At 45.3% G+C, this 143,350-nt stretch overlaps 4 protein-coding genes across 4 annotated transcripts; 3 read left to right on the forward strand and 1 right to left on the reverse strand.

Moving 5' to 3' along the window:
• Window positions 1-5,346: 5,346 nt before the first annotated feature.
• CELA1 (chymotrypsin like elastase 1) lies at window positions 5,347-33,052 on the forward strand (the record flags this gene model as incomplete). The annotated part of the gene is made up of 9 exons (XM_080704887.1): window positions 5,347-5,407; window positions 6,067-6,149; window positions 7,718-7,818; window positions 10,233-10,358; window positions 11,945-12,081; window positions 13,967-14,112; window positions 29,200-29,349; window positions 29,566-29,707; window positions 32,943-33,052. The coding sequence occupies exons 1-9, from the start codon at window positions 5,368-5,370 to the stop codon at window positions 33,050-33,052; spliced, it is 1,035 nt and encodes a 344-aa protein (XP_080561013.1). The 5' UTR covers window positions 5,347-5,367.
• A 225-nt stretch (window positions 33,053-33,277) lies between these two features.
• Window positions 33,278-91,330, forward strand: BIN2 (bridging integrator 2; the record flags this gene model as incomplete). The annotated part of the gene is made up of 15 exons (XM_080704888.1): window positions 33,278-33,358; window positions 45,054-45,134; window positions 63,272-63,326; window positions 63,630-63,724; window positions 64,459-64,554; window positions 67,128-67,235; window positions 67,547-67,632; window positions 70,810-70,885; window positions 72,825-72,907; window positions 77,887-78,628; window positions 80,783-80,859; window positions 82,881-82,955; window positions 87,161-87,219; window positions 90,602-90,682; window positions 90,864-91,330. 15 exons carry the CDS (start codon window positions 33,278-33,280, stop codon window positions 91,328-91,330), a joined length of 2,262 nt encoding a protein of 753 aa, XP_080561014.1.
• A 21-nt stretch (window positions 91,331-91,351) lies between these two features.
• Window positions 91,352-104,648, forward strand: SMAGP (small cell adhesion glycoprotein; the record flags this gene model as incomplete). Its single annotated transcript, XM_080706687.1, has 3 exons — window positions 91,352-91,385; window positions 103,206-103,286; window positions 104,470-104,648. The coding sequence occupies 3 exons, from the start codon at window positions 91,352-91,354 to the stop codon at window positions 104,646-104,648; spliced, it is 294 nt and encodes a 97-aa protein (XP_080562813.1).
• A 3,807-nt stretch (window positions 104,649-108,455) lies between these two features.
• On the reverse strand, window positions 108,456-112,372 carry DAZAP2 (DAZ associated protein 2; the record flags this gene model as incomplete). The annotated part of the gene is made up of 5 exons (XM_080704889.1): window positions 108,456-108,584; window positions 109,551-109,796; window positions 111,575-111,693; window positions 111,843-111,903; window positions 112,325-112,372. 5 exons carry the CDS (start codon window positions 112,370-112,372, stop codon window positions 108,456-108,458), a joined length of 603 nt encoding a protein of 200 aa, XP_080561015.1.
• Between the last annotated feature and the right edge of the window lie 30,978 nt (window positions 112,373-143,350).

Genomic DNA, 143,350 nt, shown 5'->3' on the forward strand with positions numbered 1-143,350 from the left:
TTTTTGAAACAGGGTCTCACTAAGTTGCAGAGGGCCTTACTAAGTAGCTGAGGCTGTCCACGAACCACGGTCCTCCGGGCTCAGCTTCCCGAACGCTGGGATTACAAGTGTGCATCACCACGCCCAGCCCAATCCTTTAATTTCATAATATAAAACTGAGATCAGATAAGTGAATTTGTCCAAGATCACCCAGCCAGGGATTGGCAACCCTGAGGCCAGAGTCCAGATAAGGCTAATAAGAGTCCTGACAAGACTGAGGAGGCAGGAACAGCGTGCGGATTCAAGCAAGACTGGAAGCTGAACTCGCTAATCCTCAGGCAGAGGGGACTCGCGGTGAATACCAGCTCTTCAAGCACGTTGGACCCCGCAGGACGTGGCGGCATCTTTGCTGGACATAGAGAGCCTTCTGCCTGGAGGAAAGCTAATATTTTGTCCAGGAGGGCTTCTTTTGACCTCAATAAAGGGCTGTCGCCATATAGAGGTGCCATGGGACCGCAGCTGCCTTCTGTGCCCCCACAACTCATGGCAGGAGACCTCTTGGGTCTCTGGGGGATATCAGGACCCCAAGGAGGAGACATTTATTTTGCTCTTTGGTGGCCCAGCCAAAGCCGAAGGAGAGAGTGGCGGAATGTGACCTGGGTGGGAAAAGGGAAAAGTTTCTCTGGGAAACAAGAGAATTGGACATGGGATATGGAATCCCAGTGGAAATAAAGATTTGATGGCATTGGTAGAGGAGTTTGTGTTGGGTTCCTCTTCTCCTTAGTTGAATCTGTTCATTCAGGCTGGGAAGAATCACCAAGAAGTTTGAAAAGTTTTGTTACATCCACTCTCTCTTGTTCCCAAACATGCTTTGACCCCAGATTTAGCCTGTGTTATTAGATATCAAGCATGCATAGGTCTGAGGAGATGTAAGATGAGGTCATTTCCCCATGGAACTCCCACTCTGAATGTAAATGAGTTGTGACAGGCCTGGAGATGTCCAAAAATGACGTGGGTGAGTTAGAAGGAACTCTCCAACCTAGTGGGGGTCAGTCAGGGAGGCTTCACAAAGACAGTGACACTGGACCTCGTCCACTGATGAGTCCTCGGCAGGAAAGACGCAATACTAGAGATGTCACACAAGCAGCCGTCTGGCATGAGCAAAGCCACAGAGTGACAAAGGTACGATAGGACATCAGAGTGAGGGAGTGATGGGTATAGAAGCCAGAAGAAAGAGCCACATTGTAAGTTTGTGGGCCTCAGGCACTTCACAGGATCCTTACCCAAAAATAAAGTTTAAAATTATACGTATAGCCGGGCGTGGTGGCGCACGCTTGTAATCCCCGCGCTTGGGAGGCTGAGACAGGAGGATCGCGCAGGTTCGAAGCCAGCCACGCTCGCTGGTTTAGGAGACTCTGTTTCCAAATAAAAATGTAAAAATAGGTCTGGGAGTGTAGCCCAGAGGTAGAAGGGCTTCCAGGAACCCCAGTACCACCAAAAAAAAAAAAAAATTATACGTATAAAATTATATATATAAAACATTTTTTCATTATTGAAGATCAATCCCGGGGCCTTGTATACACTAGGCAGGTGCTCTATTACTGAGCCAGATCCACATGCCTTTCTATTTTTTATTTGAGACAGCGTCTCACTAAGTTGCCAAAGGTGGCCTCAAACTTATAATCCTCCTGCTTCAGCTTCCTGAGTAGCTGAGATTATAGCTACTCAGGCTATAATGGCAGGCTGAGATTACAGCCCGCATTCCTGGCCAAAAATTATAGCTATATTGGTTTAAAGGTAAATATAATCCAAATTCTATTTATGTCTTCTGATTTTAAAAACATGTCTGTGTGCCCCTAAGAGTACTGTACCTGCTGGGTAAGTCTGCCCTGTATAAGAGTGGGTTGGGGCCCAACTGAGAGAAGCTTTGAGAGCCGTGCTAAACGAGTTAAGTTAGCCATAAAGAATCATGATCCCTCCGGGCGTGGTGGCGCATGCTTGTAATCCCCGCGCTTGGGAGGCGGAGACAGGAGGATCTTCGCAGGTTTGAAGCCAGCCTCGTTGGCTTAAGAGACCCTATTTCCAAATAAAAAAATATAAAATAGGTCTGGGAGTGTAGCCCAGAGGTAGAAGGGCTCCATCCCCAGTACCACCAAAAAAAAAAAAAAAAAAAATTATGAGCCCTAACCCTGACACTATTCTGGTTGCATTAACATGCAGATGTGTATCAGGCATGAATCATTGGTCACTTACTCCGGTGTCCCTCTGAGTGTCTGAAGCATCACCCAACAGCTCCAGTGTAATCATATATATCATGCCTGATCAAGGTGTCCTGCTATGGTGACGAGAAGTTTCCTGCCCTCAAATAGCATAGCATCTCCAGGAACAGTCAGCTAAGTAACTCACAGGGAAGGAGGTGCAGCAGGGGGAGAGAGGACACCACACCTAGAGAGCAGACTCAGGCTGGGGGGGGAGAAGAAGGTCAAGAGGAGGAAGGGGCATCGCTGAGGTGGTGGAACTGCCTTCTTGGCCTTCCCCTGAGCCATGGCTGGCCTTGCTCTAACTCAGCGTCTGTACTCTTCCTAAGAGCTCACCCTGACCACTCTCTTGCTAAGTGCTGAGACTGGCCTCAAACCTGTGATCTCTCCGTCTTAGACTCCCAAATACTGTGTTGTCCAGGGGAGCCTCAGTACTCCTCTGGGTCCCTTGTCTTGGGCTAACATTCCTCACTCTCCAGAGAGGCAGGGAGGTGAGAGGAGGATGAGGAAAGAGGCCCTGGGTTCCCTAGCCCAGCAGGGCCTGCTCTGCATCTGAGTGCTGGGGGCTCAGGGCTGGACTGCAGAGGGGCTCTCCTGGCAACCTGCTCCCCAAGAGCTCCAGGACCCTGCAAGGTAAGTCAGTGCAGACTCCTTCAGACTCTTCCCCAGGCATTCCCACCCCTGCGGGATTCTGGAGTGTACGGCAACAAAAGCTGGTGACCCAGGTGATTCTCCTGCTTCCCTATGGGATTCCAGGCTTCTCTCTGCCCGTCAAAACCCACGCTTCGCTACCAGCCCTGCTCCACCCACAGTCCTCCTCTCTGGGGCCTGCAGCGGCTCTGCCCAGCTCAGTGCACACTGCACCCTCTTCACTCTGGGTGGCCAAGCCCTGTGCCTCCGTACAGCCTGCTGCTCCTCGTCCTGTGCCATCTGCCCTCCACCCTCAGGGCCCTAGACTGTCCCCGGACTGGAGGGTTTCCTCTTCCACCCTGCCCCACAATCTCCTGCTCTGGGAGCTCTCTTCTTGGCTCTCCACAGGAGCTTCTGAACCTGTTCTCAGCATCTTCCTCCAGCAGCATTCTCTCCACAGCCTCTGCTTTGCTTTGTGTGTGCTACTGGATATCAAACTTGGGGGTGTTCTACCTCCAAGCTGCACCCACAACCCTTTTTATTAATTTGTTCATTCATTCATTCATTCATTCATTCATTCATTCATTCATAGGGACTTGCTAAATAGCTGAGGCTGGCCTCAAACCTGTGATCTGTAAAGTTGCAAAGCAGGGAATGAGACAAGCAGGCCAAGTAAAAAGCAAGGGCGGGTGAGGTTCACCAGTCCAAAGGCCCCCAAAAGGGGCCAGTGAAGTGCGCACCTAGGGTCTGCAGGTTGAAGCTTTTTATGGGGCTGTTTCTTGAGGGCAGGGGAGAGCGGGGAGTTGGGGGCTTTCCAGGCAGGTAGGTTGCTGTTTCTTTCTTCTTCTTTTTTTTTTTTTTTTCGGGTCTGGGGATGGAACCCAGGGTCATTCAACCTCCGAGCCACATCCCCTGCCCTATTTTTATTCTTTATTTGGAAACAGGGTCTCACTATGTTTCAGAGGGCCTCACTAAGTAGCTGAGGCTGCCTGCGAATCCTCCGGTCTCAGCCTCCCAAATGCTGGGATTACAAGCGTGCGCCACCACGCCCAGCTAGGTTGTTGTTTCTTAAAGCAGTGGTCTCAGTTCTTGGAACTAGGTGACACCTGTGTCAGGAATTGGGTGACATATGTGCTTGCAGATGTCCACACTGGCCAGGGCACTTAGGCCATTGATGGTTAACTGCAGTTACATTCATCAGTCAACTGGAACTTTCAGGGGTGGGGGCTGCCAACGTCCCTGCTCCAACCTAACACGCTCCTCCTGTACTCCTAAATACTGGGATCACAGGTTTGTGTCACCATGCCTCGTTTGCTAAGCTTTTTGTCTTCATGCACTCACACCTGTGTCTGCATGTTCCATTTCCTTTTAGGGGGCTGTGTGTGTGTGTGTGTGTGTGTGTGTGTGTGTGTGTGTGTTACTAGGGGTGAAATCCAGGGCCTCACTCATGACGGGCAAGCACTCTGCCACTGAGCTACATCCCCAGCCCTTTTTACTTTATTTTGAGACAAGGTCTCACTAAGTTGCCCAGACTGGCTTGGAACTTGCAATCCTCTGCCTTTTTTTGTGTGTGTGGGTCTGGAGATGGAACCCAGGGGCATTCGACCTCTGAGCTACACTCCCTGCCCTATTTTTTTTATTATTATTATTATTATTTATTTTGAAACAGGGTCTCACTAAGTTGCAAAGGGCCTCACTAAGTAGCTGAAGCTGTCCACAAACTGTGATCCTCCTGTCTCAGCCTCCTGAATGCTGGGATTACGAGCGTGCGCCACCACGCCCGGTTCCCTCAGCCTCCTGAGTAGCTGAGATTACAGGCATGTGCTATTGCATTGGGACCTTCCTTCCTCTTGCTAAACATTTATTTCTCCTCCTCTTCCCCCTTTTCCTTCCCCTTGCCTCCTCTTCCTAGTGCACAGGACACATCTCTGCATGTATGTGCCACTGAGGACACCAGGACAGTGTCAGACAAGGAGGGTAAAAAGACAAGAGGTGCACCCTGAGGGAAAAGCAGTCCTGGTTTTCCATTTTATTTCTGAAATAAGTTTGCTGAATTTTTTTTTCGGTAATGGAGATTAAATCCAGGGGCTATTTTTTATCCAGCCCTATTTTTTATTCTTTATTTTGAAACAGGGTCTCACTGAGTTGCAAAGGGCCTCACTAAGTAGCTAGAGCTGGCCTCGAACCTGCAATCCTACTGTCTTAGCCTTCCAAATGCTGGGGTTACGAGCCTGTGCCACCAAGCCTGGCTGCTGAATGCTTTTCAACTAGAAGGAGATGATTAATTGAGCTCCAACCTTGTTCTGTCTTTGAATAACAGATAAATTCGTTTACTTGAAAAGAAATCTTTTCATTTGTACTTCCATGCCACCTGTGGTTTCCCTGCCTTCACCCGCAGCCCTGCCAGCTGGCAGGAAGAAGGTCAGCAGAGCTGCTGATAAGAGGAGTATAAAGAGGGCCTGGCTCATGGCAAGGGGCAGTGGTCTACTCCGCTGGTAACATGCTGCGCTTCCTGGTGTTCGCCACACTGGTCCTTTGCGGTGAGTGGATCTTTTTCCTGGGTTCTATAGGGAAGGGGATTTGGTCAGAGGGTCAAAAAGCCATCTCTAAGCCCAGACCAGCTCCCTATCCCAGAAGAGGGTGGGACACTCTGCTGAGAATATAGCAAAAATTTTATTTTTCTGAAGTGCAAGATAGGAAAGATCAGGACCACCAACCAGCCATGTAAGACCCTTCTGGGTGTCCCTGAGCCATGAAGCAGGAAGAAGCTTCTTCTGAGGCTCCTGGGCCTCCCCGCCAGCCCCCTTGGCAGGAGGACATCCTCAGCGGGTGCCTGGCTGAGATGTGTGCCGCTGTCCCTGCTCCCGGCAACATCCCACCAAAGTGGAAAAGGAGCCCTTTGAGCCAAGGGGTGACCTTGTGCAAGCTAAGACCACAAGGAGACCGGCAGCCCTAGCCTGGTGATTGCAAATGGATTCTTCATGCCAGGTTCTGGGACTCCAGCGGGAAGCAGAAGGCACTCGGGCCCCCAGCTTCCAAAAGGGGCGCAGAGAACTCACAACTGGGCCCCTCTTTGTTAGGGAAGAGCTGTAAATTTGCAGACAAGGCTAACATCCCTCAAAGCACACCCGCCACTCCCCCGCCCCACCCCGCTGACCCCATGCTGACTCATCTCTCATTCTGCTTCTGCCCCACAAAGGACACAGCACCCAGGACTTTCCAGAAACGAATGCTCGGGTAGTCGGAGGGGCTGAGGCCCAGAGGAATTCCTGGCCCTCTCAGGTGGGTGTTCCTTTGCTGCCCAGACTTTCACCCGCATCTGAGTTGCTGTGTACTCACCACAAGTGTTCTGTACAGCTGTGTGTGTCCTTGTCAACAAGCAGCTCTCCAATTGTCTAGATTCTAGATTTTAAAGATGGATGGGACCAGGCTTAGGCGAGATTTCTAAATGCAAAAGGCTTAGAGGAGGGGATTAATCACCAGCCATGCTTTCCCAGGCATACACCCAGACGCAGTCTTCTTTTATACTGTCAGAGACACTGCTGTGACACACTTGCAGGACTCAGTTCTGGATTCCACGGACACAAAACACACACGTTTCCGGGAACTCAGCACTGCACTCACAGGTGGAATGCATGCACATTCCAATATGTTTCTTTTTTTGGCTAAAGAGGTGTCATTTATACCAGGCATGGTGGCGCACACCTGTAATCCTAGTACTTGGGAAGCTGAGAGAGAAGGATTGCAGATTTGAAATCAACCTTAGCAATTTAGCAAAGACACTCAGAACTCAATGAGACCCTGTTTCAAAATTTAAAAAAAAAAAAAAAAATTTAGCCAGGCGTGGTGGCGCACGCTTGTAATCCCAGCATTCGGGAGGCTGAGACTGGAGGATCGTGGTTCCGGACAGCCTCAGCTACTTAGTGAGGCCCTCTGCAACTCAGTGAGAGCCGGTTTCAATATAAAGAATAAAAAAATAGGGCAGGGATGTAGCTCGGAGGTCAAATGCCCTTGGTTTCCATCCCCAGACCTGCAAAAAATAAAAAATAAAATAAAATAATAAAAAAATTATAAATAAAAAATTTTTAAAAAGACTGAGGGTGCAGCTCTAAGGGAATGCCCATGGGTTCAGTCCCCATTGGGGGAAAAAAAAAAACGTGGCCACTTTCCTAACAGGGCAGCTGCCCTGACTTAGGCAGGTCTAAATGTATAAAGCTGGCAAATCTACTAGTGAATAGACACACTTTGAGAGGAAGCAGTGCAATTACAGCTAGGTTCAAATTAAAACAGCTTGAGCCCTAATTTTCAGTAGAGCTATTGTGTAATACAAAGGAACATGAGCTGATAGAAACCAACATCTCATTAGCATTTCTAAGTCTTCCCTCGAGTGGGGGAAGGGACAGGGTATTTCTTGAAAACATTAAAGGCTTGTAGCGTTTAGATGAAGGATCCAGGGCTCGTCTTTGTTTCCTTTCCAGGATGGAACAGGACAAAAAGACTTGGGTCCAAGACCCATTGCAACAACCTAGAGTAAGGGTACCAAATACATCCGCCGTGTGTGCCTCCCAATGCATGCTGTGCCCCATCCATGGGCACTGCAAACCAGCAAACGATGGGCACTTTCCAGCTGACCCCAGAGGCATCTGCACCTTTCTCCACAGTGCACTCTGGGCAGCCACTACCAGCCAGTCAATAGCAATTGTCAGGTCAGAGGAAAGCTGTTCTTTACCTCTCTAGTCCAGAAGGTTGCAGAATAGATTGAGGAATGTCATGAATCTAAGGTGACATGTTTGGGGCAAAGCTTTGTGGGAAATACCAACCTATCTCTCCTTTCTCCCCTCTCCGTCTAGATTTCCCTCCAGTACTTGTCTGGAGGTTCCTGGTATCACACCTGTGGAGGGACCCTCATCAGACGGAACTGGGTGATGACAGCTGCTCACTGCGTGGACTAGTGAGAAAACAAAGACCAGCTTTTCTGAGCCCCTGGGTGGGGAAGGAGCTGGACTTTTAAGAGAAATATGCAACTTTGATTTCCCAGAGCAGGACTTTAAGGGGACAGGCAGTGGGCCGTGGCCCAGCCCATTTGTGCTGGGAGTTCACGGAGGAAGTAGCATAGAGAAAAATATACAAGTTTGAGAGTCAGGAAAGAAAGCTCAGGTCCAAATTCATTCCACCATCGTCTAGCTGCATAACCCTGGGCAGCTTAGCCTCTCTATTCTTCCACTCTCTTATCTTTAAAATGGGTTAATAATACCTACTTCATACAGTCGTTGTAAGGATTGAGTAAATATTTAAGTGCCTAGTCAACATAGGATTGGTAACTGTTTTTTATTTGTCATGAGCAATAGTTCTCAAATTTGGGCACGTATCAAGATCACCTGGAATAGACAGGTGCAGTGGCCCACAACTATAATCCCAGCTACTTGGGAAAGTGAGGCAGGAGGATCAGAAGTTCAAAGCCAGCCTGGGCAACTTAATGAGACTCTCTCAAAATAAAAGGTAGAGCTAGAGCTGGGCATGGTGGAACACGCTTGTAATCCCAGCATTCAGGAGGCTGAGACCAGAGGATCATGGTTCGCAGCCAGCCTCAGCTACTTAGTAGGCCCTTTGCAACTCAGTGAGACTCTGTTTCAAGATAAAGAATAAAAAATAGGACTGTGGGTATAGCTCAGAGGTTAAATGCCTCTGGGTTCTAGGGTTCTATCCCCAGACCTGAAAAAAAAAAAAAAAAAAGTAAAGCTGGGCATGATGGCACATGCTTATAATCCCAGTACTTGGGAAGCTAAGACAGGATGATCACAGGTTTGAGGCCAGCCTCAACAGGTAGTGAGACTTTCATCAACCTAGCTAGACCTTGTTTCAACATAAAAATAAAAAATAAGGCTGGGGTGTAGTTCAGTAGTAGAATGCCCCTGAGTTCCATCCCCCAGTACCACAAAAATAAAATAAAATAAAAAGTAAAAAGAGGCATGGTGGTACACAACTGTAATCTTAGTACTTGGGAGGCTAAAATGAGAGGATCACAGGTTCCAGGCCAGCCTCAGCAAATTTGCGAGACACTGTTTCAAAGCAAAACAAAACAAAACTTAAGAGAGGGTGACCTGTGTGTAATAGGTTGGCGATAGAATTATTCTGGGTGCCAATAAATTGGAGAGGGAGGGAAGTAGAGGCTGGGGATTTTACTTCAAAGGTAGAGGAGTACCCCAGTACCAGAGGGAAAAAAAATTGTCTAGAAGGCACAGATTGCTGGGCCCCTCCAAGGTGAGGCCTGATTATTTGCATTTTTAATAAGCTTCAAGGTGATGCTAATGCTGCTGGCCCCACGAGCACACTTTAAGAATGACTAGTTCAGCCGCACATGGTGGCACACTCTTATAATCCCAGCATTTGGGAGGCTGAGACAAGAGGATCACAGTTCACGAACAGCCTTGGTTATTTAGTGAAGCCCTTTCCAACTCAGTGAGATCCTGTTTCCAAAAAAAAAAAAAAAAAAAGAATTAAAAATAGGTATAGCTTGGAGTTAGAATGCCCGTGGGTTCCATACCCAATACCGAAAAAAAAAAAAAAGAATTACTAGTTCATATCTGAGCATGGTGGTGTACACTTGTAATCCCAGTACTTGGGAGTGGCTGAGACAGGAGAATTTCAGGTTCAAGGACAGCCTCAGCAAATCGTGAGACTTTTCATCAACATAGCAAGACCTTGTTCCAAAATAAAAATAAAATAGAGCTGGGGCCAAGCGTAGTAGCTCAGGCTTGTAATCCCAGTACTTGGGAAGCAAAGACAGGAGGAGCGCAGGTTTGCAGCCAGCCTCAGATACTTAGTGAGGACCTCTGCAGCTTAGTAAGACCCTTTTTCAAAATAAAGAATAAAAAATAGGGCTGGGGTGTGGCTCAGAAGTAGAACGTCCCTGGGTTCCATTTCCAGTACCACACACACACAAAAAAAAACCAGGGTTGGGAGTGTAGCACGGAGGTAGAATGCCCCTGGGTTCAATCCCTAGTGACATATACACACACACTCACACACACACACACACACACACACTCCTAGTCCAAAAGTTTATACTACCCTCTGCGGCTGAGAGCCAAGATTTCACTTAGCGAGGCTCGCCACACGTTTCCCAGGTTATGAGGTATGCAGCCTATGATGTTCAGTTTAATAAACTGGGTAATGAAGTTGACAGGTGTTTTTAATCCCACAACTTAGTAAAGTAGGGAATGAGCAAGTCTGCTCTTCCCTCATCTTGGAGGATCGTTCATCCTCCTTGCCGGGGCTAGGTAAGGTGGGTACCTGTCCTAATGATGAAAGGTGGCTTTCCAACTCTTCTCCTGGATCACTCAGGGCTTCCTTCTCTCCCTCCAGCCAAATGACCTTCCGCGTGGTCGTGGGAGAACACAACCTGAACCAGAACGATGGCACCGAGCAGGCCGTGAGGGTGCAGAAGATCGTGGTGCACCCAAACTGGAACAGCAATAACGTGGCTGCCGGGTAGGGACAAGGCTTGGGCTCCTGGGCTGGAAGGAGGATGACTGGCCAGCACGTGGGTTTAGAGGGGTCTTGTCTTGTCTCGCTTGTTCTCCCCAAAGCTAGAAGAGATCACATTGCCTGAAACTTGGTAGCTTGCAGCCTGGCCTTTGTCTAAGGAGGCACCATGTCCTTCAGGGAGTGATGAGCTGGCTCATTTATCCAGGATGACCGTGAGGTTTAAATTTGGGAGGGCTCGAGAATTTCTGAAGATCTTTAGGTTTTGTTTGATGTAAGTAGGTTTGTATGATTCAATTATGTGAAGCCCTCTGTAGAGCTTGTTTCTGGATTTTTAAAAAATATTGTTATTTAGCTGGGTGTGGTGGTGCCCCCCCCTGTAATCCTACTACTTGGGAAGCTGAGACAGGAGGATCACAGGCTCAAGGACAGCCTCAACAAGTAGTGAGACTCTCATCAACCTGGGGAGAGCCTGTTTCAAAATAAAAATAAAATAGAGCTGGGAATGTTGCTCAAAGGTAGAATACTCCAGGGCTCAATCCTCAGTACCATGGGACGCACACACAAATATGATACTTATTATTCACTTTATGGAATATACTCTGTCAGTATATTCCAGGGCTAGGGCCTCATGCATGTTAAGCATACATTCTACCACTGGGCCATGTCCTCAGACCTAAAAGGATTTTATTTATTTATTTTTTCAGTACTAGGGATTGGACCCAGGGGCATTCTACCCCCCCCAAGGTACACCCCCAGCCCTATTTTTAACTCTTTATTTTGAAACAGGGTCTCACTAAGTTGCAGAGGGCCTCACTAAGTAGCTGAGGCTGGCCGGGAATCAGTGATCCTCCTGTCTCAGCCTCCCAAATACTGGGATTCCAGGCATGATCCACCATGCCTGGCTTTATTCTTTATTTTGAAACAGGGTCTCACTAAGTTTCAGAGAGCCTCACTAAGCAGCTGAGGCTGCCGCGAACCTGCAATCTTCCTGTCTCAGCCTCCCAAGTACTGGAATTGTAACCAAAAGGAAATTTCTTAAAGTGATTCCTACATAGGAAAACTACAAGAACAAGTTATAAACTTTTGGGGAAAAAGCCACTTAAGTGGTGTTCAGGACTATGGGGTTAGCTCAATGGCAGAGTACTCGCCTAATATGAACAAGGCCTTGGGTTCTTCCCCAGTACTGAGAAAAAAAAAGAAAAAAAAAAGGTCAACTCTGTAGAATATGGAAATGGGTATGAATTCAAATAGTCTGTATATTTCTGCAGGACTTTCAGAACTGCGCAGTCTTTTCCATCTTTCCTCTTTGAGAACTCCCTCCAGGATCACACCATCTGCTCTTTTTCTCATCATTCTCCACTTCCCAGAGTTGCTGAGGTCAGAGCTAGGCTGCAATAGCAACATTCCACCAGCAGATGCTGCTATTAAACACGTAATGTCCTACGCGCACGTGCTTAGCAAGTCAGCGCCCTCCTTCAAAGTCACTGTCCCCGATTCCAAGGGGCACAAAGGTTATGAGAAAGCCAGTGCAGATGCTGCCATGGGGCAGGCCTGGCTCCGCAACTGAGCCATCTCCTTTCCTCCTGCAGTTACGACATAGCCCTGCTGCGCCTGGCCCAGAGCGTTACCCTCAACGGCTATGTCCAGCTGGGTGTTCTGCCCCAGGCGGGAACCATCTTGGCTAACAACAGTCCCTGCTACATCACAGGCTGGGGCAAGACCAGGAGTAAGTCATCTACGTTGGAGCCATCCACCACTGGATCTTAGGTGGCTTGTTCTAGATGTGTATAGCTAGAGACCACCAATCTAAGGAGCCATAGGTAATATAACCAATACATTAAGCCAACCTAAGAATAGGCTGTGGGAATAGTCAAGTCAAAGATTCTTAGACTCAGGATCAAAAAAAGATTTAGCAAAGAGTAAGAGGAGTGCTGAGTACCAGCCTCTCACTTTATACATGAAGAAAGGCCCAAAGAGGTTAGGATTGGCCTCAAGACTAGCACACAGCAGGCGTCCTGGCTCTCACTCTGGTGATCATTATGTCACCGTACTACCTCCATGGACAGGCACTGGGCTCAGAGGGAGTGAATGAGCCAGGGAGAGCTGTAGATCCAGGTGAGTCAGGAGCGGAGGAGGCCTCAGCCCTGCTCTGATCATCATGGGAAGGTTTTCATGCTATTCAGATAATATGGAAAGGCAGGAGGGCTGCGATGGGGGATAGTAGGAAGGCAGAAACACTAAGCTCGGCACAGAAGCCTGTCAGACACCAGACAGTATTTGGATCTCTAGAAGAGAGGCAAAGCCTTACTGTGGGCAGCCAGGCTACTGGGAAAGCCAGGAGCTAAGAGAAACCTGCTTCCAATCCAGCTCTGCTCTCCTCTCAGTTCATTTAATGTTATTGTGGTTCAACTTCTTAATGAAAAGGTTGTTATAATGACCCAAAAATATATAAGACACGTGCGAAGGCTTTGAAAAAATCCAGAGCCAGATAAGAGAAGGCTGCAGCAAGCTCTGAATAAATGGAAACAGGGTGGGCACAGTGGTGCACACCTATAATCCCAGCCACTCAGAAAGCCGAGGTAAACCAGGCATAGTGGCGCACGCTTGTAATCCCAGTACTTGGGAGGCTGAGACAGGAAGATCGCAGGTTCAAAGCCAGCCTCAGCAGCTTAGTGAGGCTCTCAGCAACTTAGTGAGACCCTGTTTCCAGATAAAATATATAAGTCTGGAGGTGTAGCCTAGAGGTAGAAAAGCCCCTGGGTTCCATCTCCAGAACAACAACAACAAAAAAGCTTGCCAACCTGTGCAAGGCCTTTGGTTCAATTCTCAATACTGGGGGGGGGGGGGGATATGGAAACAGGTGTGCACAATCCCAGTTCTGCTTTGTAGGGTTTACAGTGTAAGGAGCAGAACAGATAAGTTATTTACAAATAAGACCACTCTAATTTCTTTTTTCTTTTCTTTTTATTTATTGTATTTATTTATTTATTTTTGCGGTACTGGGGATGGAACCCAGGGACATTCTACCTCCAAGCTATAACCCCAGCCCTACTTTTTATTATTTATTTTGAAACAGGGTCACACTGAGTTGCAAAGGTCCTCACTAAGGAGTTGAGGCAGGCCATGAACCCGGATCCTCCTGTCTCAGCCCCCCACATGCTGGGATTACAAGCATGTGCCACCACGCCTGGCTCTAATTTCTTAACTAAATTATACATGAGAAACAGGTGTAGGATTGTTGGTTTAGAGCCTGAGAACAGTAAGCAAGGGTGACTCCCTGAAGGAAGCTGCCCTATAAAGAGAGAAGACAGGCCAGCCTGGGCAACTTGGGGAGCACCTCTCTCAAAGTAAAATTAAAAAGGCTGGAGCTATACTTCCATGGTAGTTTTCTTCCTAGAAAAAGGCCCTAGGTTTAATCCCCAGTTATCTCAACCCCCTGAAAAAAGAAAGAAAGAAGAGGGAAGGCTCCATGACATAACAATAAACACAGAGAGAAGGAGCCTGCCCTGAGTCCAGGTTTCACCAGAGCGTGGGAAAGCTTGCAGGGTGTGGAAGAAATTTTCCTTGAACAGCACCTGGAGGTGACTTCCAACGCTGTGTATCCTGTTTAGCCAATGGGCAGCTGGCCCAGACCCTGCAGCAGGCCTACCTGCCCAGCGTGGACTATACTGTCTGCTCCAGCTCTTCCTACTGGGGCTCCACTGTGAAGAGGACCATGGTGTGTGCTGGCGGAGATGGAGTTCGCTCTGGATGCCAGGTGAACACATGCAGATGGACTCAGAAGCCCTGCCCCACCCTCCCCTCTCTGTCCTCAAGCCCTGCCCCACCCTCCCCTCTCTGTCCTCAAGCCTCCTCCTCTGCTCACCCATTCCCCACCTACTCTGGTGTCCACATACACACTCCACTTTCAGTTCTGGCATCCGAATGAAAATGATTTGTGCTAATAATTCTCACAGAAAGTTGGGCTTTCTTGAGTAGAAGTTGAAGAACTCTTAAAATGTCTTGCTTTTTGGCTAGGGTGCCACTCACCTATAATCCCAGCTACTCAGGAGGCTGAGCCGGGAAGATATCAAGTTCAAGGTCAGCCTGGGCAACTCAGTAAAACCCTATTTCAAAGCAAATACGGGTGAGTGTAGCTCAATGATAGAGCACCCCTCAGTTCCATTTCAGTACAAAAAAATTTTTTTTTGTCTTGCTTAATTTCCCCACCTCGGGTGTATTCATTTGAGTCATCCCTCCATGCCAGTCTGGTATGGAGCTGTACCTATCCTCTGTATTTCTATCTTTCTAATAAACTTCTTTAAGTCTTCACACACAAAAAATTTCCCACCTCAAAAGCTTGTATATGGCCCAACATTTGTGTGTTAGTATAAGTGTGTGTTCTTTAGAATTTATAACCTAAATTCTTTTCTTTTTTGTGGTACTGGGGATGGAAACCAGGGGTATTCTACCTCTGAGCTACACCCCCAGCCCTATTTTTTATTCTTTCTTTATTTTGAAACAGGGTCTCACTAAGTTGCAGAGGGCCTCACTATGTACCTGAGGCTGGCTGCAAACCTATGATCCTTCCTAGCTCAACCTCCCAAGTACTGGGATTACAAGCATGTACCACCACACTTGGCTATGACCTAAATTCTTTTTTTTTTGGGGGGGGGGGTAATGGGAATGAAACCCAGGGGCATTCTACCTCCAAGCTACACCCAGCCCTATTTTTTTTTTTTTTTTTTTTTGGTGGTACTGGGGTTCCTGGAAGCCCTTCTACCTCTGGGCTACACTCCCAGACCTATTTTTTTTAATATATTTTTATTTAGAAACAGGGTCTCCTAAGCCAGTGCGCACGGCTGGCTTCGAACCTGCGCGATCCTCCTGTCTCCGCCTCCCAAGCCCGGGGATTACAAGCGTGTGCCACCACGCCCGGCATGAAACAGGGTCTTACTGAGTTGCAAAGGGCCTCACTAAGAGGCTGAGGCTAGCTGCAAACTGCGATCCTCCTGTCGCAGCCTCCCAAATGCTGAGATTACAAGTGTGAGCCATCATGCCCAGCTGACCTAGATTCTTTTAAGGTACTGGAGATTGAACCCAGAAGTGTTCTGTCACTGAGCTACATTCCTAGCCTTTTTTTTTTTTTTTTTTTTTTTTTTGGTGCTGGGGATTGAACCCAGGGGCAATCTACCTTTGAGCCACATCCCTAGCCTCCTGATTTTTTATTGTGTGTGTGTGTGTGTGTGTGTGTGTGTGTGTGCGCGCGTGTGTGTTACTGGGGTTCCTGGAAACCCTTCTACCTCCGGGCTACACTCCCAGACCTATTATATATATATATATATATATATATATATATATATATATATATATTTTTTTTTTTTTTATTTGGAAACAGGGTTTCTTAAGCCAGCGAGGCCGGCTCCAAACCAGCGCTATCCTCCTGTCTCCGCCTCCCAAGCGCGGGAATTACGAGTGTGTGCCACCACACCCGGTTTATTCTTTATTTTGAAACAGGGTTTTGCTAAATTGTAGAGGGCCTCACTAAGTACCTGAGGCTGGCCGTGAACCTGTGATCCTCCTGTCTAAGCCTCCCAAGTACTGGGATTACAACTGTGTGCCACCACACCTGTCTTTTTTTTTTTTTGGTGTGGGGGGGTTAGACCCAGAGGCTTTCTACCTCCAGGCTATACTTCCAGACCTATTTTATATTTTCTTTGGAAACAGTGTCTCACTAAATTGCTGAGGGCCTCACTAAGTAGCTGAGGCTGACTTCAAACCTGTATGATCCTCCTGTCTCAGCCTCCCAAGTGCAGGGATTATAAGCGTGCGCCGTCACGCCCGGCTGGCTTTTTTTTTTTTTTTTTTTGGTGGTACTGGGGTTCCTGGAAGCCCTTCTTCCTCCGGGCTACACTCCCAGACCTATTTTATATTTTTGAAACAGGGTCTCTTACGCCAGCATGGCTGGCTTCGAACCTGCGCGATCCTCCTGTCTCCGCCTCCCAAGCGCGGGGATTACAAGCGTGCGCCACCACGCCCGGCCTTTTTTTTTTTTTTTTTTTTAACAAAATCTTATTAAGTTGCCCACCCTGGCCTTAAACTTCAAATCCTCCTGCCTAAGTCTCCCAAATTGCTGGGATTACAGAGGTGCACAATTTTTTTATTCTTTATTTTGAAACAGGGTCTCACTAGGTTGTAAGGCCTCACTAAATAGCTGAGGCTGGCTGCAAGCCTGCAATCCTCCTGAATCAGCCTTCCGAGTACTGGGATGTCAAGCATGTGCCACTATACTCGGCTCTCCAACGTCTCTTGAACTTCCTCTGTGGCCATTCCTTTACACTACTAGGATTTACAGCAGTAGGTAGACTATTACCAGGTAAGTATGGTAAGGGAAAGTACATAAATATTCTCATAATAGTGTTTATAAAATAGAGTTCTCCTCTATTTAGACAAGACCAATGAACAATAAACCGTATCACAGTTTCTTAATGCAGCTCAATAAATGTTCATTGTGTATTTACTATATGCCAGACACACACTGTACTATGCTAGGATACAAAATGAATCAAAGGATATCAAGTGGAGGAGAGGTATACAATAGGATTTGGAATACAGTGTGGCTGCTATAGTAAGGATGTAGATAAGGTGATGTGGGAGCCCAAAGATAAGTGCTACCTGCTGGACTCAGAAAAGACTTGCCTTCCCCAAGAAAAAAATTGTGGTGATGTGTAACGGTTGCATAGCCAGGCAGAAAAAGGGGTGGGGGGCTGAGACATTCATTGGAAAAGAACAGCATGAATAAAGGTACCAGGCCCATAAACAGTTTAGAACACATAGTGAATTATTGGGTGCTCCCCACAACTAGAGCAGAGCAGACGCTGGAGGCCCACAGGCCAAGTTCAGCCGCTACCTGTATGGCCCATGAGCTACAAATGTATTACATTTTGAAATGGCTAAAAAATAAAAAGTAATAGCGCATGACATGAAAAATAAGCCAATCTACAGTGTTCACAAATGACATTTCACTGGGACACAATCATAGTTGATCATTCACAGAGTGTTTGTAGCTACTTTTGTTCTATAATACAGAGGTTCCAACTGAGATTATATAGCCCCTAAAGCCTGAGATGTTTACTATTTAGCCATATATATATATATTTTTTTCTTTTCTTTTCGGTGGTACTGGGGTTCCTGGAAGCCCTTATACGCCCAGGCTAGACTCCCAGACCTATTTTATATTTTTTAAATTTGGAAACAGGGTCTCTTAACCCAGCAAGGCTGGCTCCGAACCAGTGCGATCCTCCTGTCTCCGCCTCCCAAGCGCGGGGATGACAAGCGTGCGCTTCCACGCCCGGCTAGCCCTTTATAATTTGTTGACTTGTTGGGCTACTCTTACCATCCTAAGAAATGTGAAGAGATGAGACTAGAGAGGCAAGCAGGGGCCACCTGACTTAGGGCTTCCGCTGCCATGTTTAGGAACATAACCTGCATCCCCTAGGCACTAGGAAACCATTGGAGACATGTAAACAGAACAGAATGATCCGATTTGCCTTTCAGAAGCGTTCTCTGATGACAGTGTAGCATGCTTTTTTGGGGAGGGCAAGAGAAACAGAGAGGAACACTGGAGGCTGTTGCGATGACTGAGACAAGACGTTTAAGAGCCTCAATTAGAGTGGTGGGGCAGGAATGGAGAGGAGGGAGGCTCTGTAGATTTTCAGGCAGCTTGTTTAAGTGGTTTAAGGTAGAGAGTTGCTGCCTCAAATGAGATGAGATTTATAGAATTTGGACATCCAGGTGTATCTAACCAGTAAAAAGTTAGATATAAGAAAAGAGAGCCCAGGGGAGGAAGTCAGGTTAGAGAGACACATGAGGTTACACACATGCCCAAGGAAAAGTTGTTGAATGAGAAGAAAGCAGTGGGTTGGGATGAACTATGCGATAAGAATGCTTGAAGCCGGGCGTGGTGGCGCACGCTTGTAATCCCCACGCTTGGGAGGCTGAGACAGGAGGATCACGCAGGTTCGAAGCCAGCCTCAGCTACTTAGTGAGGCTCTCAGCAACTTAGTGAGACCCTGTTTCCAAATAAAATATAAAATAGGTCCGGGAGGATAGCCCGGAGGTAGAAAGCCTCTGGGTTCCACCCCCAGTACCACCAAAAAAAAAAAAAAGAATGCTTGAGAGCATTAGGGACAGGCAGAGGACAAAAACCCAGTAAGGGCCATGAAAGGGCAAGCAGAGTAAGAGAAAAGCATGCACCAAGGATTTACAAAAGCCCAGCAAGTCCTGACGCCCATCATGTACTGCTGGATACTGTTAAGCGGGGCAAGGGCAGTTGCTGTAGCGTGGTGAGGGCAGGAGCTCCATTGAAGGGCAAGGGAGAAAAAGGCAGTAAGAAGCCAGGCGTGGTGGCGCATACTTGTAATCCCCGCGCTTGGGAGGCTGAGACGGGAGGATCGCGCAGGTTCAAAGCCAGCCTCAGCTACTTAGTGAGGCTCTCAGCGACTTAGTGAGACCCTGTTTCCAAATAAAGTATAAAACTAGGTCTGGGAGTATAGCCCAGAGGTAGAAAGCCCCTGGGTTCCACCCCCAGTAACACACACACACACACACACACACACACACACGCAGTAAGAATATAGCAGGGAGTGTAGATTATGCCTCCAAGACTCTTGGATGCAGGAGGGGGAAAAAAGTCTAATATCTTAAGACAGAAAGTCATGGAGGGAGTCATCTTTAAATAGGGAAGAAAACTGAGTGCATTAATAGGCAGAGAGGAAGTATCTGTAGAGTCAGAGAAGAGGAATAATGATGGCACAAGGTCCCAGAAGAGAAGGAAGAGAAGAAACATGAGCACAGGTGGAGCCAGCCTTGACCAGGAAGAGGGAAGCCAGACGCTCTCGAGGATGTAAAAGAGTTTATAGGCTGGTAGCTGGACATTAGTAGGTGCTCTGTATTATTGCTTCTGATTACTCATTAACTAGGAAGAGTCAGCTTGACTGCTGAAAGTGAAAGTGCAAAGGTTGTATTCACCTAGAATAATTAAGGCAAATGGGAAAAGATGGTTCTCCAAGATGCTGAGGTTAGAGACCAGGCAGTAACTACATGGGTGTATAGTTCACTCCATGTTAGTCAAAGACCCAGCTACAGGAAATGGATTACTCCAGAGCTGGGTTTTCCTGCATGATGGTGGCAATAGAACAGGACTGCAGGTCCAAGATACATGGAGGAGAAAGAGAATTTGTTAGCAGGAGGCTGGCGGCTGGGTGAAATAGTAGAATGAAAGGATTGAAGTGATTCTTGTTACCCCCAAGAACTATGGAAATAGGTGACCAACTCATCCCAGTGTTCCTGTGACTTTACCAAGTGTTAAAACTTAAATTTCTTAGAGATGGGAGGCTAAGATAAGAAGATTGCAGATTTGAGGTCAGCCTCAGCAATTTAGCGAGACCCTGTTTCAAAGTAAAAATAAAATAGGGCTGGAGGTGTAGTTCAGAGGTAGAATGTCCCTGAGTTCAGCTTCCATTATAAACAAACAAACAACGAAATGCTGAGACAGTGTTTGGGAGGCTGAGACAAAAGGATAGTAGTTCATAGACAGCCTCAGCTACTTAGTGAGGCCCTCAGCAACTGAGACCTTGTTTCAAAATAAAGACTAAAGAATAGGGATGGGGATGTAGCTCGGAAGTAGAATGCCCCTGGATTCCATCCCCAGTACTGGAAAATAAAAATAAAAATAAAAGAGAGACAGACAAAGGAACAATGCAACCTCTTCTAGGTCCTCACCAGCCTATACTTTCCTAAGGTTTAAGCTTTCTGAGTTAACTCACACACCTCCCTTAAGGCTAGAAGTCAGAAAAACGACAGTACTTTTCTTCGGGCTGCCACTCCAATTGATTATTCTCTGAGACAATTGTGACTGTAGGTCTCCTCCCACTGGAGTTTCCCAACTCGTGTTATCTGGGCTTACAGAGTTCTGAGTCCTCTTCTCCTCAAGAGCGGGCCCCTCCCAGTTCAAATGACCAATTCCCATTATACTCTGTTTTGATTCTTCCTTGGACACTAAAATCCTCTGCCATACTTTCCATTGTCTTCTGAGCCTCAATCTTTTCAGGTCAATTAGACATGACAGTAGTATTACATGCAATTCAATTATCTTCCATTCCTCTAGCACTGAAATACTTTCTTTTTTGTTGTTGTTGTTGTTTGTTTATTTTTTTCTTTTTTTAATTTTTTATTGGTGTATTATATTCATACATCATATTGGGGTAAAAAACTTGGGTGTACATACATGTACACATCACTGATTTAACCCCTACCCAATTCCCACCCCATTTCCTCCCCGTCCCTCCCTCCCTTGCTTAGCTTAGTGGTTGACTTCGATATGTTTAAGTACGTTGTGTGTTTTAGAGATTTTCCTCTTCCCCCCCTCCTTTCTCCTCCTTTAGGTTGCCTTGTTTGCTCCTCTATAGGATTGCTTTTTTCATCTAGAGTTCCTCCTATGACCCATTTCTCCCTACCTCTCACATATTAGGGAAAGCATCTGCTTTCTTATTTTTTGTGACTGACTAATCTCACTTAGCATAATGTCCTCCAGTTCCATCCATTTCCCTGAAAATGATGTAATTGAGTTTTTTTTAATGGCTGAGTAAAATTCCATTGTGTACATATCCCACAGTTTTGTAATCCATTCATCTGTTGATGGACATCTTGGCTGGTTCCGTAGTTTGGCTATGGTGAATTGTGCAGCTATGAACATAGATACACATGCATTAGTTTGGTAGTTTGGTTTCTTTTCTTTTGGGTAGGTACCCAGAAGTGGTATTGCTGGATCAAATGGTAGATTTCTTCCCATTCTTCTGAGGATTCTCCATACTGTTTTCCAAAGTGGTTGCACTAATTTGCAATCCCACCAACAATGTCTTAGAGTTCCCACTTCTCTACATCCTTGCCAGCATCTGTTGTTGTTTGTGTTTTGAATGATTGCCATTCTAGTTGGGGTTAGGTGAAGTCTCAGGGTAGTTTTGATTTGCATCTCTCTGATTGCCAGTGATGTTGAGCATTTTTTCATGCATTTATTGGTCATTTGAATTTCTTTGGTGAAGTGTCTATTTAGTACATTTGCCCATTTTGTTATTGGATGCTTTGTTTTCTTAGTGTTGAGTTTCTTGAGTTCTCTGTATATTCTAGATATTAGTCCTCTATTGGAGGTGTAGGTGGCAAAAATCTTCTCCCATTCTGTTGGCTCTCGGTTGAGGTTCTTGATAGTTTCCTTTGCTGAACAGAAGCTCTTCAGTTTCATGCAGTCCCACATATTGATTTGCCTTTTAATTTGTTGTGCCTTTGGTGTCTTGTTGAGAATGTGTTTATCTGTGCCTATGTGTTGCAGTGTTGGACCTATGCCCTCTGCAAGGAGCTTCAAGGTCTCTGGTTTGATTTCCAAGTCTTTGATCCATCTTGAATTGACTTTTGTACAGGGTGAGAAAGTGGGATTCATTTCCAATTTTCTGCATATGGTTAACCAGTTTTGCCAACACCATTTGTTGAACAGGCTATCTTTTTTCAAGTGTATGTTTTGATCCCTTTGTCAAAAATCAATTGGCTGAAAGCGTGTGGACTTGTTTCTGAGTCTTCTATTCTGCTCCATTGATCTATATATCTGTTTTTTTGCCAGTACCATGCTGTTTTTATTACAATGGCTTTGTAGCATAGCTTAAAGTCAGGTATTGTGATTCCTCCTGCATGGATTTTGTTGCTGAGAACTACCTTGGCTATTCTGGGCTTTTTGTTATTCCAGATAAATTTAAGGACTGATTTTTCTATGTCTGTGAGGAATGATCTTGGTAGTTTAATGGGCATCGTGTTAAATCTGTAGATCACTTTTGGGAGGATGGCCATTTTAATGATATTTATTCTGCCTATCCATGAACATGGAAGATCCTTCCATCTTCTAAGATCTTCTTTGATTTCTTTTTTCAGTGTTTTATAATTTTCTTTGTAGAGATCTTTTACCTCCTTGGTCAAGTTTATTCCTAAGTATTTTATTTTTTGTGGGAAATCCTGAGTGGAAGTGTTTTCTGAATTTCTTTTTCAGTGGATTTATGGTTGGTGTACAGGAAAGCTTCTGATTTTTTAAGATTGATTTTGTATCCAGATACTTTGCTGAAATTTTTGATCAGTTCTATAAGCCTTTTGGTTGAGTTTGTTGGGTTTACTAAATATAGTATCATGTCATCTGCAAATAGTGAAAGTTTGAGTTCTTCTTTTCCTATTTGTACTCCTCTGATTTCCTTTTCTTGCCTTATTGCTCTGGTTAGAGTCTCTAGTACTATATTGAAGAGAAGTGGTGATAATGGACATCCTTGTCTTGTTCCTGTTTTTAGGGGGAATTCTTGAAGTTTCTCCCCATTTAATATGGTGTTGGTGGTGGGCTTATTGTAGATTGCCTTAATAATGTTGAGATATGTTCCTTCTATTCCAATTCTCTGCAGCATTTTTATCATAAATGGATGTTGAATTTTATCAAATGCTTTTTCAGCATCTATTGAAGTGATCATGTGATTTTTGTCCTTGGTTCTGTTTATATGGTGAATTACATGGATTGATTTTCGTATGATGAACCAGCCTTGCATCCCTGGGATGAACCCTACCTGGTCATGGTGTATGATTTTCTTGATGTGGTTTTGAATGTGTATTGCTAGTATTTTGTTTAATAGTTTTGCATCCAAGTTCATCAGAGATATAGGCCTGTAGTTTTCCTTCCTTGAACTGTCTTTATTTGGTTTGGGTATTAGTGTGATGTTGGCTTCATAGAATGTATTTGGGAGAGTCTTTTTTTTTTTCTATTTTGTGAAATAGTTTGAGGAGTATTGGGGTTAGCTCTTCTATAAAGGTTTTATAGAATTCACTTGGGAAACCATCTGGTCCAGGGCTTTTCTTTGATGGTAAGCTCTTTATTGCTGTTTCAATCTCTTTGATTGTTATTGGTTGGTTTAAGTGTTCTATATCTTCTTGACTCAGTTTAGGAAGGTTTTTTTGATCTAGGAAGTTGTCGATTTCCTCCAGATTTTCCATTTTGTTGGAGTATAGTTTTTCAAAGTAGTTTCTGATAATCCTCTGGATTTCTACACTGTCAGTAGTAATTTTTCCTTTTTCATCCCTTATCTTCATAATTTGGGTTGATTCTCTCTTTTTTTTAGTTAGGTGGCTAGTGGTTTATCGATCTTGTTAATTTTTTCAAGAAACCAGCTTTTGGTTTTGTTGATTTTCTGTATTTTTTATTCTCTATTTCGTTAATTTCGGCCCTAATTTTAATAATTTCCTGTCTTCTACTGGCTTTGGTGTTCAATTGTTCCTGCTTTTCAAGGGCTTTGAGGTGTGTCATTAGGTTATTTATTTGAAGATTTTCTGTTTTTCTTATGTGAGCACTCAGTGCTATAAATTTTCCTCTTAATACTGCTCTCAAAGTGTCCCAAAGGTTTTGATATATTGTATCTTTGTTTTCATTTGTTTCTAGCAATTTCTTGATTTCACCTCTTACATCTTCTATGACCCATTCTTCATTCAGAAGTGTGGTGTTCAGTCTCCATATGTTTATGTTGTTTCTCTGGGTCTTCTTATAGTTGATTTCTAGTTTCATTCCATTATGGTCTGAAATGACACAGGGAAGTATGTAACATTTTTTAAATTTGCTAATGCTCATTTTGTGTCCCAGGATGTGATCTATTTTGGAGAAGGTTCCGTGAGCAGCTGAGAAAAATGTAAACTCTGCTGTAGTTGGGTGAAATATTCTATATGTGTCCAACAGGTCCATTTGGTTAATGGTGTTCTTTAGTTCTGAGGCATCTTTACTGACCCTTTGTCTGGAAGATCGGTCTAGTGTTGTGAGAGGTGTGTTGAAGTCTCCCAGTATTATTGTATTGGGATTTATGTGTGACTTCATGTCACAAAGAGTTTGATTTATGAAAGTAGCTGCCCCTATGTTTGGGGCATAGATGTTGATTATTGTTATTTCCTCTTGTTGGACTATTCCTTTTACCAGTAAAATATGACCTTCTTTGTCTCTTCTACTAAGTATGGGTTTGAAGTCTAACTTATCTGATATCATAGTTGCTACTCCTGCTTGTCTTCAAGTTCCATTGGCATGGATTACCTTGCTCCAGCCCTTTACCTTGTGTTTGTTCCTATCTTTACTTGTAAGGTGTGTTTCTTGTAAGCAGCAGATGGGTGGATTCTGGTTTTTAATCCATTTTGCCACTTTGGGTCTTTTTATTGGGGAGTTGAGGCCGTTTATATTCAGTGTGATTATAGAGAGATAATTTTTAATTCCTAACATGTTAAGATTTTATTTCTGTTTGAGATACTGCTTATTCTTCTTTGCTTAGTTGTCTGCTGGAGGGAAAATCTTGTTTCTTTGGTTCTGGCGTGTATTACCTTTCTCTTCTTTGCAGTTAATCTTCTTGAGTATTTTCTCTAGCACTGGTTTTGAAGACATAAATTCCTTCAGTTTCTGTTTGTCATGGAAGCTTCTTTTTTCCCCATCTAATTTGATAGATAGTTGTGCTGGGTAGGAAATTTTAGGCTGGAAGTTGTTTTCTTTCAGAGTTTGGAACATGTTATTCCAAGCTCTTCTGGCTTTCATGACTTGGTTTGGGAAGTCTGGAGTGATTCTTTTCTTTTATTATTGGTGCATTATAATCATATATCACATTGGAACACAATACTTGAGAGGATATACAAGCACACATCATCCAATTAGCCCTCATCCAGCCCCCATCCCATTCCCTCCCCCTCCCTTGATCCCATGCTTGTTTGGTGATTAACTTTGATACATTTGTTTATGTACCTCCTGCATTTTAAAGAGGCTCCATCCTCCCCTATTCCATACCCTCTGATTGGTCACCTTAGTTGCTTCACTATAGGGCCCTTTCTATAGCTCGACCTCTTCCTGTTGCCCCTTTCTTCCTAGTTATTCTGATTAGGGGAAGCATCTGGTTTTTATTTTCTGCAATATTTCTCTGTGCATGCCGCGTTGCAAGTACCAATCCCATTTTTGATGGCCCCACTAGTGGCCTGGCTACCCGGTGGACTGATCCAGACCTTGCTGGCTCAAGCAGCAGCCTTGCCTCATGGGAGGCCCTAATTCTGGTCTTGCTGGCCCCGACACCGGCCTAACCCCTCAGCAGGCTCCGATCCTGGCCTCGGTGGCCCCAGAACCGGCCTAGCCTCAAGGCAGGCTCTAATACCAGCCTCAGAGGCCTCAGTAGTGGCCTTGCCTCATGGAAGGCTCAGATGTCGGCCACCAGCCCCGGCACTGGCCTAACCCCTCAGCAGGGTCTGATCCCAGCCTCAGAGGCCCCAGCTCCGGCCTTGCCTCACAGCAGGCTCTGATCCCAGCCCCGCTGGCCCTGGCATCGGCCTAACCCCTCAGCAGGCTCCAGTCCTGGCCTCGGAGGCCCCAGCACTGGCCTTGCCTCACGGCAGGCTCCAATGCTGGCCGCTGGCCCCGGCATTGGCCTAACCCCTTGGCAGGCTCCAATCCTGGCCTTGGAGGCCCCAGTAGCGGCCTTGCCTCACGGCAGGCTCCGCTGCTGGCCATTGGCCCCGGCACCAGCCTAACCCCTCGGCAGGCTCTTATCCCGGCCTTGGAGGCCCCAGCACTGGCCTTGCCTCACGGCAGGCTCCAGTCCCAGCCTCGCTGGCCCCAGCACTGGCCTAACCCCTTGGCAGGCTCCGATTCCAGCCTCGAAGGACCCAACACCGGCCTTGCCTCACGGCAAGTCTGGAGTGATTCTAATTTGTTTGCCTCTGAAAGTCACTTAGCCTTTTGTTTTTGTTGACTTTAAGATTCTCTCCTTGGCCTCTACATTAGTCATTTTGACAATTATGTGGCATGGGGATCCTCTTCTCTGATCCTGTCTAAAGGGAGTTCTATAAGTTTCCTGGACCTGTGTATCGACCTCTTGCTCTATGTTTGGAAAATTTTCTGCTATCACTTCCTTGAAGAGATAGTTGATCCCTTTGGTTTCACCTTCTTTTCCCTCCTCTATTCCAATTATTCTTAGGTTAGCTCTCTTAAAATGGGCCCATATTTCTTCAGTGTCAGATTCCTGCTGCTGGATTTTTTTTCTAAATTAGAGACTATGCATTTATTTTGGGAGTGATCATCTTGTAGGAGTGAGATTCTATTCTCCATGTTGTCTAATCTGTTGTTTATACTTTGAATTGATGCCTTTACTTCAATGATTGCATCCTTTATCTCTTTTTGACGCTCTCTGAATTCTTTTCAAAAGTCCTCTATTATTTCTACAGTTATTTTCCTGATTTGATCTTCTAGAGATCTCTGAATTTCTGTGTTAGCAGGTTCTGATGTTGTGGGGTTGTGGGCATTCATTGCTCCATTGTTATTTCTCTTTCTCATGATTTCAGAAGTTTGTGCCTTTTCTAGGTTCTTCCCTGGGTCACTACGACTTCACTTAAGGTGCTCTGGATCTCGAGTCTGTGGTATCTCAGTCACCACTACTCCTTTACTGGGTTGTATCACAAAGTCTCAGATCCAGGGAGTCAATCAAGGCTGCTTTAGACCATGGGGGGGGGGGTGCCAGGCTGGGTGTTCTCCCACGGGAAGCTGCAACTATGGTGTGATATCTCTGCCACTGCCACTCCCCCACTGGGTTGGACTGAAAAAACCTTCGACCCAGGGAGACTATCTGTGCAAGTCCCTGGGAGTGCAGTACTGGGATTTCTCCTCTAGGGGCCGCAATTTGACTCACGGTTGTTGAGTGCACTGATGGAGCTGTAGTGGACTCGGTGAACTCGCTGCTGCCGCCACTGGCAATATGGCGCCACTGCCACGCCCTCGGCCGTGAGGCTGGCATACATATTTCTTCTCTGGTTTTGACCTCCAATCTGAGTCCCTGCAGGGTGTGCTGAGCCCGGCCCCTGGGAGCTTTAGATGCTCCTTGCACCAAAAAAACTGCTGAGTTACACCCGGCTGTTCCGCAACTGCTCCCCTCAGCTCGCTGTCCACCCCTCCTTTCTGGAACCTGGTGGCTTGTTGAGAGCGCTGATCTGGAGTCGTCCAGTGAACTTGCCACTGCCGCCAGCAGTATGATGCTGCTGCCGCATGTCCTTGGCCATGAGGCTGGCATATCTCCTCTCTGGTTTTGAGCTCCGTTCTGAGTCCCCCTCCTCTCTGGAGTCTGGTGCTGCGAGGGAAGATGGCGCCGTGGCAGCTCTGGCCGCGGCAATGCAGGCTGGTTTCTTTTCTGGTGTCTGGTTGTTCTTTCAGCCCTCTTTTCCTCTGTCCCTTGTATTTACCGTTTTTTATTTCTCTGCTGATGGTGTTTTCTGGCTATGAAAGGCGATGATTTTGTGGTAACAGAGATCGATTGTTAGCGGGACTCATAAACGCCGCTTTTCTGTCGCCATCTTCCTGGAAATCCTGAAATACTTTCAAATCCCTATTAGGATATCAGTGGAAGAGATTTGTTTTGGGGTTTTTTGTTTGTTTGTTTGTTTACTACAATAATCTAAAGAAAACACCTTTTCCTAAACCGCAGTTAGGGTTGGGACAGCTAGTTCCTCTCTTAAAAAAATGTCTCTAATCTGAACATTTGGTCTCTTTCCCTAGCTAGCTTTTTTTATGTTTAATTTTTATTAAAGCTATACATATAAAGTTGCTTAACTCAATAGTGGAAAAGAATAATCATTGCATTATCTAGCTCTGCTAATTCTCCCCTAGTTCTCCCTCTCCAGAGAGCACCACTTTCACCTGATGTGTGTGTGTGTGTGTGTGTGTGTGTGCGCGCATGTGTGTGTATGGTACTGGGGGTGGGACCCAGAGGCTTTCTACCTCTGAGCTATACTCCCAGACCTATTTTATATTTTTAATTTGGGAACAGGGTCTCTTAAATGGAGGATGGCTTCGAACCTGCGTGATCCTCCTGTTTCCACCTTCCAAGCGCAGGGATTATAAGCGTGCGCCACCATGCCCGGCCTCCATTAATTTTTAAGCTAGCTGTTTTGTCTTCTCTTAGTGGTCTATGTCTTGGTACAGATCCATTTGCATTCGTTGTGATGAACATTTAGGAAGTTTTTTGGTTTTGGTTTTTTTGTGTGTGTGTGTGGTACTAGGGTTCCTGAAAACCCTTCTACCTCCGTGCTATACTCCCATGGGTTACACTCCTAGACCTATTTTATATTTTATTTGGAAACAGGGTCTCTTAAGCCAGCAAGGCTGGCTTCGAACCTGCAGGATCCTCCTGTCTCTGCCTCCCAAGCGCGGGGAATACAAGCATATGCCACCACGCCTGGCTGGGAAGTTTTTCTGAAAACTCCAGACCTTTGGCTCAGAAAATGTTTATTCTTGATAATTTTCTTCCTACAGGTTTGGTTTTCTCTTTCTAGAATTTTTGTTTGTTTGAATTTAAGATGTTCAAAGTTCTATATTTGAGCTAGAGATATAGCTCAGTGTGGGCTTAGCATGGGCGAGGCCCTGCACCACATCCCCAGCACCACAAAAACAAACAACAGAAGGCTCCTGTACTAGCATTGTGGAGAGGGCTGACACAGTGAGACACAGCTCCTGGCTCAGGAAGCTCATAGATACGCGGGAGGCATAAACAAACTATGAAACCAAAACACTAGGTAGAACATGATATGAGTGCTACAAAGGAAAGGAAGAAATACCGTGTTTAGAAAGGAAGCAGAGCTTCATTTTGATTGTGCAGATATGAAAGAAGTGGAGGTTTGAACAGGAGCTTTGCAACATCACAAACAGAGGTGGGGGTGGGCAGACTGTAAGCAAAAGTGAAGGCCAGAGAGCACAAGATCTGGAGCTTTAGGACTCTGCCTCTTCTCCCTACAGGGTGATTCTGGGGGTCCCCTCCACTGCTTGGTGAATGGCCAGTATGCTGTCCACGGAGTGACCAGCTTTGTGTCCAGCCTGGGTTGTAATGTCTCCAGGAAGCCTACAGTCTTCACTCGGGTCTCTGCTTATATCTCTTGGATAAATAACGTGAGTCCTCTCAAATGAAGGGTTGAAATAGGATCACCTGGGAATGCAAACATTGACAGGACAAGGGACAAGGAAAACCACTGTCTTCTTTAGAACATCCATGTGTCTACTCCCTGCCCTTCCCTCTGTAGTGTACCCCCACCCTATCATGTTGCCATCCCGAGGTCCCCTTCAAATACGCATTGGGCAGACCTCACTGTATTGTTTTCCGCTTAGGCCAAGATGGTGGAAATGGCAGATCTGAACCAGGCACACATCAGTGCTGTCCTAAGTCAAAGCCACGGGAAAAATAGCTTCAGAAAGGCCAGCATGCTCCTGGGCATGCCGCTTTCCTTCAAGCTCTTTGTGTTGCACGCCTGTAATCCCAGTACTTGGGAGGCTGAGACCAGAGGATCTCACGTGTGAGACCAGACTGGTCAACTTAGCAAGCAACTCAGTGAGACTCTGTTTCAAAATAAAGAACAAAAAGGGCTGGGGAGTGGAGCTCGGAGGTAAAATCCCTGGGTTTAATTCCCAGCTCCCACCCCCAAAATGCCACCTTAGACAATGCTAGAGAGTTAGATGGAACCCTGCCTCTGTCTACACTCACGGTGCAGTAGAGCCGAAGGCCACTCACTGTGCCTCCTGCCCTCACTTCCTGGAGCCTTGTGACATTAATTTTGGCTCATGGCCATTTCAAGATCTGTCCTTGCCACCAAGTCCTGGGCTTGTGCCTATAATACTGATACACTGAAGACCCCGACCTCCATTCCCCATACACCCAGGACAAAGCCATACTTAACCAAGAGCCCTGAGGAAGTAAGAAAGGAGGGAGGTTACCGGGCATGGTGGCGCACGCTTGTAATCCCCGCGCTTGGGAGGCTGAGACAGGAGGATCACACAGGTTCGAAGCCAGCCTCAGCTACTTAGTGAGGCTCTCAGCAACCTAGTGAGACCCTGTTTCCAAATAAAATATAAAAAAGGTCTGGGAGTATAGCCCGGAGGTAGAAAGACTCTGGGTTCCACCCCCAGTACCACCAAAAAAAAGAAAAGGAGGGAGGCAGAGTTACTGATCATAGCTGGGCACACCGGTGCACACCTGTGACCCGGCAATTTGGGAGGCGGAGGCAGGAGAATTGCAGGTCCAAGGCCAGCCTGGGCAACTTAGAGAGACTGTCTCAGAATAAAAAATGAAAAAATGGGCCAGGAATATAGCTCAGTGGTAGTGTGCCCCTGGGTTCAATGCTCAGTACACCCCCGACACACATACACACAAAGTTACTGACTATGGATATAACTGTCTTCTCCTTTAGGTCATTGCCTCCAACTGAACATTTTCCTGAGTCCAGTGGCCTTCTCAAGACGGTTCTTAGATCTGCAATAGGACTTTGGGGTCAAAAAAAAGAAGAGGGGTGGGGGAGGCTGGAGATGAAAGTCAGTGGTAGAGCACTTGCCTAGAATATAAGAGGCCCTGTACCACAAAAAAAAAAAAAAAAAAAAAAAAGAGAGAGAGAGAGAGAGAAAAAAAACCCTAAGAATAATGTGCCAGAGATAGAAAGCAAATAAAACTGAATGTATATTATCATACTGTTTTTCTATTTGTAATTAAACCCCTTATAGGTTCCAAGTTGGATTTCACCACATCTGTGGGCTGGCTCTTCCCTTTGCTGCTAACTTTACCAGTCCACAAACTAAGCCCAGTGGATGTGGTTTTACATTTGGACTATTTTAGGATTTACTTATCCATTAATCTATCCATCTTCTCCCCTCTATGCATATTTGCTATATCCAAAGTCACAGAGTGCTTTAAAAAAAGTTCCTGAGTGACTTAAATGTGCCCTAACTCTTCATGGCAGCCTTCTTTTATCACTCCCCTCAGGGCCTAGAACAAGTGCTCACCCCAAGTGTCTGGGTGATCTGAGCGGCTGGAATATACACTAGAGATAGAGGTATAGGATTAGGATGGTAGGGCTGATGCCGCCACTGGGGAAGTGCCAAATTAGGATACTGAAAAGCAAAGAATAGAAAAAAGAAGAAAAGGAGACACTACACAAAGACAGGAAAGGGTTGAAAGGAAGAGACAGAAAAGAGAGGAAGAGATAACAATATGGGGCCTCAAGCTAAATGTGAATCAGCACTTCAAGGCTGATGCTAAAACAGGCAACGGGATCCAGGGTTCTACAAACCACAGAGGAATGGGAAGCTGATAATTATAGTCTGTTCTGACCAGGGCTCAGTCTGTTAAGAGTGGCCTGGGAGAAAACAAAGAGGGAAATGAAAGAAGAAGTATAAACCGATGAGAAGCAGCTTTTCACAGGAATCACTAAAGACCAGACAAGAGGGACTAGGCCAGTAAACATTAGAGCAAGAGAAACTGGCTAAGACAGGTCCTAGAATCGGTCCTACTATTTCAGCCATGGTCTATACTGTATCTATATCTGGAACATGGTATATACTATAAGAGGCTGGGCTGGAGTCAGGTAATAACCGAGGGCAAATCAAGCCTTTTCCCCATCTCTTTAACTCCTAAGGGTTGTTTCTGCTCTCAATATGGTTTGGTGACCATCCATTTCAGTTCCCAAGATATTGGCAATAAAGAGTTTCTTAGGAGGAGTGGCTGGGATGAGAGGCTCTGGAGTCTTGGGAATGACACCAAGTATCAGCCAGCCTTGCCAGTGCTATACCTGTTGTCGCCATCCCTCTGAGTGTTCCCAGCAGTCCCGCCAACCCCTGGGTTTCTCCCCACTCCTCTCTATCCAACATCAAGTCCTTCCATTTTCTTCACTCCGCCTCTCCCAGGCCATCACCAAAGCTGAAACCCAGAAAAAAAAACATTAAACACATATTCCTGAAGTTTTTAAATTCATCTCTATAAATGAGTTAAGTTCATTACAGTATAATCACCTGATTGCCAACCTATCTCAACCTCCAGACTGTAAGCATCTTGAAGAAGCATTTTACCCGCCCTTGGCTTCCCAGCACCCAGCATTGTCTGGCACACAGTTGATCTTGAGTGCCAGGTGTGTATTTGGGAGAAAGAAGTGGAAGACAATAACAGGTCATTTTGTGACAGGCCTCCAGCTTCCCTCGACGCTCCCCAGGAAGTAGATTTTGATCTTCTTTCCTTCCTTGAAGGAATTTTGCCTGCACTGTAAAGTCTTGAGTAAATGGTTGCTCCAGATGCAACATCCTCATTTCCAGCTAACCCTGCAAACCAGTCGGGGCACAGTGACCTTATCTCTAGAGAAGCAGTGGTTGTAATCCCAGGAGCCCCACCCCAGCTTGCACAATCTGTGTCTGAGTTCACGTTCTGCTTCCACCTACTCTACTGTTTTCCGACTAGAAAAACTTGTTGGTCATCCTCAGCACAGGCTTCCACACTCGGCCCTTTTCCGATGAGATCGTCACTTTCACAAAGACCCGGTTTCTCTCTCCAGCTCAGTGGGAGAGCCAATGTGTGTGGAGGCGGCTAAACTGCAAGGGGTGGGGGGCAGAAATGCAGTTCAGGCGCCCACCCAGCATGAACACCCCGAGCACCGAGCTTTTCTGATACAACTGTCTTCAGTGTGTGGAACCCCACGTTCTCTGCCGGCATCGTTTCGGCTATTTTCCAGTGCTGATCGTGATGGCTGACCCGAGTCTAGGCCCACATTTGAAGATCCTGCTCCGTGGGTGTCCAGTTCCCCTGCCACGGGCCAGGAACTTCCAAGTCGGTCTGGAGTGAGGGCCAGGCCCCGGCCCCACCCCTGAGCTGGCCTGCAGCGGCCCAGCGCCGCGACCCACCAGCCCCAGCCTGCCTCTGTGGCCACCCCGGCTGCTGCGGAGGGCGAGGTGGGCCCGGGCGGGGCGGTCGGGCAGGGACCCCCCCCCCCGCGCGGGGCATGCCGGGAGCCGCACTTCCTCCTCTGGGGCCTCTGGAAACCGCAGGGCCGGCGCCCCAGCCGGCAGGATGGCCGAGGGCAAGGCGGGCGGCGCGGCAGGCCTCTTCGCCAAGCAGGTGCAGAAGAAGTTCAGCAGGGCCCAGGAGAAGGTAGGCGGCCGGTGGAGTCCAAGAGGAGCCCGGGTGGGGGGCGCGTTTCCGTGAAAGGTGGCGGAGTGGAGAGGACCGGGAACTCCACCGATGATGGCAAGGGCGGGGAGCCGGGGGCAACAGTCTTTCAGGGGCCTCGAACCACTCCCAGGCTGCCCAGGAAAGTGGGAGAAAGGAGCTAAGGTTGGCCGAGCAGGATGGTGTTTTACGAAGCTTGAAAATGGAGGGTGTTTTTCCCAGCGTCAAAGAAGCTCGGAAGGATTGGGGCGACCACCAGCTCGGATGCCGCCAGCCCTCTGCGAGCTGGAGTAGGTCTACACCGGCCTGGCCTCTGGGAATCGTTCAACCTGCTAGAAGCAAGAGCCCGCATCTACTTCTTGCGCTCTCCTTTGGTGCCCCCCCACTCAGGCCCACGATGAAGAACCCGCCTCTCTTTGCAAATGGCACCCTTCTTAGCGAGGGGAGCCCAACTCCTGCGCTAGCATAGCTGTAACTTGCCTGCCTGTCTAGACTATGGGGACACGCTCTACAGAGTTTACTGATTTTTTTTTTTTTTTTTTTTTTTTTTACCCGTCCAGAGTATTTTCTTTGCTTCTAACCTCCACCCATAGATAACCCTGAAGGTGTGGTGGTGTGGGAAGACACAAGGCCGCAGGAAAGGCGGGGAGAGGAGACACAGAAGGACTTCGGCCACAGTGCTGGTTTTCTAAGGGTTCATGGCCTCAGAAGCAGTTAGGTGGATATGAATATGCACGTTGGGAACAACTGAAATATTTGTATTATCTTCTCAAGGCGGAGCACTGGCTTGAGTCCTGGGAAGGATTAAGGCACCAGCTCTCCCCAGCGGATAGTCAGCCACAGACTGGTGGAGTGTGGATGTAGTTCCTGACTTTAAGAGGCCGCAGGGAAGGGAAGGGCTCTATATGCTTTTTCTATCTTTTGAGGTCTTGTGACAAAAAGGAGGAAAAGGAGAAGATTTTCTGTAATCAGACTTTTGTACTTCATTTACCCTGACTCCACCTGGGTCACTGTTTCAGCCTCTCTGAAGGGTGTCTGGTTACAAATACCATAGGCCAGGGAGCAGTACCTAGGGGAAGGTAGTTACAAACAGTACTGGAGAATGGGAGGTGTCCCTAGAGAAAGCTACCTTGTGCTTGAGAAAGCAGTACAGAAACTCCAAACGACACACAAAACAGTCATGAATAATAGCAATTTTTAAGAGACATACCAAGGGATAGGGATGTAGCTCATTCAGAGTACATTTTCCTAGCATGTGCAAAGCCCTGGGTTTGATACCCAGCACCACAAAAGACAAAATAAGAAGTAAAAGACTTACTAGTTGACTTTTGCCTCACTCTTCTACCCTCTATCTCGACATTGCCTGTCATCAACACTATGCCTTTCCTTGAGGGTTTCCTGCCTTTTTTTTTTTTTTTTTTTTTTTTTGGTGGTACTGGGGTTCCTGGAAGCCCTTCTACCTCTGGGCTACACTCCCAGACCTATTTTTTTTTTATATTTGGAAACAGGGTCTCTTAAGGCAGCGCGGCTGGCTTTGAACCTCGCAATCCTCCTGTCTCTGCCTCCCAAGCACGGGGATTACAAGTGTGCACCACCACGCCCAGCAGGGGTTTTCCTGCTTTTTAAACATGAACTTCAAAATCTTAAATAAATAATGTCCTACTCTGGGCTTCAGATCTTGCTTCTGTAAAATAAAAATTTCTTTATGAAACAATATGCTAAGATCAAATTGAAAAGGAGGAGGGGGCCGGGCATGGTGGTGCATACCGATAGTCCCAGGACTTGGTAGGCTGAGATAGGAGACTCACAGGTTCGAGGCCAGTCTCAGCAACCTAGCAATTTAGTTAGACTCTAAATAAAAAATAAGGGCTAGGCGGGCGTGGTGGCACACACTTGTAATCCCCGCGCTTGGGAGGCTGAGACAGGAGGATCTCGCAGGTTCAAAGGCAGCCTCAGCTGGCTTAAGAGACCCTGTTTCCAGATAAGATATAAAATAGGTCTGGGAGTGTAGCCTGGAGGTAGAAGGCCCCTGGATTCCATCCCCAGTACCAAAAAAAAAAAAAAAAGTAAAAATAAATAAATAAATAAATAAGGGCTAGAGTAAGTATAGCTTGGAGGTAAAATGTTCCTGGTTTCAATCTCCAATACCAAAAGAAAAAAGAAAAGAAAGAAAGAAATTAGAGAAAGGGAAGGAAGGAGGGAGACCTGAACCTCAGAGTCAAATATTTCCCAACAGGAAAACCAGCCACCCAGGCAGCACTCTGTTCTTCTTGCCCTGAACCCTAATGAGGAAAAGAGAAAGAAGCAAACTCGAGTCTGCTTTGGGGAAGTCTCAGTCTTATGCAGAAAATAAGATACTTTGAATCCATACTCAGACCTAGGGACAGACAGACATTAAACTTCAAGTGGTACCTACGAGATACACCTGGATAAGCTGGGAGGGGCCTGGCCTGGGACGGGGGAGCTGGCTCAGCTTGTTCAGCCCAGAGCCAGAGTCCTTGTGTCTTGGAAGTTATTGAGGGCAAGATGAAAAGGGAGAAAGTTACAGTAAAAAGAAAGGATGCCCTGCAACACTTCACATTCTCTGTAAGCAGCTGGGAGTAATCTTCCGAATAATGTTGAAGAGCTAATGTGTCAATATCAAATGCCCATGATGGAGCAGACGCTGGGATATAACAAGACGGATCGCTCCCTATGGGGTCAGCATTCTAGCAACGTGATCTCACTTTGAATCAGTTGTTTGTATTCCCCCTTCCTTTTTTTAAAATATGTTAAATGTGTTACTAGAGATTTAACCCAGGTATGCTCTGACATTGAGCTATATCTCTAGCCCTTTTTATTTATGTATTTATGTATTTACTTATATATTTATTATTGTGGTACTGGGGATGGAACCTAGGGGCATTTTACCTCCTACCTATATCCCCAGCCCTATTTTTATTCTTTATTTTGAAACAGGGTCTCACTGAGTTGCAAAGGGCCTCGCTAAGTAGCTGAGGCTGCCCGCGAATGCAGATCCTCTTGTCTTAGCCTCCCAAATGCTGGGATTACAAGCGTGCACCACCATGCCCAGCTTCTAGCCCTTTTTTAAAAAATTTGCATTTTGAGACAGGGTTTCAATAAATTGCCCAGGTTAGTCTTTAATTGGCAGTCATCCTGCCTCAGGCTCGGAGTAGCTGGGATTATAGGCATGGGAAACCATGCCTGACCAAATAGTGTTTTTCTACTTCTTCTTCTTCCCCTTCTTCTCCTTCTCTTCTCCTTCTCCTTCTCCTTCTCCTTCTCCTTCTCCTTCTCCTTCTCCTTCTTCTTCTTCTTCGCTGGGGATTGAACCCATGGTCTCACATATTCTAGGCAAGTGATCTACCACTGAGCTGCACCTCTCAGCCCTAGTATCCCAATTTTAGAAATAAGGAAATGAGTTCAAAACAGATTGGTAAATGGCAAAACCATTATTGAAACCCAGGTGTTCGCCTTTGGTAACCTCAGGCCGCTCCCTTTGCTACTCCGACATCTGCGCCTCCCCACAGAGGTAGCAGTGGGACTTTGCTCAGGCTCATCTTGCTCTGAAAAGCTCACAGTAAACAGTCTGGTGAATGTTAAGCACAATAGGAATCAAGCATTCTGGTTCTATTTTCCAGTTCCCACCCAAACTCAGTTTGAGACTGGGTTCAGGCTGGCCTCATTGTGTTTTTACAGTGAGACCTCGTCACAGTTCAAACTGCTGCTTCCTCCATCTGTTTGTGATTTCTCTGCGGCAGGCCTCTCGCTCTCCCCTGAGGAAGGGCATTGTTGACGCTTCCTTTGTTGGTCTTTCCTCAGTTAACTTTTACTCAGCGTATGTCCCAGAAAGTTTAATTCACCAAATGTTTACAGAAAATTCCTTTGTTCAGGGAGCTGTTCTGTACCCAGGAGGGAATTTAGAGAGGAATAAAAGGTAGTTTTGCTGCCAGCAGCTTACAGTGTAGTGAAAAAAAGAAAGATAGTTAACTAGCCTGAGCTACATGATGTCTACGGGAATTCAGAGGACGGAAAGACTGGGGAGAGCCTAGGAGGGTTTTACAGTGGAGGCTGAATCTGAAAGAGGAATTGTGGGGGCTTAGTTGTTCCTCAGGCAAGTGGTGAGAGTATCCCAGTCAAGGAATGCCAGCGCTACAGCAAGCAGGAGTCTGCGATCTTTTTAGGTGGATTAGTGAAAAATGCAGCTGAGCTGGAGCATAAGGAGTAGTAAGAGAGAAGCTGGAAAAAGCACTTTGAGGCCCACCCACGTTAGCATAGCATAGAGCCCAAGAATTTCTTCTCTATTTATTTATTTATTTATTTATTTATTTATTTATTTATTTATTTTTGCAGTACTGGGATGAAACCCAGGGGCTACCTCCGAGCGACACCCCCAACCCTATTTTCTATTCTTTATTTTGAAACAGGGTGTCACTAAGTTGCAGAGGACCTCACTAAGTAGCTGAGGCTAGCTGCAAACCTGTGATTCCCCTGTCTCAGCCTCCCAAGTACTGGGATTACAAGTGTAAGCCTGGCCCTAAGAAATTCTTACAAAGCCATAATAAAGTTACTACAAATTAACAATGTTCCGTAATATCACCTAACACCCAGGGCCTGCTCAAATTACCCTTAATTAAGAGAATTAACTAAAATGTGATAGTCAGTTATGGGGAAGGGTTGTGGTAGGGAACTGTAGCCACCAAACACGTATGTGGTGATTTTTTTTTTTAACTTTATCCCTACCACTCCAGTCAATAGGAAACTTAAAAGAATAGACCAGTGACCACTGGAGTATTTTCCACCCATATTCACCAAGGGTTAACATCGTGTCACATTTGCTCCTTTTTGTCTGACTTCTCAACTGCCAGGCCAGGCAAATCGGGGCAGAATTCTCAGGGCAGGACTTTAGGAACTGCCATTTATGGTGTAGGCTTTTGTTAGGAAGCATTCCAAAACTAGAATTTATTCATTCTTTTAACAAACATCTGTTGATCCAGCTGCACTGGTGCACACCTGGGAGGCTGAGGCAGGAGGATTACATTTTCCTAGTCAGAACAGGCAATTTAGCAAAACCCTGTCTCAAAATGAAGTAAAAAGGGCTACAGGTGCAGTTCAGTGGTAGAGGCTTGCCTAGAATGCTCAGGCCCTGGGATCAATCCCAATGCCCAGTACTGCAAAGAAAAAAAACGTTTCCTGAGCATCTGTACATTCTGTTCCCTCAAGGGTTTCTACTTGAGGAAGAACATCTGATGTACTACAATGTACTAATCATATCCGGACACACAGACCTACAGCTCTAGCAACAATGAGTTGGGGCCCAGGGCCCTAGGTGTGCTTCCAGGGTGATCGCAGTCTCCTCTTCACTTTGAGTTGAAGGTGGGAAGGCCCTCTCAGCATATCGAGGCCCTCCAAGTCTTGAGCCTTTGAGATTGGGGAGGTTGGTCTGCCACAGTCATCCCCTACTCAGTTTTCTCCATCTTTCCCACCCCCTCCACTTAAGAAGAACCAAACCCTCGGCAAAGGAAGGGCGGGGTGGCAAAAAAGGAAGCGAGAGCTGTACTTACACCTAACAAGGTGGTTTTGCAACTTTCTGGTAGAACACAGTGTTTTGTTGGGGAAAAGGCAGAGCTAAGGAAGATGGCCGACTGCGTATCAGCAGAGGTGGTGAGCTGAGGGGGTGAGAGACAACACAGACAAACAGAGCTGAACTGAAAAGGACACAGGCATTTGTAGGCAAGGGAGCGAACCTAGACATAATGACAGTGGGTATATACGTATTGACGGCTCAGGTCAGGCACGCTGAGAAAGCACTCTACTGCATAACCTCATTCAATCCTCCCAACACTCCAGGGATAAGCATCATCTCAATGGGGGAGGGGTGTTCGGTAAATGGAGACCCAAGAGTTTAAGTGACTTGCCCAAAGGCTATAGCCAGCATGTGGACAGGCCAAGACAAGAGTTGATAGTTGACTGCAAGAACCCTATATCTTTTTTCTTTTTTTTTTTTTTTTTTTTTGTGGGTTTGGGGATGGAACCCAGAGGCATTTGACCTCTGAGCTGCACCCCCTGCCCAATTTTTTTATTCTTTATTTTGAAACAGGGTCTCACTGAGTTTGGGAGGGCCTCACTAAGTAGCTGAGGATGGCCTCGAACCACGATCCTCTGGTCTCAGCCTCCCAAATGCTGGGATTACAGGCGGGCGCCACCACGCCCGGCTTCAAGAACCCTTAATCTTAACAGCTACTGCTAGAGCTACAGAATTTTTTTTTAAATTGGGAATTGAACCCAGGGGGATTCTACCTCCAAGTTTCTTTCCCAACCATGTTTTTTATTTTTGTTTTGAAATAGGACCTCACTAAGTAGCTAAGGCTGGCTGTAAACCTGCAATCCTCCTGTCTCAGCCTCTCAAGTACTGGGATTATAAGTGTGTGCCACCGCGCCCAGCTAGCTCCAGAATTAAGAGACATTAACTTCTGGAGTAAGACTGGAGATGTACATCAGTCTCCACATAGATCCTTCTCCAGTCCCAGGCCTGGCCACTTTTGCAGTGATTTAAAGCCCTTCATGATGAGACTCCCATCTCCCTTTCTAACTTCTTTCCCCACTAGTCCCCGTAACTTACCCTGAATGAACCATGCCAAACCATCTCAGGAAACGGCCATGAAATTACATTTTCCAATGGCCTTGTTGACGCTGTTGTCTGCCTTGAATCCTCTTTCTACTCTCTTTGGACTTATTTTTTTCTAGCATTGCTGGGGATTGAACCCAGAGTCTTGCACATGCTACTGTGCTCTATCAAGAACTACATCCCAGCTGGGTGTGGTGGCACAAGTTTGTAATCCCAGCACTTGGGAGGCTGAGACAAGAAGGATCACAGTTCAAGGACAGCCTCAGCTACTTAGTGAGGCCCTTTGCAACTCAGTGAGACCCTGTTTCAAAATAAAGAATAAAAATTAGGGCTGGAGGTGTAGCTCAGAAGTAGAATGCCCCTAGGATCCATCCCCATTACCTAAAAAAAAAAAAAAAAAAAAAAAAAAAACTACATCCCATCCATTTCTTGTTTATTTTGAGACAAGGTCATTCTAAGTTGCCCAGGCTGGCCTCAAACTTGTCATCTTCCTGCCTTGGCCTGCTGAACAACTGGGATTACAGGCATGTGTCATCATGCCTAGTTCCAGTTTCACTCTTTATATGAATCTAGCAAGACCAAGCCATGGTCCTCTCCTGTATCACTCTCTCCTTCCTGTTAAAATTACAGTTGCTGAGCTGGGCGTAGTGGCACACGCTTGTAATCCCAGCATTCTGGAGGCTGAGACCTGGAGGATCGCAGTTCGCGGCCAGCATCAGCTACTTAGTGAGGCCCTCTGCAACTCAGTGAGACCCAGTTTCAAAATAAAGAATAAAAAATAGAGCAGGGGGTGTAGCTCAGAGGTCGAATGCCCCTGGGTTCCATCCCCAGACCCAAAAAAAAAAAAAAAAAAAATTACAGTTGCTGGATACTGAGAGATCTAAAGAAATAAATCCAGCACCTAATCCTTAAGGATATACAATTTAGGAAACATAGACAAATACAAATAATAGAAAATAATAATGAATAGGCCAGTACAAGTGAGACCCGGTTTCAAAATAAAAAATAAAAAGGGTCTGGGGGTTGTAGATCAGAGGCAGAGCACCCATGGATTCAATCCCCAGTATGGAAGAGAGGGAGGAAGGAGACAATAATAAGCTTGGTATGGTGGTGCACATCGGTAATTCCGTTACTTGAGAGACTGAGACAGGAGAACTGTAGGTTTAAGGCCTCGGCAACTTAGTGAGACCCTGCTTCAGAATAAAAATCAAAAAGAGGCTGGGCGTGGTAGTGCATGCTTGTAATCCCAGCATTCAGGAGGCGGAGATGGGAGGATCACAGTTCAGGGAACAGCCTCAGCTACTTAGCAAGGCCCTTTGCAACTCAGTAAGATCCTGTTTCAAGAAATAAAGCCTAAAAAATAGGACTGGGGGGGTGTAGCTTGGAGGTAGAATGCCACTGGGTTCCATCATCAGTACCGCAAAACTAAATCAATAAAATAAAAAGGTCTGGGTGTATAGCTCAGAGGTAGAATGCTCCCTGGGTTCAATCCCCAGTACCAAGGAAGGAAGGAAGGAAGGAAGGAAGGAAGGAAGGAAGGAAGGAAGGAAGGAAGGAAGGAAGGAAAACAATGATAAAATGTGTTCAAGGTACAGAAGTTGCATCCACTTAAGAATGAGTAATTAATTAATGGGCTGAAGTCAGTGTGGTTAAGTGTTAGAAGTGTGAACTGAGTTTTGTTTTGTTTTGTGTGGTGCTGAGGATTGAACACACATGCAGTCTACCTCTGAGCTATACCCCAACTTTTTTTTTTTTTTTTTTTTTTTTTGCAGTGCTGGGGATGGAACCCAGGGGCTTTCTACCTCTGAGCCACACCCCCAGCCCTATTTTTTATTCTTTATTTTGAAAGAGGGTCTCACTGAATTGTGCAGGACCTCACTAAGTAGCTGAAGCTGGCTGTGAACCTGCAGTCCCCCGTCTCAGTCTCCCAAGGACTGGGATTACAAGCATGGCTACCCTTAAATAAAAAGGTTGCCTTTTTATTTTTTATTCTGAAACAGGGCCTTGCTAAATTGGGGAGAGTATCATTAAGCTGCCGAGGCTGGTCTCAAATATGTAGTCATCCTGTATCAGCCTCTTAAGTACTGAGATTATAGGTGTGTGCCACCATACCTAGCTTGAACTGAGTTATATTTGTTTTGTATTTAGATATGTCCCCAGCAGACAAGGTAGGGAAGGGCATCCCAGAAAGAGAGAATGGCATCTGCAGGCGTGGTGGCACACGCTTATAATCCCAGTACTTGGGAGGCTGAGACAGGAAGATCACACAGGTTTGAAGCCAGCCTCAGCTACTTAGTGAGGCTCTCAGCAATTTATGAGACCCTGTTTTCTTTTTTTTTTTTCTTTTTTTTTTTGTGGGTCTGGGGATGGAACCCAGGGGCATTTGACCTCTGAGCTACACTCCCTGCCCTATTTTGTATTCTTTATTTTGAAAGAGGGTCTCACTAAGTTGCAGAGGGCCTCACTAAGTAGCTGAGGCTATCCGCGAACCGCCATCCTCCGGTCTCAGCCTCCCAAATGCTGGGATTACAAGCGTGTGCTACCATGCCTGGCTGAGACCCTGTTTTCAAATAAAGTATAAAATAGGTCTGGGATTATAGCCTGGAGGTAGAAAGCCTCTGGGTTCCACCCCCAGTACCACCAAAAAAAAAAAAAAAAAAAAAAAAAGAGAGAGAGAGAGAGGGAGGGGGAGAGAGAAAAAAAAATGGCATCTAGATAAATAGATGAGGGTGACTTATTCAAGAAACTAAAAAACCTGTCCTACAGGGCAGCCTGCAGGGAGGGGGAACAGTGAGAGCGGAGGCTTAATGAAGGGTCAGATCACTGGGACCTGTATGCTCACCAGAGTTTAAACTATGTCTTAATGAGTACATAATGGGCATTTAATAAAAACAGGTCTTGAGATGAAGACGGAGCCATTCGATTTTAAGCAGCAGCATGGTCAGCTATTGCAGCAGGCAGGAAATAGTGAGCCACAGACCAAGGTCATGGCAGAGAGAACGTGGGTGGTTTCCAGAGACTGACGTGGTGAGGAATTTGATGCAGAAGAAGAGGAAGGAGCAGCTGCAGCAACTCTTGAGATTTTTCCTCAGGCTTGGAAGACGATGGTGCCTTCCCCCAAAATGGGGTTATAGTAGAAGTAGCACATGGCTCCTTGATTTTGTTTTTGATTTTTGGTACTAGGGATTGAACCCAGCAGTATTCTACCTCTGAGCCATACCCTGGCGCTTTTTGTTTTGAAACAGGGCCTCACTGAGTTGCTGAGGCTGGCCTTGAACCTGCTATCTCAGTTTCCCAAGTCCTGGGATGCGACTCCTTGGTTTTAAGTGCGCGTCCTCTCTAACAACAGAAGCCGGGGCGTTTTTCACCAGCCTGTCTTTCGCCTTAGCATCGAGACAAGCATGATGGTTGGCTCTCGTGTTTCTCAGCTGAGGAGGCAGACATAGATAGCATTCAGAGCTGAGTTTCAGATGTATTGTATCTGAGCTTCCAGAGGTTTTCATGAGAGAAGAGTGTCCTGCTCACCCCTGTAGCCTCACCTGAATCACAGATTGAGAGGACTCTGTGATTTGGGCTGGAAGAGGGTCTGTTAAGTGAAAAATGTCTTCAAGCCTTATATTTTATCTTATAGTCTTCTCATTAATCCTTGTTTTAATATATGCCCTCCTCTTTACTCCTTAAAAAACATGTGAAGGCTAGGATGTAGTTCAGTAGTAGAGCATGTACTTAGTTTGTGCAAGGCTTTGGGTGTGTGTGTGTGTGTGTGTGTGTGTGTGTGTGTGTGTGTGTGTTTTACTGGGGATTGATCTCAGGGGCTTTCTACCTCCAAGCCATGCCCCCAATCCTTCTTTTATTTATTTATTTATTTATTTATTTATTTATTTATTTTTATTTTTTGCGGGTCTGGGGATGGAACCCAGGGGTATTCAACCTCCAAGCTATACCCCCTGCCCTGTTTTTTATTCTTTATTTTTGAAACAGGGTCTCACTGAGTTGTAGAGGGCCTCACTAAGTAGCTGAGGCTGTCTGCGAACCGCGATCCTCAGGTCTCAGCCTCCCGAATGCTGGGATTACATGCGTACACCACCATGCCCGGCTTCTTTTATTTTTTTGAAATAGGGTCTCACTAAGTTGTTAAGGGTCTTGCTAAGTTGCTGAGACTGACTCCAAACCTGTCATCTTACTTCAGCCTCCCAAGTACTAGGATTACAGGTGTCTGGTGCCATGCCTGACTTTAAATACCAATGATATTCCAGGAAGATATCTTATCTATTCTGAAATATAGACTACACACACACACACACACACACACACACACACACACACACACCTTTTAGCACACTGCTGCATACTCTCAGTTATTCCAGTTTTTTTTTTTTTTTTTCCGGCACTGGGGATGAAACCCAGGGGTGTTCTACCTCCAAGTTAGGACCCCAGTCCTATTTTTTATTCTTTATTTTATTTTATTATTATTTTTGTGGTACTGGGGGTGGAACCTAGGGGCTTTTCTACCTCCAGGCTATACTCCCAGACCTATTTTATACTTTATTTGGAAACAGGATCTCACTAAGTTGCTGAGAGCCTCACTAAGTAGCTGAGGCTGGCTTCGAACCTGTGCAACCCTCCTTTTCTCAGCCTCCCAAGCACTGGGATTACAAGTGTGCGCCACCACGCCTGGCTTTATTCTTTATTTTGAAACAGGGTCTCAGTGAGTTGCAAAGGGCCTCACTAAGTAGCTGAGGTTGTCCGTGAACCGAAATCCTCCTGTCTCAGCCTCCCAAATGCTGGGATTATAAGCATGTGCCACCATGCCCGGCTCACAGTTATCCCTGTTTGAGAAGAACCACAAAACACAATTGTTTTGTCAGCAAACCCTTAGATTCATGATTGTTTTGTATTGCTAAACCTTATATTCCTAATTTTGTTGGGCTGATAGGTGTGAGGACCTATAGTTCCATCTAAGACTCTGAAAGGAGTCAGAATCATGAGATCAACAGATAAGAGAGACTTGACTATAACTTTATGAGCCTTTCTGTCTTACATCCCCAGGTACTACAAAAACTGGGGAAAACTGTAGAAACCAAAGATGAGCGGTTTGAACAAAGTGCCAACAACTTCTACCAACAGCAGGTAATCTGGAGGGTGGGGAGGGCGCTTGGAGGACAGAGAACTCAGGCTCTGCAAACCAGGGGCTGAGCCCAGACCCCTCCCCTAGGGCTCAGGGCCACAAGTGGCCTGCTGCTGACCTGTCCACTGGGGACCAGAGAAACTTCCCCCTCCTGTTACTGCTGACCCTGGGAGTTCAGGGGACAGAAGAGTGTTCCTTCTCTTAGTGGTTCCCCTCAGGACTGCCAAGGCACAGTGGCACCACCAGGTTCCTCAGCAACCTCAGAGTGCGCCCTGCCACCTGAGTCGCTGGCCTGCCTCCTTGTCTCCTGTCCTCGCTGTCGTCACCTACCACATCTGCTCCGCCTGAGCCTCCGGCACAGAGCAAGACCTCCGTCACTCACATGGCCTTTCCACAGACAAACCTATTTTTTTATTTTTATTTTTTGCGGGTCTGGGGATGGAACCCAGGGGCATTCGACCTCCAAGCTCTACCCCCTGCCCTATTTTTTATTCTTTATTTTGAAACAGGGTCTCACTAATTTGTGGAAGGTCTCACTAAGTAGCTGAGGCTGTTCACAAACTGTGATCCTCCTCTCTTAGCCTCCTGAATGCTGGGATTACAAGCGTGCGCCCCCATGCCCGGCTAAAACCTATTCTTGCTGTTCTTTCTTTTTCTATTTATTTGTTTGCTTGTTTGTTTATGATTTATTTTTGGTTCTAGGGATTGAACCCAGTAACACTCTCCCTCTGAGCTACATCACAGCTCTTTTGCTTTTCAGTTTTTATTTATTTATTTTTTGTGGTACTAGGGATGGAACCCAGGGACATTATACCTCCGAACGACACCCTTAGCCCTATTTTTTTTTATTCTTTATTTTTTATTCTTCTATTCTTTGCAACTCACTGAGACACTGTTTCAAAATAAAGAATAAAACGTAGGGCTGGGAGTATAGCTCAGAAGTAGAATGCCTCTGGGTTCCATCCCCAGTATTAGAAAGAAAGAAAGAAAGAAAGAAAGAAAGAAAGAAAGAAAGAAAGAAAGAAAGAAAGAAAGAAAAAAGAAAGAAAGAAAGAAAGAAAGAAAGAAAGGAAAGAAAGAGAGAGAAAGAAAGAGAAAGAAAGAAGAAAGGAGGAAGGGAGGGAGGGAGGGAGGGAAAGAAGTAGTTAACAGAGATTTAACAAACTCCATAGGATTTTTTACTTTCTATCTACCATTTGTAAGACACTGTGCTCAGTGCTTCACATGGATTATGTCATTTAATTTTCACATCAGCTCTTTAAAATAGAAGTCCACGCCTGCAGGTGAGCCTCAGGTATACAGAGCTCTCACTGCAGTTTCTTTACATATTAGATGGCTATGATTGAACCCAATCTCCAGCTCCCTTGCCACTGGTCCAGAGGTCAAGTTGTATCAACTAAGCCTGAATCCTTTATTACGTGGCTCGCCTCTCCAGCTTGTCAGCCCCCAGGCTGAGTCATTTGTTTGGCACCTCCTCAGGTGTGGTCAGAGGGGAACGCCATGAGTAACAAGGACACAGGATTTACCTCCTGGACACCAGGGACAAGACCAGCCACATTCTGTCTACATAATATCAATTTGTTGGATTATATGAAAAATAAATTTTGTATGTCTGGTACTGGGGATTGAACCCAGGGGCATTCCCCTCCAAGCTACACTCCCAGGTCTATTTTCTCTTTATTTTGTAACAGGGTCTCACTAAGTTGCGGAACGCCTCACTAAGTAGCTGAGGCTGGCTGTGAAACTGTTATCTTCCTGTTTCAGTCTCCCAAGTACTGGGATCACAATTGTGCGCCACCACACCTGGCTTGGAAAATAATTTTTTAAGTTGTAGTGAAATATTAGAGGCCTGGGGATGTAGCCAAGTGGCAGGGTGCTTGCCTGGCATGAATGAGGCCCTGAGTTCAAACCCTCATGCCCACACAGGGGGGAAAAAAAAGGATGTTAACTCTCATCTAGTTTAGTAGATGATGTATATTAAAATAATTTGGGAAATATTTAAAATGTTTCTGGGAGTATAACCTAGGAGTCTTTTACTTTTAAACTTTTTTAATGGAAAATTACAAGTATATCTAAAGAAACTTGTATGTGAGCCCTCATGTACCTATAACCTGGCTTCAATAACTTATAACTCATAGGCAATCTACCTTTCTTTCTTTCTTTCTTTCTTTCTTTCTTTCTTTCTTTCTTTCTTTCTTTCTTTCTTTCATTTTGTGGTACTGGGATTGGAATCCAGGGGCATTCTACCTCCATGCTATACCACCAGCCCTATTTTTTATTCTTTATTTTGAAACCGGGTCTCACTGACTTGCAAAGGGACTCACTAAGTAGCTGAGGCTGTCCATGAACTGCGATCCTCCTGTCTCAGCCTCCCAAATTCTGGGATTACAAGCGTGTGCCACCACGCCCGGATTGGCAATCTTATTTCATTTCTGTCTCTACTTACTTTTCTGCTATCCTTGATTTTTTGAAGAAAATTCCAGTTATCAAGACGGGCATGGTGGCACACATTTGTAATCCCAGCTTTTGGGACGCTGAGACAGGAAGATCTTGGTTCCTAGACAACCTCAGCTACTTAGTGAGGCCCTTTGCAACTCAGTGAGATGCCATCTCAAAATAAAGAATAAAAAATAGGGTTGGGTGTGTCTCTCAGAGGTAGAATGCTCCTGGGTTCCATTCCCAGTACTGCAAAAAAAAAAAATCCAATTATCATATCATACGGATTTTTTTTTAGCATTCTTAAGTTGTTTTTATTCTTTTTTTCTTAACTTTTTTTAAACAAATTTTTTATTGAACATAAATGGTATACATTTAAACTATATTTGGTGCCCTCTCCCCCCCACTCCCGTTTTCCCTTCCCCCCTCCCACCAATGGTTGTCCAGGATAACCGTGTCATATTTATAATTTTACACATATTCAAATGTAGACCCTCATTAATCAATATCAGCCTTCCTCCTCTCCTATCTTTCCATTCAAACTTTGCTGATATTTCCCCTCCATTATCTGGAGTCCCACTGGTATCCTCTGTGTTTCCTAGTTTGGGCATATTAGAGGAAACATATGTACCTTCTCCTTCTGTACTTGGCTGATCTCACTTAACATAATGTTCTCCAGGACTTTCCATCTTCTTGCAAATGATATAATTTTGTTCTTCTTTATGGCTGAATAGAATTCCATTGTGTGTATTTCCCAGAGTTTTGCTATCCATTCATCTGTTGATGGAGATCTGGGTTGGTTCCATATTTTGGCTATTAAGAATTGTGCTGCTATGAACATAGGTATACATATGTTGCTGTATTTCTCTGAATTTCAACCCCTTTGGAAAGATACCCAGAAGTGGTATAGCTGGATCATATGGTGGGTCTATTCCCACCTTTCTTAGGAATCTCCACACAGATCTCCATAGTGGCTGAACTAGTTTGCATTCCCACCAACAATGTAAAAGAGTTCCTCTTTCCCCACATCCTTGCCAACATTTGTTGTTGTTTGATTTCTTTATGCTTGCCACTCTGACTAGGGTTAGATGGAATCTCAGTGTGGTTTTCCTTTGCATCTCCCTGATGGCCAGTGATGTAGAACATCTTTTCATGTATCTATTAGCCCTTTGTATCTCTTCTTTTGTGAAGTGTCTATTCAATTCATTTGCCCATTTCTTGATTGCGTTGTTTGTTTTGCTAGTGTAGAGTCTTGAGCTCTTTGTATATTCTGGATATCATTAGCCCCCTATCAGAGTGGTGGCTGGTAAGATCTTTTCCCATTCTGTAGGCTTCCTCTTTAGGTTACTGATGGTTTCCTTTGATGAGAGGAAACTTTTTAGTTTGATGCTATCCCACTTGTTAATTCTTGCTTTAATTTTCTGAGCTTTGGAGGTTTTGTTGAAGTTACTGCCTGTGCCAATATGCTGTAGTGTTGAGCCTATGCTCTCCTCTAATAACTTCACAGTCTCAGGTCTAATTTCCAAGTCTTTGATCCATCTTGAGTTGATTCCTGTGCATGGTGCGATATAGGGGTTTAGTTCCATCTTTCTACAAATGGATAGCCAATTCTTCCAGCACCGTTTGTTGAAAAGGCTGTCTTTTCTCCAGTGTATGAGTCTGGCCCCTTTGTCAAAGATTAATTGACGCCGGGCGTGGTGGCGCACGCTTGTAATCCCCGCGCTTGGGAGGCAGAGACAGGAGGATCGCGCAGGTTCGAAGCTAGCCGCGCGTGCTGGCTTAGGAGACCCTGTTTCCAAATAAAAATGTAAAAATAGGTCTGGGAGTGTAGCCCGGAGATAGAAGGGCTTCCAGGAACCCCAGTACCACCAAAAAAAAAAAAAAAAAAAAGATTAATTGACTAAAGATGTGTGGATTTGTTTCTGTATCTTCTATTCTAATCCACTGGTCAGTATATCTGTTATTGTGCCAGTACCATGCTGTTTTTACTACTATTGCTCTATAGTATAATTTGAAGTCTGGGATTGTGATGCCTCCTGCGTGATTCTTGTTGCTGAGAATTGCTTTGGCTATTCTGGGTCTTTTCTTTCTCCATATAAAGTTCATGATTGATTTTTCTAGATCTCTGAAGAATGTCGCTGGTATTTTAATGGGAATTGCATTGAATCTATAGATCAGTTTTGGTAGAATGGCCATTTTGATGATATTTATTCTGCCTATCCATGAGCATGGGAGGTCTTTCCATCTTCCAAGGTCTTCTTCAATTTCTTTCTTTAATGTTTTATAGTTTTTGTTGTAGAGGTCTTTTACATCTTGGGTTAGGTTTATTCCTAGGTATTTTATTGGTTTTGAGGTTATAGTGAATGGAATTGTTTTCTTTGTTTCTTTCATTGTGGATTCATTGTTGGCATAAAGAAAAGCCACTGATTTCTTTAGGTTGATTTTGTATCCTGCGACTTTGCTGAATTTGTTAGTCAGCTCCAGAAGTCTTTTGGTTGAGTTCTTTGGGTCTTCCAGATAAAGGATCATGTCATCTGCAAATAAGAATAATTTTAATTTCTCTCTTCCTATGTGGATTCCTTTGATTTCCTTCTCTTGTCTTATTGCTGCGGCAAGGGTCTCAAGGACTATATTGAAAAGGAGTGGTGATAGTGGGCATCCTTGTCTTGTTCCTGATTTTAGAGGAAATTCTTGCAGTTTTTCCCCATTCAATATAATGTTGGCTTTGGGTTTACAGTATATTGCCTTAATGATGTTGAGGTACGTTCCTTCTATCCCAATTTTCTGCAGTGTTTTTAACATGAATGGGTGTTGGATTATGTCGAATGCTTTTTCAGCATCTATTGCTATGATGATGTGGTATTTGTTCTTGGTTCTATTTATGTGGTGAATAACATGTATTGATTTGCGTATGTTGAACCAGCCTTGTTTTTCTGGGATGAAACCGACTTGGTCATGATGTATTATTCTTTTGATATAGTTTTGAATGCTTATAGCTAGTATTTTGTTTAGAATCTTTGTATCTATGTTCATTAAGGATATTGGTCTGTAGTTTTCCTTTCTTGAGGTATCTTTATTTGTTTTGGGAATTAATGTGATACTGGCCTCATAGAAGGAATTTGGGAGAGTTCCATCTCTTTCAATTTCCTGGAACAAGTTATGAAGTATTGGTATTAGTTTTTCACTGAAGGTTTTGTAAAATTCAGCTGGAAACCCATCTGGGCCTGGGCTTTTCTTTGGTGGAAGAATTTTTATTGCCATTTCTATTTCTTTTGTTGCTATTGGTTGCTTTAGCCTTGCTATGTCCTCTTGGTTGAGTTTAGGTAGGTTAACTGTGTTTAGAAATCTATCAATTTCTTCCATGTTTTCTAGTCTATTGGAGTAAAAATTTTTTTTTTTTTTTTTTTGGTGGTGGTACTGGGGGTGGAACCCAGAGGCTTTCTACCTCCGGGCTATACTCCCAGACCTTTTTTTTATATTTTATTTGGAAACAGGGTCTCACTAGGTTGCTGAGAGCCTCACTAAGTAGCTGAGGCTGGCTTCGAACCCGTGACATCCTCCTGTCTCAGCCTCCCAAGCGCAGGGATTACAAGCGTGTGCCACCACGCCCGGCTGTAGTAAAATTTTTAAAGTAGTTTCTGATAATCCTTTGAATTTCTCCACTCTATGTGGTGATGTCTCCTTTTTCATTTCTATTTTTGATAATTTGAGTTGATTCTCTTTTTCTTTTGGTTAGGTTGGCCAGGGGTTTATCAATTCTATTAATCTTTTCAAAGAACCAGCTTTTTGTTTTATTGATTCTTTGAATTGTTTTTTTGTTCTCCACTTCATTTATTTCTGCTCTAATTTTAATAATTTCTTGCCTTCTGCTGACTTTGGGAATAGACTGTTGCAGAGTTTCTAGGTCCTTGAGTTGTGTCATTAGGTTCTTTACTTGGTGGTTCTCTGTCCTTCTTATGTGGGCACTCAATGCAATAAATTTTCCTCTTAATACTGCCTTCATAGTGTCCCATAGATTTTGGTAGGTTGTGTCTCTGTTTTCATTTGTTTCCATAAATTTCTTTATTTCTTCCCTAATTTCTGCTCTTTCCCATTCATCATTCAATAGTGTATCATTCAATCTCCATGTATTTGAATAATTTCTTTTGAGTTTCCTGTTGTTGATTTCTACTTTTATTCCATTATGGTCTGAAAAGATGCAAGGAATTATATTACATTTTTTGAATTTGCAGTCGCTTTCTTTGTGAACCAGGATGTGGTCTCTTTTGGAGAAGGTTCCATGGGCTGCTGAGAAGAATGTGTATTCTGTAGTTCCTGGCTGAAATATTCTATAAATGTCTATTAGGTCCATTTGGTTTATGGTTTTCTTTAATTCTAAGGAGTCTTTACTCATCTTTTGCCTTGAAGATCAATCCAGTGGTGTGAGAGGTATGTTAAAGTCTCCCAGAATTATTGTATTTGGGTCTATTTGGGATCTGATGCCCAGAAGGGTTTGTTTTATAAATGTGGTTGCACCCACGTTTGGGTCATAAATATTTACTATCATTATATCTTCTTGGTGTATTGTTCCTTTTAATAAAAGGAAGTGTCCTGATTTGTCTCTTCTGATGTGTTTTAGTTTAAAGTCTGTTTTGTTGGATATCAGTGTTGCTACCCCTGCTCTTTTTTGGTCTCCAGTAGCATGGTATATCTTTTTCCATCCTTTCACTTTCAGTCTGTGGATGTCTTTGGCAATAAGATGAGTTTCTTGCAGACAGCATATATTTGGATTATGTTTTTTAATCCACATTGCCAGTCTATGTCTTTTGATTGGTGAGTTAAGTCCTTTATAACGTTGAGATATTATTGAAATATGATTTTTGTTTTCTGCCATTTTGCGTTCTGTCTACTATTCGGTGGTTTTGTCTTTCTTCTTTACTTAAATGGCCCACTTATGAACTTCCTCTCTTCTCTGGTTCTGAAGTCTGCTTCTTTTTTCTTCTTTATGATTTATTTCTTTAAGAATTTTCTCTAGTGTTGGTTTTGAATTCATGAATTTTTTTAAGATTCTGTTTATCCTGAAATACTTTTGTTTCCCCATTGATTTTGAATAGTAGTTTGCTGGATAGAGTAGTTTTGGTTGAAAGTTATTTTCTTCCAGGGTCTGAATCACATCGTACCAGTCTCTCCTAGCATTCCTGACCTGGGTTGTATAGTCTGGGATGATTCTTATTGTTTTGCTTCTATATGTCACTCATCCTTTTGTTCTCACTGTTTTTAAGATTCCTTCCTTGGCCTCTATATTGGTCATTTTGGCTATTATGTGGCATGGGGAGGTCCTTCTTTAGTCCTGTCTCAATGGAGTTCTATATGCCTCCTGGACATGAAGATCCAAATCTCTTTCCATGTTTGGAAAATTCTCTGAAATTATTTCTTTGAAGGGATTACGGATGCCCTTGGTCTGTACCTCTATCCCTTCTTCAATGCCTATTATCCGTAAGTTAGGGCGCTTCATATTATCCCATATTTGCTGGATGTTTAGGTTTTGTTGCTGTAGAGATTTCTGTATATCACTGACCGTGTTTTCGGTTTTGGATGTACTGTCTTCTAACATTGATATTCTGTTTTCCATTTCATCTAATCTTCCAGAATTTCTTTCTATTGCTGTCTTCATTTCACTTATTGACTCTTTCATTTCATTCCAGACCTCTTTCTGATTCTTTCTTAGTGTTTCCAACTCATCTTTCATCTCCTCTAGACTCGGTTTAAATCCTTTCATCATATTGTAAATCAAGATTCTAAACTCTCCTTCTTGCATTTCTTGTAGGTCAGTATTCATGACTTCTGTCAATTCTCCACTATTCCTGGTTCTCATATTTTCAACATTCTCAGGCCTTTCTTCTGTTGTCTTCCCATTGATTGTGGGTATTGTGTATAGTCCAGTCTTAGTAATATGGATTTAGAAGAGTTAACAGATAAAGAGTACTTTTTCAAGTGGTGGGGGTTGGGTGATGGTGGAGTAGCAGGGGTCAGAAGTCAGGAACCACGAACACCCAAATTTTGTTTCTCTGCTTCACAAAATGACAATAAACAGTAACTTGCTGCCGCCACCGAAGGCAAACCAGTGCCACACCCTCGGCCGTGAGGCTGGTGTATTTCTTTTCTGGTTTTGAGCTCCACTCTGAGTTCTTGGAGGGCGTGCTGAGCCCGGCCCCGGCGAGCTTTAGACGCTCCTTGCACCGAAAAAACTGCTGGATTACACCCGGTGTTCTGCAGCTGCTCACCTCAGCTCGCTGTCCACTCCTCTCTGGAGCCTGGTGGCTGGTTGAGTGTGCTGGTCTGGAGCTGTCCGACACATTCTCCGCTGCCAGCGGCTGGTTTCAAAATAAAGAATAAAAAATAGGGCAAGGGGTATAGCTCGGAGGTTAAATGCCCCCAGGTTCCACCCCCAGACCTACAAAAAAAAAAAAAAAGGAAAGCCCCTATGTTCCACCCCCAGTACCACACACACACACACACACACACACACACACACACACACTCTAAAGAGGTAGTTCAGTAGTAGAACACTTGCCTGGCTTATGTAAGAACAGTGGTTCCATCCCAGCACACTGTAAAAATCAAATGTTAATGTTCAAATTCCCATGATTGAGTCATCTTTTGCATAATTTGTTGAAATCAGCAATTCATTGACATCTTAAACCTCTGGGATTTAAGGTTAAATCTCTTAATCCATAGATTTCTAATCCCTTCCTTATAGCATCTTATTTGTTGATACCATGTTGTTTGTCCTGCACATCCCTGCAGTTTTCATTTTGCTGACTGAGTCCTATGCTATTATTTACTACGTTTCTATATCTGTAATTTTCTGTACATTGGTAGATTTGATGGCTTGATAAGATTTAGGTTTTTGTTTTTATTTATTTTGGTGGCAAGGATACTTCACGGGTATCCCCTTATTCTCCCATCCAGAGGCACACAACGCCTCCTTTATTGTGTGCAATAGTAACAGCGACAGGTGAGCCGGGCGCGGTGCCACGTGCCTACAATGCCAGTACTTGGGAGGCTGAGACAGGAGGATCGCAGGTTTGAGGCTAGCCTCAGCAATTCAGCAAGACCATTTTAAAATAAAAATAAAATAGGGCTGGAGGTATAGCTCAGAGGTAGAATGCCTCTGCATCCAACCCTCGGTATATAACACAATAAGACAAAAACCAGCTATAGGTGATCGTGGACTATGGAATCAACTGCTCATTACTAGCTTTTCCTACCACTCCCACTTCCTACTTGGTGTCAAAATCTTGCTCTTGCCCAGATTCCTTACCAAATCTCCATATAATTATATTTTAATCTGTTGCTTCTCCCTCTCTTCAAAAATGCCTCACCTGGGAAGCATTCTTCCCAAGTAGCACTTTAATCTCTTCTCTCTGTACTGACAACTGCTTCCCCTTTGCTGCCGTTATCTCTTACTTTGTTTCGGGTCTGGAGATGGAACCCAGGGGCATTCGACCTCCGAGCTACACTCCCTGCCCTATTTTTTATTCTTTATTTTGAAAAGGGTCTCACTGAGTTGCGGAGGCCTCACTGAGGCTGTCAGTGAACCGCGATCCTCCTGTCTCAGCCTCCCAAATGCTGGGATTACAAGTGTGCGCCACCACGCCCGGCTTGCTGCCTTTCATTTGTTTGTTTGTTTATTTACTTACTTACTCATATTGCAGTAGTGGGAGTGGAACCCAGGGGCATTCTACCTCTGAGCTACACCCCAGCCCTATATTTTATTCTTTTTTTTTGAAACAGGGTCTCACTGAGTTGCAAAGGGCCTAAGTAGCCGAGGCTGTCCGCGAACCCTGATCCTCCTGTCTCAGCCTCCCGAATGCTGGGATTACAAGCTTGCGCCACCACGCCCAGCTCTTTGCTGCCTTTAAAATCAAATTTAATAGTGCCGCGTCACCTTCCCCTCCTGATTTCCATTACATCACGCACTTGGGGTGCGTGCTCAGGGTTTGAACCGCTGTTTACCCTGGTTTCGCTGAGCGGGTGGGTTTCTCTGAGTCCATTTTTCTCTAGCAGGTAGGAAACCCGAGGACAAGGACCTGTTTCTCCATCCTCAGTATCTTAGGACCTAGCTTAGGACATGCTTCCACAGTGAGCAGTTCATTAACTGAGGGCTGAGCTGTTTGTACAAGGGGTGGGAAGGCCTGACTCACTCTTTACAGCAACGCCAAGACTCTGGCAAGGTTTTAGAGAGCAGAAGTGATAAAATCTTAAGATCTACCGCTACAAGTAGCCTTACTCTCCATTTATAGATGAGGAAACTTGAGCCAGAGAAGTGGAATAACCTGCTAGTTGGGAACAGAGCCAAGTTACGAGATTCCCAGACAAGTAAGAACCTCAGATGGTGAGGTCGGGAACGGAGAGGATGCTGGGCTTAATCGGCCTAGAGATCCCTCCAGGAAGGACAAACAGGTCAGAGAAGTGGAACGGCCCCACAGTGCCGTCCTGTCCCCCCTGTGCACCTCCTACAACCGTTACCACCTCCACGTATATTCCCACACTTCATCTCTGCAAAGGAAAGATCAAGAACGTAGAGGAAGAGCTCTGTGGCCATGCGGCTGGACTCTAACACAGATGTGGAAATGGGCCTTGTGAGTGAGTGGAAGGCAGAGGCATTCTCATTTCCTGGACTGTGATAGAAATAATACCCCTGGTTTTGAACAGTACAATCGAATATGATAGCCTCGATTACTGATATTTTTCAGGCCATATAATATCTACAGAGAAAAACTAAGAATTATCTGTAGAAATTATTCAACATAGTTTAACAGTTTTCATTACTAAATGTATGTTTGAAATCAGGTTTTAATAATGAAGTAAAAAATTAGTCCACATTGTTTTCTTTTAAATTCTTGTTATTATTATTATTGTGTGTGTGTGTGTATGTGTGTGTGTGTTTGTGTGTGTGTGTGTGGTGGTGGTGGTGTTACTGGGGATGGAACCCAGGGGCCTTCTACCTCTGGGCTAAACTCCCAGACCTATTTTATATTTTATTTGGAAACAGGGTCTCTTAAGCCAGCTGAGGTTGGCTCAGTCTCCCAAGCACAGGGATTACAAGCATGTGCCATCACGCCCAGCCAAATCCTTGTTAATTTTTATTTTATTTAATTTATTTATTTATTTATTTATTTATTTATTTATTTATTTATTATTTTACGGGTCTGGGGATGGAACCCAGGGGATTCGACCTCCGAGCTACACCCCCTGCCCTACTTTTTATTCTTTATTTTGAAACAGGGTCTCACTAAGTTGCAGAAGGCCTAAGTAGTAGCTGAGGCTATCCGTGAACCACATTCCTCCAGTCTCAGCCTCCCAAATGCTGGGATTACAAGCGTGTGCCACCACGCCCTGCTTCCTTGTTAATTTTTATTTTTTATTTATTTATTTTTTTTTTTGGTGGTACTGGGGTTCCTGGAAGCCCTTCTTCCTCCGGGCTACACTCCCAGTCCTATTTTATATTTTTGAAACAGGGTCTCTTACGCCAGCACGGCTGGCTTCGAACCTGCGCGATCCTCCTGTCTCCGCCTCCCAAGCGCGGGGATTACAAGCGTGCGCCACCACGCCCGGCTTCCTTGTTAATTTTTATAATCCCCAAGTTCTTTCAAAGCCTACTAAAACCTTGATTATCACTTTTTTTTTTTTTTTTTTTTTTGCAGCACTGGGAATGGAACCCAGGGGCATTATACTTCCAAGCAACACCCTCAGCCCTATATTTTTATTCTTTATTTTGAAATGGGGTCTCAGTTGCAGAAAGCCTCACTAAGTTACTGAGGCTGTCCATGAACTGCAGTCCTCCAATCTCAGCCTCCCAAATGCCGGGATTATAAGCGTGCGCCACTAAGCCCGATGATTTATCACTTAGTGTGTGGTGCTGAGGACTGAACTCAGGGACATTCTATCTCCAAGCTACACCCCCTAGCCCAATTTTATTTTGAAACAGGGTCCCTTTAGCTTGATGAGTCTCACTACTTATTGAGGCTGTCCTTGAACCATCAATCCTCCTGTCTCAGCCTCTCAAGTACTGGAATTACAGGCATGCACCACTACATCAGGTTTGATTACCACATTTTTAAAACTTGTAAGTTTATACCTACCTACCATATCCATGTTTAAAATTCATTGTATAACCAGGCACTGGTGCATCACCTGTAATCCCAGTACTTAGGAGACTGAGAAAAGGAGGATCACAGGTTCAAGGCCAATATGCAATAACTTAGACCCTATTTCAAAATAAAAAATAAAAAGGTCTGGGGGTGTAGCTCAGAGGTAAAATGTCCCTGGGTTCAATACCTAGTACCACACATGCACACAAAACATACATTTACTACATTGTGGAGCCGGGCGTGGTGGCGCATGCTTGTAATCCCAGCACTCGGGAGGCTGAGACAGGAAGATCTCAGTTCCCAGACAGCGTCAGCTACTTAGTGAGGCCCTCCGCAACTCAGTGAGACCCTGTTTCAAAATAAAGAATAAGCGGGCCTGGTGGCACATCCTTGTAGTCCCAGTACTTGGGAGGCTGAGACAGGACCGCGCAAGTTCAAAACCATCCTCAGCTACTTAGTGAGGTAGAAGGCCCCTGGGTTCCATCCCCAGTATCACACACACACACACACACACACACACACACACACACACACACACACACAGAGAAAATAATAATAATAAATAGGGCTGGGGGTGTAGCTCCGAGCCCTCCGTTCCATCCCCAGTATTGCAAAGAAAAAAAAAATACATCATATACATTAAACATCTTAGACTATTTCAACTTTTTCTGTGAATAAAAAAAGCAAGAAGGAAGTGAGACATCTTTCCTGGTGGTGCTGAGTGTTTCTGAACGTTGTTAACTGAATCTGTTTTCATTGTACTATTAATAGTGCTTTCTCGAGTGACCTCCAGTCACCAAGTCCACTGATTTTTCTGATTCTTCTTGCCTTTGATCTCTAACTTCCTTGACATCTGTCTGATGTCTCTTCATCCTCTCTTGCTACATTTACACATCTCTACTTCTCCCAGCGGACAGTGCCTTCAGCTCCTTTGACTCTGCACATGTCCCTCCAAGCTGGCCTTCAGCCAATCGAGGGAGGCTTGCAACCTGAAAGAAACGCTGAAAATGGTCAAAAGTTTGGGATGGCTTAGAAGTAAGTTCTGAGCGCAAGAAGATGGATAAAACAATTAGTTCAGTATTCTTTGTTTATTTGACTGAAAAGAGCTAGACTTCCTGCCACTAAAATTCAATCATAGTGAAATGATCTTTTTCAAAGATTTCCCCAGGGAAAAAATTAGCCAGTAGATAGATTTTTTAGAATTTTCCTTTTGTTCCTCTCATAATCTTTGTGTGTATGTGTGGGTCCTAGAGATTGAACCTAGGGGCATTCTGAGTTACCCCCTAGTGAACATATATATATGTATATATATATATATATGTACATATATGTATATATATGTATATATGTATATATATGTATATATATGTATATATGTATGTGTATATTGTATATTGTATATGTATATATGTATATATGTATATGTATATGTATATATATGTATATATATGTATATGTATATATATATATATATAAAATGAGTTACCCCCTAGTGATATATATCTACATACATACATACATACATACATACATATGTGTATTTATTTTTGCTTTTTTTGCGGTACTGGGGATGGAACCCAGGGGCATTCTACCTCCAAGCTACACCCCCAGCCCTATTTTTTATTTTTATCGTTTATTTTGAAATAGGGTCTCACTGAGTTGCAAAGGGCCTCACTAAGCAGCTGAGGCTGTCCTTAGACTACGATCCTCCTGTCTCAGCCTCCCAGATGCTGGGATTACAAGTGTGTGCCACCACACTCGCCCCCCCTCTTTTTTTTTTTTGGTGGGACTGGGGTTCCTGGAAGCCCTTCTACCTCCGGGCTACACTCCCAGACCTATTTTTACATTTTTATTTGGAAACGGTCTCCTAAGCCAGCGCGCGCGGCTGGCTTCGAACCTGCGCGATCCTCCTGTCTCTGCCTCCCAAGCCCGGGGATTACAAGCGTGAGCCACCACACCCGGCGAGCCCTTTTTAATTGATTTTTTTTGGAAACAAGTACTGGGCTTATAGGTGTGCAACACCACGCCTGGCCTTTTTACACTTTGGGTGTGCTTAATGGCTATCTAGTAGTAAGCACAGTAAAGCCGGGTAACCCCAGTACTTGGAAGGCTGAGACAGGAAGATCATGGGTTCAAGGCCAGCCTCAGCTATTTAGTGAGACCTTATTTCCAAATAAAAATAAAATGGAGCCAGACATGGTGGTGCACGCTTGTAATCCCTGTATTTGGGAGGTGGAGACAGGAGGATCATGCAGGTTTGAAGCCAGCCTCACTGGCTTAAGAGACCCTGTTTCCAAGTAAAATATAAAATAGGTCTGAAAGTGTATCCCGGAGGTAGAAGGGTTCCACCCCCGGTACCACCATTAAATAAATAAATAAATAAATAAATAAATAAATAAATAAATGAAATGGGGTTGGAGTGTAGCTCAGGAGTAAAATGCTCCTGGATTCAACCCCCAGGGAAAAAAAAGTAATGAACAGAGCAAATAATAAATGAACAAGTTCTTAACAAGTATTTTATGGGGTACTGGATAACATACCTTGGTTTTCAAATACTTTATCACTCTAACTGATCTGTTCTGACCTGCAGGCTGGCCCTGTAGAAGTACCCTCGAAGTGGGCTACCCCTCTTAGTCCAGTCCTACACCCCTGAAATCAGGCTCTAAAATGTCAAACCATTTGTCTTAAACTTCCTTTTTTTTTTTTTCTTTCTTTTTTTTTTTTTTTTTTTTTTTGCGGGTCTGGTGATGGAACCCAGGGACATTTGACCTCTGAGCTACAGCCCCTGCCCTATTTTTTATTCTTTATTTTGAAACCGGGTCTCACTGAGTTGCAGAGGGCCTCACTAAGTAGCTGAGGCTGTCCGTGAACCGCGATCCTCTGGTTTCAGCCTCCTGAATACTGGGATTACAAGCATGCGCCACCACGCCCGGCTTCCTTTCCATCCAGATCCTAGAAACTAGATTGCACACAAGGAAAGAGACCAGAATGAGAAGGGCTATAGACAACACCTGAGGAGTAATTGAGAAGACCTATAAGGACAAAGACCTGGTGACCGGCACACGAGAATTGTCTTTAAATATGTGTCAGAAACAAATCAGATCTACTCTGTGGATACAGAATGCCAGCCTAAAACCTGGGCGTGGTGGCTGGCACCTGTAAGCCTAGTATTTGGGATGCTAAGACAGGAGGATTGCAGGTTCAGGGACAGCCTTGGCAACTTGGGCCCTCAGCAACTGAATAAGACCCTGTTTCCAAATAAAAAATTAAAAAATAGGGCTGGGGCATCTAGTTTGGAGGTAGAATGCCTATGCGTTCAATCCCCAGCACCACAAACACAAAAAGAATGTCAGCCGGACGTGGTGGCGTATGCTTATAATCCTGGTTCTCGGGAGGCTAAGACAGGAGGATCGCAGGTTTGCAGCCAACCTCAGCTACATAGTAAGGCACTCCACAATTTAGTGAAACCCTGTTTCAAATATAAAGAATAAAAATAGGACTGGGGTGCCGGGCGTGGTGGCACACACTTGTAATCCCAGCATTTGAGAGGCTGAGAGAGGAGGATTGCGGTATGCAGACAGCCTCAGCTACTTAGTGAGGGCCTCTGCAGCTTAGTGAGAACCTGTTTCAAAAAAAGAAAAAAAAATAGAGCAGGGGCTGTAGCTCAGAGATTGAATGCCCCTAGGTTTCACCCCCAGACCCGCAAAAAAAAAAAAAAAAAATAGGACGGGGGTGTTGGAAGTAGAATGCCCCTGCTTCAAAATAAAGAATAAAAAATAGGGCTGAAGTAAAAAATAGGTCTGGGAGTGTAGCCCATGGGAGTATATCCCGGAGGCAGAAAGGCTTCCAGGAACCCCAGTACCACCAAAAAAAAAAAAATAGGGCTGGATGTAGCTTGGAGGTAGAATGCCCCTGGGTTCCATCCCCAGTACCACAAAAAGAAGAAGAAGAAGAAGGAGAAGGATAAGGAGAAGGAGAAGAGGAGGGGGGGGGGAGGTGGAAGAAGTAGTAGTAGTAGTAGTGCTGGGCATGGTGATGCACACCTGTAATCCCATTATTTGTGAAACCAAGACAGAAGAATTGTGGGTTTGAGGCCAGCCTTGGCAATTTAGAAGATATTGCTTAAAAAGAAAAAGAAGGACTGGGGATATAGCTCAGTAGTAGAATGCCCCTGGTTATATTCTTCAGTGCCAAAAACAAAACAAAACAAAAAAGAAGCAGGGTAGTTGGGTATGGTGGTTCAAGCTTGTAATCCTAGTACTCAGGAGGCTGAGAGAGGAGGATTGCAGTTTGGGGTTCAACCTCAGCAATTTCACGACGTCTCTCAGTAAATTAGTGAGACCTTGTTTCAAAATACCAAATATAATAGGGTTAGAGGTATGGTTCAGGGGTAGAACACCTCTGGATTTAGCCTCTGGTACCCCACCCACCCAAAAAAAAGAAGCTTAAAGGCTAAATGAACATATGTCCAAGTTACAATAAAAGCAATTCATCTATTAAGTTGAGATATTTTCCTTTTTTTATGTTTTGTTTTGTGTGTGGTACTGAGGAATGAACCCAGGGGCATTCAACCTCCAATCTACACCCCAACCCTATTGTACTTTTGTTTTGAAACAGGGTCTTGCTAGGTTGTTGAGAGTCTCCCTAAGTTTCTGAGCTGACCTGGAACCTGTGATCCTCCTTACTCAGTCCCCCAAGTTCTGGTATTACAGTTTGTGAGTCACCATGCCTGGCTTTCACGTTGAGATTTAAACTCCTAACTCTAAGTGATACCTTCTTTTCCTTCTGTCCGTCTTATTGTTATTTGTTTATTATTTATTTATTTATTTATTTATTTATTTATTTATTTATTTTGATACAAGGTCTTGCCCTATTGCCCAGGCTAGCCTCAAACTCCTGGGCTCAAGCAATCTGTCTGCTTTAGTCTCCTGAGTAACTGGGACTACCGAGGTGCACCACCATGCCCAGAGCCCCTTCTTTTTTAAAAAGAGGAGACCTATTCGACCTATTCTGCAGTTGGGAGTTCTAGCCTAAAAAAAAAAAAGGATTCAGACATAGAAACAAGGATAGAAGCAGGGATAGATGGATGGATAGATAGATAGATAGATAGGAGGGCAGGCGCTGGGATTGGAACAAGAAGTGAGTCGATGATACAGCTCTGGAGAGGTATAAAGCAGGTTACTGATGGAAGTAGTGAATCAAGGCAAAGGGCTCAGAGAGGGAGGATGTCTGCATGGGGGTTCAGAGAAGTTAAAGGGCTGGTATCTGCAGAAGGCAGCAGTTACCTAGCCAGAGCAGAGGGTGTGAGCCAGAGACTCAAGAGATATCGTCACCTGTAGGACACTTATATTTTAACAGAAGAACTTGGGTGTAGGCTTTTGTTCACTGGAAGGGAGAACAAACAGAAGAAAGATGCAATGGAAACTCTAGCAACTCTCAACTTAAATAGTAAATATTTGAAGAAATCCCAGGAGTGAGTTCTGCATTAGACCTACTTTTCAACTTTGATTTCTGTACATCTTTTAAAATACATCTCTTTAGTCACCAAAGTTACTCTTTCCTTTCAGGCAGAAGGCCACAAGCTATACAAGGACCTGAAGAACTTCCTTAGTGCAGTCAAAGGTGGGTACCGCAGCACAAGAGCATCCGGAGGGCATTTCTGTAGGTCCTAAGATGTCTGAGGGCTGGAAAAAACAACCAGACCCCATTTTCTACCACTTTCCTGACTGACTGATTGATTTTCAGAACTCTCTGGGCCTAAGAGGAGTGACTTTTCCTATCCCAGCCCCATCCAGCTTCCTTTGCTGATAATCTGACCTTCTGAGTTTGTCGTCCTGAATCGAACCCACTGGTTTGTGTCACCCATGATCACGTCAAATTTCATTTTGGGAAATGTGATGGTAGGACTGAGTTCTCTCATTTCAGTGATGCATGAAAGTTCCAAGAGAGTGTCTGAAACCCTGCAGGAGATCTATAGCAGCGAGTGGGATGGACATGAGGAGCTGAAGGCCATCGTAGGGGTAAGGGCAGCGGGGCTTCATGCCCTCAGCACGCACCCCCTGCCCCCCGCTCTCATCACAGCCATCTAAGAAGACAGGGAGACCACAGGGCCAGTTCACACTGCCCACTGTATAGCCTCAGGGCCTAGGTGGGAGGAAGAGGCTGCAATGCTAAGGTAAAAACAGGTTTTCCTAACCTGTGGACTCTTCTGGTTTTGACCTTTCCCTCTTTAAAACTTCATAGAACTGGATGTGTTGGCGCACACCTGTAATCCCAGTACTTGGGAAGCTGAGACAGGAGGATCTCAAGTTCAAAGCCAGCCTCAGCAAGTAATGAGACTCTCAGCAACCTAGTGAGACCCTGTTTCAAAACAAAAAATAAAATTGGGCAGAGGTAGAATGCCCTTGGGTTCAATCCCCAGCGCCACAAAAATGAATAAGTAAAAAGATGTGTCGAGGGTGTGTTGTTTTTGGGAATTAACTTTATGCAGTTAATTATGCCTACATGTCCTTGTATTCTAAGCTATAGAGTCCAGGCTCCTGACCATATTCCTGCTCTAAATCCCATCTCCTACAGGGCGGTGCCTTGGGGGCAGGGGCTTTTTCTTTCCTTCCTTTAAGTCTTTCCCAGAATCCATCATGATATTCTGAAACAGTACTACAAAAATGCTTTTAGCAGGAAGAATTTCAGTATTTCCTTGCTGGGCAATTGTCGTCAGCAGGCGCCCTGACCAGCCTCTGCCTCTGTCCCACAGAATAACGACCTCCTTTGGGAAGACTATGAAGAGAAACTGGCTGACCAGGCTTTGCGGACCATGGAAAACTATGTGGCCCAGTTCAGTGAGGTTAAGGTATTTCATTACAGAATCAAGGCTAGGTTTGGAGTAGGTCCTACTTGTTTAAAACATCAGGTTATACTCCTCTGAAGACCTGCAGGCTGACAGCCTGTCTCCCAACCCGGGACTGGCCTGGGAGTGGCCAGCAGGAGCCAGAGTGGGTGCTGCCGGACTGAGTCCCTGGACGAGGAGAGCTGAGCTGGCAGCGAGCGAGTGGGTCCACCACGCTTGCCTGTCCACCCCAGAGAGAGGGCTCTGGGGACGCTGTGCCATCTGTTTATATCTGTTCCCTTAGGAGTTTTCTGCCTAATTTCTGTGATTTTTCAACCCAAATGAAATGACTATAAAGGGTTTTATAATAAAAAAAAAATCTAGTTAAACATTACAAGAAAGGTGAAGAGCCCATGATTAGGAATGATGTGCAAATTAGGGAAGAATTAAGATGGAGAGGTAGGAAGTTAGAAGTAGTGTGAGGCCAGGCGCAGTGGCGCACGCTCGTAACCCCAGCCCTTAGGAGGCTGAGACAGGAGGATCGAGGTTCGAGGACAGCCTCAGATACTTAGTGAGGCCCTCTGCAACTCAGTGAGACCCTGTTTCAAAATAAAGAATTAAAAACAGGGCAGGGGTTGTAGCTCAGAGGTAGAATGCCCCTGGGTTCCATCCCCAGTACTAAAAAAAAAAAAAAAAAAAAAAAAAAAAAAAAAAAAAAAATTTTAAGTTTAGTGTTTAGTGTTTTTTTTTTGTTTTGTTTTGTTTTGTTTTGTTTTTGCAGGTCTGGGGACGGAACCCAGAGGCATTCGACCATATGAGCTACACCCCCTGCCAATTTTTTTATTCTTTGAAACAGGGTCTTACTGAGTTGCGGAGGGCCTAAGTAACTGAGGCATCCCGCAAACTGCAGTCCTTTGGTCTCAGCCTCCCAAATGCTGAGATTACAAGTGTGCACCACCACACCCGGCTTAAGTTTAGTTTTTTGTTTTTTTGTTTTTGTTTTTGTTTTTGCTTTTGTTTTGGTGGTACTGGGGATGAAACTCAGGGGCCTTCTACCTCCTGGCTACCCTCCCAGACCTATTTTATACTTTATTTGGAAACAGGGTCTTGCTAAGTTGCTGAGAGCCTCACTAACTAGCTGAGGCTGGCTTCGGACCTGTGCAAGCCTCCTGTCTCAGCCTCCCAAGAGCGGGGATTACAAGCGTGCGCCACCACGCCCTGCTTTAAGTTTAGTTTTTAAAGTTAAGTCTTTCCAAAAATAAAATGAAATGCACTGAGGCCTGAGTATGTAGCTCAGTGTTAAGAGCACTTTCCTCGCATATGCAAGGCCCAGGTTCACTCCCCGACACCTAAAAAAGAAAAAGGAAGAAAGAAAAATCTCTCTGAGAGAGCGATTTGTCTATTCTCTGTTCAAGTAAAAGGCAAACTACTTATCTTGGATATGGAAGAGGACCTTCATGTATCATAAAGGAAGTTGGACAGGATAATCACTAAGAGGGTTTTTTGTGTTTGTGGTACTGGGGGTGGAACAGGGGCTTTTCTACCTCCGGGCTATACTCCCAGACCTATTTTCTATTTTATTTGGAAACAGGGTCTCACTAAGTTGCTGAGAGCCTCACTAAGTAGCTGAGGCTGGCTTCGAACCTGTGTGATCCACCTGTCTCAGCCTCCCAAGCACAGGGATTACAAGTGTGTACCACCACGCCCAGCTCTAAGAGCTTTTTAAATTCTGTGACTGAGAGAAAGATGGGCCAGGGAGATGATTTGCTTCTCCACAGTACTATTTGCAATTTATATAAGATTGAATAGACTTTCTCTCACTGCTCATAATTTATTATTTTTATTGTGCTTTAGAGTTTTCAGAGCACTTTATATCCAGCACTTGGTCTTTAAATTAATACTTGTATGGGGCATATGTGGCTATTGAGACTCCATAAGAGATGTGCCTTGCCCTAGGCCACAGACTAAAGAGTGGCAACTCTTTGGGTCTAAGACTCAATATCCCTGATTTTTAATGTAGCAGATTCCCAAGGTTCTTTCTGCTAGAAGCTGAACCATTTTGTAATGGGTTCTTAAGTAAATTGTATGTGGGGGTGGGAAAGGATACTGGGGTTAAACCCAGGGCCTTCTACATCTGGGCTACACCCTCAGCCCTGTTTATTTTTTATAAAATAAGTGTCTGAGAGCTTCACTAAGTTGCTGAGGCTGGTTGTGAACTTGCAATCCTCCTGTCTCCGCCTCACAAACACTGGGATTATAAACATGTGCCACCATGCCCAGGTCTCCTAGGTAATAGTAAAGTTGAATATGGAGCTGGGAATTGATGGTGCATGCATGTAATCCCAGGTTGAGACAGGAAGATCACAGTTTCGAGGTCAGCCTCAGTAATTTAGCAAGATCCTGTTTCCAAATTAAAAAATATATAAAGGGCCTGTAGGTATACCTCAGAGGTAGAATGTTCATGTGTTCAATCCCTGATACCACAGGAGGAAAAAAAAGTAAAATTTGATAATAGGACCTTATCTGTCTGCTTGGTAGTCTGTTATCTACATCCTGAAAAGCAAGTATCCACACCCTTTCTTATCACCCTGCCTTAGGAGAGAATTGCCAAGCGGGGTCGGAAACTGGTAGACTACGACAGTGCTCGACACCACCTGGAGGCCGTGCAAAATGCTAAGAAGAAAGATGAGGCCAAGGCTGCCAAGGTAAAACCAAGACAAAAACACCTGTAGAGCCTTCCTGCTCTCCCTCTTCCAGAGCGGGGCAGGGCTGGGCCAAGATGGGTATAGAAAGCAATAAATCCAACATCTAGTGTCCTGAAGATCCTGTTTCTTCTGACACTGATGCTGTAAGATTAGTGAGAGTTTTGAAGCTGAAGAGGGGCCCGGGTCTGAGGAAGGAGAGGGTGCAGAGCCACGTAAGCCCAGTCCCTGGAAACATGCCAAGGATGGAGGAGGCATCCTCTAGCCTTCGGTCCAAGCTGGCTGGGGATTGCCTTGTCTCTTTTGCCACATAGGCAGAGGAAGAGTTCAACAAAGCCCAGAGTGTGTTTGAAGATCTGAACCAGGAACTGCTGGAGGAGCTGCCTGTTCTTTATAACAGGTAATGACGGAGATTCAGGAAATGAGCGAATCTACCTGGGCTGGGGGAGGCCAGTACCTCCTGGCAGCTCAAATAGTCACTTCGTGAGGAGAGGCCTGGGCCAAGAGTGGGGTTCCTGCCACCAACTTGCTGAGTGAGAGTAAGCAAGCCACCTCATCGCGCTAGACCCTGGATTCTTGGCCTGCAATCCAGTGGTAACTATCCCTGCCCTGCCAGACTTTCTGGATTTGAAGACAAGACGTTTCTTGCATAGGAGAGATCTTGGCAAGTAAAGTACCATCAGCAGGCTCTGCCTTCACGCTCAAGTGTGTAGTCGTGAACAAGTCTGGCTTCTAAACAACCAGATTTCATAGAAGATTAACCGTGGGATGATGATTTGCATTAATGAAGGTGTCTTTGCCTCATAGTGGAGAACAGTTTTTAGACTTAAATTTTCCACATTGGGAGAGAAGAATCTGAGCAGAAATTCCACTAGTACCCTAATTTTATTGTACAGGGTAAACAGTAATACAGTAGTAGCCAAATTACTGTGTATCATTACTTAATAGTCTACAGATGATGCAGCCTTTTATTTTTTTTCCCTCCTTGGTCCTGGGGTTGAATCCAGGAGTACTCTAAGATTGAGTTATATGCAGCCTCCTCACCTTTTTGGTGCTGGGGATGGAACCCGGGGGCATTCTATCTTCAAGCCACACCCCCAGCCCTATTTTTTTAAATTTGGAAACAAGGTCTCACAAAGTTGTTGAGAGCCTTGTTAAATTGCTGAGGCTGGCTTCGAACCTGCAATCCACCTGTTTCAGCCTTCCGAGTACTGAGATGACAGGCTACCATGTCCAGCTTCCAGCTCTTCTTACTTTTCTATTTTGAGACAGGGTCTCTGTATATTGTGGAGGCTGGCCTCTACCTTACAATCTTCTTGCCTCAGTCCCCCGAGTAGCTGGGATTACAGGTATGCCACCACAACTGGCATAATGGAGCTTTTTAAAAATAACTACATATAGCCGGGCATGGTGGCGCATGCTTATAATCCCAGCGCTTGTGAGTCAGAGACAGGAGGATCGCACAGGTTCAAAGCCAGCCTCAGCTACTTAGTGAGGCTCTCAGCAACTTAGTGAGACCCTGTTTCCAAATAAAGTATAAAATAGGTCTGTGAGTATAGCCCAGAGGTAGAAAGCCTCTAGGTTCCACCCCCAGTACCACAAAAAAAACTACATATATTCTAAAACATTAGTCATATGACCCCTAGTTTAAACAGACTCATTTGTAGGAGAATTTCATTAAGGTACATACAGGCATAGAAATACTGGATTGCATAAAGAGAAAGAATGACTATTTATTATAATAGTTATAATTGAATGGCTTTGCCAGGCATGGTGGTATATATGTGTAATCCCAGTAGTTGGGAGGTTGAGACAGGAGGCTCAAAGTGTGCGGCCAGCCTCAGCTACTTAGTGAGGCCCTTTGCTAATCGGTGAGACCCTGTTTCAAAATAAAGAATAACAAATAGGGCTGGGAGTATAGCTCAGAGGTAGAATGACCTTGGGTTCAATCCCCAGTACTAAAAAAAAAAAAAAAAAAAAAAAAAAAAAAGTGTGTGGCCTTATAGTTATACAGAGCTCTTCTCCCTTCCCTTCCCCCCTCTCTCTTTGCAGGGGGTCTGGGATGGAAACCAGGGGCATTGACCTCCGAGCCGCACCCCCTGGCCGTATTGTGTGTGTGTGTGTGTGTGTGTGTGTGTGTGTGTGTGTGTTACTGGAGATGGAACCCAAGGGCTTCTACTCCCGGGCTACACTCCCAAACCTATTTTGTTTTCTATTTGGAAACAGGGTCTCACTAAGTTGCTGAGAGCCTCACTAAGTAGCCGAGGCTGGATTCAAACCTGTGCAATCCTTCTGTCTCAGCCTCCTAAGTGCTAGGATTACAAGCATGCACTACACCCAGCCCTATTTTTTATTCTTTATTTTGAATCAGGGTCTCACTAAGTTGTAGAGAGCCTCACTAAATAGCTGAGGCTGTCTGAAAACCATGATCCTCCAGTCTCAGCCTTCCAAATGCTGGAATTCCAAGTGTGCGGCCACCACGCCCGGCTTGTTAAACAGAGCTTTTAAAAAAAAATTCTTCAAACTCAGGCGTGGTGGCGCACACTTGGAATTTGAGCATTTGGGAGGCTGAGACCGGAGGATCCAGATTCACACCAGTCTCAGCTCCTCAGTGAGTCCATTTGCAACTCAAGGCTCTGTTTCAAAAGAAAGAATAAGGCCGGGCATGGTGGCGCACGTTTGTAATCCCCGCGCTTGGGAGGCAGAGACAGGAGGATCGCGCAGGTTTGAAGCCAGCCGTGCGCACTGGCTTAGGAGACCCTGTTTCCAAATAAAAATGTAAAAATAGGTCTGGGAGTGTAGCCCAGAGGTAGAAGGGCTTCCAGGAACCCCAGTGTGCCTGGCCCAACCCTGTTGAAGCCAGATCCCAGAATAACCAAGCCTAGAATGAGGCATCTCCCCAGGAGCCTTGATGGTGGCGATTTTTTTTTTCCAGTACTGAGGATGGAACCCAGGGGCATTCTACCTCTGAGCTCTACCTCCAGCCCTATTTTTGTTCTTTATTTTGAAACAGGGTCTCACTGAGTTGCAAAGGGCCTCACTAAGTAGCAGAGGCTGTCGGTGAACTGGGATCCTACTGTCTCAGCCTCCCAAATGCTGGGATTACAAGCACGGGCCACCGCACCCAGCTTTTATTATTTATTTTGAAACAGGGTCTCCCTAAGTTGCAGAGGGCCTCTCTTAAGTTGCTGAGGCTTGCTTTGAACCTATGATCCTTCTGTCTCAGCCTCCCAAGAACTGGGATGACAATTGTGTGCCACCACACCCAGCTGGCGTTCTTTTTTATGTGTGTTAGTGGTGCTGGGGATTGATCTGAGGCATTCTACCTCCAAGCTAGACCCCTTAGCCCTGTTTTTTACTTGGAAGCAGTCTCACTAAATTGCAGAGAGCCTCACAAAGGTGCAGTTGAGGCTTGCCATGAACCTGTGACCCTCCGGTCTCAGACCCCCAAGTCCTGGGATCATAAACGTGTGGCACCCTGCCCAGCTTAGTTTTGGTTTAAATTCCTATCTTGTGTTTCACATAACTCTCTTCCCGTCCCTCACTTGTACGTGTTTCTTGTTTTGCTTCCTAATAGTCGTATTGGCTGTTATGTGACCATCTTCCAAAACATCTCCAACTTGAGGGACGTCTTCTACCAGGAGATGAGCAAGGTGAGAAACAGCTGACCAATTGAGTCCTAGGTGGGGTTTTCTAGTAAATAAAAAGGCAGCCCTGGTTTACATAATTCTCTTAAACATCTATTTTGGCACCACCAATTTGGACTTTTATTTCATAATGAAATAATAGCACTCAAGTTACTGTGTTGGACTCTATTGAAGAGCAAGTATACACTGTCAGAGGGCCCTCCCTGTCTCCTTTGGCAACTAAGAGCATCTGAACTCGAGCGTCATCTGGCTGTGGAAGGAACAACTGAAGTGGGGAACCAAGTTTTTGTGTGTTTGTGTGTAGTACTGGGGATGGGACCCAAGGGCATTCTACCTCTGGGCTATGCTGCAGTCCTGTTTTATTTTTTATTTTTAAGCAGAGTCTTGAAAAGTTGCTGCAGACCTTGCTAAGTTGCTGAGATTGGCCTCACACCTACAATCCTCTTGTCTCAGCCTCCCAGTTCTGGGATTACAGGCATGGAATCAAGTTTGGCAGGAACCAAGTTTTAAAATCCATCTGTTAGCTGGGTATGGTGGCACACGCTTATAATTTCAATTCTTGGGAGGTTGAAATAGGATAACAGCAGCCTCAGCTGCTTAGTGAGGCCCTTCACAACTTAGACCTGTTTCAAAATAAAGGGTAAAAATTAGAGCCGGGCGTGGTGGCGCACGCTTGTAATCCCAGAGCTTGGGAGGCTGAGACAGGAGGATCGTACAGGTTCGAAGCCAGTCTCAGCTACTTAGTTAGGCTCTCAGCAATTTAGTGAGACCCTATTTCCAAATAAAGTATAAAATAGGTCTGGGAATATAGCCCAGAGGTAGAAAGCCTCTGGGTTCCACCCCCAGTACCACCAAAAAAAAAAAGGAGTAAAATATTATAGCAGCTGGTAAAGCTCGGTGGTAGAATGCCCCTGGGTTCAATCCCAAGTACCAAGTAATAATAATAATAGTAATAATAATATCCATCTGTTGATGGGAAGCAGGAAGGGGGGAGGTGTTTAAGCTTAAGTCAGTTTCTCAAGTGGTTGGTCTTGAATAGGACCAGTCCTATCTGTGACCGGCAGCCATAGAGCATGAACTCATTAGGTCTTCTCTAGTCTGGAATTCCAAGAGTCTTTACCACTATAATATTACACTCAGCCACACATATTCCTCTCCACAGTTCCTTTGACTAGATTATTATTTGAATATTTAGTATCAAGATGAGTTTTTATTTCCTAGACTACCTGCAAAGAACTCAAACTTCAAATAGTTATAGATCCTGACCCTGCCTTTTTTTTTTTTTTTTTTTTTTTTGGTACTGGGGATGGACCAGGGGCATTCTACCTCTCTGAGCTACACACCCAGCCCTATTTTTATTTCATTTGGGAACAAGGTCTTTCTATGTTGCTAAAAGCCTCACTAAGTTGCTGAAGCTGGCTTCAAACCTGTGATCCTCCTGCCTTAGCCTCCCAAGTACTGGGATTACAGGCGTGAGCCACCACACCCAGCTTTTTTTTTTTTTTTTTTTTTTTTTTTTTTTTTTTTTTTTTTGGTACTGGGGACAGAGCATAGGGCCATCATTCTACCTCTGCACTATACCTCCAGACCTATTTAATTTTTTAAATTTAGAAACAGGGTCTCACTAAGTTGCTGAGGCTGGCCTCAAACCTGCAATTCTCCTGGCTCAGCTTCCCAAGTACTAGAATTACAAGCATGCAAAACCTTGCCTGGCTTGACCTTGCCTTTAGAGAGCTGTCCATCTGATGGGAGAGGCAGACCTCAAGGCACAGAGAAACAGGCAAGAAGGGGAAGTGAGCTAGGACCTTGGACACCAGTGCTAGAGGGATTCGAGATGGGAGTTGGAAGGGTGAGCTGGTTTCATTCGGGAAGCAGTCTGAAGGACGGGATGGACAGTTTCGGCTTCGCATTTGACTAGCATCTCCTTCTTTCTTGCTGGCTCTAGCTGAACCACAGTCTCTACGAGGTGATGAGCAAACTGGAGAAGCAGCATTCCAACAAGGTCTTTGTGGTGAAGGGACTCTCAGGGTGAGCAACTTCTAAGACCCTTTTCTGCTTCACATGTCCTGTGTGAACATGCTCGACATTCTCACCCCCAATTCCTGGCCTTTGCTTTAAGCTCATAGTCATAATGATGTCTGTGGTTTGTGCTGTGCCCCTACATAAATTATTTTCTTGTTAAAGATTTCTGACATAGCCGGGCGTGGTGGCGCACGCTTGTCATCCCCACGCTTGGGAGGCGGAGACAGGAGGATGGCGTGTATATATATATTTCTGACATAGATAATAGTATAAATAATAATATAAGAAATAGCCAAACTTCTTATCACCAAACTTGAGAAATCAATTATTAGGGCTTAGAGTTTAGCTCAGTGGTAGAGCACTTGGTTAGCATGCACGAGGCCCTGTGTTCTACACCCATTACTACCAAAAATAAAAATTGATTAGTATAAATGTCATTGAAAATCCCAATGTCCCTTCTTCATTCTTTCCTTTCCTCGTCCCACCAAAGGTAACCACTATATTAAATTTAGTATTTGCATTTCCATGTCTATCTTTATACCTTCCCACATGCAAACATAAATATTGCTTTGCATGTATTTAAACTTTATATATATATATATTTTTAATTTTTGGTGGTACTGGGGTTCCTGGAAGCCCTTCTACCTCTGGGCTACACTCCCAGACCTATTTTTACATTTTTTTTTTTAATTTGGAAACAGGGTCTCCTAAGCCAGCGCGGGCGGCTGGCTTCGAACCTGCGCGATCCTCCTGTCTCTGCCTCCCAAGTGCGGGGATTACAAGCGTGCGCCACCACACCCGGCTAAACTTTATATAAATACTTTTTTTTTTTTTTTTGCAGTACTTGGGGTGGAACCCAGGGGCATTCTACCTCTGAGCATACTCCCGGCCCTATTTTTTATTTTTTATTTTTATTTTTTTTTAGTGGTACTGGTACAGGGGCTTTTCTACCTCCAGAATACACTCCCAGACCTATTTTTACTTTATTTGGAAACAGGGTCTCACTTAAGTTGCTGAGAGCCTCACTCAGAGCTAAGGCTGGCTTCGAACATGTGTGATCCTCCTGTTTCAGCCTCCCAAGTGCTGGGATTACAAGTGTGTGCCACCACGCCCTGCTTTATTCTTTATTTCGAAACAAGGTATCATTAAGTTGTGGAGGGCCTCACTAAGTTTTAACTGAGACTGGCTGAGAACTTGCGATCCTTCCTTCTCAGCCTTCCAAGTATTAGTATTACAAGTATGTGCCACCATGCCTGGCTATAAGTAGACTTTTTATTATTTATTTATTCTTGCAGGACTGGGGATGGAACCCAGGGGCATTCTACCTTCAAGCTACATCCCAAGCCCTATTTTCATTTTTTATTTTGAAAGAGGGTCTCACTGAGTTGCAGAGGGCCTCAGTAAATAGTTGACACTGGCCACAAGCCCATCATCCTCCTTTCTCAGCCTCCCAAGTGCTGGGATTACAGGCCTGAGCCACCACGCCTGGCTCAGTGGACTTCTACTGCATGTGTTCTTATGCAAGTTCTTCTCTTCTCTTACTGTTGTCTGTGGGGCTTCTCCCCGTTGCTCCCTGTTGTCAGGTCTCTTTCTGTAATTGTTATTGTAACTATTGTGTGCCCCTCGGTGATTTATTTACCTATCCTCCTGCTAACTGGTATTTGGGTTTTTTCCAGTTTTTTTTTTACTATTACAAATAATGTTGGAAAAAACATGAATATTATCAGGTGTCTCAGGTATATACATGGAGTAGAATTGTATAGTCATGGAGTCTGTCACTGAAGCTTCTTCAGCCTTACTAGGTATTACCGAATTGCTCTCAAAAGTAATTGTTCCAGTTTGCAACTCACTAGCAATGAAGATAAGCTTCACGTGAAATCGACAGACTTTCTTTCTCCCAAAATCATGGATAAAAAAAGTGAGTATTTTAAGCCGGGCTTGGTGGCGCACGCTTGTAATCCCCGCGCTTGGGAGGTGGAGACAGGAGGATCGCGCAGTTTCGAAGCTAGCCACGCTGGCTTAAGAGACCCTGTTTCAAAAATATAAAAATAGGTCTGGGAGTGTAGCCCGGAGGTAGAAGGGCTTCCAGGAACCCCAGTACCACCAAAAAAAAAAAAAAAAAAGAATATTTTAGCTTGGTGTGGTGGCGCACGCTTGTAATCCCAGCATTCGGGAGGCTGAGACCAGAGGATGGCAGTTAGCAGACAGCCTCAGCTACTTAGTGAGGCCCTGTGCAACTTAGTGAGACTCTGTTTCAAAATAAAGAATAACAAATAGGGCAGGGGTGTAGCTAGGAGGTCGAATACCCCTGGGTTCCATCCCCAGAGCTGCAAAAAAAAATTTTTTTTTGCACAGTTTTTATTTTGTGTGTGTGTGGTACTGGGGGTGGAACCCAGAGGCTTTCTACCTCCAGGCTATACTCCCAGACCTATTTTCTATTTTATTTGAAGACAGGGTCTCACTAAGTAGCTGAGGCTGGCTTCGAACCTGTGCGCTCCTCCTGTCTCAGCCTCCCAAGCACGGGGATTACAAGCGTGGCCACCACGCCTGGCTTTTTTTTTTTTTGCAGTCTTAAGTCACAGCTCCCCAGTTGCTAGCTATCATCCTTTCAGGTTATTGGTAACTTAAGCTTCCTGTTCTGAACTTTGCCATTCATCTTACCATTCAGTTGGGTTGTTAACTACTGTTTTGAAAACTGATCTATATAGTTGTCATTGTTGTACTAGGGACTGAACCCAGGGTGCTCGACCTCTGAGCTACACCCCAGCCCTTTATTTTGAAACAGGGTCTTGCTGAGTTACCATGTGCTGGCCTCAAACCTGTGGTCCTCTCAGCTCAGCCTCCCAAGAACTAGGATTATTGGCATGAGCCACTGCGCCCACTCTGAAGTTTTTGTGGTGGTATATTCTGGATACTATCCTTTTTTTTTTTTTTTTTTTTTTTTTTTTTTTTTTTTTTTTTTTTTGGCTTCGAACCTGCGTGATCCTCCTGTCTCCGCCTCCCAAGCGTGGGGATTACAAGCGTGCGCCACCACGCCCGGCTTTTTTTTTTTTTTTTTTTTTGCGGGTCTGGGGATGGAACCCCGGGGCACTTGACCTCCGAGCTACACCCCCCACCCTACTTTTTATTCTTTAATTTGAAAGCGGGTCTCACTGAGTTGCAGAGGGCCTAAGTAGCTGAGGCTGTCCGCGAACCGCGATCCTCCAGGTCTCAGCCTCCCGAGTGCTGGGATTACAAGCGTGCGCCACCACGCCCAGCGACACTATCCTTTTAATTGTACCGATTGGAAATATCTTGCCCAGGCTGTTATGGCTTGCTTCTCCACTTGGTGTGCATGTTTATGTGCGATATCTTTTGCCTTCACACGTTCTTCCTGATGGTAAGTGTAAGGGATGCAGTGGTCCCTCGGAATGTGCTCACTTATTCATTCTGAAGCCTTTGTTTAGGAAGTTTTATTAAGCTTCTTCTCTACAAGGTCTTATGCTAGGCGCTCCCAAGAGGAAGATAACTGTCAAAGTGCACATGGCTGGCAAAGCTTTACGGCTGTGTGAAACTGAGCTTGAGTCTTGAAGGAAGAATAAGGCTTGCTTTTGTTGTTTGTACTCTTCATTTAGCAATGTAAAAGCCTCACTAAAGGGCAGTGTCCACAGGTGGAGTAGGAGTCAAGCTCATGTGGACCGCAGGACAGTAGCAGCACAGTATCCAGCACACAGCTGATACTGGACGAATGTTATGGCTTGTCTTATTCATGGTACTTACGTTCCCTAAAGTTGCCACAAACACTGAAAACTGAACCGTCATCCAATGGGAAAACACAGGGTTAGGTCCCTGTAAGCCTCTGGCCACCACATTTTAATCAACCAACCAGTCCATAATCTGTTTTATGAAGTTTCTGTTTAAAGACTTTATTTAATGATGCTGTTGCTTCATTTATATGAAACTCACAACCAACAGCACTATAACTAAAGCCTAAATGAAGTTTGTCTAACACAGGTATTTGTTTTCCTTTTTTTTTTTTTTTTTTTTCAGTACTGGGAATGGAATCCAGGGGTATTCTACCTCTGAGCTACACCCTCAGCCCTATTTTTAAATTTTTTTTTATGGTACTGGGGATGGGCCTTGTACCTCCAAGCTATACCTCCAGCCCTATTTTTTAGTAGTTTTATTTTTGAAACATGGTCTCACTGAGTTGCGAAGGGCCTCACTAAGTAGCTGAGGTTGTCCATGAACCGCAATCCTCCTGTCTCTGCCTCCTGAATGCTGGGATTACAAGCATGTGCGACTATGCCCAGCTTAATTTTTATTTTGAAACAGGGTCTCACTAAATTGTGGAGGGCCTCCCTAAGTAGCTGAGACTAGCTGCAAACCTGCGACCCTCCTATCTCAGCCTCCCAAATACTGGGATTACAAGTATGTACCACCACACCCAGCTTAACACAAGTATTTTCTCTGCAAGGCACACATGTCAGCTTGGCATCCATTTTAAGCATCAAAACCACCACCAACAAAAACAACAACCACAAAAATGCAAAAAACATGGTGAAAAGAGCATTTACTTATGAGAGCTAAAACAAAAAAGATAGTTTGTTGCATTCTTAGCCCTCAGCTGAGAAAGTATAGATCAGGTGAATTGTTTTTCATTATTTAGACATGTCCACAAATGACTGGGAAAGCACCAGGAGTATTGATTTGGGGGCTACAAATAAGTAAGTGGATTTTCAAATACAAAATATGTGTGGATCAACCATATAGCACCCACTAATCTTATCCCTGGCAGAGATATTGTTAATATTTTGCGATATATTTTTCCTGGGTTTTTATATAATTGAGATGATGACGACATAATAACGGCCAATCATACGAACTCCCTAAAGCATTCTAAATTGTTTTGTTTTTACTGTGTGCACGCATGATAGTTATTTGGAGGCATTCGGGTTACTTCCAGTTTCTGGTACTTCTGAATCTGAATGTCCTTTCTTTATTAGCAGCACCAGGCGCTCTTTGGTCATCTCCTCCCCCGTCCGAACATCTACAGTCTCCAGCCCTCTTACCTCTCCTACGAGTCCCTCTGCACGTTCCTTGTCAAGTGAGAGTGAATCTATCTCAGCCACTGAGGAAGAGCTGGCACCTGATGCAGACTCTTCTGAGATCAATGACGCGTCCTTTAGAAATGAGGAAGCGGAGGGGGAAGGGTCTGAAGCAAGCTCCTTAGAGGAGGAAGAACTTCCAGCGGCCCGCAACGGTCCGTCCCCAGCCCGGCCCACTCCCACCACCGAGGGCGGCAAGTCCCAGGAGGAAGCTCTCCCGTGTGGCCCCGCGCCATCACCAGGCAGCACCCTGACCACTTCAGAGCAGCCATCCTCTCTCCCAGTAGTCCTCCGAAGCCGCACCTCAAGTGAAGGAGCTGAACAGCCAAAGAAGAAAGCCTCTATCCAGAGGACCTCTGCACCCCCGAGTAGGCCTCCTCCACCCAGGGCCCCTCCGAGCCCCAGGCCCTCCTCCGGGAGCATGTGCTCCAGCCCTCCAGCCTCTGGAGGGGGTTCGCCCACCAGCCCCAGGGCCCTCTTAGGGACTGGGACTCCAAGGTCTAGGGCCTCCCTAGAGGTCCCTCCTAATCCAGACCCACCAGAGAAGCCACTAAGAGCTCCTGAAGCCAAAGAAAAGGAAGACACCCACAACCCAAACCCTGAAGAACTCTGTACTTCTCCAGCCGTGCACTCCTCTCAGGTAAGAGGGGCTCCGGCTGAGTCTTTACTCTTTACTCCCTTTAGAGCCTCCCTGTAGATCATTTTTACTATAGCAGGTTGCCCCGTAGTTGACAAGCTACCTTTTTTTTTTTTTTTTTTTTGCGGGTTTGGGGATGGAACCCCATGGCATTCTACCTCTGAGCTACAACCTCTGCCCTATTTTTTGTTCTTTATCTTGAAAGAGGGTCTCACTAAGTAGCTGAGGCTGTCCACGAACTATGACCCTCCAGTCTCAGCCTCCCAAATGCTGCGAATACAAGCATGCACCACCATACCTGGCAGGCTTTACCTTTTTAAAAGGAAGTGGGAACCCTGTGTGGTGGTGCACGCTTGTAATCCCAGTACTTGGGAGGCTGAAACAGGAGGATCGCACAGGTTCAAAGCCAGCCTCAGCTACTTAGTGAGGCTTTCAGCAACTTAGTGAGACCCTGTTTGCAAATAAAATATAAAAATAGGCTGGGCGTGGTGGCGCACGCTTGTAATCCCCATGCTTGGGAGGCTGAGACAGGAGGATCGCACAGGTTCGAAGCCACCCGCGCTGGCTTAAGATACCCTGTTTCAAAAATATAAAATAGGTCTGGGAGTGTAGCCCAGAGGTAGAAGGGCTCCCAGGAACCCCAGTACCACCAAAAAAATAAATAAAAAATAAAAAAATTATATATATATATATATATATATTCTGGGAGTATACCCCGGAGGTAGAAAGCCTCTGGGTTCCACCCCCAGTGTCACCAAAACAAAACAAAAAACAAAATAAAGAATAAAAAATAGGACTGGGGGTATAGCTAGAAGATAGAATGCCCTTGGGTTCCATCCCAATAGAGAAAAAAAAAATTTTTTTTAATTGGAATAATGCTAGCCGGTGTGGTGTCGCATGCTTGTAATCCCAGCTTTCAGGAGGCTGAGACCAGAGGATCACAGTTCGCGGACAGCCTAGCTACTTAGTGAGGCCGTCCTCAACTTAGTGAGACCCTGTTTCAAAATAAAGAATAAAAAATAGGGCAAGGGGTATAGCTTGGAGATCGAATGCCCCTGGGTTCCATCCCCAGACCCGCAAAAAATAATAATAATAATAATCATTGGAATGCTGCTGAGCATAGTGGCACACAACTGTATTGCTAGCTATGCAGGAGGCTAAGGATCATAAGTTTAAAGACACCCTCAGCAACTTAGCAAGTCCTTGTCTCAAAATAGCAAGCCCTTGTCTCCATTAAAAGAACTGGAGAAGCCAGGCATGGTGGCACACGCTTGTAATACCAGCATTCAGGAGGCTGAGACAGGAGGATCGTGGTTCGCGGACAGCCTCAGCTACTTAGTGAGGCCCTCTGCAACTCAGTGAGACCCAGTTTCAAAAAAAAAAGAATAAAAAATAGGGCAGGGGGTGTAGCTCGGAGGTCGAATGCCCCTGGGTTCCATCCCCAGAGCCGCAAAAAAACAAAACAAAAAGAAACAATCATCAATACTGCAAGAAAAGAAAATAATAAAAAATAAAATCAGTTAGAGTGGGCCACTTTTAAAAAATAGTCCTTCTGGGCTGGGGACGTAGTTCTGTGGCAGAGCACTTACCAGGCACATGCTCAATTCCCAGTACCACCAAAAAAAAAAAAAAAAAAAATTTGTTCTCCTTCCTTGATATTAAAAGCTAAGCACGTATGATCTCTGGTCAAGTGCATGGTGGAGAATTATGGTGAGACGTCTCACTAGAGGGCACCGAGATGTGTCCAGTTAACAGGCACTGTTGTGGGAGGTGGGTGTGACTGAACCAAACACAAAATTCAGCCTTCCTGGACCTTATCTTCTAGTGCAGGAAGACAGACAAGAAAAAGAGTAAATAAAAATTTAATCAAGGAATGATAAGAGATATGAAGACAAAGTCAGTAGGGAGGCACAGGAAGTGGGGACTGAACTGCAAATTAAACAGAGAAAGTGATACCCAGGCAGTGAATTTGGGCCAGAGCTGAGCCAGGTGGGCATCTGGAGAAGCATATGCGGTTTTGTACCCTCAGGTCCATCGCCCCACTGCCTCCCACCTTCGCCTAACTGAAGGTTGACGAGGCACCTGCCCCTGCTGAGAGAAGCAGCTCAGAAGGATGGGAAATGTGGGACTTTCCTCCCTCGTTCCCTGGACCCACAGGTTTTCTCAGAGCCTGAAGAGGCAGGGACGAAGGAAAACAAAGAGGACAGTAAACTTATCTCAGTGACTCTGCCGAGGTACTAGCGTCACCGCATTATGATGCCCTCGACACGCTGAAGGCCCTCACAGAGCGAGACCTAAAGCTTCCCTCGCCAGCTCCCCGGCTGAAGCAGCTATGCTGACCGTGATGGGCACGCAGGACTCACAGGGCTGCACAAGCACAGGGTCGACGCAGGGGTTTCCTGTCATGTGCTGGTGGTGTTCATGGTTCTTGAGCTGCGCCCCAGCCCAGGGTTTTGAGCAGGGAGAGTATTTCTGCAATAAAAAGGGCAGTTCATTAGCATTTTGAAAATCCACAATTAACTTCAACCTGACTTTGTCATGTATTACATGTTTTTAGTGTGGAGACTGTAATAGAGTGACCTTCTATGTGGCTCTGATGAACAGTAAAACAAGTTTGCATCCTTGGAGTAATCTTATTGAAAAAGAGATTGCGGGCACCAAGATGCTGTTTGCCCATTTGGAGGAACAGGATGGTAACACCGTCCTCCCTCTTTCCCCAGAGGCTGTGTGCTTATATTTGAGTTTTATAGCATTTCCCTTCCTCCAGCCTTTTTGGTACGATTGCTTTGGTCATCCCCCCAGGAGATGTGTTGTTTCATGGAGTCAGCCTCTCAAAGCCACCGTCCTCTGAAGCCGCGCCCCACACGTACCCCCTTCCCTTGCAGATGCACCTTAAGTCATATTTTCTCTCATGCAGAATTATGGGCCCATCAAATGTAAAAGGAGTAAATAAAAATGTATCTGGAGAAAAATCCTGTTTTTCTCAGCATTTGAATCGTGAGAGAGAAGGAAGGCTCTGAGAACTTTACCTTTGAGCTCATTCATGGCTTGGAAAGAAGGAGAAAATAAGAATAAATCACAACATTTCTTATTTTGTTGGGGGGTTTTTTGTTTGTTTTTTTGTACTGGAGATTAAATCCAGGCGTGTTTTACCTCTAAACTTCATTCTCAGTCCCATGTTATTTTTTTGTTTTGAAACAGGGTCTCGCTAAGTTGCAGATGGTCTCACTAAGTACTGAGGCTGGCGGATAACCTGCTATTCTCCTGTCTCAGCCTCCCAAGTTCTTGGATGAATCACAGAATGTCAAGTGGATTTCAGTGTTAATTGGTTCTATTTTATTTTAATTAATTTATTATTATTGGTGGTGGTGGTCCTGGGGATTGAACCCAGGGCCATTCTACTTCTGAGCTTTACCCCCAACCCTATTTTATTTGTTTTATTTATTTATTTAATTTATTTACTTATTTTGTGGTACTGAGGGTTGAACCCAGGGGCATTCTACCTTTGAGCTATACCCCCAGCCCTATTTTTATTCTTTATTTTGAAACAGGGTCTCACTAAGTTGCAGAGGACCTCACTAAGTAGCTGAGGCTGGCAGTGAACCTGCGATCCTCCTGCCTCAGCTTCCCAAGTACTATGATTACAGGTGTACACCACCACATCCCACTGCTTCTATTTTGAAAAGATGAATTTTATAGTGTATACATTAAATGTTAATTTTGAAATACAGATTTGTTTTAAACCTTAGTGTACTGTGGTCTTCTCTGGCTTAGAAATTCTTTGACAGGGCCTTCCATACCCTGAGTTCCCATCTCAGAACCTAGCACATTCCCTCAGGAAACCGCCTGCCTCTCCTAATTGCTTTATCACCACTTAGGATCATTTACTTGTGAGAGCCACAGCACACTCGTAGGGAGGGTTAGCCTAAAAGCATCAGGTCGTGTTTTTTAAGACCTCTCACTTCCACACAAATAAATACACAGTCACACAAATCACATGACGTCTGATCACGTGGAGTTCAAAGACCTGGTTTCCTGTCCACAAGTCACCTCACCCTTTGAATTTTGGTTTCGTCATCTGTAGAAGAGCGTGAAGGAAAGGCTTCCCTGACACTTCAGGCTCAGTGAAGCAGTCTTGTATGTCTCCTATTGTGTTGTATGTGACTCTTGAAAAATATAAGGCACAGAAAACCCTGCTAGGCTGAGGGGCTGGGAGGGCGGCCGCCTCTCACTGGCAGAGCTCTTTTCTTTCCAGGACCAAGGCCTTCAGCTCCAGGGCCCTGCACTCCCAGGAGAAAACAGTGACACTGCACCTGAGCTTCAAGGCAAGGTGAGGCGCAGATACAGAGAACAGTGTGGGTGGAGAGCCTGGGCGCTGGGTGGGCAGGGCTGGGCTACAGGCTGGATCCTCACTCTCAACTACAAGCAGAAGGGGAATTCAGCAGTGAGCAATGCCCCAGGGCAAGGCCAGGAGTTGGAGCTAGGGCACAAGAATGAGCTGGGGTCACGCCAGGCGTGGTGGCACACGCTTGTAATCCCAGCATTTGAGAGGCTGAGACCTGGAGAATCGCGGTCGGTTCACAGACAGCCTCAGCTACTTAGGCCCTCTGCAACTCAGTGAGACCCAGTTTCAAAATAAATAATAAAAAATAGGGCAGGAGGTGTAGCTCAGAGGTCAAATGCCCCTGGGTTCCATCCCCAGACCTGCAAAAAAAAAAAAGAATGAGCTGGGATTTTGTGGTGTCTCTGCCCATCTCCCAACACTTGGCCTTAAACTAATCCTGCCTCCTAAATATTTGTTTAACTACAACTATCTGTACTCAATTTAAAAAGGACTCAATATGAGACCAAATGGTGACATAAAATGAAACTGTAAATTAACCAAGTACAAAAAAAAAAAAATGCATTCTATAGCCGGGCATGGTGGTGCACCGTTGTAATCCCAGTACTTGGGAGGCTAAGACAGGAGGATCGTAGGTTCGTGGCCAGCCTCAGCAATTTAGTGAGGCCCTCCACAACTTAGTGAGACCTTGTTTCAAAATAAAATAGGTCTGGGTGGTATCGCAGAGGTAGAATACCCTTCAGTTCGGTCCCCAGTACTGCACACAAAAATAATATAATCAAATAAACTTACTAAGAATTGGCCAGAAAATTGGCTCCAGACTTTCCAGCATCTGAGAAGAGAAACACCTGACGTGTCACCCAGCTGGTAGTGCTCATGCTGTAGGAGCCCGACTGCTGCTGCCACCAAAATGAAAAGGTCTCTCCTGCCGCTCCTGTAGAGGGGCAGATGACCAAATGAGCTACGCCTGCACAGCCCTTACAAGCCCGCCACCAGCTCGTGCAGCCTCCCCTGACAGAGGCCAGTGGCATTACGTGAAATCGAATTCAAAGAAGGAAACTGAGATTTTTGCCCACCTTGAGTGGCTGTGGGAGGAACATCAGCATCTAACACGGTCATGTTTGCTTCCAGGTGTCTGCAAGTCAGACGTCTTCAGAACTCTGAAGAAAAACTGCCGAGGCCTCCCCTACGCACATCTCCCCAGAGAAGCTCCTCAGCTGGGGGTTGGGGGACAGGCCCAGGGGCAGAAAGCCAGCACCCGCGTCCAGGATCTCACACAGGATGTGGTAATCTCCAAAGACCAGGCCTTAGCGGAGGCTGAGGGGCACCCTAGGGAGGGACGGAGGAAGGCAGGCTTGGAAGAGAAGACTCAGGGAATATTTTAATCCGTATTTTAGCATTGTCAGAAGAATATAACTTTATATGTTAAAGTGGGGCTGCAATGACTGTCAAAAGAAAGTGTTGTAGATACAGCCCTTGTCCACACAGACATGTAACCGCACATGCTGAGGACCGAACAACTGTCTTCCACTTACCACTCATTTTGCAAGACTTAAAGCCAGAAGAGCAGATTTTCGGATTGTTAAATAAAGTATGACTTTGACTATATCTGGATTCTTTGTTCGACATGGGGCATCGCTCCAGCCCAGCACACTGCTTTCACCTAGGCAGGCGTACTGACTTTGCCCAGGTTCACAAATCTTTAGTCATACTGCTGACCCCCCAGCTCACCCTGCCTCCCTCCTGGCTGTAATTCTTTTAAGGTGCCTCTCCTCAATCCAAACACATTACTATATAAGCAAACACTCTGAAAAAGTGGTTATATACTAGAGATAATGCTATTTATAAGCTGGTACTTGGTTCTAAAAAGAATCTGAGCAGGATGGAGGAAGATAGGAAACTCCAAATAAAGGGAAAATATACAAAATATAATAATGCAGGAGATGTGGCTCAGTGGCAGAACACTTGCCTAGCATGCATGTGAGAGCACAGGTTTGTTCCCATCACTGAAAAAAAATTCACACATATAAAACAAAGTATAAACCAGGTAGAGTGGCACACACCTGTAGTCCTGGTACTTGGGAGGCTGAGACAGGAGGATTGCCAGTTTGAGGCCAGCCTTAGGAACTTAGCAAGACCCTTAGCAACTTAACTAGACCTTATTTTATTTATTTTTTTTATTTTTATTTTTATTTTTTTGGTGGTACTGGGGGTGGAACCCAGAGGCTTTCTACCTCCGGGCTACACTCCCAGACCCATTTTATATTTTATTTGGAAACAGGGTCTCACTAAGTTGCTGAGAGCCTCACTAAGTAGCTGAGACTGGCTTCAATCCTGTGCGATCCTCCTGTCTCAGCCTCCCAAGCACGGGGATTACAAGTGTGCGCCACCATGCCCGGCTAGACCTTATTTTAAAAAGACTGGAAGCTGGACATGGTGGCGCATGCTTATGATCACTGTACTTGAGAGGCTGAGACAAGAGGATCACAGATTCACAGCCAGCCTCAGCTGCTTAGTGAAGCTTTCTGCAATTTAGTGAGATCCTGTTTCAAAGTAAGTAATACAAAGTAGGGCTGAGGGTGTAGCTCACCCCTAGGTTTCATCCCCAGTAACCCCCCCCCATACACACACACACACACACAATACTGGGACCAAAGACCTCTGGGTCCAATCTCTAGTACAACAACAAAAAAATTTTCTTCTGGAGTCAGAAGTCCTATATTTAGCCATGTGGTGGCACATGCTTGTCATCTCAGTACTTGGGAGACTAAGACAGAGAGATCACAGGTTCAATACCAACCTCACCTACTCAGGCCCTCTGCAATTTAGTGAGACCCTGTTTCAAAATAAAGAAAGAAAAAGAGGGTTGGGGGTGTAGCTCGAAGGTAGAATGCCCCTGAGTTCCATCCCCAGTACAGGGGGGGGGGAAAATTACTGAGCAGAGAGCAGAATGGGCAGGGTTTAATGATGGGTTAGAAGAGAACACATAACGAACACTGAGGTTTTCAGGAATTATTCTGGGCTTAGGCTTGAGAAACTCGAATCTCATGGTGTCATTTCCTGAAGCAGGAACTAGGGAAGGAAGTGCATTTATCCGGGCCCTCTGGTTGAAGCAATAAGCTGACAAAATTGAGCAATAAACGCTATGTTGGAAGGAGAGTAGGCAGCTCACAGAACTGAAAGGACAGGCTGTGGGAAGGGCAGGATCCAGCCCAGGGGCTTCTGCAGCAAGAGCCAGAAGACTTCCCCGCTAGAGGCTGCCCCTAGACCAGCTTCAGTACCCAGCTCCTGCTAGAGTGTCCTCCAGATTCCAGAGTTCCCGGAGGGGGACTCTGGCCCTGGGTGCATGATGTGCACTTCCCATGGCTGGAAAAAATAGCACTATTACAGGGTAGAGGAAGCAGGGCAGGACGTGACATGTTGGGGTCTATAACTAGGAAGAAGACAAGCGGTGGGGGAGGGTGGGTTACCAAAAAGCCTAAGGCAACGTTTAGGGATGAGAGAAATGTTCCTAATTGTGATTATGGTGGTAGTGAAATGGACATGTGCAGGTATCAAATCTTATCAAATTGTGTACTTTATGTTCAGTTTACCGTGTATCCGCTCCGCATCGATTATACAAATAAACCCTACAAGCACTGGACACTAGGACTTTGAGATGCTTGTAGGACTTTCCAGTAGATGTGACTGTTAGGGAGTGGGAAATACATGTTTACACTGGGAGTGATTTTATTTTTATTCCATTTTATTTTTATTAAGCATTACATTATATACTGCATGCTACAGACTATATTGCGTAACTTTCTAGCAAGTATAGATGACCATAACTGAGTTATTTTTCATCAATCAATAAAATGCTTCATAGCTGGGCGCACACTTCTAATCCAGCATTCGGGAGGCTGAGACAGAAGGATCGCAGTTCTCGGACAGCCTCAACTACTTAGTGAGGCCCTCTGCAACTTAGACCCTGTTTCAAAGTAAAGAATAAAAAATAGGGCAGGGAGTGTAGCTCAGAGGCCAAATGCCCCTGAGTTCCATCCCCAGACCCCCCCCCCAAAAAAAAAGGAAAAAATGCTTCCCTAATCAACATTCTCCATTCCCTTTCATACATAGCAACAATTAACTCCAAAGATACTCTTTCCATCAGGCTCCATGGGTAGGGATAATAAGCCCTTCTGTCCTTCCCCCTTCAGGGGACATGAGGATGTATGGGGTGGTCATTCCCCAGAGGAGCAAGCTCGCATCCACAATAGTGAGTCCAGGGAGAATCTTGAACCACATCTCCCTGGATCAAAATCCTGTAGTGTTATTTTTCTAAAATTTGGTTCTGTTATTCTTCTTTCCTTTCTTTTGTTTCTCTCCCCCTCCCTCTCTCTTCTGGAGGCAGACGAAAGGACCAGCAAGCTTATCTAGGGTGGCCAGTCTTGGTTAAAAGCCAAACTGTTTCCCCTGATTTGCAAAATGGTAAAGTTGTCCAAGAGGAAGGCAGAAGACTGCTGCCCTAGCACCAGCACAAAATGGGGCTGAAAGCCAACAAAATTAGGTGGAGATGAGTATCTCTGGGCCCCTGCCCTGAGGTCCCTAGAGGATGTCGACAAAAGATGGCTGCTCTAGTTTCTCAGGCTGAGCATCTAATCCTTGGAGAGTACTGAAAGCTCCGCCACACAAGGCTTCATTCACCATCTATCTGTGAGCATCTCTGTGTAGAATTACTTGCAGATGCATTGTCCAGTCCTTGCCCTCCAGCAGTCTCAAGGACAATATTGACAGACCAGGGAAGATGTACAGAGAAACAGGATACTATACCAAGAAGCATAATATACATGCTGCTAACAGACTTCCTTATATTATGCAAAATTGGGTGCTGAGAATTTCATATTGAATCCTATTTTTCTGCATGTTTACTTTTTTTTTTTTTTTTTTTTGCGGGTCTGGGGATGGAACCCAGGGGCATTCGACCTCCGAGCTACAGCCCTGCCCTATTTTTTAGTCTTTATTTTGAAACCGGGTCTCACTGAGTTGCAGAGGGCCTCACTAAGTAGCCGAGGCTGTCCGCGAACTGTGATCCTCCAGTCTCAGCCTCCTGAATGCTGGGATTACAAGCGTGCGTCACCACGCCTGGCTTGTGTTTACGTTTTTTAAAGGAATTTTGTGCCTACAGTAAAAAAAAAAAAAAAAAATACATGCCTCATGCCACTGCAAACCTTTTAAATGTGTGTGTGTGCACGCACGTGCGCCACACACACACACACACACACACACACACACACACACACTAATAGTAATTGAACCCAGAGGTACTGAACTTTATCACCAGTCCTTCTAATATTTGTTACCTTTTTTTTTTTTTTTTGCGGTACTGGGGATTGAACCCAGATGCATTCTACCTTCGAGTTACCCTCAGCCCTATTTTTTATTCTTTATTTTGAAACAGGGTCTCACTAAGTTGCAGAGGACCTAAGTAGCTGAGGTTGGCCATGAAACCTGTGGTCTTCCTGTCTCAGCCTCCCAAGTACTGGGATTACAAGCGTACACCACCATACTTGCCTTGTTTGTTATTTATTGATTTTTGTGGTACTGGGAATTGGACCCAGTGGCATTCTACCAATGAACTACACTCCAGCCCTTATGTTTTATTTTGAAACAAGATCTTACTAAATTTCCCGGATTGGCCTCAAACTGCTATCTACTCCTGTCTCAGTCTCCCAAGTAGCTGAGATTATAGACATATATGCTGCTGACCTTGGCTCATAATTTGTATTTTAAAGAAAAAAATGCTTATGAGACACCACTAGCAACAATCAAATAAAACTTTGAAAGTGAAGCCAGATGTGGTGGGGGTACGCCTGTAATCCCAGTACTTGGAGGATGAGACAAGAGAATTGCTGGTTCATGGCCAGCCTCAGCAATTTAGTGAGGACCTCTGCAACTTAGTGAGACTCTGTTTCAAAATAAAAAAATAAAATAGGGCTGGGAGTATCACTCAGATAGAATGCCCTTAGGTTCAGTCCCCAGTACCACACATTAAAAAAAAAAAAAAAAAAGTAAGCCGGGCATGGTGGCGCACGCTTGTAATCCCAGCATTTGGGAGGCTGAGACTGGAGAATCGCTGTTTGTGGCCAGCCTCAGCTACTTAGTGAGGCCCTCTGCAACTAAATGAGACCCAATTTCAAAATAAAGAATAAAAAATAGGGCAGGCAGTGTAGCTCGGAGGTCAAATGCCCCTGGGTTCCATCCCCAGACCCGCAAAAAAAAAAAAAAGTGACAGTGAATCATCAGGGAGTCAGCTGGATGGCTGGGCTCCGAGTCTGTGGTTCTGACGCTCCTCATTTCATAATACATATGCTATGGGAAGACAGACTCAAGTACTAGAAAGAGCCCATGATTTTCTACAACTCATGGTCAGCGAGAGTAAATGCAAACTATTGTTTTCCTTTGAAATTAGCTCCTCAGATGTGGTGGTACACACCTGTAATCTGAGTATTTAGGATTCTAAGCCTGGAGGATCCCTGGTTCAAGGCCAGCTTCAGTTACTTAGTGAGGCCTTATTTCAATTAAAATAGGCCTGGGGTGTAGCTCAGAGGTAGAATGCCCCTAGGTTCAATCCCCAGTACAGAAAGAAAGAAAGAAAGAAAGAAAGAAAGAAAGAAAGAAAGAAAGAAAGAAAGAAAGAAAAAATTTAGCTCTCAGGATTCTAACCTTTTCTCTTGGATAGTCTCTCATCTGAGGATGGCTAGCCTGAACTTTCTTTTACTAAAATACACATCTTACCTGCATGTCACATTGTCTTTCTTGGTTGGATGGACAGTTTTCCACACACAAGCTTTTCTTCAAGATAATTACCTTACGTTTTAAAAATAAAGTGAATTGAGCCGGGCGTGGTGGTGCACGCTTGTAACCCCAGCATTCGGAAGGCTGAGACAGGAAGATGGCGGTTTGCAGACAGCCTCAGCTATTTAGGCAATTTACAACTCAGTGAAACCCTGTTTCAAAATAAAGAATAAAAAATAGGGCTGGAGTGTAGCTCAAAGGTAGAATGCCCCTGGGTTCCACCTCTGATACCGCAAAAATATAAAAATAAAAATAAAGTGAATTGTATCTTTTTTTTTTTCCAGTACTGGTGATGGAACCCAGGGGCATTCTACCTCTGAGCTACACCCTCAGCCCTCTTTGTTTTTTATTTTGAAACAGGGTCTGCCTAAGTTGCTAGGGCTGGCTTCAAACCTAAGATCCTCCTGTCTCATCCTCCCGAGCAGGGGATTGATTACAGGTGAGTGCCACCTGGAGGGATTGGACAGCAATTTCTCTTGCTTTCCTCCCCCCTCTTTCTCTCCCCCACCCCATCTAGCTTTTTGCTTCTCTCTTCTGAGTTTTTCTTTCAGTCTTTATTCCCCAGATTAACACCCCTAATCGGTGATCTGTCTTTCTAATGATCTATATAAGTATTTATTCCCAAAGCGACAGAACTCTCAGGAGTAGGAAGAGCAAACGTCTGCTTCCCTGGGACAGAAGGCAGAAGAGGTCCGGCCCTAAGCGGGCAGCCAGGACGACAATGGCTAACACGTACTGCGCGCTGAGTGTGCGCCAGGGAAGGGTCTGCGGCTTTCTCCGTACTCGCCCGGTTCCCACGGCAGCCCTGTGGGAGGCGCTGCCCCAGGAGAAAAGCAATGAACCCGACGTGACTCGCCGCAGATCCCCCGCAGAGCCAGTCCCGAGTGTGTGTTGTGTACTGTGGCATCCTCTTACCCACCCGGCTCCTCCGTTAATACGGAAACATTTCCTGCTACAAAGTAGTCAGGAGGTAGCTAAAGCTTGGCGCTAGTTAAAGTATAAATGGAGGGCTTGGCAAGCGCGAGCGCTCGCGAGCTTTGCGGGCAGGACTCCGGCCCCGCGTAGGTCGGAGGGAGCGGAGCGCGGCTGGGGCCGGAGGACCCGAGCCCAGGCCGGCGGCCCCCCCCGCGCCCCCCGCGCCCCGGCCCCCGACGCCGAGCCCCGCGCGGTCCGGGAGGCGGCGCAAACTCCCCTCCGCGGGCGAAGATGCCAATCACGGCGCGGGGGGAGGCCGCCTTCCTCCCGCCCGCGCCGTCCGGTCGGACCGGGAAGGTGAGGCGAGCCGGGGCGGGGCCCCGCGACCCCGGGAGGCCGGCCCGCCCCTCCGCCCGGCTCCGCCCTGGACGGCGGCTCGGCGCCGCAGCCGGGAGACGCTCGGGGGACCCCGGCTGGAAGAGGAGGTGGGAAGGGACTCGGGCGGAGCGGGACCCGAGGCTCCCCACGTGCCCGAGCCCCCGCCCCCACCCCGGCCCCAGCCGCCCACCCACCTCATTTCTGGTTTTGCTCTTCCTACAGATCCGCCCCTCCGGTGAGGCGCCCAGCCCCCCGCAGCGATGACCGCGCTCCCGACCACGCCCTCTCCGGCAGGTAGGTGCAGCCCCCCCTAAGCCAGGGAGGGATTGTCGAGGACCCCCAAGCCGGTCCTGGAGTCCCTGGAGGCCACCTCCTCTTCCTGCCCGCGTCCCCGAGGAAGCCGGAGCCCAGGACGTTGTGGCCTTTAGTGCTGCTGTATTTTGAAGTCGCCTGCACCTGGCAAGTTCCTGGTGCTCCCACTTTAAAGCTTTGTAATTGTAGCTTAGAAAGTTCTTTTACAAGGCCAAAGAAGCAGCTTTACAGTCACCCCTCTAACAATTCATAGGCGTGGCAGAGAGTGGCAGCAACCCCCATAATTAAACGTGGAAAAGGAATCTTCCAAAGATAACAGGGAAATAAAAGTGGAACAGGTTGCCAAAGATAGTATAGTAAACGCAAAGCGCCAGTTTCACGATCTGTAAAGGAGAAAATAATACCTATTATATGAGGCTATTTATGGGGATTAAATGGAACAATCCATAAACAAAACACCTAGCCGGGAGTGGTGGCGCACGCTTGTAATCCCCGCGCTTGGGAGGCTGAGACAGGAGGATCGCACAGGTTCGAAGCCAGCCTCAGCTACTTAGTGAGGCTCTCAGCAACTTAATGAGACCCTGTTTCCAAAAAATATATAAAAAAAGGTCTGGGAGTATAGCCCGGAGGTAGAAAGCCTCTGGGTTCCACCCCCAGTACCACCAAAAAAAAAAAACAACAAAAAAAACACCTAGTGTAGTATCTGGTATTTATTTATTTATTTATTTATTTATTTATTTGGTGGTACTGGGGTTCCTGGAAGCCCTTCTACCTCCGGGCTATACTCCCAGACCTATTTTATATTTTTTGAAACAGGGTCTCTTACGCCAGCGTGGCTGGCTTCGAACCTGCGCGATCCTCCTGTCTCTGCCTCCCAAGCGCGGGGATTACAAGCGTGCGCCACCACGCCCGGCTAGTATCTGGTATTTAAAAAGCTCTAGTCATGTTGGTTATTATTACTGAACAGTTGTTAGAAACCCACCTTCCCCTGGAAAGGGATTCTACCTTTAATTTCACTCTGGTGACACAGAGCCTTGTCAAAGCCCTATTCCCCAGAGGTAGGTACTGGCTGGATGGGATCTACCTTGTCACACTGAGAATGGATTTTCACCTTCCATTTCATAATCAGGTTAAGTCAGACAAACCGAGATGTTTACGTACTGAGCAATCCTTTCCTTTGTCTATATTCTTTAGTTTTTGCACGTACAGTTTCATTGGTCATTAGAACCAACTTTCCCTGCTTTATTGATGTGAACACAGGTGAGTGACAACCCCAAGGAAGTCTAAGACAGTGTCTCTGGTGACTGGTGATGAAATGATTCCGACTTTTAGTTGTCTGGTGAGAAGAGATAAGGAGAAAAGGGCCGGAATCTAGATGGGTCTGCAAAGGCCTCGGGATGGCCAAGGGACTGATCTTCCCAGGAGGGCGAGTGAAGTTTATCCAGGCAGGTCGTTAAGATGATGGTGGCCCACGTGTGAAGCCACAGACACTGGGGTTTGCCCCGGAGGGTGTGTAGGAGGAGGGGAGAGGACTTTGAGAATGAACCTGCCCATGGGGGAAAGAGATGATACTTGAGCAGCTAGTTAGGACCTGGGCAAAGGGGAAATATTTGCATTCTATTTTTCCCATCCTTTTAAAAATTTGTGGTAGCTGGGCATGGTGGCGCACACTTGTAATCCCAGCATTCAGGAGGCTGAGACAGGAGGATCGTGGTTCTCAGACAGCCTCAGCTACTCAGTGAGGCCCTCTGCAACTCGGTGAGACCCTGTTTCAAAATAAATAAATAAACAAATAAGGCTAAAAAATAAATAGGGCTGGGGGTGTAGCTCGGAGGTAGAATGTCCCTGATTATCATCCCCAGTACCACAATAAATAAAAAATTTGTGGTAAAAAAAAATACAGTAAGCATTACCATTTATCCATTTTTTGGTATACAGTCCAGTGGTGTTAAGGACATTCAGATTGTTGAGCCACCATCACCACCGTCCATTCTCAAAGTTGTTTTCAACTTGTCAAACAGAAGCCCCACACCCTTTAAAATTAACTTCCATTTTCTCCTCCCCCAGGCTCCTGGCAACCCCCATTCCACTTTCTGTCTCTATGAATTTGACTCCTCTATGTACTTCATATAAATAGAGTGAGTGAGGTTTTTGTGCCTGGCTTATTTCACTTGGCATAATGCCTAAAAGGTTCATCTGGAGAACCTTGTGACATGTCAGAATCTCCTTCCTCTTCCAGTCTTGGTACTATTCAGTCGTATGTATAGACTACATCTTGTTTATTCACTTGTCTGTTGGTGGATACTTAGGTTGCTTCTACCTTTTGGCTATTGTGAATAGTGCTTCTCTGAACATGGGTGCGCAAATATCTAAGTCTCTGCTTTCGATTCTTTTGGATATATATCCAGAAGTGAAATTGCAGTGTTATGTGGTCCTTTTATGTTTAATATATATTTTTATTTTGGTGGTACTGGGGTTCCTGGAAGCCCTTCTATCTCCGGGCTACACTCCCAGACCTATTTTATATTTTTATTTAGAAACAGGGTCTCTTAAGCCGGTGAGGCTGGCTCCGAACCAGCGTGATTCTCCTGTCTCCGCCTCCCAAGTGCGGGAATTATAAGCGTGCGCCACCATGCCCGGCTGTGTGTAATATTTTGAAGAACCATGTCACTCTTCATGGTGGCTGCACCATTAGACATTCCCACCATTAATGCACAGAGGTTTCAGTTTCTCCACATCTTTGCCAACACTTGCTCTTTTCTGGGGCTTTTGGTAGTAGTCATCCTCATGGGTGTGAAGTGGTAACTCCTTATGGATTTGTTTGGTTTGGTTTTGATACCAGGAATTGAACCCATAGACATTCTGCCTTAAGCTACACCTCAGATCTATTTGTGTTTGTTTGTTTATTTGTTTGTTCTGGTGTGCGTGTGTGTCTGGGAATTGAGGTAGGGGCATTCTACCTACGAGCCACACCCCAGCCCTATTTTTATTTATTTATTTTTTGCGGGTCTGGGGATGGAATCCAAGGGCATTTGACCTCCAAACTACACACCCTGCCCTATTTTTTATTCTTTATTTTTATTTAATTATTTATTTTTGTGTGTGTGTGTGTGTGTGTGTGTGTGTGTGTGTGTGTGTGTGTGGGGTACTGGGGTTCCTGGAAGCCCTTCTACCCCTGGGCTACACTCCCAGACCTATTTTCTACATTTTATTTGGAAACAGGGTCTCTTAAGCCAGCACTGCTGGCTTCGAACCTGCGCGATCCTCCTGTCTCCGCCTCCCAAGCGCAGGGATTACAAGCGTGTGCCACCCACGCCCAGCTTATCCTTTATTTTTGAAACAGGGTCTCACTAAGTTGCTGAGGGCCTCACTAAGTAGCTGAGGCTGTCTGCGAACCGCGATCCTACTGTCTCAGCCTCTCGAATGCTGGGATTATACAAGCATGCGCCACCACGCCTGGCTTTTATTTTTATTTTGAAACAGAGTCTTGCTAGGTTGATGAGAGTCTCAAAACTTCCTTAGGGTGTCCTTGAACCCGCAGTCCTCCTGTCTCAGCCTCCCAAGTACTGAGATTACAGGTATGCACCACCAGGTGCGGCTTTTTTTTTTCCCCCCAGTACTGAGGATTGAACTTAGAGGCATACTCTCTCTGAGCTTCACCCCAGCCTTATTTTTTGTTCTTTTCTTCATTTCTTTCTTTCTCCTTTTAATTTTTTAATTTAATTTAATTTAATTTTTTTGTGGTACTGGGGATTGAACCCAGGAACATTCTGTCTCTGAGCTCTATCCTCCACCTGGTTTTTTATTCTTTATTTTGAAACAGGATATCACTAAGTTACGGAGGGCCTCCAAATTGCTGAGGCTGGCCACAAACCTGTGATCCCCCTGTCTCAGCACCCACATACTGATATTATAAGTGTGCATCACCACACTTGGCTTTTTTTTTAAACAGGATCTCACTAAGTTGCTAAAGGTTTTACTAAGTTGCTGAGACTGGCCTTAAATCTGTGATCCTCCTGTCTCTACCTCCCAAGTACGTATGTGTGCCACCCGGTTTCCTTGTGATTTTGACTGCATTTCCCTCATGATTACTGAGGCTGACCATCTTTTCATGTGTTTATTGGTCATGTGGATATCTTTGGATAGAATCTGCTCAAGTCCTTGTCCATTTTTTAATTGAGTTGTTACATTGTTATGTATTTACATCCTTGGCTCAGCCAGTGACATGAATAGAGTGATATTCTAGGGTATATCACACCGTCCTCTGCCCACTGTGTCCAGGTGAATGTACGTTCAGGGACAGGAATGGAGGAAAGAAAAGGAATTACACACAGGAAAAGAGCTGTTCTCTGAAGGCGGGATCACTGAGAGCCCAGATTTCACCCTGTCTTGCCTTTCTCTTCTACCTTCCTCCCGTTCCTCCTCTCATCCCTTTTTCCCAAACTGCAGAGCTATCCTAAAGGTGCTGTCCTTCAGGGGTGCTGAAAGTGAAGGCTGTATTTTGACTTTCCTGGACACTGTTGCCTTTATGGGCTCCTTTCTCTATTAAAAAAGTGTTAAAAATTGTTTTATTTTTTATTATTTATTTATTTATTTATTTATTTATTTATTTTTGGTGGTACTGGGGTTTCTGGAAGCCCTTCTACCTCGGGCTACACTCCCAGACCTATTTTTACATTTTTTTATTTGGAAACAGGGTCTCCTAAGCCAGCGCGTGGCTGGCTTCAAACCTGCGCGATCCTCCTGTCTCCGCCTCCCAAGCGCGGGGATTACAAGCGTGCACCACCACACCCGGCTAAAAATTGTTTTCTATAATTGCACTAGCATAAAGAAAAATATGATATAATTAATATATACTTATTTGTTTATTTATTTATTTTGTGGTACTGGGGGTGGAACCCAGGGGCTTTTCTACCTCCGGGCTATACTCCTAGACCTATTTTATATTTTATTTGGAATCAGGATCTCATTAAGTTGCTGAGAGCCTCACTAAGTAGCTGAGGCTGGCTTCGAACCTGTGCGATCCTCCTGTCTCAGCCTCCCAAAGTGCTGGATTATAAGTGTGCACCACCTCATCTGGCTCAATATATATTTATTTGTATGTGTGGTACTGGAGATTGAACCCAGAGGCATTCTACCTCCAATCTACCCCTCCATCTCTATTTCATTTTTATTTGGAAACAGGGTCTCACTAGATTGATGAGAGTCTTACTACATGCTGAGACTGTTCTTGAACCTGTGATCCTCCTGTCTCAGCCTCCCAAGTACTCTTATTACAAGCATGTAACACCACTCCTGGTTTAATATATTACTTATAATTAATAATTAATTGATATAACAAACTTAATATTTACCTGACCTAAAAGTTTATTTTTCTTTTGGTTTTAAAGGAAATTGAGCAAGGGGTGGTGGCACATGCCTATAATCCCAGTACTTGGAAAGCTAACACTGGATTGCAGATTTGGGGCCATTTTTAGCAACTTCATGAGACTCAGCAGTCTAGTGAGACCCCGTTTCAAAAAAAAAAAATAAAAATAAAAAAGGTCTGGGGATGTAGTTTGGAGGTAGCATGCCTCTGTGTTCAATCTTTAGTACAAAAAAAAAATGAAGAAAAAGAAATTGAAATCATTAAGAAAATCATTGAAACCCTTTGCATGGGCCCACAGGAATACTGTGGACCCGAGCATGGTGCTAGTGTGGAAGTCGGCCCTGTTGGAAGTGGGGCATAGGCTCTGCCTACCCCACCAGGGACCGCCCTTCTAATGCCACCTAACAATCACACTAGCTCCTTTCGGGCCATTCTCACCGTGTTTTAGGCACTTAGTATTTTTTATCGCACTCAATCTCCACGACAACCCTTTGAGGCAGGTTTTTATTTTAATCTTACCCAAATGAAAACCAAGGTTCAGGAAAGGTAAGAAATTTTCAGTGATTAAGAAAACTTCCCAGGGTGGCGTAGCTAATCATGGCAGAGGCAGGGTTTTGTGCCAAGGCTTGCTCCCCAGCGCCTGTTCTCCACCCGGCATACATGAAAGAGAAGGAAGGAGAAAGGGGCAGAATTCCAGGGTGGGTTCCCACAGAAAGGCGAACTGAGGGAGCCACGCTTTGCTGGCAGGTCTAGAACAAATAAGTAGGTTGGCCGCCTCCGGAGGCCAGGGTTCTGATGCCTCCATGATAAGAAGTTTAGCTCAACCTGGGAACAAGGGCTGCAAAGAAATCAGCCAGTATCTGGGTCAACAAAAAAGAAGGGTGAATGAGCGGAGCAGATCTTGAAGGTCATTTGCTGTTGGTGAGGATTTGGGCAAAGTCTTTATGAGTTATGGTTCCCTACTTCAGCCTCCCATCTATAATAAAAATGGTGCTACAGTCTTTGCAAACCTGAGAAGGGACTGTAGAGGATAATATTACTATTTCTTTCTTTGAACAAGTTGACATTAAAGAACTGGGGTGGGAACAGGCAATAATGGGGGGAAACTTCTAATCCATTTGCTTCACCCTTTTATTTTGGGGCTGGAAATGAAACCCGGGGCATTCTAACTCCAAACTATATCCCCAACACCTTTTATTTTTATTTTTATTTTATTTTATTTTATTACAGTACTAGAGGTGGAACCCCAGCCCCATTTTTTTATTCTTTATTTTGAAACAGGGTCTCACCAAGTTGCAGAGGACCTCACTAAGTAGCTGAGGTTGGACGAGAGCCTGTGATCTTCCTGTCTCAGCCTCCCAAATCCTGGGATTATAAGCATGTACTACCATGCCTATAGCTCTTATGTACTGGGATTAAAGGTGTGTGCTACCACCCCTAGTTTGCACTTAACTCTTTTGTACAGTTCATTTTTTGGCTTATTAGAAAACAGAATTTGCTAGTCGTGGTGTCTCGTGCCTGTAATCCCAGCATTTGGGAGACCGAGACAGAAGGGACACAGGTTCTCAACCAGCCTCAGCTACTTAGTGAGACTCTTGGCAACTTAGTGAGACCCTGTTTCCAAATAAAAAATAAATTAGAGCTGGAGGTGTAGCTCAGAAATAGAAGACTGCTGGGTTCAATCCCCAGTGCCGCCAAAAAAAAAAAAAAAAAGTTCAAGTTCTAGGCTTTCTGAACATGTTCTCTCTGGACTTTCTCCTTCAAGCATTCCTTATCTGACGTGGTTTGCCTGCTCACCTCAAAACTGACCACAGATGACTGCTCGGCAGTCTAGGGGTGCTTCAAGTGGAGCTGGACTAAGTCCTCCTTCGCCATGTATGTGCAGAAGGTGCTGACTGAATCGAGCACCAAAGAAAGGATCATGCAAATAATCTTGCTATTCAATATTTTTTTTAAGTTGTAATCACTATTATAAGGAAAAATTGACTTTTTTCTTATTTTGTTTTGTTTGTGGTACTGGGGATTGAACCCATAAGCATTCTACATCTGAGCTACACTCCCAGCCCTTTTGTATTTTTTATCTTTTTATATTTATTTTTTGCGGGTCTGGGGATGGAACCCAGGGGCATTTGACCTCCAAGCTACATCCTCTCCCCTATGTTTTTAATTCTTTATTTTTAAACAGGGTCTCACTAAATTACGGAGGGCCTCACTAAGTAGCTGAGGCTGCCCGCAAACCGCGATCCTCTGGTCTCAGCCTCCCAAATGCTGGGATTATAAGAGTGCGCCACCACACCCAGCTTCACTTTTTTTTTTTTTTTAAGTTTTATTTTAAAACAGGATCTCTCTAGGTTGATGAGAATCTTACTACTTGCTGAGAGTCAAACCTGCGATTCTCCTGTCTCATCCTCCCAAGTACTAGGATTAGAGGTGTATGCCAACATGCTTGGCTGTTGCAAAAGGCTGTTGCCTTTTTTTTTTTTTTTTTTTTTTTTGGTGGTACTGGGGTTCCTGGAAACCCTTTACCTCCAGGTTACACTCCCAGACCTATTTTTATAGTTTTTTAATTTGGAAACAGGGTCTCTTAAGCTAGCGCGGCTGGCTTCAAACCTGCGCCATCCTCCTGTCTCCGCCTCCCAAGCGCGGGGATGACAAGCGTACGCTACCACGCCCAGCTTGCCTGTTTTATATATTGATCTAGCACAGAGTTCGCACTCAATAACTTGTTGAGTTAACTTTAATTTCTCTGTACAGACCTGGAGTCAGCCCAGGAAGGCTGTGCTTGTCTGCCGCAGCTTGCTGGTACTGGCCCTGTGCTGACTCCTGATGCTTGCTGCTCCAGGCTCAAGGCCCCTGAGCAGGCTCTAATGACTTGTTCTAGAAGTTGGCTAGTGAATCCCACCAGGTTTCCCCGGGCCCTCCAGTCTCCTGGCCCCTCTCTTCCTCAGAAGCTCCTGAGTTACCAGCACAGGTCCCATGTACAAGCCGCCAGCGCCCTTGGCGTCCCTCCCTGGGTGTTTCAGCTCAGCCTGGTGTAGGTTCCCGATGGCTCCCTTTTCCTGAGCTCACTTCACATTCCCTAGGTCTTGCTGCCTCCTAGTTCAAAACTCACTCTCTTTGATAGAAGAAAGAGGTAAAAAGGGCTGGGAGGATTCCGCTTTCTCTTACCTCCAACCTGACGCCTTCGGGCCCAAACAGCAAACCTAGCTCTTTCTCTTCTTTGTGTTCTCATTCTATTCTCTTTGTGTTCTTGTTCCAAATATAACACTTTTGTAATTGTCCTTAAATTTGTATGTCACCTTTGAGCTACAGAGAGAACTTCCTAACACTTTTTCTAAGTCTCTGGCAGCTTCTAATATAGACATTTCCGCTAAGAAAAAAAATGTATGTGCATTTTTTTGAAAAGATTCACATTCTGAAATCACATTTCTGAAAGTAAGAGTGCTTATGGGAAAAACAGGATGGGGGTGGACCACGCATCAGTATAGAACTTTGCACCTGGAACCCTAATACAGCGACACCAATGAAAATATCGGCAGAGTTAAATCTCTACTAGCATGTGAGCCTGGCGTGCGCTCCGTCCTCCTAGGTGCCGGTTCTGTTCCAGAGACCCTTCACCACTGTGCTGTCCGCAGCCTCTGCTGCCAAGTACTGAAATTAGAGGCGTCACCACCACACCCCGCTCATTATTTTTGTGGTACTGGGAATTGAACCCAGGGGCATTCTGCTTCTGAGCTGCACCCCCAGCCCTATTTTTTCATTAATTTGAAACAGCGTCTCACTAAATTATGGGGGGCCTTGCTAAGTGCTCAGGCTGGCTGCGAACCTGCAGTCCTCCTGTCTCAGCCTCCCACTTCTTTTTTTAGTACTGGGAATTTAGTGCTATACTCATGGGTACTCCACCAGTGAGCTATACCCCGGCACCCCCTTTTTACGGTACTGGGGATGGAACCCAGGGACATTCTATGTCCAAGCTACACCCTCAGTCCTATTTTTATTCTTTATTTTGAAACAGGGCCTCACTAAGTAGCTAAGGCTGCCACACCTTTTTATTTTCAGACTGAGTCTCACTAAATTGGGCAGGCTGGCCTCAAATTTGCTGTCTGTCCTCCTGCCTTGGCCTCCTGGGTAGCTGGGATTACAGGTGGAGCCTTCACTTCTTTTTTCTTTTTCTTTCTTTCTTTCTTTTTTTTTTTTTGGTAGTACTAGGGGTGGAACCCAGAGGCTTTCTACCTCCAGGCTACACCTCCAGACTGATTTTATACTTTATTTGGAAACAGGGTCTCACTAAGTTGCTGAGAGCCTCACTAAGTAGCTGAGGCTGGCTTCGAACCTGTGGGATCCTCCGATCTCAGCCTCCCAAGCGCGGGGATTACAAGCGTGCGCCACCACGCCCAGCTACAGGTGGAGCCTTCACTTCTAATTGAGGTAATTTCATTAAAAAAAAAAAAATGTGGCTGGGTGTGGTGGTGCATGCCTGTAATCCCAGTACTTGGGAGGCTGAGACCAGAGGATCTTGGATTCGAAGCTAGCCTCAGCAGTTTAGCAAGGATATCGGCAACCTAATGATACCCTGTTTCCAAATAAAAAATAAAAATTGGACTGAGAGTATAGCTCAGAGGTAGAGTGCCTCTGGGTTCTAATCCCCAGTACCAAAACAAAACAAAACAAAAAAACCTGATCAGTTTACAATCTCAAATTCAAGGGCAACCTGAGCAAGCTAGTAGGGATTGAACCCAGGGGCATTCTACCTCCGAGCTACACCCCAGAACTATATCCCAGATCTATTTTATTTTATGTGGAAACAGGGTCTAAGTTGCTGAAGGGTCTAAGTTGCTGAAGCTGGTCTGAACCTATGGTCCTCCTGTCTCAGTTTCCCAAGTACTGGGATTATGAGCATGCATCACCATACCCCGATCCTATTTTATTTTTTATTTTGAAATAGGGTCTTGCAAAATTGCTGAAAGCCTCTCTAAGGCCCCAAGGCTATTCTCAAACCTGTGATCTTTCTGTCTCACCCTCCCAAGTACTGGGAATTAGAGGCATGTTCCACCACACTGAGCTCCTTATCTCAAAAAGTAAATAAATAAGCCATGCGTGGAGGCGCAAGCTTATAATCCCAGCATTTGAGAGGCTCAGACAGAAGGATCACAGTTCGAGGACAGCCTCAGCTAAGACTTAGTGAGGCACTTTGCAACTCAGTGAGACCCTGTTTCAAAATAAAGAATAAAAAAAAAAAAAAAATAGGGCTGGGAGTGTAGCTTGGAGGTAAAATGCCTCTGGGTTCCACCCCCAGTACCACACAAATAATAATAATAATAATAATAATAATAATAATAATAATAATAATAAAGTAAGTAAGTAAGTGAAAGGGGTGGAAATGTTAGTTCAGTGGTAAAGCGACCCTGGGTTCAATTCCTAGTACTGCAACAAAAAGGTCTGAGGCGGGGCCTTATCTTGTTCACTGATCCATGACTCAGTAGGAGGTTTCTTTGCACTTTGTCATGGTGCTTCACTAGGTGGCTTGATGTGAATGTAAATCAACCAAATACTACATTCAAAATGGTACTCTGGGCCGGGCGTGGTGGCCCACACTTGTAATCCCAGCATTTGGGAGGCTGAGACCCAAGGAACGCGGTTAGCGGACAGCCTCAGCTACTTAGTGAGGCCCTCTGCAACTCAGTGAAACCCTGTTTCAAAATAAAGAATAAAAAACAGGGCAGGGGCTATAGCTCGGAGGTCAAATATCCCTGGGTTCCACCCCCAGACCCGCAAAAAACAAAAGGTACTCTGTTGAATCTTTTTTCTTAAGGTGCTCCTACATGGATAAAATGTTTCCTGATGTAGGAGAATGGCAAATTTGAGGCCATCCTGGGCAGTTTATCGAGACCTTGTGTCAAAAAAAAAAGTGCTGAGGTTATAGATCAGTGTTAGATTGTTCCTGGGTTCAATCCCTAGTACCACAGAAGAAAGGAAGAAGGAAGAGAGAGAGAGAAAGAAAGAAAGAAAGAAAGAAGAGTAGCCAGGCATGGTGACACACACTTGCAATCCCAGCATTCGGGAGGCTGAGACAGGAGGATCACGGTTCGCATATAGTCTTAGCTACTTAGTGAGGCCCTCTGCGACTCAGTGAGACCCGGTTTCAAAATAAAGAATAAAAAAATTGGGTAGGGGAGTGTAGCTCAAAGGTAGAATGCCCCTGGGTTCCACCCCCCAGACCCGCCCCCCAAAAAAAGAATCCCATATCTTAAGCACTAAATTAGAGAGAAATGCATCCAATTTTTATTGTTATTCCTCAGGTTTTTCTATTCCGATTTTCTATAGGCACGAAATGAGCTTTTGAATAGGAAAGAAGGTGAGGTGATGAAATTTGAAGGACAAAGATGCTTTAGAACAGAAAATTCACCCCATTTTCCCCCACTTTCACTTTCCAGGACTGGTGACCACTCCACTTCTACAGGCCACTGAGGCCCTGTCCCCCGAAGCTGAAGAAGCCAGTACAGCACTCATTGCAGGTAACAGGCTCTGAGCCCAATCCCAGGGACACTCACACAGCCATAGAAAACCAAGGCCTCTCAGGCACCGCCAGGAGGTGGCCACAAATAGTATCGGAGTATGTGGGCACTAGGCACTACACTAGAGCAGTGTGTATGGATGAGGATGTATGTGGTTTTTTCAGTGTGTGAAGAAGAGGGGGAAGAGGAACCCTACCAGGAGGGAGGAGTTTAAAAGCACCTTCCTATTGGGATAAGCTGGTTCTCATTTCCCTCCTTTCTATTTCTGTCATTTCTCATCAGGAACTGGTTTTGGGAGGGAGTTTAGAATTCAAAAGCATTGTGGTCAGCCAGGCATGGTGGCGCACACTTATAATCCCAGTACTTGGGAGGCTGAGACAGGAGGATCTGGGTTCACAGGTTCACAGCCAGCCTCAGCTATTTAATGAGGCCCTCTGCAACTCAGTGAGACTCTGTTTCAAAATAAAGAATTAAGCAGGGCGTGGTGGTGCACGCTTGTAATCCCCACGCTTGGGAGGTGGAGGCAGGAGGATTGCACAGGTTCGAAGTCAGCCTCGCAGGCATAAGAGACCCTTTTTCCAAATAAAAATATAAGTCTGGGAGTGTAGCCTGGAGGTAGAAGGGTTTCCAGGAACCCCCCAGTGCCACCAATTAAAAAAATAAATAAATAAATAAATAAATAATAATAATAATAATAATAATAAAACAAAATAAAGAATTAAGCTGGGTGTGGTAGCAAACGCTTGTAATCCCCGCACTTGGGAGGTTGAAACAGGAGAATCACACAGGTTTGAAGCCAGCCTCAGCTATTTAGTGAGGCTCTCAGCAACTTAGTGAGACCCTGTTTCCAAATAAAATATAAAATAGGTCTGGGAGTGTAGCTCAGAGGTAGAAAGCCCCTGGGTTCCATCCCCAGTACCAAAAAATTAAATTAAAAATAGGGCTGGGGGGTATACCTTGGAGGTAGAATGCCCCTGGACACAGCACCATAAAAAAAGAAAGCATTGTGTTCTTAAGTACCAAGGGACTCCAGATACCAGGTGGTATAGAAGTTGGACTTGTTGGGGGAACATGGATTTGAAGGTATGAAGAGTGAGGAAATCACCTAATTGAGGTGATCCAGTGAATTCCTGAGACCTCCTCAATTCTCAAATATGTCTCTGTTTTCCCTCTCCTTTCCAAGTTGTTATCACCGTGGTCTTCCTCACCCTGCTCTCAGTCGTGATATTGATCTTCTTTTACCTGTACAAGAACAAAGGCAGCTACGTCACCTACGAACCTGCAGAAGGCGAGCCCAGCGCCATCCTCCAGATGGAGAGTGACTCAGCCAAGGGCAGAGAGAAGGAGGAGTATTTCATCTAACGATTCCCAGGCCACAGGAGCTAATTCCTGGTCCCACTGCTAACACGTGGATTGTTTATTAGGTGGAAGTCATGTGAAGCCAGTGGGTGGCACTGATTGATGTGGGCAAATCCCAACTCCTTCCAGGACACAGGTCTGAATGCCAGCATCACTGACTCCAAGGACCAGGGACATGGAGGAAGCTGCTTATGATGTCTTTAACCAGGCCTTTGTTGTAGAATTGGTGTTTATAAGAAACCAACAAGGTGGGAAATCCCAGGGAACATTTGAGTATGTGCCTTTACAGGTTGAAGGGAGGAAAACAAAGTGTTGCTGGCTGCTCCACTCTGTCCCCTCTCCTGGTCACCGAGCCATAGCCCCATGGAGATCCTACTGTTCTTCTCAGAGAATGGATACTACAGGAAAAGGCCAGCCTAGGAAAGACAGGAGGCTCTGGGATCTTACCTCCTGATAAATGTGCTGAACCCCCTAGTCTGAGCCCTTCCTTTCCCTATTCCCCAAGAACCTCAAACTTTACACTATTTTGATGATTAAACCTTTTCATTGATACAGAAATCCAATTTTCATGTGCAAGAAGTACAATTTATTTTAGCTCCAACTTTTTCTTTTGCTTATTTAATTTGCATGTTCTCTCCCAAGCAGTAAGAACCCTAGGAAAGTTCCCGATGTTCCCAGGAGTATCTCAGCAGTTTGAGACAGAGATGGTCCAGGGCCTTGTCTCAGAGGAACATCATCAATAACGTGTCCTGAGAGATGAGGTGGTACAGCCTTCATCCTGGTAAGGGCCAGCATGTCCCAGGTCCCCTATGTATACACAGAGAGAAGCAGGAAAAGCTGCTTGTTTTCCCACCAGTGTTCTTGCTATCAATCCAGGAAGCTTCTGGGATTTAGTCTCAAAATGAGGTGTGTTTGGAAGGTACAGTGTTTTGGTATGAATTATTAGCTCCTCAGATATTACTTTGGAATGAAGCTAGCTCTCTGAATGTCCTGATGTATCAACTCCATTGTCCAAGCTCAGCTACCCAAGGTAAGACCCAGGAGCCGAGGAGTCAATCTTGGCAGCCTAGGTTCCAGTCCTTAGTGCTTTGCCACATAGAAATTTGGAGAAACTAACTGAAGATCACCCTGATCATCATACATTGCTGTACTAAAGCATTTTCTTCAATTCAAACTTAAGAGCAAAGGAGAACCAGTTGTTCCTTTAAAGTTTAGGTTCTGAATCCCAGAGTATGAGAATTTAGGAAGTGAAAAAAGAAAAAGTGTAGCATCTAAACTGGAATTCATGAAAATAACCCAAAGTTAGCTTGTCTTGTCCTTCTGCATTTATTTCAAAATTCTCATTAAAGAAAACAAGCTGGGTGTGGTGGCGCACGCTTATAATCCCAGCATTCAGGAGGCGAAGACTGGAGGATCGTGGTTTGTGGACAGCCTCAGCTGCTTAGTGAGGCCCTCTGCAACTTAGTGAAACCCTGTTTCAAAAAATAAAAAGACAAGCCAGGCGTGGTGGCGCACGCTTGTAGTCCCAGCATTTGGGAGGCTGAGACAGGAGGATCGAGGTTCACAGACAGCCTCAGCTACTTAGTGAGGCCCTCTGCAATTTAGTGAGACCCTGTTTCAAAATTAAAAATTAGGGCAGGGAGTGTTGCTCAGAGGTTGAATGCCCCTGGGTTCCATCCTCAGACCCACAAAAAATAAAAATACTAAAAGGGCTGGGGGTGTATCTTGGAGGTACAATGCCCTTGGGTTTCATCCCGAGTACCACACACACACACAAAAAAAAAAAACAAGCCAGGCGTGATGGCATACACTTGTAATCCCAGTACTTGGGAGGCTAAGACGTGAAAATCACAGGTTTGCAGCCAGCCTTAGCTACTGAGTGAGGCCCTCCGCAACTTGGTAAGACAAAGAATAAAAAGGGCTGAGAGTACAGCTTGATAGTAGAATGCCCCTGGGTTCTATCCCCAACACTAGGGATGGGGGGACAAACATACAGCAGAATTCTAAGTGGAATATGAAAAAAGATACATATAACTAGGCGTGGTGGCACACACTGTGATCCCAATACTTGGGAGGCTGAGACAGGAGGATTGCAGGTTCGCAGCCAACCTTAGCAACTTAGACCCACTGCAACTTAAGACTGTTTCGAAATAAAAAATTTTAAAAATTGGGCTGGGGTATAGCTCAGAAGTAGAATGCCCCTAGGTTCCATCCCCAGTGCCACAGAAATAAATAAAAGATAATATGCATTAGAGTTCTGAAAGCTGGGCGTGACAGTGCACGCTTGTAATCCCAGCATTTTGGGGGCTGAGACAGGAGGATCACAGTTTGTGGACCGCCTCAGCTACTTAGGCCCTTTGCAACTCAGACCCTCTTTCAAAATAAAGAATAAAAAATAGGGCTGGGGGAGTAGCTCAGAGGTAGAATGCCCCTGGGTTCCATCCCCAGTACCGGAAAAAAAAAAAAAAAAAATCTAAAACAAGCTAAGTAAAGGATCCTTGGAGTGAGGTGTAATGCAACTTCATCACTTTATTCAAATCTTCAAAATAGTCTTTATTCTACATTTTAGTATAAAAAATCCACAAGTTAAGTGCACCACAGTGTAGAGAGAGACATACAACGCTGAACTTCCATAACAGTCAATGGTACAGTCAAAACATCACATGTACAGAACACAAAATTTAGATGAACTGAAATTATAAAATAAAATCCAATTCAGGAAACAAAATTCAAAATATTAAGGATCCCTGAAACATTCTTAACCCTAATGAGATTTCATTGGACTCAAGTCATTGTATAGTGAGGCATCCACAACATGACCCTACTAACCCAGTTCAGGAATTCTTGGAAGCCATGAGTGGCTGCGCCAGACACTCTTGACAAAAAAATGGTAACCAGTTTTTGATTTGAAAACTCCCCTTAATTTGGCTCTAAAGTCAACCCTTTTGAAATGCATCCTCCAATCCTTGCCCCCCACATTTTAGACAAACTTACTTATGGAACAGTTTGCACTGATACCCTTTGTTCAAACAAAGCTCAGTTTTTCTGGCACCAAAGCAAATCTGAGTTAGTTTCCTGTACACAGCGACAACCTGCGAGGAAGGTACCAAAGGCCCCTCCGTTTTTGCCTGAGGAGATGCAAAACAGAAGCAACAGGGCCTGTGCTTGGGGGACAGCGGGGGTTTCAGAGGATCCTTGTGAAAGACAGTTGAAAGATGGCAAGTGGGAGAAGTGCGAGGAGAGAAGGAAATTAGTCCGACTGGCTTTCTGTCCTGCACCACTGATTCGATGGAGACTGGCGGGAGGGAATGGAAGGCTATCCTTGAAGATGGCAGGTGGGCGAAGGATGGGAAGGGAAAGGCAGACAACTAATGCATTTCATTTAACAAGAAATAGGAATCAAAGACTTAAAGGAGATTAAAGACCAATCAGAATAATTTGGCAACTTTAATTCTTAGGAAGATCAAAGTTCCCTCCAAACCTAATTTGATGTTTTATTACTAAAAGCAAAGACCAGTATGGTACAGTATTACTCCAGAGGAATTAAAGGAAGATCCTTAGGGCGCTTTACCCACATTCATTTTATGAATGGATACCTCCCCTACCTTAAAATGCTTTAGGGAGGTACTGCTACCATTACATGGTTCCTTATTAAATTTGAAAAGTGCCTGAAAGTTTGGGCACCAGAAAGACACCCCAACAACATGTGTCTAAACTGCAACTTCAGGTTAATATGACTAAAGCAGTTACATTGTGAGAAGTGCTGAAGGTATGTGATGTCTTTCCCGGCACAGAGGCGGCCTTGGTTCCTCACCAGATGGTGTAGCCACCATCCGAGCCACCCATGAAGAAGTTTCCCTTCCGCTGAGTTACGAGGACGTTGGCTCCCTGCATGACTGCAAGCTGAGCGGCATTGGGAGGGCATCCAGGAGGCGGAGGCTGAAAGGAAAGGACAAGACAGAATGGGCCCAGGGCAGCTGATGAAAAGGAAGGGAACATGGGTAAAGCAGAGCACGTTAGGAAGGTGGCGGTGTGCTAAGCAGTAGCATTTAAAGGAGCTAGGTCTGCCACCAATATGAGCTCTAAACCCTGTCTATTTTCTCTGTGAACCCAAGACGCAAACAGGAAAGAGAGCCTATCACTTCCAAAGGGTTCTACCTCCAAGATGAAGCCTATGGATACTAGACCAACAGTCATTTTCAGGGTAAAAAACATTCCCAGTCACATTCCCAAAGCAGAGACAGGGTGTCAGATCCAAGCCACATCTCTCAGGATCTCTGAATAGTTTGTTGTGTTTGGGGAGCTGGGAGGCTCTGCTCTGCTAATCACATGCTCTACCAGTGACCTACCCCCCAGCTCTCTGGACTCCCTAGTTTTTGACTACACCATTGGGTTACCTCAGGCTCACTAATAACACCGTTCCCACTTCATCTCTAGCATATGGTTCCTGAGTAGACAGGCTTTCACAAGGACATGTGAGCTCTAAATCCCATGTGTTGGGAAATTAAGCAAGAGACCCTTAAAACTAAAATCCTTAATTTTCCGAAAAGCTACTTACTCAGGATTATGCATTCTAGTTATTTAATTGTCTAGGTTCTGAGTACAGAACCATGCTGATAGCCAATAATACTGAACAAACAAGGGAGCATTACTAGACTAGTTCACTGTACTGAAATAAGCTGGAAGCTGCAAGGCAGGAAAACTAAGATATCTGATTAACTCGGACCCCGGTGAATGTGTCAGACGCTGTTCATTGCCACAGTTCTCCTGCCCCTCCACCACTTTCTGCCTACTAGGTGGCAGTGGCAACTATGTTCCAGGGATAGTGAGAGAACGAATACAAAGTCACTTCAGAAAGTTAAAATACATAAAGCCTGGGTTTTCTTCTGACAAGGTCATACTCACAGGAATGTTGCCAGCAGTAGCCCCAGCTCCAAATCTGGCACCTGCATCATAACCGCCTTCCACCAGCACTGCTGACCCAGGTGGATAGATGGGGCCAACTGGATAATAAGCCATGGGGATTGTGGAACCCAAAGGCCCAACAGCCACAGACTGAGCCATGGGAAGATACAGAGAGGCTCCAGGAAATGCAGCTGACATGGTGGGGACTGTGGCAGCCCCTGGGTGCACAAAGCTTGGGCGATAGAGCTAGAAGAGGCAGGAGAAAAAATTAAATGTTACTTTATGACACTGCAATTTTTTTTGTTAGTGTGGTACTGGGGGTGGAACCCAGTGGCTTTTCTACCTCCGAGCTATACTCCCAGACCTTTTTTATATTTTATTTGGAAACAGGGTCTCACTAAGTTGCTGAGAACCTCACTATGTAGCTGAGGCTGGCTTCGAACCTGTGCGATCCTCCTGTCTGAGCCTCCCAAGCGCGGGGATTACAAGCGTGCGCCACCATGCCCAGCTTATTTATTTTGAAACAGGGTCTCACAGAGTTGCAAAGGGCCTAAGTAGCTGAGGCTGTCAGCAAACCGCAATCCTCCTGTTTCAGCCTCCCAAATGCTGGGATTACAAGCATACGCCACCACGCCCGGCTATTTTTTTTTTAATTCTTTCATTTATTTATTTGTTTATTTATTTATTTATTTATTTTGGTGGTACTGGGGATGGAACCCTTCTACCTCCGGGCTACACTCCCAGACCTATTGTACATTTTTTATTTGGAAATAGTGTCTCTTAAGCCAGCGACTGGCTTCCAACCTGCGCGATCCTCCTGTCTCTGACTCCCAAGCAAGGAGATTACAAGCATGTGCCACCACGCCCGGCTTAATTCTTTATTTTGAAATAGGGTCTCAATAAGTTGCTGAAGGCCTAAGTACCTGAGGCTGGCTGCGAACCTGTGATCTTCCTCTCTCAGCCTTCCAAGCACTGGGATTGCAATTGTGCATCACCACAGCCGGCTTGAGATCTTTTTAACAAGCCAATTCTTAATTCTCCTTGTGCAGATCACTTTTTTTTTTTTTTTTTTCGGCTCTGGAGATGGAACCCAGGGGCATTCAACCTCCGAGCTATACCCTCTGCCCTATTTTTTTTCTTTATTTTGAAACCGGGTCTCACTGAGTTGCAAAGGGCCTAAGTAGCTGAAGCTGTCTGTGAACCTCTGGTCTCAGCCTCCCAAAATGCTGGGATTACAAGCGTGTGCCACCACTCCCGGATGCAGATTACATTTTTTGAGTTAAACAAGTTGCCTTTCCACTAGCACTCAATATTCTCCTGGGTCATTTCCCCATACAAGCAGGTTTGTAGGCTCATGGCAAACAAACTCATCTTTTGAACCTCAGGCTGTGCTGAATAACCTAATCAGATAAAGCAGTCTAAGTTCCAACACACTACTAAATTATATAATGTGCTATGTTATTTACATGAGCATTGTGGGGTTTTGTTTCTTTGTTTTGTTTTTGTGGTGCTAAGGATTGAGCCCAGGGCATTCTAACTCCAAGCTATATTCCCAGCCTTATTTTATTTTTTTACTTGGAAACAGGATCTCACTAAATTGTTGAGTTGCTGAGGCTGGCTTCAAACCTGTGATCCTCCTGTATCAGCCTCCCAAGTACTGGGATTATAGGCATGTGCTATGTGAGCCCAGCTACCTGAGGACTCTTCTGTTTATAAAATCAGACTTAATGTCTGGTGTGGTGGCACATACTTGTAATCCCAGCATTTGGGACCGGAGGATCACAGTTCATGGACAGCCTCAGCTACTTAGTGAGGCCATCCGCAACTTAGTGAGACCCTGTTTCAAAATAAAAAAATAGGGCAGGGGTTGTAGCTCGGAAGTCGAATACCCCTGGGTTCCACCCCCAGACCCACAAAAAATGAAAATAAATTAAATTTAAAAAATAAAATCAGACCTAACTAAGGACTGAAAACACGGTCCAGGAGTATTCTCAACTAGTTCTTATTTGGCAAACTGGAAGTACCTCTGAATAAGCAGGTGGAGCATCAGTGTAAGGCGGAGCCTGAGGAAGATGCAAAGTCTGAGGGTATATGGGATTCCCAGGAGGCTGCACAGGGTAGGTTGGCTGTGTTGGATATTGACCTGGAAGTCAAGAAAAAAGCAGGTTGCCTATTAAACAGGATCACCAAAATGGGGCAGGACATACTGAGTAACTAACTTGGTGGGAGCAAGCAGGAGATTTGCAAACATAGTGCCCTAAGGAGCCAAGAAAATGAGCATTGTCTTTGTACCCTTATAATGGAAGGTGCTGGATTCTGACTGGACAGAAAAGGCGCTGTTCCCACTAGCATACTGATGTAAGAGGAAAGTCTGGCTGGGGCCCAATACCCTCTGGAATGCAGGCCAGGTCTGGAGGACCCGTTACTGAGGTTCTGGACTGCTGATTTATCTAAGGTGCTTCTACTTTGGGTAATCTCCACAGGCGGAGCTCTAACCAGCCCAGACTTTGTGGGTAACGGTGGTTCTGATTATGTGCCCCGCAGATTCCTATTCAAGGTCGACTTCCAAATAAAGTGTGTGAATGGAAGTGAACCATGAGACAGCGGGAAGGGTAGAAGGGATCATGTTCTGATAAACTGCCACGATCACAAAAATGAGGGCAATTCTAGCACCGCCTGCAGAGAGGGAGGAATACGAAGAGAAGAGGGAAAAGGCCCTTACAGGCCCTGGCCTGTGCACCGACGCCGGCAGCTCAGTAGTTAAGCTCCAGTGCCTGCCTGTTGTTCAGGAGCGCGGCGCCCCGCCTCTGCCGGCTCTCCATTGGCCTACCCAAATCCCTGCTCGAGGTCTCCATTGGCTCCTGTAGCTGCCCATCACGACAAGGCCCCCCCACACTCCCGAACCCACATCCCAAACTGCGCCACAGAGTTTAAGAGGCAAGGGAGCAAGGAGGGAGCGAGCAGCGGTAGTTAGGGGATGACGAAGGCGCCAGGTGCGGCCCTGAGGACTGCGCCGGCCGAGGAGCAAGGCGCAGCCCACCCCAAATCTGGCATTTGGGACCCTAGGCCCCGAGCCCACCCGTGCAGGGCCAGCACCACTCCCCCGACGGCCCCAGCCGCCCCCCGTCCTTGCCTTTGCTGTTCATGGTGGCTGCGGGTCCGGTTCCACTCGGCGTCGCGGACGGTTATTTTTTTCGTCCTCTTCCTGTTCGGAGTCACTTCCGTGTCACGTGACGACCCGCCCGCCGGCGTCACCCGACGCCCGAGTGCCGTTGCCGCCGGAAGCCCCGCCCTCTCGCCGGCCCTGTCGCTGGAGGGCGGTTCCGCGTGGCCCCGCCCACTCGCTCTAGTCCTCGGCCCCCTCTGTCCCACTACGAGAGGAAAACCAAATGTGTACAGGTACTGTATCAAAACCCGGCTTGTTCCCTCGCCGGACGCTCAGAGGGAGAACCGCTAGTCTTTCCCCGAAGTCTTTCTCTGCCTACACTCATGAATTTCAGGTCACCTCATCCTGGCAATCTTTCCAGGAGGGACATAGGTTTCTACAAATTTCCAAACTGCTTAAAATATGCTCCCCCAGCTCGTTCTATCTCGTGTTCCCAGCTCCCTAAAGATTTGTCTTGCCAGTCCAACTCACCCCTACTCTTTCCTGACGTAGACACTGGAATCTTCGCCGCCCTGTATGTCATGTGAAGGGAGAGGTGGTATTTTGCTGTCCGTCCCCTGCAGCTAGCGCTAAAACTCACCTACGCGGTTCTTAAAGAGGGCTTGTGAGCCGAGCCCAGTGCATCATACCTGTAACCTCAGTAAATGGGCCGAGACAGGAGGATCACCGGTTCTGGGCCAGCTTCAGCAGTTTAGGGAGACCCTGTTTAAAAATTAAAAAAATAAGCCGGGTGTGGTGGCGCACGCTTGTAATCCCAGCATTCGAATGCTGAGACCTGAGGATCGCGGTTCGCGGACAGCCTCAGCTACTTAGTGAGGCCCTCTGCAACTTAGTGAGGGCCTGTTTTTGAAACCCTGTTTCAAAATAAAGAATAAAAAATAGGGCAGGAAGTGTAGTTTGGAGGTCGAATGCCCCTGGGTTCCATCCCCAGACCCGCAAAAAAAATAAAGGGGTGGGAGTGTGCTTTGGAGGTAGACTGTCCCTGGGTTTAATTCCCCAGTGCTACCAAAAAAAAAAAGTGCTTGTGACCCTTACTTTGGCATCTGTTATAGATGACCTGTATGTGTGTCTTTTGGGTGTTTTCTTTGTGTGCCTCTTTACCTCTAACCTAATTGTCCTTAAGGGTAAGAATGACATCTGTTAAGCAGGGTGTGATGGTGCACGCTTGTAATTCCAGTACTTGGGAGGCTGAAATAGGAGGATCGAAGGTTCCATGACAGCCTCAGCAAGTAGTGAGACTCTTGTTAATGTAGTGAGACCCTGTTCCAAAATTAAAATAAAAAATAGGGCTGGAGATGTAGATTAGAGATAGGATGCCCCTGGGTTCCATCCTCAGCGCCACGAAAAGCTTTTAAAAAAATAAAAAGTATAACATCTATTGAGTTTTTCTCTTTTATTCATTCAAATATATCTCCTAAGCCAGGCATGGTGGTGCATACTTGTAATCCCAGCATTCGGGAGGCTGAGACCTGAGGATCATGGTTCATGGACAGCCTCACCTACTTAAGTGAGGCTTGCCACAATTTAATGAGACCCTGTTTCAAAATAAAGAATAAAAATTAGGGCAGGAGGTGTAACTTGGAGGTGGAATGCCCCTGGGTTCCATCCCCAGATCTGCAAAAAAAAAAAAAAAAATTCTGAGTACCTGAATGTTCCTGTAAAGAGTGGAGCTAAACAAAAGACTGGGCGTGGTGGCATCCGCTTGTAATCCCCGTGCTTGGGAGGCTGAGACAGGAGGACCGCACAGGTTCGAAGCCAGCCTCCACTACTTAGTGAGGCTCTCAGCAACTTAGTGAGACCTTGTTTCCAAATAAAATATAAAATAGGTCTGGGAGTATAGCTCGAAGGTAGAAAGCCTCTGGGTTCTACCCCCAGTACCACCAAAAAATAAATAAATATATGACTCAATGCTACATTATCTTGGAGTTTACATTCTACACTGTTGTAAGAAAGTAGAAAAGCAGCTAAGAAGGGAAGGCTTTGGAGAAGAAAAGCCCTCAACAAACATTAGGATCCTAATAAATATTTACTCATTAATTAAGCCATTGTAAAGACCCTTACTCACTTCAACTAGGTAATCCCTTGATTTTGTTCCAGTACTGTAAATACAGTTTGCAGAGCACCCTAAAAGTACACAATTTCATCTGGTCTTCATAATAGTCCTGTGTGACATGCAGGGCTTGTCCAAGAATTCTTGGTTTTCAAATTAGCAAATTGATCAAAAGAGATTTGCCCCATGTCACCTAGTTAGCAAAATCAGTTAATTATTAATATTATTCTTATTACTTTATATATTTTTATTTGCATGTCTGGAGATGGAACCCAGGGACATTTGACCTCCAAGCTACACCCCCTGCCCTATTTTTCTTCAATTCTTTATTTTTAAACAGGGTCTCACTGAGTTGCAGAGGGTCTCACTAAGTAGCTGAGGCTGGCCACAAACTTGCGATCCTGTCTCAGCCTCCCAGTTACTGGGATTACAAGAGTGTGCCTCAGAATCAGTTTTTGTGTCCTGGCTTCCAGGTTCCTGGGTCAGTGTTTTTGTTTTGTTTTGTTTTTGTTTTTTTTCTATTATAAAGCCTAAATTTCTGAATCTAATCTTTTTTTTGTGTGTGTGGTACTGGGGTTCCTGGAAGTCCTTCTAACTCCGGCCTACACTCCCAGACCTATTTTTACATTTATATTTGGAAACAGGGTCTCCTAAGCCAGCGCGCGCGGCTGGCTTCGAATCTGCGCAATCCTCCTGTCTCTGCCTCCCAAGCGCGGGGATTACAAGCGTGCACCACCATGCCCGGCTTTTTTTTTGGTACTGGGGATTGAACCCAGACAGGCATTCTACCTCCAAACTATACCCCCAGCATTTTTAAAATTTGTTTTTGTTTTTGTTTTTGGTACTAGGGATGGAAGCCAGGGGCATTCTACCTCTGTGCCATACCCCCAGCCCTATTTTGTTTTCCTTTATTTTGAAACAGGGTCTCACTGAGTTGCAAAGGACTTCACTAAGTAGCTGAAGCTGTCTGTGTACTGTGATCCTCCTGTCTCAGCCTCCCAAATGCTGGGATTACAAGCATGTGCCACCACAACCAGCTTGTTTGTAAACCCTTTTTTTAAATTTATTTTTATTGGTGCATTGTAATCATATATCACATTGGAGTACAAGACTTGAGAGGATATACAAGCACACATCATCCAATTAGCCCTCATCCAGCCCCCATCCCATTCCCTCCCCCTCCCTCCATCCCACGCTTCTTTGGTGATTAACTTTGATACATTTGTTTATGTACCTCTTGCATTTTAAAGAGGCTCCATCCTCCCCTATTCCATACCCTCTGATTGGTCACCTTAATTGCTTCACTATAGGGCCCTTTCTATAGCTCGACCTCTGCCTGTTGCCCCTTTCCTCCTAGTTATTGCTGATTAGGGGAAGCATCTGGTTTTAATTTTCTGCGATATTTCTCCGTGCATGCCGCGTTGTAAACCTTTTTAAACAAATCTTCATGATCTAGCAAGCACACACACATACTCATATATAACTGATAAAAAAAATTTGTTGCCTAGTACTTAGCCACCTTTTTATGTGTGTATGTGGTACTGGCAATTGAACCCAGGGGCATTCTACCTCCAAGATAGAATTTCAAAATAAAAAATTAAAAAATAGGGCTAGGGGTGTAGCTTAGAGGTAGATGCCCCTGGCTGCTATACACACACACACACACACACACACACCCAAAAACAGTGTTTTTCACACTGTGTGTCCTGGCTTGCTTATGAGATGTGAAATTATAACTAGAATTGAGGAAAAAAAGAAATAGAGGATAGAAAATATCACAATACATTCCACACAGAAGGATTAAGGAGCTGAGTGCAATGAAAACACCTCCAGCCTTTTTTTTTTTTTTTTTTTTTTTGTGGTACTGGGGGTGGAACCCAGGGCTCTCTACCTCCGGGCTACACTCCCAGACCTATTTTATATTTTTATTTGGAAACAGGGTCTCTTAAACCAGCTGAAGCTGGCTTTGAACCTGTGTGATCCTCCTGTCTCAGCCTCCCAAGCACAGGGATTACAAGCGTGCGCCACCACGCCCAGCTCCTTCCAGCCCTTTTTTATTTTATTAATTTGAAACAGGGTCTCTCTAAGTTTCAGAGGGCCTGAATTGCTGACTCTGGTATTGAACCTGCAATCTTTCTATCTCAGCCTCCCAAGTACTGGGATTACAAGCATGCGCCACCAAGACCAGCTCTTAGCCTGCCTGCCTTTCTTTCTTTCTTTCTTTCTTTCTTTCTTTCTTTCTTTCTTTCTTTCTTTCTTTTCTTTCTTTCCTTCTTTCTTTCTTTCTTTCCTCTTGTGGTACTGGGGATTGAACCCGGGGACATTCTAACTCTGAGCTCTACCCTTAGCCCTATTTTATTTTTATTTTGAAACAGGGTCTAGCTAGGTTAATGAGACTCACTATTTGCTGAGACTGTCCTTGAACCCGTGATCTTTCTGTCTCAGCTTTCCAAATACTGGCTTGCTTGTGTGTGTGTGTGTGTGTGTGTGTGTGTGTGTGTGTGTGTGTGTTCCTGTCAATTGAACAGAGGAGTTTTCTATCACTGAGCTGTACCCCCAGCCCTTTTTATTTTTTGGTTTGAAACAAGGTCTCACTACACACTGGCCTCAAACTTGTGATCCTCCTGTCTCAGCCTCCCAAGTACTGGTGTCACTCAGCTCCTTAATCCTTCTGTGTGGAATGTATTGTGATATTTTCTATCCTCTATTTCTTTTTTTTCTCAATTCTAGTTATAATTTCACATCTCATAAGCAAGTCAGGACACAGTTTGAAAAACACTATGTGGGGGGGGGCACTGGGGGTTGAAGCCAAGGGCATCTACCTCTAAGCTACATCCCTAGCCCTATGTTTTAATTTTTTATTTTGGAACAAGACCTTACTAAGTTGTGGAGAAACTCACTAAATAGCTGAAGCTGGCTGCAAACCTGCGATCCTCCTGCCTCAGCCTCCCAAGTACTGGGATTATAAGTATGTGCCACCACGCCCAGCTGAAAAACACTATTTTTAATGAACTGTCATCCCCAGAGATTACATTTGCAATCAGTAACTGGTGATGACTAAGTTAATAACCAACTCCTTGGAGGTCAGACAGACAAATCTTCCCTGTATCCTAACTTTTCCACATCAGATACTAAAGTGATTCATAGCCAGAAGTGGAAGAAGTCTGATCTGCCCCACCCCTGCTCAGGGCTCAGGACATCAGAAAATGAAGGAATAAGCCTAAGAAAGGAAATTGCCCTCGTGTCTCCCTTTCGGACGCAGCTAGGGACCCAGAAACTGTGTTGGCTGTAGGAGTCCATGTTAAGAAGAATTCAGGAAGTAGAGTGAAGAGTCAAGACACTAGTTGTGCAGGTACTTGGTGGTACTTAGCTGAAATCCCAGCTACTTGGGGTACTGAGGCAGGATGATCACTTGAGTCCAGAAGTTCAAGGCCAGCCTGGGGAACATAATGAGACCCCCATCTCAAAAAAAAAGTCATAGTATTAATTCTGCTACTAATTAACTGACCTTGATCCTCATTCATTGAGCTCCCACTTTTTCCCTACTATGTATGAGTCAAATACTTCCCCAGACACATCCACTTAGTGTGTACAGAAGACTCAGAAGGGACAAGAAAGGGAGCTGTATTTCAGACGGGTTCGTTGTGGAGCCAGCATTCAAACCCAGGTTTACTTGGCTTCACAAGCCACTCCTTTTTAATCTGTTGCCTCCCAAGGGTCTGTTTCATCATCCACCAAAGAGAACACAAAGTCCTCACATCACCTCCAGTTCTAAATCTAGATTCTGTGTTAGAGGAGGAAAAGAACCAAGGGGTGAGGGAGGAGACGTGGACAGAGCTGACCGTCAGCTTGTAAAATCTGGTCAGGCCCTGCTAGGGTTAACAGTGCAACTATTCCTACTGTGTGGTCCTTCCCAGGTCCTCTCTAAGGTTAACCCTTGGCACCCTGGGACCCTGTTGAAACTAATTCCTCCTCCTGCGAGCTGCTCTCATGTTGGTGAGAGTCTTCTCTCCAGGGTATGAAGGATTTTGGTTATTACCCTGATACCTGGGCATTGGGAAAGCCCGGGCAGACCAAATGAGCTTCACAACAGAAATGGAAGGGCTGCAGGCACTGCTTGCTCTGGGAAGTAGGATTAAGGAGTAACTGGCTACTTTCTCGGACAGGAGTCAAGCTTTAACCATAGATATTAGGGAAACAATAGCAAAGAGGTCGGCATAGTTCCTAACCTGGAACTTAACGTCTATCTAATGTGATAGAGAAGTAAAGATAATTATATACTGTGGTCAGTGCTGACATATGGACAGTCTGGGAGTTGTTGTGTGTGGTGTGTGTGTGTGTGTGTGTGTGTGTGTGTGTGTGTGTGACTGCAAATTAAAGCCAGGAGCATTCTACCTCTGAGTTACACCAGTCTGGGGTTTTAAACACATAGGTGAGGCATCCGGTCTCTTCTGCTGTGACCAGGGAAAGTTTCCAGGTGGAAGAGGTACCTGAGATGAAATCTAAAGGATAAATGAAAGTTAAACAAGTTAGGAGAGTTCCCAGAAGAGGTAATCATTTTTGCAAAGGCATAGAGATAAGAGAGTGTGCAGAGAAGAGGACATGAAAACAATTCAGAGCTGGGTGTGGCGGTGCACGCTTGTAAGCCCAGCATTTGGGAGGCTGAGACAGGAGGGTCACAGTTCGGGGACAGCCTCAGCTACTTAGTGAGGCCCTTTGCAACTCAGTGAAACCCTGTTTCAAAATCAAGAATAAAAAAGAGGACTGGGTTGTAGCTCAGAGGTAGAATGCCCCTGGGTTCCATCCCCAGTACCACAAAAAAAAAAAAAAAAAAAAAAAAAGAAAGAAAAGAAAAAAGAAAACAGTTTGGTATGGTCAGAGCATACTGGTTAGGATTGGTGGGAACTGGTAAGAAATGAAGCTGCAGAGGTCAGGAGCCAGACCATGCATAGGGGGCGGGGACCCATGAACAGTCCCATATGGAGTTACTGGAATCCGTCCTAAGGGCACTGAAGAGTCTAAGCAGGAAAATGACATGATCCTTCAGTCCCCACCCCTCCAGTACTGGAGATTAAACCTTCCAGGGCTTCACACACTCCCTACATCCCCAACACTTTAAATTTTATTTTGAGACTAGGTTACCCAGGCTGGCCTTGAATTTGTGATCCTTCGGCCTCAGCCTCCAGTGTAGCGAGGATCACAGGCTTGCACCACTGCACCTGGCAATGATGTATTCTTTTTAAATCCCCCAGGCAACAGAATGTAAAGTGATCTGGAGAAGGGGCAAGAGTGGGGTGTTCTGAAAGGCCCTTAGCACTCACTGGAGTCATTGTGGTGAGGAATGATGGCAGACTAGCCAGGGAAGTAGCGTCGGGGAGATAGAAGTGGTGGGATTCCTGATCTCCTTAGGAGGCAGAAACAACCAGCCTGTCAGGATTAACATCCAGTTTGAATTAACAGGAGAAATGTCAGGGCTGAAAACTCCATCAAGTCAAAAGACAAATAACAGTTGAGCATGGTGGCACACAGCTGTAATCCCAGGATTCCGGAGGCTGAGACGGGAGGATCTCAGGTTCAAGGCCAGTCTCACCAGTTTAGTGAGGTTCCCAACAATGTAGCAAGACCCCGTTTCCAAAATAAAGTAAAATAAAATAGGCTGAGCTGTAGCTCCAAGGCAGAATGCGCCTGGGTTCATTCCCCAGCAACATGCGTACACACGACAAATAAATTGGAAAACTATGCAGTTCATACTATAAATAGCTAATATCCCCATACATGAAGAACTCCTAGAAATCAGAAAGTATGTAACCAATGTTAGGAGAAAACAGTAAATAACATCACAGATAGTTCACAAAAAGGAGAAACAAATGGCCTCCTAACATATGAAATGATGTTCAGCCTCAGTCATCATAAGGTGGTGAATTGAAACCACACAGATATCGTTATCAGATTGGCAAAAATCCAACCATGTGCTATCATTACCCTGTTTGCAGAGCTGTAGATAAACAGACATACTAATTTGTTCCTGGTGGAAGTGTAAATTGATACAACTCTTATAGGGTGAACTTGGCAATATTTATCAAAATTGCAAACATACCATTATCCCTTCTGGCAGTGACTCCTACAGATTTATTTGCAATCAGGAAAAACACTGATAGGTATAAGGCTGTTCAATCCAGCATTGTTTCTAATAGCAAAAGACTAGAAGTAACCTATATGGCCAAGAGAAACTGATAAAGGAAATCTTAGTATGAGCCGGGCGTGGTGGCGCAGCTTGTAATCCAGGAGGATCACACAGGTTCAAAGCCAGCCTCAGCTACTTAGTGAGGCTCTCAGCAACCTAGTGAGACCCTGTTTCCAAATAAAATATAAAATAGGTCTGGGAGTGTAGCCCAGAGGTAGAAAGCCTTTGGGTTCCACCCCAGTACCATACACACACAAAAAAAATCTGAGTATAAACAAATACTATGTGATGGTAACAAAAAGAATGTTTTCCAAATATATATATATATATATATATATATATATTTTTTTTTTTTTTTTTGCAGCACTGGGAATGTAACCCATGGGCATTCTACCTGAGCTACACCCCCAGCCATAATTTTTGTGTGTGTGTGATACTGGGGATGGAACCCAGGGGCATTCTACCTCCGAGCTATGACCCCTGCCCTATATTTTATTCTATATTTTGAAACAGAGTTTCACTAACGGCCTCACTAAGTAGCTGAGGCTGTCTGTGAACCATGATCCTCCAGTCTCAGCCTCCCAAATGCTGGGATTACAAGTGTGTATCACCACGCTGGGCTATTTTTTTTTTAATTTTTAATTTTTTTTGTGGCACTGGGGATAGAACGCAGGGGCTTTCTATCTCTGAGATACACTCCCAGACCTATTTTATACTTTATTTGGAAACAGGGTCTCACTAAGTTGCTGAGAGCCTCACTAAGTAGCTAAGGCTGGCTTTGAACCTGTGAGATCCTCCTGCCTCAGCCTCCCAAGTGCTGGAATTAAGTGTGTGCCACCACACCCAGCCTCCAAAATATTTTTAAATGAAAAGAAAATGTTTTAGAGCAAAGTGCTTAGTATGCTTCTTATGTCAAGGTGCATAAAAACCAAGAATATTCATTAAGATGTGAGTAAAGAAATTCTGGAAGAATACACAGAATACTTGTGAAAGTAGTTATAGGCTCAGGTAGAAAACATGTGGGAAGACAAATGTGAGAGTGAGGCTTTTCTCTATTGTTTTCTTTTTCTTTTTGTAGCACTGGGATAGAATCCAGGGCCTTAAACTTATTAGGCAGGTTTTCTAACACCAAGCTATATCCTAAGCCCTTTGTATACTTTAAGAAAAAAAAATTGTTTTGGGAGTCATATGAAGCTTACCTTTGTGAGTGTGTATGTGGTATCTGGGTTGAACCCAGAAGTGTTCTTCCTCTGAGCTACACTCTAGCCCTATTTTTTAGTTAATTAACTAATTTATTATTTTGTTGTACTGGGGGTTGAGCCCAGGGGCCTTCTACCACTGAGCTATTTATACTCCCAGCTCTTTTTATTTTATTTTATTTTTTGAAATGGTCTCTTGGCTAGGTGTGGTGGTGCATGCTTGTTATCACAGTACTTGGGAGGCTGAAACAGGGATCATAAGTTGGACAGCCTCAGAAAGTAGTGAGACTAAATAAAATAGAAAAAAAAAAATAGGTATGGGAGGATAGCCTGGAGGTAGAAAGCCTCTGGGCTCCAGCCCCAGGGCCACCAAAAAAAAAAGTAGTAAGACTTTCATCAACCTAGTAAGACCCTGTTTCCAAATAAAAATAAAATAGGTCTGGAGTCATAGCTCAAGCTAAGAATGCCCCTGGGTTCAATCCCTAGTACCAGAAAAGAAAAAAAGAAAAAAAAAAAGCAAATGAAAGAAAAAGAAACAAAGTCTCTAAATTATTGCACACTGGCCTCAAACCTTTCATCCTCTTGTCTCCCTTTCCAATTACTGAGATTACAGGCATATGCCACCATGCCTGGCTTTACCTTTTCAAAAAATCAAAATAAGAAGCCGGGCGTGGTGGTTCACGCTTATAATCTGGGAGGCTGAGACAGGAGGATTGCCGTTCAAGGACAGCTGCAGCTACTTCCTGAGGCCCTTTGCAACTCAGTGAGACCCTGTTTCAAAATAAAGAATAATAAATAGGTCTGGGGTACAGCTCGGAGGTTAAATGCCCCTGGGTCCATCCCCAGTACCGCAATAAATAAATAAATAAATAAATAAATAAATAAACAAACAAACAAATAAATAAGGCAGGCAGGCATGGTGGCACATATCTTTAATCCTAGTACTTGGGAGGCTGAGACAGGAGGATCACAGATTCAAGAAAAGCTCAGCAGGTAGTGAGACTCTAATCAACCTTGTGGAAATCCTGTTTTAAAGTAAAAATACAATAGGGATGAGGATATAGAACAGAGGTATAAAAAATAAAAAATGTTAGCTGGGCGTGGTAGTACACGCTTGTAATCCCAGCATTTGGGAGGCTGAGACCAGAGGATTGCAGTTCGCCAACAGCCTCAGCTACTTAGTGAGGCCCTTTGCAACTTAATGAGACCCTGTTTCAAAATAAAGAATAAAAAATTGGGCTGGGGGTGTAGCTCGGAGGTACACTGCCCCTGGGTTCCATCCCCAGACCCGCAAAAAAAAAAAAAAAAAAAAAAGTTAAACATACACATAGCATGTCATCCAGCCATTTCACTTCTAGGTGTTTTCCCCAGAGAAATGAAAGCAGATGGGCACTCAAACACCTTCGTTTGTAACAACTAAAAGCTAGAAATAATGAAAATTTCCATCAACGGTTGAATGGATGAACAAATTTAATGCTGCACAATAATGGGAAGTAAACTATAGGCCCAACAAAGAACATGGATCATCTCAGCTGAGCTGAACGAAACAGCCAGATTAAAAAAAAATAATAATAGAGCTGTGCAAGGTGGTGGCATAGTTCTAGCTACATAGGAGGCTGAGCTGAAGCAAAAAGAAAAATACATACTGCATATAGAATTCCCTTTACATAAAATTCTAGAAAATACAAACTAATCTATAGTGGTAAAAAGATCAGTTGTTAGCCAGTTGCGGTGGTGCAGGCTTGTAATCCCAGCATTTGGGAGGCTGAGACCCGAGGATCATGATTCACAGACAGCCTCAGCTACTTAGTGAGGTCAGTGAGGTCCTCTGCAACTCCGTGAGACCCTGTTTCAAAATAAAATATAAAATAGGTCTGGGAGTATAGCCTGAAGGCAGAAGAGCCTCTGGATTCCACCACCAGTACCATTAAAAAAAAAAAAAAATAGGGCTGGGGCTGTAGCGAGGAGATAGAATGCCCCTGGGTTCCATCTCCAGCACCTAAATAAATAAATAAATAAATAAATAAATAAATAAATAAAGCCGGGCATGGTGGCACACACTTGTAATCCCTGCACTTGGGAGGCAGAGACAGGAGGATCGCGCAGGTTCGAAGCCAGCCACCCTGGCTTAAGAGACCATGTTTCCAAATAATAATATAAAAAACAGGTCTGGGAGTGTAGCCCAGAATTAGAGGGCTTCCAAGAACCCCAGTACTGCCAATAAATAAACAAGCCAGGCGTGGTGGTGCATGCTTGTAATTCCAGCATTCGGGAGGCTGAGACAGGAGGATTGCAGTTCGTGGACAGCCTCAGCTACATAGTAAGGCCCTCTGCAACTTAGTGAGACCCTGTTTCAAAAATAAAGAATAAAAAACAGGGCAAGGGGTGTAGCTCGGAGGTCGAATGCCCCTGGGTTCCATCCCCAGACCTGAAAAAAAAAAAAAAAATTTGCTGGTTTAGGGATTGAGATTTTATTCTTTGAGGTGTGCATGTTCGCAAGGTTACCCAGGGCACTCAGAAGAATAGAGCCTCATCTGTATCTCAGTCTGGCCAGGAGACTAGAGGGATGGAGACTTGCTCAAGGGACTTTGTGACCAGCTCCTCATTCCCACAAGGCTGCTGGGGTACCATTTCCCTGTCACACCTCCAATACGTGTGCATGCGCACACACACACACACACACACACACACACACACACACACACACCTACTTTCTAATCCTCTGTGGTGTTAATTCAGAATCTAAATTAGACTATGATATTTGAGGAAATATCCTTCCAGGGACAGCTGAGGGACTAGAGGGAGGCAGCACCTGGGCTCCCCAGAAAGGAATGGAGGCTTGAAAAAGAGTCGCTGGGCAGGCCGGGCGTGGTGGCGCACGCTTGTAATCCCTGCTCTTGGGAGGAAAAAAAGGAAAAAAAAAAAAAGAAAAAGTCGCTGGGGACGGAAGCAGAATGGAGGATGGGAGCCTCTTACATTCTGGGGATATCCGTGGAGGGACCTGATACTCCCAAGTAAAGGTTGTATTTCTTAATTATTTTTCACTTGGATTATAGGGAAAATTTAAACCAAGGTGTAAATGCTTTCTCTTACTGTAATTCTCTTTAGTTTTTCCGCAGCCCTTCAGTAAACACCAACTTTGTGGGGCTATGATGTGTGGCTCAGTAGTGAGTATAGTACTTGCCCAGTATGTATGTGTGTGTTCACTCCTGAATTCAATCCCCAACACTGCCAAACAAAACAAAACAAAACCACCACCAACAACAGCAATCTTGTGCAGCCACAACGGGCGAATCCACACCTGTATCCCACTGTGACTAGAGTTGCATTTCATCCAGAGAAACTAAACCAGGAATTCTAGTCTGAGACTAGCCCAGGTCCCAGCGGCCCAGGACAGAAGGAAAGGCAGGATTAAGCAGAAGGCTTTGGGGACGCATGAGAAAAACCTAGACTCCCACTCAGTTCCTCAAAGACAGTCCACTCCTTTTATTTTATTTTATTTTATTTATTTATTTATTTACATTGGTAGTGGAGACTGAACCCAGGGACATTCTATTTTCAAGTTATACCTCCAGATACTTCCCATTTTTGTTTTTGTTTTTTTGCAGTACTAGGGATGGTACCCAGGGGCATTCTACCTCTGAGCTACACCCCCAGCCCTATTTTTTATTCTTTATTTTGAAACAGGGTCTCACTGAGTTGCAGAGGGCCTCACTAAGTAGCTGAGGCTGTCTGCAAACCACGATCCTCTGGTCTCAGCCTCTTGAATGCTGGGATTACAAGCGTGCGCCACCATGCCTGGCTTCTTCCCCACTTTTTTTGTTTTTTTTTTTGTTTTTTTGCTTTTAAATAGAGTCTCGCTAGATTGCTGAGAATCTCAGTATTTGCAGAGGCTGTCCTTGACCTGTGATCCTCCTGACTCAGCCTCCCAAGTAGTGGGATTACAGGTAGAGCCACTGTACCCAGCCAAAACCACCCTTAAGGTGAAAGACAGTGCTGACCCCTGGACTTCATATTTATTTATTTATTTATTTATTTATTTATTTATTTATTTATTTATTTATTTATTTGGTAGTACTGGGGGTGGAACCCAGAGGCTTTTTCCCACATCTATTTTATGTTTTATTTGGAAATAGGGTCTAAGTTGCTGAGAGCCTCACTAAGTAGCTGAGGCTGGCTTCGAACCTGTGCAATCCTCCTGTCTCAGCCTCCCAAGCATGGGGATTACAAGAATTTCATATACATTATCTTTTTTAACACTTATGAAAACCCCAAATAGATATTATCTTGTTTTTGTTTTTTTTTTACAAATAGCGAAAGTATAGCTTAAAGAATGCAATTTGCAGGCTGAGTGAGATTGTGCATGCCTATGATCTCAACTAGTTGAGACCTGAGGCAAAAAGATTACAAATTCAAGGCCAGCCTGGGCAATTTAGTGAGATTCTGCATCAAAATTTTAAAAGGAGGGGGCTGTGGGTATAACTCATTGGCCAAGAGCCCCTTGATTCAATCCTCAGTACCACAAAAGAAAGAGAGAGAGAGAGAGAGAGAGAGAGAGAGAGAGAGAGAGAGAGAGAGAGAGAGAAAGAGAAAAGAATGTAGGTCTACCAACATTATGCTAGTAAGTGAGGTGACCAGATGAGAACCCAGATTTAGGAGTCCAATTCAATTATAACGGCTCTCATTGTTTCCTGGGGGATAGAGATTAGCAGTCATGACAGTTCACTGCCTGTCTATACACTGGGATGTTTGTATACTATTTTCTACAAAACTTTGTATTATTTAATGCTTTCAAGCTTATATTGCTTTTATATATGGATGTATGTGTGTGTGTATGTGTATATATATATATATATATGAATATATGTATTTATTTTTGTGGTGCTGGGGATTGAATGCAGAGGCATTCTACTTCAAAGCTACACCCTCAGTCCTAATATTTTTAAAATTTTTTAAAAACAGGGTCTCAAGCCGGGCATGGTAGCGCATGCTTGTAATCCCTGTGCTTGGGAGGCTGAGACAGGAGGATCGCACAGGTTCGAAGCCAGCCTCAGCTACTTAGTGAGGCTCTCAGCAACTTAGTGAGACCCTGTTTCCAAATAAAATATAAAAAAATAGGTCTGGGAGCATAGCCCAGAGGTAGAAATCCCCTGGGTTTCACCCCCAGTACCACCAAATAAATAAATACATAATAAAAAATAAATAAAACAGGGTCTTAGCCGGGCTTGGTGGCGCACACTTGTAATCCCTGCGCTTGGGAGGCAGAGACAGGAGGATCGTGCAGGTTCGAAGCCAGCTGTGCTGGCGTAAGAGACCCTGTTTCAAAAATATAAAATAGGCCGGGCGTGGTGGCGCACGCTTGTAATCCCCGCGCTTGGGAGGCTGAGACAGGAGGATCACGCAGGTTCGAAGCTAGCCCCGCGCGCTGGCTTAGGAGACTCTGTTTCCAAATAAAAATGCAAAAATAGGTTTGGGAGTGTAGCCCGGAGGTAGAAGGGCTTCCAGGAACCCCAGTACCACCAAAAAAATATATATATAAAATAGGTCTGGGAGTGTGCCCGGAGGTAGAAGGGCTTCCAGGAACCCCAGTACCACCAAAAAATTAAAAAAAAATTTTTTTTTAATTAAAAAAATAATAAAACAGGGTCTCAGCCGGGAGTGGTGGCTCACGCTTGTAATCCCAGCATTCCGGAGGCTAAGACAAGAGGATCACTGTTTGCAGACAGCCTCAGCTACTTAGGCCCTTTGTGACTCAGTGAGACCCTGTCTCAAAATAAAGAATAAAAGCCAGGCGTGGTGGCACACGCTTGTAATCCCTGTGCTTGGGAGGTGGAGACAGGAGGATCGCGCTGGTTCGAAGCCAGCCCCGCTGGCTTAAGAGACCCTGTTTCAAAAAATAAAAAAGTATAAAATAGGTCTGGGAGTGTAGCCCAGAGGTAGAAGGGCTTCCAGGAACCCCAGTACCACCAAAAAAAAATGATGATAATAATAATAATAATAATAATAATAATAATAAATAGGGCTGTGGATGTAGCTCAGAGGTAGAATGCCCCTGGGTTCCAGCCCTAGTACCACAAAACAAAAAACAAAAACCAGGGTCTCACTAGGCTTATGAGAGTCTCACTACTTCCTGAGGCTATCCTTGAACCTGTGATCCTCCTGTCTCAGCCTCCCAAGCGCGGGGATTACAAGTGCACACTAAATGCCCAGCTCGTATATTGCTTTTATATTCCACAGAAATAGTAAAGATATAAAGAGAGGACATGATAAGATCAATGGTTCATGGAAAGCAGGGCAAAGTGCCTGTAGTTTTAGAATAGCAACTTTTACCATCTAGAGGGTTTAGGAAGACAGAATCTAAAAACAGGGGCTGTGGGAGGGACTTAGGTCTTGTCCTACCTCCCCTTGTAGGCTATTGGCCGTGGACAACTCATTTCCCTTATGAGATTCAGTTTTCTCATCTTCTCAGTTTTTGGTAAGTCTCAGTTTTTTCATTCTGAAAATTATTTGTACCTCATAGACTTGGTATGATGGTCGAATAAAGGTATGATGGATATGATAAATGATATATGATATGATATATGATATATCCATAAGGATATATGGATATGATGGTATGATGGATAATAAAGGCCAGGCGTGGTGGCACACACCTGTAATCCCAGTACTTGGGAGGCTGAGATAGTAGGAACTTGGAGGTTTGAGAGCCTCTGCAAATTAGCAAGATTCTCAGCAACCTAGTGAGACCCTGTTTCAAAACAAAAAATAAGCCAGGTGTGGTGACGCACGCTTGTAGTCCCAGCACGTGGGAGGCTGAGACAGGAGGATGGCACAGGTTCAAAGCCAGCCTCAGCTACTTAGTGAGGCTCTCAGAAACTTACTGAGACCCTGTGTCCAAAAAAAATAATAAAACAGGTCTGGGAGTATAGCCCAGAAGTAGAAAAGCCCCTGGGTTCCACCCTCAGTAACACACACACACACACACACACACACACACACACACACGAGCTGGGTGTAGCTCAGAGGTAGAATGCCCCTGGGTTCCATCTCCAGTACCACACACCCATACACGCAATAACTCTACCACATTTGCTGATGCTTCCCTTTTGCGTAAGGGAGAGCCCTTTGCTACATCCTGGGCACAGTGTTGATGGAAGCAGGAGTCGAGGGTCTTTATCCAGCCATTTTACTGGTGGTTAATTCTGCAATTTGTTTTCTACTCTGAGATTTCTTTTCCTCTAGCTACACATCTGCATGTCAGGAATAATTTTTTCCCTATAATATAATTTTTTAAATGGAAATTTCCAGACTTAGTCAGAGGGGAGGAAGGAGGGAGGAGGACAAAAGCCCACATTTCCTCAGCATTTCAACCAACAGCCTCATTTTCTCTTAACAGCTGAAGTGAACTTCTAATGAATAATGGATGATAGCCTGATGAATATGCACACAGCCGATTATGCCTGTGAGGTTTGGTAAATAATGTATGAGCTAAAATGTTCCTCACCTTGTTGCTGCACAAAAACTGGAAAAAAAGAAAAGAAAAATACACACTTTTTTTTTGTGTGTGTATGGTACTGGGATTGAACCCAGGGGCATACTACCTCTGAGATATGGCCCAGCCCTAGTTTTTATCCTTTATTTTGAAACAGGTTCTCACTAACTTGTGGAAGGCTTCACATGGTAGCTAAGACTGGCTGCGAACTTGCAATCTTCCTGTCTCAGCTTCCCAAGTACTAGGATTACAAGCATGCACCACCATGCCTGGCTGCACAAAAAATAAATATATTTATTTATTTATTTATTTATTTATTTATTTATTTATTTATTTATTTATTTTTACGGTACTGAGGATGAAACCCAGGGGCATTCTATCTCCAAGCAACACCCCCAGCCCTATTTTTTCTTCTTTATTTTGAAACAGGGTCTCACTGAGTTGCAAAGGGCCTCACTAAGTAGCTGAGGCTTTCCTCAAACCATGATCCTCCTGTCTCAGCCTCTCAAATGCTGGGACAATCATGCACCATCACGCGTGGTGCCACAAACTTTTTTTTTTTTTTTTTTAATAAACCACATTTGTCAACCAGGTGTGGTGGCGCACGCTTGTAATCCCACTGCTTGGGGGGCTAAGACAGGAGGATCACACAGGTTCAAAGCCAGCCTTAGCTACTTAGTGAGGCTCTCACCAACTTAGTGAGACTTTGTTTCCAAATAAAACATAAAATAGGTCTGGGAGTACAGCCTGGAGGTAGTAAACCCCTGGGTTCCACACCCAGTACCACACACACACACACACACACACACACACACACACACACACACACACACATAGTCATTTAAGCCTGTATGATGATCGGTAAGAGACAGTGATATAACCCAGTAATATTATTTTATATCATTCTTAAAATTAAATAGAATAAAGCCATGTATGGAGGCACACACTTATAATCCCAGTGCTTGGGAGGCTGAGACAGGAGGATTGCACAGGTTCTAAGCCAGCCTCAGCTACTTAGGCTCTCAGCAACTTAGTGAGACCTTGTTTTCAAATAAAATATAAAATAGGTCTGGGAGTAGGCCGGGCGTGGTGGCGCACGCTTGTAATCCCCGCGCTTGGGAGGCAGAAACAGGAGGATCGCGCAGGTTCGAAGCCAGCCCGGCGCGCTGGCTTAGGAGACCCTGTTTCCAAATAAAAATGTAAAAATAGGTCTGGGAATGTAGCCCGGAGGTAGAAGGGCTTCCAGGAACCCCAGTACCACCAAAAAAAAAAAAAAAAATAGGTCTGGGAGTATAGCCCGGAGGTAGAAAGCCTCTGGGTTCTACCCCAGTACCCCCCCCCAAAAAAAAATTAAATAGGTGACATCCTCCTCTGCATGGAGCACAGCCATACTCCTGTCACATACAAGGCTGTCCCAAACTCTGGCTTCTTCCCTTAAATTATCCTAGAGCCTGCGTGGTGGTGCACGCTTGTAATCCTAGCATTTGGGAGGCTGAGACAGGAGTATCCTATGCCTCACACCACCACGCACGGCTCCATCAAATACTTTTTAAAAAGCTATTTAGCAGTATCTAAATGCTAAACATGTACCATAAACTTAGCAATTCCACTCCTCAAGATTTTCCCAAAAGTAACAAGTGGCCAGGCATAGTGGCACATGCTTGTAATTCCAGCATTCAGGAGGCTGAGACAGGAGGATCGCGGTTTGCGGACAGCCTCAGCTACTTAGTGAGGCCCTTTTAGTGAGACCCTATTTCAAAATAAAGAATTAAAAATAGGGCTGGGGGTATAGCTCAGAGGTCAAATGCCCTTGGGTTCCATCCCCAGACCCGCAAAAAAAAAAAAAAAAAAAAGTAATAAGTGTATATGTCCACCAAAAGACTTGTAAAAAGCGTTCATAGCAGCTTTATATAAATAAGCCAATAGGGAGCCGGGCATGGTGGTGCATGCTTGTGATCCCAGCATTTGGGAGGCTGAGACCTGGAGGATCATGGTTCGCGGACAGCCTCAGCTACTTAGGCCTTCAGCAATTCAGTGAGACCCGGTTTCAAAATAAAGAATAAAAAATAGGGCAGGGGGTGTAGCTCAGAGGTTGAATGCCCCTGGGTTCCATCCCCAGTCCCGCAAAAAAAAAAAAAAAAAAAAAAAAAAAAGCCAATAGGGAACAGAGCAGATACTCATCAACAGCAGAATAAATAAACTGTGGCATAATTATGCAATGAAATACAACATAGTGATTTTAAAAAGCAATACAATCAACAACATGAATGAATCCCAAAAACATATGTGGAATACCAAGAGCCAGGCACAAAAGAATATGTACTGTCTGATTCCTGATTCCACTTATATAATTAAGTTTAAGAACCAAAAAAACTACTCTATGGTGATAGATATCAGAATAATGGTTACTTTGAGAGTTTCTCTACTGGTACACTAGGGAATTGTCTCAGGTGCTAGAAAGTATGTCTTATTTTGAGTAGTGGTTGAATGGTTGTATATGAAAACGTGTTAATGTGTATACTTGAGAGCTTCGTACTTTAGGGGTGGGGATGTAGCTCAGTGGTAGAGTGCTTGCCTAGCATACACGAGGCTGTGAGTTTGATCTCTAGCTCTAGACAAAGAAGGTAAGATAGAAAAAGATTTGTGTAATTTACAAGAAAATGATCAATGTCTGGTGTGAATGATGTGCTAATTACCCTGATGATCTGTTGATTTTACATGGTACTCTTACACATGGTATGATTGAATTGAAATATCATACTCTACCCAATAAATAAAATAAACATGAATAATTATTATGTATAAGTTAAAAATAAAAATATATCTTAAGGGCTGAGGAAAGCTCACTGATAGAAAGCTTGTCTAGTATACCCACTACCACATTCCCAACACCACAGAAACGCCTTTGTTGTTATTGAGGATTCAACCCAGAGGCGTTCTGGCATTCCACCTCCAAGCTATGCCCCCAGCCTGATTTTATTTCTTACTTGGAAACAGAGTCTCACTCGGTTTCTGAGAGCCTTGATACATTGCTCTGGAGTGTGTGCACGCGTGTGTACGTGTGTGTGTGTGTTCTACCTCCAGAGCTACACCCCAGCCCTATTTTTTTATTCTTTTCTCTTTCTTTCTTTCTTTCTTTCTTCCTTTCTTTCTTCCTTCCTTCCTTCCTTTCTTTCTTTCTTTCTTTCTTTCTTTCTTTCTTTCTTTCTTTCTTTCTTTCTTTTGGTGGTGCTGGGGGTGGAACCCAGGGGCTTTCCTACCTCTGGGCTATTCTCCCAGACCTATTTTATATTTTATTTGGAAACAGGGTCTCACTAAATTGCTGAGAGCCTCACTAAGTATCTGAGGCTGGCTTCGAACCTGTGCGATTCTCCTGTTTCAGCCTCCTAAACTCTGGGATTACAAGCATGTGTCACCATGCGCACCCAGCATCATTTTATTTTAAAACAAGGTCTCACTAAATTGCAGAGGGCCTCATTAGGTGGCTGAGGCTGGCTAAGAATCTTCCATCCTCCTATATTAGCCTCCCAAGTACTGGGATTACAAGAGTGAGCCACCATGCTCAGCTGTTACATATATTTTTAAGTTAAACAACAAAAAATTTATTTGTGTACTTCAGTGTATGCATGTTATACCCAAATCAAAAAGAGGAGCCTTATGGCTGGGCGTGGTGGCGCACGCTTGTAATCCCAGCATTCGGGAGGCTGAGACCGGAGGATCGCGATTTGCGGACAGCCTCAGCTACTTAGTGAGGCCCTCTGCAACTCAGTGAGACCCTGTTTCAAAATAAGGAATAAAAAAAATAGGGCAGGGGGTGGGTGTAGCTCGGAGGTAGAATGCCCCTGGGTTCCATCCCCAGACCCACAAAAACAAACAAACAAACAAAAAAGAGGAGCCTGGCACAATGGCACATTCCTGTCATCCCAGAACTTGGGATACTGAGACAGGAGGATTGCAGGTTCAACCAGCCTCAGCAAGTTAGCAAGACCCTGTTTCAAAGTAAAAAACAAAAATAAAGATGCAGGTATAGCTGAACAGTAGAACCCTCCTTGGTTCAATCCCTAGTACCATACACAAACACATACAAGAAACAAAAAGTAGCATATGCTATCCAAATATTTAAACAAAGCAGATGTGTAAACAATGTAAGTTAAAGGTTTCCTTTTCTCAAAGAAAACTGAAATTCTCATTTGGACATGGCTTCCTGAACCCAGTTCCTAGGTTTTCCTTTAAACTATCCCTGATATCCATGTTATCCAGAGCCTTTGATCTACATGTAACATCAAACCAAGTCACATAGACTTAGGATGACATCAGTCTGGTGGTAACAAGCCCATTTCCGGTGGCCTGGTCATCTACCCGATCCTTAGGCTGACCAGTCTCCATCATCTGACCAATACATAAGCTTGAAGTTCCCTAAATTATAAGTTTCTCAAGATATCATATTTGTCTTGTTAACAGTGCACAGGGTAATTTAGCTGTTTTTAGTTAACTTTAAGATTTAAAAGCCAGGGGTGGTAGAACGCCCTTGTAATCCCTGTACTTAAGGAGGCTGAGACAGAAGGATTTCAGGTACCCAGACAGCCTCAGCTACTCAGTGAGGCCCTCCACAACTTACTGAGACCTTATTTCAAAATAATCAAAAACAGCTGGGCATGGTGGCGCATACTTGTAATCCCAGCATTTGGAAGGCTGAGACAGGAGAAACGCAGTTTGCAAGACAGCCTCGTCTACTTAGTGAGGCCCTTTGAACTCAGACCGTGTTTCAAAATAAAGAATAAAAAGTAGGTCTGGAGCCTGGTGTGGTGGCACACGCTTGTAATCCCTGTGCTTGGGAGGCTGAGACAGGAGGATTGCACAGGTTTGGAGCCAGCCTCAGCTACTTAGGCTCTCAACAACTGAGACCCTGTTTCCAAATAAAATATAAAATAGGTCTGGGAGTATAGCCCAGAGGCAGAAAGCCTCTGAGTTCTACCCCCAGTACCACACACACACACAAAAAAAAGTAGGTCTGGGGGTGTAGCTCAGAGGGAGAATTCTATCCCTAGTACAGCAAAAAAATAAAAAAAAGAAAAGAACAAAATATAAGATTGGGGGTATACTTAGAGTTCGAATGCCCCTGGATTCAATTTTCAACACCACACTCACACACACACACACACACACACACACACACACACACACATTCTCTCTCTCTCTCTCTCTCTCTCTCTCTCTCTCATAGATTTCTAGCAAGTCATGGTGGTGCACACCTGTAATCCCAGTACTTGGGAGGCTGAGACAGGAGGATTGAAGGTTCAAAGCCAGCCTCAGAAACTTAGTGAGACCCTTTTTTCAAATAAAAATTAAATAGGGCTGGGGGGGTAGCCCAGAGATAGAAGGACCCTGAGTTCTATCCCCAGTACCACAAAAAACAAGATTTACAGATTTCCCAGGAATGTAGGAGAGACAGACCTGAGAGGAAGAACTGGCTTGGGGGTAAAGGTATGAGGAACTGTAGCAGCAGCTTCTATGTTAAAGCTGAGTGGCTGTTACTGTTGTTGCTGCTTTCATTTTTGTTGAGTATGTGTGCATGTGTGTGTGTGTGTGTTTTACTGGAGTTGAACGCAGGGCTATCCACCTCTGAGATATACCCCAGCCCTTTTTATTTTTTTTGTTTTGAAACAGGGTCTCACTAAATTTGCTAAGGCTATTCTCAAACCTGCATTCTTCAGCCTCAACCTCCCAAGTACTGGAATCACGATGTGCACTACCACACCCAGTTTAAAGTTATGTTTTCTACTTATTTATTCGATCTCTTCTAACCTACCTCATTATGATCATATAGAGCAATTTGTCTTGTGTGTGTGTAGTACTGGGGTTCCTAGAAACCCTTCTACCTCTGGGCTACACTCCTAGACCCTACTATGTGAGTGTGTGTGTGTGTGTATATATATATATATATTTTTTTTTTTTTTTTTGGTGGTACTGGGGTTCCTGGAAGCCCTTCTACCTCCGGGCTACACTCCCAGACCTATTTTTGCATTTTTATTTGGAAACAGGGTCTCCTAAGCCAGCGTGCGCGGCTGGCTTCAAACCTGCGCAATCCTCCTGTCTCTGCCTCCCAAGCGCGGGGATTACAAGCATGCGCCACCACGCCCGGCCTACTTTTTTATATTTTTATTTGGAAACAGGGTCTCTTAAGCCAGCGTGGCTGGCTTCGAACCAACACGATTGTCCTGTCTCCGCCTCCCAAGCACGGGGATTACAAGCGTGGGCCACTACACCCAGCATCATATAGAGCAATTTTTTTCTTTTGGGGGGGTGGTACTGGGGTTCCTGGAAGCCCTTCTACTTCCGGGCTACACTCCCAGACCTATTTTATACTTTTTTATTTTTGGAAACAGGGTCCTCCTGTCTCTGCCTCCCAAGCGTGGGGATTACAAGCATGCACCACCACGCCCGGCCATATAGAGCAATATTTATTTATTTATTTATTTATTTATTTATTTATTTATTGTGGGTGGAACCCAGTGGATTTTCTACCTCCGGGCTATACCCCTAGACCTATTTTATACTTTATTTGGAAACAGGGTTTCTTTCTTTCTTTCTTTCTTTCTTTCTTTTTGGTGGTACTGGGGTTCCTGGAAGTCCTTGAACCTCCGGGCTACACTCCCAGACCTATTTTATATTTTTATTTGGAAACAGGGTCTCCTAAACCAGCACAGCTGGCTTCGAACCTACGCGATCCTCCTGTCTCTGCCTCCCAAGTGCGGGGATTACAAGCGTGCGCCACCACGCCCGGCTAACAGGGTTTCACTAAATTGCTGAGAGCCTCACTAAAGTAGCTGAGGCTGGCTTTGAACTTGTGCAATCCTCCTGTCTCAGCCTCCCAACTGCAGGGATTACAAGTGTGCATCACCGCGCCCGGCTAGAGCAATTTTTAAAGTGCTCTTTTTTAGCCAAGTGTGGTGATGCACACTTGTAATCTTAGTACTTGAGAGGCTGAAACAGGTGATTTCAGGTTCGCCACCAGTCTAATCTATTTAGTGAGGCCCTCCGCAACTTAATGAGACTCTGTTTCATAATAAAAAATTAAAAGTGTGGGGGGTGTAGCTCAGAGGTAGAAGTCCCCTGGGTTCCCTCCTCAGCATCACACACACACAGTGCTCTTTTTTTTTTTTTTTTTTTTTTTTTGGTGGTACTGGGGGTGGAACCCAGGGGCTTTTCTACCTCTGGGCTATACTCCCAGATCTATTTTATACTTTATTTGGAAACAGGTTCTCACTAAGTTGCTGAGCCTCACTAATTAGCTGAGGCTGGTTTTGAACCTGTGCAATCCTCCTGTCTCAGCCTCCCAAGCACAGGGATTACAAGCATGCACCACCACGCCCAGCTCATAGTGCTCTTTTTTAACATACAGGCTCACAATTATACTTAACTCTGTAGTTATTTTAATTAACCCCACCTTTTTTTTTTTTTTTTAATGAGACAAGGTCTCACTGTGTTGCCCAGGCTGACCTGGAACTCCTGGGTTCATATGATCTTCCAGTCTCAAGTTTCCAGTACCTGGAAGTACAGGCAGGAGGTTGCAGGTCTCTACTCTCCTTGTATTAGAAATGATGATAAATCACTTGCCTGTCCTGCTATTGGGAGAGCTGGGACTAAATTCCAAGCCTTCTGACTTCTAAGCCATCGGCCACTTCAGGAGCTCTGGTGGCCAGGTAAGGAATGACAGGTCTCTGGAGGCAAGCTTCTATGGGCAGAACCTACCAGTGGGCAAGTGCCAGGTAACCGAAAAGCATGTGTCCTGGCCGGCAGCCACCTGGGCCACCCTCCCCTGAGGCCTGACCTTCCCAAAGAGGGAGAGAGTCTGAGAGAGTGACCTCCTCTCTCCTTAGAGTGCCTTTGACTACCCTATGTGGGCGTAGGGGTTGGGGATAAGAGGGACCCCTGGGCTGGCAGCTGCTGCCTCGTCAGGAATCCACATTCACTGGATTTGCCTGACCTCCCTCCTCCCCAGTTCTTCTGTCCTCATTCTTGCTTTTTCTTTGGTTATCCTCTTCCATTTGCCCACTATTTCTGCAGTCTGCTTTTCCTCAGCCCCCAATGCCACCTTTTCTTAGCCCTTCTCGTCCTTCAAAAGCCACAGCGGCTAGCAGCACACACCTGTGATCCCAGTACTTGGAAGAGTGAGAAAAGAGGAGGGTCTCAGGTTTGAGGCTAGCCTCAGCAACTTATTGAGGCCTTCAGCAACTTAGCGAGACCCTGTTTCTAAAAGAAAAAATTAAAAAGGGGCTGGGAATGTATCTCAGAGGGTGCTCAGGGTGAGTTAAGTCCCCGGGACCACCCCCCTAAAAAAAGATAAACACTCCCCACCACCACTGCCACCAAAGCAGAACGTCATTTTTCTCCATTCTTTCTTTTCACATGCCGTTCTCTAGTGGGACAGGAAGGCCAGGCAGCTGCTGTCTTAGGACCGCACACCCCCAGCCGCCCCCGGGGAAGGCTGGGCGCAGGGCCTGAGCTGCGGCACCGCGGAGCCGGGCCACGCTGAGTTCCCGCTCCTGTGGGCCTGGGGAGACCTGAACTTGAGTGACGCTCGGGAGGGCGCTGACGGCCGAGAGGGGACAGGCGGCGGCCGGAGCCACCGCCGCCACTGCCCACGCTGGGCCGAGGGAAGGTGGCCCGGGCCCAACCCCAACTCCCACGCTCCTGCTCCCCGCTCACACCTTCCAAAATGAAACCACCTGAGGCTGCGCCTCCGAGGGGACGCGGCGACCAGCCCCACCGCCCCGTCCCGCGGGGGAGGCCCGCGGCCCCCTCCCCGCCTCCCCGCCCGCCCCCGGCGGCTGGCGCGGGCGGTGCAGCATGCGGCAAGCTCTTTGCATAAATTATGCTCATGACGCAGCAGCTAAAAAAATCCAAGTAGCAGAAGGAGGGAAAAAGGGGGGGAGGGAGAGGGGGGGCCGTTGCAAGAGGGGAAAGCAGGAAAATATATACCTGACCGCTCCCCCAGCCCCTTCCCGCCGCCGGCGCCCTCCGCCCGCGCAGCCCGCGACCCTCGGCGCTGCAGGGCCGGGGCTGGGGCTGGGGCCTGGGGCCCGGGGCGGCCGGCTCCGGCCCAGCCCAGCCCGCCCCGCCGCGCTGGCTTCTTTGTCTGCGGGCGGCGGCCGCCCCGGCCCGTCCGGGTCCCCCGGCCCGGGCTGTGAGATGAATCTGTAATCGGTGGGCGCCGGGCACCGGGCGAAGGCGGCTCGGGCTCGGGCTCCGGTAAGTGGCGGGGTCCGGGGCGGGGAGGGGTTTGCACCGAGGGGGAGGGGGCCGGGCAGGGGAGGTTTCGGGTTTGGTTAATATGCAATGCCCGTAATTAGCATAATTTATATATTTATGATAAAGAGAGAAAAAGCCGCGGGGCCAGGCGGCGGGTGGCGGGCCGGGGCGCGGGGAGCTCGGGGGGCCCGACGGCGCGCGCTGCCCCCCGGGGGCCGCAGACCCCGGCCGCGCCCTCGGCCGCCGCGGGCGGGGCGGGCTGCAGCGGGAGGGGCCGGGGCCGGGGGGGGGGGCCGGGGGCGGGGGGCGGGCGGGGGCCTGGCCTGGCCCCCCGGGTCGTCCGGGAGCCGGGTGCGCCGCGGACCACCGCTGGGCTTCGGTGCGCAAAGCCCCGGGGCGCCCGGGAGCGGATTCCTCCCCGCTGGGGCGTCGGGACGCCTGGGTCCCCCGTGGCTGGGCCCGGCCGAGCGGCCAGGGCGACCTGTCACCATCCTCCCGAAGGACCCTGCCCTGAGAGGACTGGTGGGACTCCCCGGGAGTCGCCGGGAGGGTGGGGGCGTGGTGGGAGGGCCCCTTCGAGCCGAGCGCGAGCACTTCATAAATATTAATCACAATATTATTATTAATAATAGTCGTAATAATGGACCCAATGTGTGCTCCGTGGGCATAGGCACCGGGCAAGGCCAAGGGAGCCCCTGGTGCCTTCTAACCTCACTGTAGCGGTGAGACACCCCCCCCCCCCCCCCCGCTGTAATTGGAAACCGAAACCTGCAGAATAACCCGGGCTGGACGAGGGGAGAGAAAACGCGGCCCTGAAGCCTTCCTGGCCCAGACCCTGGCGCCTCTGGACAGGGACTGTAGCCTCATCCCCCTCCTGATTTCTTGTTCCCAAAGTAGAAGGAAGGCTGGTCCTCAGTTGCTCATATACATGTAGCTCTCCTCCCCTCACCTGGGGGCTCCAAGGCGGAGGTCTTCTGAGGAATAATTACATGTATTCCATTTTGATTGAAGTCCTGGTACTCAGACTGGTGTTTCTGTGACCCAAGGCTACTTTGCATCTTCTGACATAGCAAAAATATACACTAAGCACTCTAGGGTCAACAATTCAGATAAAGCTTTTCTTGTTAGGGGTTTTCATTCTGGGTGGGGAGCAGATCATATTCGTGAAAACAAGATACTACCATAGAGCAGTTGTGTGAGTGTGTGTGCGCGTGCACACTCATGTGTTTGTGTGTATGTGTGTGTGCAGTGAGCTATTTCTTCTTTTCTTCCTGCATGTACTTACTACCTGGCAATTAAGGAAAGAGAGGATGGAGATATACCTTAATGTTAGAACATACAGCATATGCAAGGCCCTGGGTTCAATCTCTAGTGCCACGAAAAAAGAAAAAAGGATATATAGGAAACGTGAGTCAAGCTGAGCATAGTGGCGCATGCTTATAATCCCAGTACTTGTGAGCCGAGACAGCAGGGTTGCAGGTTCCCAGCCAGCCTCAGCAATTTAGTGAGCCCTTCTACAACTTAGTGAGACCCTGTTTTAAAATTAATAATTAAAAAAAGGCTGGGGGTATGGCTCAGAGGTAGAATGCCCCAGGCTTAATCCCCAGTACCAAACAAACAAACAAACAAACAAACAAACAAAAGTCAAACCAGGCATGGTGGGGCACACCTGTAATCTCAGTACTTGAGGGGCTGAGACAAGAGGATTGCAAATTTGAAGCCAGCCTCAGCTTCAGCAATTTAGCAAGGCTCTCTGCAACTTAGTGAGACCTTGCTTCAAAATAAACAAATAAATAAATAAATAAGGCTGGGGTGTAGCTTGTGTGCAATCTAGTTTCTAGGATCTGGATGGAAAGGAAGCCAGGTGTGATTGCACACGCTTGTAATCCCAGCATTCAGGAGGCTGAGACCAGAGGATTGGGGTTCGCAGACAGCCTTAGCTACTTAGTGAGGCCCTCTGCAACTCAGTGAGACCCTGTTTCAAAATAAAGAATAAAAAATAGGGCAGGAGGTATAGCTCAGAGGTCGAATGCCCCTGGGTTTCATCCCCAGACCTGCCAAAAAAAAAAAAAAAAAGTATTGAATAATAGTTAACATTTATTGGACTCACCCAATTTACTATAATACTAGCCCAGTTTCAAATATGGTAGCTGAGCCGGGCGTGGTGGCGCACGCTTGTAATCCCCGCGCTTGGGAGGCAGAGATAGGAGGATCGCACAGGTTCAAAGCCAGCCACGCTGGCTTAAGAGACCCTGTTTCCAAATAAAAATATATACAGAAATAGGTCTGGGAGTGTAACCCGGAGGTAGAAGGGCTTCCAGGAACCCCAGTGCCACCAAAAACAAAAAAACAAAAACAAAAACAAAAATGGTAGCTGAAGGATAGAAGGTGGGCCGTTGCCCAAGTTTCTCACAACTAGGAAATTGTAAAACTGAGAAGTGAACGTAAATTCTTAACTGCTACACTACATTGGAAAACAATTATGATAGTGTAAGCAAATTGTTATAGTGCTTAGCACTTTCTGAGCATGTGGTACGTGCTAGGCATCTCTGCAATGTTCTTACATGTGTTAAGTTCGTAGTTTCCATTTTTGCAGATGAGAAAATTGAAACTAGGAAGTTAAACCATTTGTCTGGTATTTGTAAATATCAAACCTGAGATTAGGAACTCAACAGTCTGTCTAAAGAACATGTTCTTTATTTTGGTCAAGGGTATGGGGTTTGAATCCGGGAACATTCTGCCTCCAAACTACATCCCTAGCCCTTTTTATTTTTTATTTTTGAAACAGGGTCTCAAATATCAGACCTGGTGGCACACTCTTGTAATCCCAGTACTTGGGAGTCTGAGACAGGAGGATCATAGGTTCAAAGCCAGTCTTAGCAATTTAGTGAGGCTCTTGGCATATTAGTGAGACCCTGTTTCCAAATAAGAAATAAAATGGAGCTGCAAGTGTAACTTGGAGGTAGAATGCCTCTGGGCTCAATCCCAAGTACAAAAAAAAAGAAGAAAGAGAAAGAAAAAGAAAGAAAGAAAGAAAGAAAGAGAGAAAGAAGAAGGAGGAAGGGAGGGAGGGAGGGAGGGAGGGAGGAAGGAAGGAAGGAAGGAAACAGGGCCTCAGTACTTGCTGAGGGTCTTGCTAAATTGTGGAAGCTGGCTTTGAACCTGCAATCCTAGTATCTCAGACTCCCAAGTACTGAAAGGATTACAGGTGTGCGACCCGTACCCAACCAGAGAGTGCTCTTAACCCTACCTAATACCATGTGTAAATTACCTGGATCTCATATTATCAGTGGTTATTATTTTCAACAGATAGAATGGCAAATCTGCATCCTGAGGCCAAGACTGAAAAGTAGGGAGGACAAGTAGAAATTCCAGCAGGCAGTTTCAGGGGAGGCACCGCCTGGAGCCCAGAACAGGGAGGATGGGACCAGCTTGCAGGAGGGGCATCCTAAAGCCCCAGGGACCAGATGATAGTGGGGAGAAGAGGGAGGATTCTAGTCATACTGGTATGTAGAGCCAACAGGATTTTCTGAAAAAGTAAATGTGAGATAAAAGAGAAAGCGAGAAGGCCAGGGCGACAGCAAAACCTGCGTGTCTGAAGCTGCACTGTTGGGGTACACGGCACCGAAGACTGCACACCAGGGCAACAGGTCGGGGGTGGAGACTGGGAGATGGGTTTCAGCATGTCCAGTATGAGATGATATGCGCAATTAGTAGGCAGTTAGATAAGTGAATCTAAATTCCCAGATAGCTGAGCACAGTGGGGTCCACCTACAATCCCAGCTATTTGGAAGGCTGCAGCAGGAGAATCACAAGTTTGATGCCAGCCTGGGCAATCTATCAAGAAAGAACTTGTCTCAAAATAAAAATTTTAAAATGCTGGGAGTATAGTTCATTGGTAGAGCACCCCTAGACTTAATCCTCGTACTGAAAAATAAAGTTTCCAGATGAGTCCCATTGGAGACTTAATTTGGTCACTGTCAGGCTGGGTGAGATCACCTACGCAAGTAGTGAAGAGTGAAGGCTGGACCCTGCAGCTTCCTGTCTGCCCCAATCTCCTGCTCCTCTTTGTGGCCATTGTGAGTGGCCGCTCTGTAGGAGGTAAGCAGGTGCCTAATTTATTTGAGTGTGTGTGGTTCTGGGGGTGGAACCCAGGGGCTTTTCTACCTGCAGGCTCTACTCCCAGACCTATTTTTTAATATGCTTTATTTGGAAACAGGGTCTCACTAAGTTGCTGAGAGCCTCACTCAGTAGCTGAGGCTGACTTTGAACCTGTGCGATCCTCCTGTCTCAGACTCCCAAGCGCTGGGATTATTACAGGCATGTGCTACCATGCCTGGCGCAGGTGCCTAATTTAAATGCAGCAGTGGGCCGGGCGTGGTGGCGCACGCTTGTAATCCCCGCGCTTGGGAGGCAGAGACAGGAGGATCATGCAGGTTCAAAGCCAGCCGCATGCG

Source organism: Muscardinus avellanarius (assembly GCF_963383645.1).
Source record: "Muscardinus avellanarius genome assembly, chromosome: 11".
NCBI lineage: Eukaryota > Metazoa > Chordata > Mammalia > Rodentia > Gliridae > Muscardinus > Muscardinus avellanarius.